Source organism: Zonotrichia leucophrys, chromosome 8 (genome assembly GCF_028769735.1).
Source record: "Zonotrichia leucophrys gambelii isolate GWCS_2022_RI chromosome 8, RI_Zleu_2.0, whole genome shotgun sequence".
In the NCBI taxonomy this organism is placed as follows: Eukaryota; Metazoa; Chordata; class Aves; order Passeriformes; family Passerellidae; genus Zonotrichia; species Zonotrichia leucophrys.
The window spans coordinates 14,665,984-14,810,162 of NC_088178.1; the positions used below are offsets into that span (position 1 = coordinate 14,665,984).

A 144,179-nucleotide genomic window follows, 5' to 3' on the forward strand; every position below is an offset into this window, starting at 1 on the left:
AAACATCATTTTCCTGGGTAAACTTGGAACAACTCTGTTTTCTTGACTCCCAGTTTCAAAACTAATTGCATATTCTGAGATCACTTTGGCTCCAAGTGATGAATGCCATGCCCTGTAATATTTAATAAGCTTTTCACTCTTACATAGAAGAGTGCTCTGTAGAATGATGGATATAGAAAATATCCCAGATTAATAAAGCTGATTTGTAGGTCAATGGAATTAGTCTAATAATGATCATGGATGATTAAAAGATGTTGAAATGCACTGAATCCTGCACTTCAGCTGTGGCTAGTTTAGTTTAAAGTTTCTCATGCTGAAAGGAGGGAAGTTGTGTCACAGCTGGGTGATTCACACCATCCAATGAGACCTTTGGTACAAAGTATTTTCCTCTTTAGAGACCTGGGTGACCTCTGGTGTGGCTGAGACAGAACTGCTCTTCTCAGCTCCCATTCTGAGGCTGACCCCCATGCTGGGAGCTGGGATACCTCAGTGTGATCCTAACCTCAGTCTACTCTGTAATTTGGATATATTATTGAATTTCCTTATTTGTACCACTGTTGTGTTTGCCTGGAAGGAAGTCTGAAGTTTGGCTGCGAAATCTGCCTTTTGTTTAGTGGAGCTCTGCACTGCAGTGCTCTTGTCTTGCTAGGAATGAGGGGTATCCTGACTCTTTGGGATCTGGTGGACTCCTGCCCACCATCTCCTGCTGCTGGACCACCTGAGGCAACTGTGTTGTTCCTGCTCTGGGACATCTTCCTCCACTTCCAGCCAGACATGTCCAACCCACAAGAAAGACTCCTTCTGTAGATTGTCTTCTCCATTTTTAATTCTTCTGACTGTGCACTCCGTTCAGAATGGTATCCAGCACATTCAAATAAACAAAAATAATGGTGAAAAAGCCACGGGCAATAGTTTTGCTGGGGGAGGTGTGTACTTTTTCCATGATGACTGCCCTGAAATTAAGATGAGCAATTGGAAGAAGTGGCAAGGGGAAGTTCAAACTGTTTTGGAGATTTCTTGGAAAAACACATGGGGTTTTGAGACATTTATTTTGTGTGATATGATCGGTGTATGCTGGGTGCACTATGGACGTGACTCACTCGTTGCTTGGGTGCAGGGGGTGGAAGAGAAACAAGAGATGTTGGCTGTAACCTTGGAGAAAACTGAGTTTTCTTTGTTTTAACCATTCTTGTTTTAACTTTTCATAGAAAACCCTCATCCTATTCTCAGTGTAATTATGAAGTTACTGACAGAGGAAGACATTTTCCCATCTGAGCAGCCAGCACAGAATAAGGACTACATGGGACATGAGCAAATAACACAGGAAAGAGAGGTGGAAGGCAAAAGGAACATTAATTAAAATCAGAACTTCTAATACATTGCAATTTATGGTTGTTTGGGGTTGTATAAATACTTTCCTGCAATGCAGTAATTTAGATATCCTTACAGAAATCCATTTAGTCAGATAAATCAACAGGCACAAGACTATGGTTCAGGTTTTTTTATTCCTGTTAACTCTCCCATGTATGCACTAACATTCTTGGTTCTACTTGGGTATTTGTTTACACAGAGTATATTATGTCCATAAATCTTAATTTAATCTTTGACCATGACAGTGATCAACTTCTTGCTCACTAAAATCCACCAGGCACAGCAAATTGTACATGGAGATGGGACTCTCCAGCAGGGAGACCACTTCATTTGAAAAGTGACTTTAGTGGAGTAAGATTACATGAAACCATTCTCCTTTCTCATCAGAGCAGTTCATTGACTTGAAGTTTTGGTGTCAAAAGTAGTGTTTTGTTTTCAAATATTTCAATGGGACTTCTTGTATGTGCCTTCTGTTGTTATTTCCCCAGCCCAGGGGAGGTTCATTAGGTGACCATCACCTAAGTGGGGTCAGCTGTCCCCACTTGCCCCAGGTGTGTGGGGTGTGGCTCCTGGTCCCACCCAGGTGGGGCCATTGCCCGAGGACTCTTTGCTGGTGCAGGATGCAGAGGGAAGGAGTCAACCTCCTTCAGTGCTGGAGCCCACCTTGGCAGGCAAAGGTAAGGCAGCCTAAAAAAATGAATATGCTTGATTTTTTTTTTAATTTTGAAATAAGGCCTTTGAACCTAAAATTTTAGAGTTACTGTGAGTGTGAACCCTATGGTGAATTTGTCTCTGAGAGTAAAGCTGTAGCAAATAGTGGGAGAGTGGGGGGATGGGCGTGTGAAGAGCCCTTGAGCTGTCTTTATTTGACTTTCATCAGAAATAATTTTTTAAGCCTGATTTGAAAGGCTGCAAGGACAGATCTTGCAGATGCTGAAATGGAGGGATTGCTTTAGCCAACATATGGAAAATATTTACAGACCTTACACAATGGTGATATATAAGAGTAAACAGAATGTCAGATAAGCCCTGCATTCCTTTATTTTCACTTAAGACTTAGGAAAAAATGCATGCTTCTTTGCTAGCAGGGAGAGAGGAGGGCATGTTGGAGGGCAAACTGATCTGGAGAAAAATGTGCATGTTAAGCAAAGTGAATTATCAGCTTTAAAATTCCTAAATAATTCACGTGTCACGATGTCTCCTCCAAAGTCTGTGCAAAGGCTGATTTTTGTGGACTGGGAGCTTAGGTTTATGGCTCCATTTTCTGTCCACCTCCATTTAACTTGCAATTAGAAGTTCAAATATCAGAACTGCTCTGACCCTGCTCACGGCGGGAGTCGGGGATGTGTCTGTGCCAGCTGGGGAGGGGACAAGCCGGCCCCTAGCGCAGGTTAAGGCTGTTCTTCCTTTCCTTGGCGCCCAGAGCAGCACCGAGGATTTCTCGTGGCAGCCCAGGCTGGGACACTGAGGGCAGGAAGGCCGAGGGTCTCTGGGCGGCAGCTCCGCTGGGGCAGCAGCGCTGGGCCCGGCCCTGCCCCGGCCTGGGAGCCAAGGCCGGCCTTGGGCACTGGGCCTGAGCTCCCAGGCTGGGCTTTGCTGCTTGCGTTAGCCGTGGCTACATTTTTTGTGGCTTTATCCTCGTTCAGTGTCTCTATTGCATAAATATGTTTGCCTGCCCCCCGAGCTCCCCGGGATTGCCTGGGAGCATGGCACACGAACAGCACTGTGCCCAGCCGAGCAGCCGGGGGCATGGCCCAGGCAGGAAAGGCAGGGCAGGCTGACAGCTCCAAGGGGATGCAGCACAGCTGCCACAAAGGGTTTCTCATCCTCCTCAGTAATGATGCTTTTTATTTCTCTTTTTTGTTCTCTTTCAGAGGCAGTGTTGCTAATATATAGGAAATTCAATACATTGCTGGCTAGGTGAGGGAAAAATGCATCTTTGACCAAGTGTGTTACCAAAGTGGAGATCTTAAGAAATGTTAGCTTGTGCAAAATACTGGTGGTTTGAAACAATGACATTTTAAAATGTTGCTGGCCTAAGAACTTTCTTTGACTTTTGCTGTTGTTTCTTTTGGATATGCTTAGTTGTTTATCTAAGCAACTCTGGTCATTGAATGAGGTTTTAAGAGAAAAGGTAAGCAGAGGAAAGAAAATATTGCAGGCAAATACAAATAACTTCTGCTATAGCAACTACATTTCTTTCATTTTGAAACTCTGAGCCTATTTTAAAATATGTATTGATTCAGTAAAGTTTTTTGTGTTTCTAAAAAGAGCAGGATTGAGAATATTTACCCATACTGAAATGCTTAGGAACTACCTAAGGTTTGTTAGTTTTGGCACAGGCCTGCAAAGGCAGTCTAATGTCATCATGTTTGAAAAAGGAGGACAGTGGCAAAGGGTGATTGAAGTGCAGCATAAACTACACTTAATTACAGCTGTTAATTTACAGCACAATCTTCATTTTAATAAAAACAGGAGAATTGGTACACAGTGCTGGAAGAAAGCCTGAGGCAAAATCAGATTTAGCTGTGGATATCAATTAGGAAGAACAGACAATGTTTGCCATTGCTACGTACATATTTTGTTGCTTAACCTTTTCAAGATTTACCAATCTGTATGTTGGGTTGGGTTTTTTCAATTTTGCTTGTTTTGTTTTTTTTTAAAGGCCCGTCTGTAACTGTGTCTGAGGTACTTTTTATATGACTTTGGTGTCCTGGTCTGCTCTAAGTTCTGCTGACAAACACACACCAGGTCGCTTGCTGCCTGGTGCTCACTCAGTCAGTGCTGGGTCCAATAAGAACCAGCTGTGAATGCATCTGAGCTGTCTCTGATACAGTTCCAAGTCTGGAAAAAGTAATTCCTCCCTTTCTTTGCAGACAGTGTTGTGCAATGGCCTGAGCTCACTAAATTCTTCTGTAACCTAGGTAGTACATCTGCTTTAATGGCAACTGGCTTGTTGAGGCAATAGATGTTTGGGAGTTTTTTGCACCCTGAGCTCTGTTGATACCAACTCACCTTTTTATGCTGATGGAATTACAAGAAATCAGTACAACCATTACATCTTGGCCACTATTTCCATACTATTTTGCCAGCTAAGCAGAACTGAGAGACACTCTTTTCTGGCAGAACTCCAGGAATCAGGTTAATTCTGTTGCTCTGTACACACAAAACCACTGTTAGGGAGTTTCTGTTAGCTGCTTATAAAATGCTTTGAGGAAACATTTTATAGGACAGATTTCCTTAAGATGTGAAATGGTACCATGATCTAAGGTGGCTAATTATGAAACCATATGGAAAATCAAACGATAAAGCAAGAAAAACAACCCAGGCACTTTGGAATGTGGTATTGTAATGTTTCCTGAAAGGGGTGAGCTTGGCTAGCAAGATTTCCATCATTATCCCTTTCCTCTTCTGCCCACTACATGCCCTGGCTCTGTAGTGCTCTTGCAGGTGTTGTTTGTTGCAAAATACATCTAATCCCCAGGGAATCTTGATGCGTACTCAACATACAATAAGCTATTTGGGCCGACTGATCTCTATTTCTACTTTTGGAGTGAGAAGTTTGCTGTGGTTTTTCTTCACGAGGTTTCCATCTGCCTTAATAATTTTAGCGTTTACAGGTCTGCAGTTGTTGACAGCATTAACTGCCTTGTTTGTTCCCTTTCCTTCTGCAAGTAGCCTGATGTTACACAGAAACACCCTCTCAGCCACTTTGCTATTTTAGTATTCCAGTGAGCAGTGTAGTTTTCCTGGGCTGTTTATTCTCTGCAGCTGCACTCCAAAATGAAGGGTCCAAAATGAGGCCTGAAAGGTAGAATCAGTTAAAGCTTTCCAGTAGTACAGCATTAATATTTGTGCTTTATGTTCATAAAATACTAATGCTAAGAAAGTGGCCACAAATGTAGTTTACAACAGCACTTGCAATGTTAGCAGCCTGCAAGCTGGTCTATCTTTGTAACAAATAGTTATTCTAATTTCCCATCTCCTTTCCAGTTAATACAGCCTATATTCAGGGCCAGGATAATCAGCTCTCTGAGCTGGTGGAACTCTCTAAGATTTCCAAGAACTACATGCTCACAGCTCAGGACTAGCTTGGGTTTGGCAAGACAAATTATCAAAGTGCAAAAGCAGTAAGAATCAGCTCTTTAAAGAGCTCCAGTGATTTTAGGGAGGTGGCCCAGCTACAGCTAGGTTAAAAATTAGAAAAAGCCAAGGACTACAACTGGTGTAGAGGCAAAAAGTAGTTACAGAATGGAGGGGTGGCCTGCACAAGGACTTGGCAGTTTAGGAAATGACTGTTGAATGTGGAAAAGGGTTCTGCCCATGCCTGGTGTTATACTTGGGTTTAGGGTTAACAGAGAGACAAAGCCTCAGTAAATGCTGACCCCAGTCAGAACCTGCATTGTTGTTCCTGGCCTGAGCCCATGACCCCCCAGTTATGCCCAGAGGCATGAGCTGCCAGGGATCCAATGTTTGCACAGCCTATTCCTCCCTCTGATCCATATATAATAATGCCCACTTATGGCCCAGACAGATACTTCAGTATTTATTAATTTGTGTGGCTGATCTATTGTTTTGGTTACCCTTTTGCATTCTATCCCTGCTTGGAGCTGTCTCTCTCCTAACCCTGGGAATGGGCTGAACCTCAACTTGTGGCCACCAGGCATGACCCAGAGGCCGTGGGTGAAATCCTTGTGCAGCCAACCTCCTGTTCTGGCAGCCCTTTTCCATCCCACAGCAGTCAGAGCTGTTCTTTCAAGGCAGTGAGCAGGCTGGGTGGTGATCATCCAGGCCTCATTACATCATGGTCCTAAGAACAAGTACATTACAAAGAGAAGAGAAGAAATGCCTTTTCTCCAGGCCTATTCTGCTTGGCAGACAGACAACTTCTACACTGGTCTGTACTGAGGCTTGCTGTAGCTACTGACAGAGCCTTCCCCAAAACCTCCCTGTCATGGTCACAGTTTGTGTTCTTCTTGAAAAATGGCCTCTCTGGTGGGACAGTTGGCATGTCCTTTCTCCAGGCTCACAACTTCAGAAGGTTGAAAAAGTGTGATATTTCAGGACTGTTGTTCTGTGTTCAGAAACTTCATTTTAAATGTAGCCTTGAATAAATGATTACTGACTCCAGCCACTCAGCTGGGGACCAAAGCACTGTCAAGGTCATGGAAACATGCTAACAAATGTGATGCTGACCAAACGTCTAGTACATCGTGTCACATTTTTGAGAAATGTCACAAGGTAAAATATTCATTCTTTGGCAAGGGGACGTCTCAGCTAGGAGGTGCCAAAGGAATTCACAAAGTTTTGGAAATCTCTACACATCCCTTTCTCTAGGGAAAGAGAGAACTCAAACATGAGTTTGAGCATGACTGTTTACATCTCAAAATAAAAGCTGGAAACCCAACAAGGACACACAAATTTCAAGAGAGTTTGTTGCCACAATTAGCACTCTGTGGAATATTGATTCTGAAGCTGTTGAACCTGTTCTCAGGGGTCTGTTTTGTTATTTATATTCTAGGGTTTGCATTGTATAATCTAATTGGAATTTGCAAGATTGTTATGCATGTTTATTTATAAAAATCAAGGCTGTGTACTAAGATTTTTAGTACTCTTCTGTGCTAACATAGATATGATCAGGGTGTGTTTAACAGTCCAGTCACTGTTAACTCAAGGGGAAGCAGGTAACCCTACCTGGCCTTGGATGAAACAGCTAAGATCAATTAAAGTATAGAAGGTCATTAGAGCAACTTCTCCTTGAAGTATTTCTGAGCTAACAACTGATACAAATTCTGATGTGAAAGACTGCACTTTGTTCAGCAATGGTCCCCCACACTGACTCACCGTGCTATCAGAATTATTATTTGGTAGTTTAGCACTCTTCCCCTGGGGCTGGTGGTGTGTTTGGTGTAAGCACAGGTGTGCTGCAGCACAACACTGTCTATAGCAGCAGTACCTGGATCTTCACAGCCTCCCTCTACTCTGCTCTGGAAAATAAAGTGGATCACAGCTCTGAGGATCCTTAAGTATATTGTGCAGTACTCCACCCGTCCCCATTGCTGTGGGCACTTGGGCATCCAAGAGGTTGCCATAGTCTGTACACTTCCCAGCCTCTGGGTCCTCCCCTGCCTCTGTTTGGGTGGAAAACTGAATGAATTTTATTTTAACAACTAAGGAAAGGTGATTTAGGGACATTCAAAATGTACTCTGCTGCAGCTCCTGGGAAGAGTTGGTATTTTCCGTGCTGGTGAATTAGCCAAAACTGGTGGCAAGAACTGGTGGAAATTAATTCCCCCAGGTAACTGGGGAAGGCAGATTCTTTTGTTTGAACTTGTTGTGAGCATTTGTCGTGTTAATAACATGGCATCAATTGCTTCCCTTTTGTTTCTCCCTAACTGCTTTCCTCAGGCATTCCTGCTCTTAATCAGGCTTATTTCCCCATGCATCCATATGCATTTTTCTCCTGACCTTTCTGTTGTCTTTTTTTTTTTTTATAATTTTAGTTTCTTCTCTTTTTTTCTTTAGTTTTATTTTCTTCCCACAACACTCGTTTGCTTTCTATCCCCATGCCCTGTTGGCTGTGGTATTCAGTCAATGCTACAATTCAGGCCTTCTGATCACATCTGTTAAAATCTCATTATTGAGCTGGCTATCTTGTACTCAGGCTTGCTGAAGCTTTGTGGTGCAGGGTTTGCAGCAGAAGCTCAGAGAGAGCAAGCTGCTCCAGGTACTTCCCCTGCTTCTCTAGTGGGTGCTGAAACCCATGTCAAAGTGTATGCAAGAAAAGACAAGTTGTTCATTTTAGCTGTCATAAATTGGGCATGGATTAATGGTCTCTGATCTGAATAGCAGTTACTGTAGGATTAACCAAAGCTTCAAGGACAGCTACAAACAACTTACTCTCCTTAATCAAATCAGAGGGATTTATTGAATGGATTCCCAAGACAAAATTGAAGAGTGCTGATGAAATTACAGTAGTTGCCACCATGGACTTCACACAAACTCTTAATCAGCCTGTCATTTCATACCCCCATTAAAGAACAAAAAGTGAAGCTGGGTGCCATTTCTCCTCTGAGGGTTTTCTGTCCACCAAAAAGCTCCAGGCTAGCACCCAATATGTAAATTCCGTTTATGTCACCCACTATTTTGTGTCTTTGCTGATTTATGTCCTACTTGAGTGAATAATGCCTTGTACTAAAATTGATTGGCAGATTGTTGGTTGTCCTTAACCTCTGGTGTTTCTGAGGGTGTTGAACCATTAGCAGTGCTGGGAAGAAGCAGAAGTTAGCCAGGAACTGGTATTTCATCATGTCACTGTGGTGGTATGAGCTTGCTGATAGCCCGTGATGATGGATCAGGACAGCCGGCCTTGGAGAAAGTCTTGCCTGTTTAAGGACTAACATGAGGAGAGGCAAGATAGCTGTCATGCCTCCAGGCTGTTTCTGTGTAAGAGAAACAGACCACTGGGCTGTTTTGCCAGTTAGGATGGAAAGTGTTTTTGGTTTATGTCTCATATAAATAATAAAAGTAATAAAAAGACACAAATACCTCACCGCAAATGAAGCAGTCAGGAACAAATTTGAGAGAAAAACAAATAGCTGACCAAAGCTCATTAACCACTCGGACTGAAGTCTGGCTTCAGTCTGCAATAAAGGGCTTTATTAGCCTCTACACTTGATGTGCTCCGTTGATTTAAGCACCTAGGGTTTTTTTTCCTGCTTCTGGCAAAAACAAGAATTGATGAGGGTAATGGTGCTCATGAATGCCCCTCACTGGGGAGGAGAAGGGTGCCAGGACTCCTCTTGTTCACTCTTGTCTGTGCCCAGAAGGCCAGTCAGTGCTTGCTCTGTTAGGAGACGCTGGCAGGAGCGTGTGTTTCCTTGGCAGAAGTGCAACCTGTTACACACACACAATAGTACACAATGTCCTGTTTCCTCAAACTGGAAATGAGTGCAATGCTGTTTCCTTGCTCAGACATCCAAGGCTGCCCCCCAGAGAGTGCAGTGCTGAGTGCCAGCCCCCAGCTCCAGGTACCGGTGGCCAGGCTGGGGCTGGGCTCCCCCAGCTGCACCCTGACACTGCTCTGCTCCCCGAGGGAGCTGCTGAAGCCGAGACATGCAAACAGTCTAAATCTTCATCTAGCAGCCTATATCCTGGCCAGTGGCTTCTGGTGTCTGTTTCTTCAAAATGCAGAGCTATTAAATTTATTTAGCTACTTTATTTAGATCAAATATAGTTTTATGGTGTCTTGTAGTATGTGAAGGTTGTTGTCATCTCCTCACAGTCTTTTGTCAAAGCTTTTCTTGCAATGGTTGACTGTGTTAATGAGGACCAATTAATATTTAGGTCCTCTTTTTAAAAAAAGATACTTATCTTTAAATATGTGTTTTTCTGCCTGTGTGTGGTTCACAGAAGTCAGCCTTATTGAATGCTGAAGAAGACATCCTGGGCACTTTCTGGTGATATAAGCTGCCATTAGCAGAAACATATCAAATTCATCAGCAGACAACAGGAGTTCTTAAGTGCTTAGGAAAGATTGTATTAGTTAGTGTACATATTTTAGTTATTACTACACTTCTGACCTTTATTAGATGATTACTTCACACAAGAAAACTCGCAGACCAGCCGTGCTGCACCAGTGTGGAGGGTAAGGACAGCTGTCTCTTTGCTCTAGGAAAAAACTTATTAAAACTATAGCATTTGGTTGCAAAAGAATCTACCTGGGTATTTCCTTGAGAGGAATGAATTTTGGGTCTGCAAAAAGAGGCAAGCAATTTTCAAATGCCTTGGTCTGGTGCGTGGTGCACCAGCTGGGTGACACTGCAGGGTGCACCCCTGGCTGTGGGTGCCAGTGGAGAAAAAGCTGAGACTGAGCAGACTACCAGGGTTTGTCTGAAGACATTTTTTCCAGATACCAGGAACTATAATATTTCCTGACTTCCTTGAAATGCTGAGTGCTAAAATAAGTGTTGTAGATGGAAAAACTTAAGGAGAACACACAAGCAACGATCAAATTGAGCAGAGGCCCAAATTTCACATTTTAGGTTTCCTTCAGAAAGAGGAATTATATAAGAAAGATGAAGATCAATGTGATGACACTTCAGGAAAAACAAGAAAAAACTCTGTGGGATATATATTACCCCAAAGAAAACCTACAGCCTTTATGAGTCTCAAAACTAAAACATTTTTTACTGAATACAATAAATCAGGTTTTCAGGATAGAACAAATAATATTTGAAGTTGAGGGAAGCAACAGTTGTGTGCTTTGGAAGACAGGGCCAGCAGAGGATGGTGCAGCCTGCTTGCCAGGACAGAGCCTCCTGGGACATGTGCCATAAGGCACCGATCAATCGGCTGTTGCAGCCTTCTCAGGAATCTCTCTGTGGAATTTGTGCAACATATACTTGTCACAATTTATACTATGGTTTAAAAGCAATTATAATAACTTGTGATTACAAATTTTTCTGCATAATTAACTTGAGTTTTAAGTTATAAATTTCAAGTGGCTTGGATATTCCTTGTAAAGAAAGCCCTGCCTCTCTAGAGGTCAGCCGAGGTGTTGGGGCTGGAGTTTCCTGGATAAGTGGGAAGCAGTGTCTGATGCTGTCTTCCCATGCTCTCTTTGGGAATGTTCTACTCCAAGACCATGTTAGACATGTTAGCCCTGAGCACCCTGCACAGGCTGTCTTCTCCCCTCTCTGCAAAATCTCTTGGAGGGTGTGTGTCAAGGTGGATATGTCCATTTTGTAGTTCTTTATTCTGTGGGATCTGTGCCGGAATACTGCAGGGATGCCTCCTGTTGTATCGCAGAATTTTGAAAAACTGAAAGAAAAAACCATGCAAAACATAACCCTACAGTTTCTCAGAGGAGCAAAAATGCTCTAACTGAAATGAGGCCTGGAAATGCACAAGTTATTTAGTCACCTTCTATCTGACATTCTTTCTCTCTTACCACAGCACATTTCCCTCATAGGTGAAGGCACTGTCAGCACTTCATTGCAGTTAGCTTGGGTGCACTGGGAAAGGCTTTTAACGAGGCAGCTTAATCCTGCCTGCTCCCAGGAGTGCAGCTGACAGCAAGGAGTTGTGTGCCAGAGAGGCAAAGATGTGGAGTTTGCAGGGAAGTGTGAGCACTGTGTAAATAATCCTGTGGATCTGTTGTGTATGTTCTGGATATTGATTATTATAGAAGTTTACTTTGAAGTGAGCAGGAAAAGAGACTTATCAATGGCTTGAATCTGATGGTTGCTGAATGCTCTCAGTTCTCTAAGGAGCTTGAAAAGTTGGTTCCTGTTGCTTGTTACTGTTCCCTCCTTTAATCAGTATTCTCTTGTGAGGTTTTATTTTATCTTTATTTATGGATGTGTTTTTTGTCTGGGATGTTAATTGAAAGCTTTTTTATAAACATGACAGGCATGCATGCTAAGCATGGAAGCTGTGTACCCACAAAGGCTACAGAGAATTTTAAACAGAGGAGTCAGGAGTGCCATTGGGTAGGGACAGACTGTTGTGCATGCAAGGCATCTGTTTTGGGGAATCTGCTGTGAAATTGATTTTTGGGAAAAAAATTTGTTTCTTCAGAAAGAGAGAGTTTGTCAGCATGAGACTATCAGATCACACTGAGGAAAAACTGAGAAAACAGAAGAATGCTTTTTCCCCTTTGTTTTAAGGGGCAGCAAGTTTCTTTGCAAAAGCAGAATCAAGTTTGGAAAGCAGGGCTATGCTCTGTGGGACTGTGTGTTTTTTGCACCCCTTGGCTGCACCAAGATGTCCAAAATGTTAAAGGGTTCTTAGTCTGACATTGCTAATGCTTGTAAGAACAGACAGAGTGCAACTCTTCTCTCATTGAAAGCTTCTTTTAATAGCCTTGTGCAAAGCTCTCTAAAGGCAGTGGAAATGTTCTAACAGCTAACCTCAGTGGGCACTGAGCCAGGTAATACATCACTTCTGCCCTAGTCACCTGCAGATGTGCAGAAATAACATGCAGTAGAATGTGCTTAAAATGTGCAGCACAGGTTAGGAGTTTTTTATAATCTGTAACATCCTCCTTGTAAGAACTGGAACACAATGCAATCCTTCTAAAAACATTAAAAGACCCCCAAAACCCACCAGCACACACCAACAAAAAAAAACCATATCTACAACCAAACAAAAACTCCTCAGCAAACAAAACAAAAAATAAAACAAAAAAACACCTCCAAACCGCCAAAAATATTGAAGGCAAATCCTGAAGATTCGCTTCTGAAAAACATGTTTATTGTGTGAAAACGGGAGTCCAAAATCAGCCCAGAGAAGTTCCATGACATTAAAAGAAAACAGAATTTCCTGCTGTAATACAGCAGATGGGGAGGCTGTGAGCCACTGTATTTGGAAAGAACAGGTATATGAGCAAATGGATTACAAGTCCTTTATAAACTTGCTCTCTCAAGCTGAAGTTGCCTCTCTGGGAAATAGAGATATATAACTCCTGTGGCCAAGACAGGTAAAAAGCAACTGGCCTGGTGTTTTAATTCTCCTTCAACCTTCAGATAAAAAACTGCCTCTAAAGCAAGGCTTGTTAGGGAATGAAAGATGCATCTAGTGATCAAACAAGAGGTGACCATGCTGTTCTCCGTGTAGGATTTGGTGACAAGTTGCTGAGAGTGATTTCAGCCCTAAGATGTCTGTACAGAAGTTTTTTCAAAGATCCCTGGCCACTTAGCTTGGCAAATCCAGTCTTAATCAAGTTATGAGAAGTATTACTTAACCTAAAGATGTCAAAAAATTATTTGTGTAGTTAAACCAAAATGATGGAAGAATAAGTTATGGCAAATAACCATGTTAAATGAGGGTCAGGTTGCTCTCTTAATCAAATAACTTTGCCAAATATTTACTAAAATAGGACAGACTCTTGTAAAAGTATAAATAGTTTGTTAGTTATTTAAATAAAAGATCCTTACAAGCCTTATTTGGTATGATTCTTTGATAGTGTTTATGAGGGGGGTTTTAATAGCAAGATCTCCATTGTGATTTTTCACTAGTGAAAAGTAGTTAAGTTTTTTTTTTTCCTGACAAAGTAGACTTTTGCTATGAAAATCTGATAGAAAATATACTACTTTGTAAATTATGAGATTGTAAGCACTCCATACATGAACTTTAGCACTAAATAAATATTTAATTAGAAAGGGTGTTGCCATTTTTGGATTTTGTCTAGGTATTTTGTTGCCATTTTGCAATAGGCAGGTTCTGAATCCCTGATAACAAAATACTTAGATATGTGTGGAGAAGGGGGAAGGTTCTGGAACAAAAGCTTACAGTCTTTTACCCAAACATGTTCTTTGTGCATGTTTGTATTTGCAGAACAGGATATATTCGGAACAGATGAGACAGATATTTTAAAAATGTAATATTAGGGAATATACATAAAGTAATGCAACACGAATATTGAGAGTAAATGTGCACATTTTTAGTCTCCCTGGTCTTGTGGAGTGGGGAATGCCTGTATTCATGTCTTGTTCTGTCCTGTTATGTGCAATTTACAATATTCCTTAAAAGAGCCCCGCAGAAAAGAGTTAGAAGATACAAATTACTCTCTAATAGTATGGAAGTCCTGCATAAGAAAATTAGAGAACTTTAAGAAGCTAAAAGTAAAGGATAATTACATTTTGAACACTTCTTAATTAATTCTCTGATTCAGTTTTGGTGCTGTAGGTGTTAATACCACACATCCATTGTAATTACAAATGGGATGAGGATGGGCAAGTGTCAAAAAATCCTGGTGTGAATGGATAAATCAGAAAACATCCCGGATTAGGCAACAATTGCTCATCAGATTAACCTGAATAATCTTCTTGGTTATCCTATGTCTAGTATATATCAAGTTTTTGCAACCACAGTCCAGCTTAGCTGAATGGGGGACTCTTGGGACAGCAAAAGTTACATGAAAAAGGTGGGGTTGTGTTACAGACAGACTAAAACAAAGATTCAACAATACTTTCAGCCAATCTGTGTACAAAAAACAAATTGGCCTGATGTATTGAGGGCTGATCTCTCTGGCTGCTGATTTGAAAGTAGGATTATGTCAGTATCTAAATCTTGCTGCTATTTTTAATATTCTGATTATGTAACCTGTAGTTGTGATGGTGAGAATTTATATGGGTATTTCTATATTTATATTCATATCTTTGGCCTTGGTGGAAGTGGCAATAAGTTTTACCAGCACTATCGACTTCTGCTTTCTAGTTTTCCTCTTTTTGTCCAACCTTGCTGAGGCATCTATCAGAGTTAGGTGCATATTGTACTGAGGCACTGTCACAAGGATAGAAGCATTAATTTCTTTCTGGATGTGAAAATGACCTGCTCTGAAGGGACTTCAACTCCACAGAAATAGCTGGAACTATTGGAAATTACTGATTCCGAGAAGGGATTGAGCCTGGTGCTCTCCAGAGAACCAACCAGAGTCCCAGCAGCCAGCCACCAGAAGCCAGAACCATGAATAAAAATGGGGGCTACTCACTTTATTTTACAGAGGCTCCATCCTGACCTCCTGTCTGTCTGCATATCATAAGGAGTAATAAGATATAAATTTATATTTTCAGTTGAAGATCAATTCCATCCATACAACCAAAAAAATGTGGAGTATACTTCATTCCCTGCAGTCACCCAAGTGGAAAATACAGCTAGTTAAGAGCTAGACTGCCATCTAACTCTGAGCATAATACCCTATAATATTGTTGCAAAAGTCTGGAAGTTTTCCAGTATGTGATCAGATTATTTGAGTCCAAATGATACCTAAGCAAGTGAGTCAATAAAGAGATTAATCATAGATGAAGCAACTAAAAACATGTCAAACAACTGAAAAAGGACCAGTAGAAAATGGAAACAAAACATAAGGAGTGCAAAACCATAGCAACAGTCAGTGTTGCTGGCTACAATAGGCTTGTGTTAACTAGAAATAGAACAAAGTAATGCAAGGGATCGGAAAATAAAAGATAAAGGCAGTTTCAGTATTTTCTGTTATAAACCATACCATTTATGGAGTAATACAGCAGAAAGCAGTACAGTTTAAACAAACAGTGTAAAAATGGGAATAGATAATTCTGTGAATGAAATGCATTCTACATTTTAAACTATTCAGAGAGAGAAAATTCGAAGTGTTAGCAGTTTTTTGCTTAAAAAAGGAAATACTGCTGATGCAAGCAGATTGTGCTGGACTTTTCCTGTGCAAACATCTGCAAAATAATCAGTCATGATTAAATGGCAATTTTTAACTGGTGACACTGTTTATATGAAAAGCAATTTCAGTGCTAAAGCCTTGTGGAATATAATGGTAAAGTGAGATGTCTTTTTCAGCAAAAGTGAGACAAGCATTAGCACCAAACTCTTAATACTCAAAAAATTAGGGAAAAAACCAGAAAACCTGAAAATAGACAACCGAAAAGAAAGTGAACTGCAACATTTTGCAGTTCTGTTAATGTGTTTCAAGTGGCTGGGAGTTTGCCAGTACAATGTACAAGGTGGCTCTGCTTCAGGAGATTTTAAAGCCTGGACATGCCTTATCCCTGTAAGTATTCTCAGAGAGTTGAGGGTGTAGAAATCAATCTGGGTGCTGATGCCATGCCTCAGGCTTTCTGCTCCCAGGTTTCCTAATATGCCTGTGGGTGGATCTCTTGCTATTTAATGTGCTCTTTTATACATATTAGAGGTAGTCCTCTTGTGGGGAAGAAATTTGAGTCTGTCCCATGGGACATCTATTAACAAATCTTAGAGGTTTCTACTCTTTAGCAGTTTTGGTAGAAAAAGTCAGATGTGGGTTAGTGGATAAACAAGAGATGGATGTACAAACAGTACAATCACTAAAACCTCCTTACTGCAGGAGATCAGACCTAAAGCCAAGGCCTGCTAGGTAATGTGCAAGGAGAAATGTATCAGTTGTTTAACTGAAGGGTGTGTTGAGTGAAAGAACATGCTTTGGGATGGGGAAATAAACAGCTGGGACTCATTTGATTGTAACACTCAAAGCACCAGACAGTAGTGTCAGAATTTCTGCAAAGCCAAGGAATCCTCAAGAGACAATGTTCATCTGCTGACTTGAATGGAGTAGTGGGAAGAATAGCATCAGCCAAATTACTTAAACCTAGCTATGCTCCAGTGAATAGTATTTGATGAGGCAAATTCTAGAATTTTCACTATAAACAAATTGTTTGTACAGCATCAATTTCTGTCTTTTCCTAATGTTTTGTACCCAGTGTTCCTCTGGACACAAATGAAAATATTTGGTGGGGACACAATATGTTTTGAGAAAAGATTCCTGAAATGCACAAAAGCAGCTAAAACTAGTGTTATGTCTTTGGAATTGAGACAGATCTCCCTTTTTTTTTTTTTTTTAATAGATAGATAACATTGATACTGGGCAAGTACAGAGATGGGAAAGCCTGAAACAAACAGGAAAATTGAGCAATTCCAGTCATGCTAGTGCCCTACAATGGAGGAGATGCTTCTTGCATGTTTACTTTTATGTGGAATTCCTTTCTTAATAATATAGGCAAAACTGTTTTGCTGTCTTTTCAAAGGTGAGGATGGATGGGAAAGTGAGCTGGTTTTAAAACACCTTATCAGTGTTGTTATTTTATCAAAAAAATCAAACTCTTAATCAGCTATTTCTGATCTGAACTTCAGGCTTTGGCACCCACACAACTGCAGTTGTACAACCACTAAAATAAAAATTTCCAGAAAAATATTTTTTCAAAGGCATTGAGCAGAGCAGAAGAGAATTTTTTTTTTAATTGCAAAGAAGGAAACCATGGAACTGTGGTAGTATATTTTCTCTATACATGCATGGGGGGGATTCTGATGTGTCCTTTTCAATGGCAGTGTGTTATCCATGAATTTGGATTAAATGAGCTTGAAAGTATAGTTTGATGCATTTGCTCTTCTAGCAAGGCCTATCAGAAAGAAAATCATGTCTCTCCCACAGTCTAGCCCCTTCATCCCCCTGTGTTCTCCCTGTAGTTCATTATCCCCCAGGTTGTGCTGGTGCAGTGGTGAGATGCTCTGCCTCTCTAAGGGGACACAGTGGGTGCTCCATTGTTTGTGGTTCACTCTGCAGCAAGGTCAAAAAAAACAGTTGTGCCAGTGTGACAGAGTGGGGGTAGGAGGGCAGATGTTCTTCTGCAGGAGGGATCCTCTTAAAGCAAGAATGTTTGTGGAGGAAAGGTGGTTTTGCTGCATGTTTCAGGCATTGCATCTCAAGATTTTGAAATCTGTAGATTGCTGTCACAGTCTAGAAAGTAAACCTAGTGAAACCGCCATTGATCATACCATGCGCTTCATTTTTTTGAGTGATTTGAGGAAACTCACTAAAAGCTGCGTGCTGTATTCTGGCCATAAGGGTCTATGGCACTTCCCTGTAGGACATAAGGATTACCCTTCAATTCCTACCTTATTTAAGCTTTAACTTGATGCAGAACTGTTGTTGGAGTCTACGGACAGCTCAGTCAAATCTGTTCTGGAGGAGTCTCAGAGCAAAGAAATGGGGATATTAGTCACACCAGCTTGCCAGGAGACTTTGCCTTATATGTCATGCAGGAATTGCAAAGGGGAACTTTGGATTTGTGGTACTGTGCACAGCTACAGAAGTACACGAATAGCAGCAACAGCAGAAGGCACAAGTGAGTCAGTGTTGGAGTTGGTGTTCCCCCACAAAGCCAGGATCTGGTGGCTGACTCTGTTGCTGCTTTGCGCTTTGACAGAAAATGTACTCTCAGGCAATACTGTTCTGTGATGGCTGGGTCCTGTGTGCTCTGACATGTCTCTGCCCTGAATTTCTTGTTCAAAGAAAGGTTTATATTCAAGAACTCTCTTTATGAGTCATCTTTCTCATCTAAGAGGAGGTGGCCTGTGCAGGGAGGCGGTACCCTGGTGCAGTGACCTGAGCTTGGTGATGAGAGATGCAGAGTTTGGACAGGGGCCCTGGCTTTTTGCATCTGTGAAATCTGAGTATGCTCAAGGCTTTTGGAGAGATGAAGGTTCTGGGAGGAATGTGCATGTGTTACCTATGTGCCCCAGGTGGGTTAAAGTAGCTTCGTTACCATGAGAGGAATGGGGAAACAGACTCAGTTCCTCCCATGGCAGCTGCTGACATGTAGAGGTGGGCAAAATGGGATCCCTCATACATGCTGGCATCTCATTTAACATCTTGGTTGTATTATTATTTTGCTTAGATTTATAAACACCAAGTACTGAACAAATACTAGATTTTTGTGGGTTTTCCCCACGCAGAAACACCCACAATTCTCTCTGTAGCATAACATCACTTTCCTTCAGGGCAACTGTTGTCAGGAACAATCAGTATGGCCAAGTATTTCCCACTGCCTCCACCCAGTCAGGAGACTGTTGAACAAATCTGATTTAGCCTGCACTCAGATGGAAGCAGGATACTGAGGGAGTTTAGGGTTTTTTCCTCTTCAAAGAAATAAACAGACTTGTTAAACTTAAAAAATCTAATTGATTCCAGCTTCAGAAGTGCAAAAAAGATCTATAGAACTAAAGTGTCACTCTTTGATTTTTCTCTATGAGACAGTAGTTATAAATATTTTAGAATTTAAGTTTTTTGAATGCTGATGATTATAAAAATCAATTATACTCAGGCAAATTAAACTCTTCCCTATGAGGATCTTTTGATAAGTCAGGATTTTTTTCCCTCTGGAAATGAAAACTTCCTACTGAGACACTGGCCAGCATTTTCACTGCCATGTTTTGGGCTAGGGACTTGAGCTAGCACTAATCTTACCAAATATCTATTCGACAGAATAGAATGCATCCTCAAAGGAAAGTAAGGAAGTTTAACTGAAGTAATCTATTATGAACATAAATTGATTTCAGGATAAATTTTCAATGCTAAAGAATATCATCCCTGAGGTTTTGCAGCTATTCACTGGGAATCTTAGTAAGATACAAACAGATTTGGGTTAAAAGCCAGACATATAACAGCTGTGTTGTTGGAAAATTAGGAATCCTATTCTAAATATTTTAAGCCAAAAGAAATGTTTTTAAAAATCTGCTATGCTTCAAAATTGTCTCATGTGGGCAATTTCATTATCTTTAGGGGAACAAGGACTATTTAACTGTTTCTGGATCTTGTCCTTAACTGGTGACATATTTATATATTCCCAATTCAGGAAGCAAAAAAAGTTGAGAAACCCTTGTGTTCTAGAGATTATAATTGAAGTTACTAGTGTCACTTACAAAAGTTGCTCTTTTTAAAATACAAAACTCCCCTCTATTGTCAAAAAAAAAAAAACACAACAGGATTTAATTTCCAACTTCAACAAAACCAAGAAATCTAGGTAATTCTTAGGGTTTTTAAAATTAGTGAAGCACACGGGCAGCAATGGGTGGAGGAGCTTGTATTTCCCTTTTCTTCAGCACAGGAGGAGCTCCATCAGTCAGAGTCCTGAGCCAGGTCACAGGGAAGCAGCAGAGAAGCAGATGTGAGCTACAGGGCCAGTGTGTTGTGTTTTCTTACAGGAAATGGGCCATTTCTGGGAGAAACAAGGGCATAGAAGAATGTTAGTTGTTCCTCATGGGCTCCATGCTGATGAACTCTGTTCATCACGGTCTCATCAGCACTGAAAAGAGATGTCATTTACCAGTTCCTTGCTGGGTGGCACACACTGCTGAAACCCTCAGACTGGGAAGAAAGGATCATACCTGGATGCTTCTTCAATTATGAAGAGCTGCTCTGTGTTCTAGCATGAAGAAAGTGATCTCTGCTTGGAGAGGCAGAAATGAGGAGGGTTGCTAATGCATGACTGCTGTATAACATTTTGTGACAAGTGACGCTGGTGGTAACTGGAGCACTTGCTTGGGTATGAAATAGGGTGAAATTTAAGGAGAAGCAGGATTTGGAAGGTCTGGTCTTCCAGGAAGAGCAGGTGTGTGGATTCTGCCACCAACACTGTAGGAACCCCCTTTGCAGGGAACTTTGTATAGTTGGAGACTTCTATTCTGCCTTCTGTACTAGCTAAACTTAAAAGAATTCACAATTTTATTTGTACAGTTTATTCAAAATCATCCAACCATCCATCTCCCCCTTACAGAGTTCCCAAGGGTGGAGATAACCCTGCCTTAAACAGGCAGTGTGAAACTTCTTATCACTGCTATACTCAAGCTTTCATGCAAAAAGTAAACCACATGTCTTGGAGGGGAGGAGTGGACATGTGTTTCTGTATTTCCACTGATGAACGTGGCTGTTTATGATTTGGTGCAGCAATTCAGCCCAACTCTTTCAGGGACAGGGGATTTGCAAACATTTTCTGTATTTCACATTTCTGAAATGTGGGGTCCTCTATGGAGTCTCTTGTTGCTTAATGCATTTCCACAGTGCTCTGAGTGTTCAGAGAGGGCAGGTATCTTGCCAGGGTCAGTGGGCCTGTCCTAACCCAGGACTCTAGGGCTGGGCAGCCTGTCCTGATGCAACATCTCCAGATGTTTGGAAACATCTGGGCTCCTTGGTGCCAGAGCTTGAGAACAAGGCAGCCCTTTGTAGATCTCAAAAGTAAACCCAGCTCCCCTTTCATTGCTCGTAGCAGACACCTGATTAGAAATCAAGCAGTTTGGAAATATTTGGAGTGTAGAGAAGCTGGGATAGGAGTTAGAAGAGAAGGACCAGGGCAGGCTGACTTTTTTGAGTCCCATTCAGTTGGAATCCTGCTCTTGTGTGTTCTGCTGCAGCCCTGTAACACACAGGCCATCTGCCAACAGTGACCACTGTTAGGTGCAGTGTGCTGTCCTGACACACTCGATTTCAGCTGAGCCCCACTCTGCTGGCTTGGCAGGAGGCTTGCTTCAACGCCTGCCTTATTTTCCTTTTGCAAACTAACTCTTTAGTGGAATAATTACTGCACAAACTCCAAAGCCCAGCAAGCTGCTCTGCATTCCAGTTCCACAGGAAGTAAATTCTGATCTTGCCAAGTCTGCTCACTCCTCTGCGGCTGCCCGGCATCCCGGATCCCTGAGCCTGTCAGCAGCAGGGGTTACGTAACAGGCACACGCCAGGGCTGTGGCTTTTTATACAGAAAACCAGAAATGAATGAGTGTGATGTGGCAGGAAGCAGCTCGTATGAAAGGCCCAAATGGAGATTGAGAGATGACAGTAATATGTTTTCAATACTAAGTTAAAGCAATGAAACACTCACTTGAGCAGCAACTCTAAAGTCCCTGAAGCTGGTTTAAAAAGGTATAAATGAAGTAAACCTCAAAAATTGCATGGTCAATTTATTTGACAGCATGAGCTTAAATTACCCTAACAGCTGGTTTAAAAACTGCTCTCTTAAGAGAGAGACAGAAGTATTAAGGCAGCTGCCTTGCTTTTTGGAAACACGATGATAAAGGCAATAGGGTTACAATAGTAACAGCCTCCTGCAAGGAGATGAGCAGTTAAGGTTCGAACCACTATCTTGGGACCCTGAGTGCAGCCACCGGCCCTGGGGCTGTGTTTCAGCCCAAGCTTTGTCAGTGTGTTTGTCTCCAGCCTGGCCCTACCTCCTGGATGCACCTTGGATCTGCACTGTGGTCTTGCTTCCAGCTTCACCTCCTTTTGCTACTGCCTGGACCCTCTGCATAGACCCTCGACCTAATTTTATGTCCACTTCAGGGGCTGCTGATGTGCTGGCGCCCAGCTCCACCTGTCCTGGTCCCACATGGCCAGGCTGTGGTTTGTGTGTGAGGGCCCTGTCTGCACTGGGCCGCCTCTGGCCCACAGCCCTTCATGGAGCAGCCCTGCTCGTGCTGCTCTTCACTGGCCTTCAGTGGCGCTCCCTTGCTGCTGGATTGAAGCTGATGCTCGTGCCAGAGGCACTGGACCTGTCCCAGGGTGGGACACACCAGCCTCAGCAGTGTGGTGCTGAAAGGGTGATACACACCAACTCCGCAGCACTGTTGGGCTGAACTGCCCTGCCCATCACCAAACTGCTACAGAAGCTGATGGAAGTCAACTTCACCCTGTGCCATTTATGCTTCTCAAGGGGTAACAAAACTTCTCAAGGTGTCTGCCATGTAGTCAGACTAAGCCAATTGACAGCATGTTTCCTGACCTCTCTTTTCAGATCATATCTTTTTCCTGTGTACTGAGGGCATTGATTGCTTCTTGGGATGAGCTCAGGCTTTTGTTCAACAAATTTCCTGTTGCTGTGGGGGACCAGAGCAGGGGGAACAGTTTCTTTAGTGTTCTTCTTACAGTATTACCAGGCTTTGGGGTTCTTGCTGCAAGTCTGAACCTTGCTGATGTTTGTTGAAAATTATTTTATGTGGTGATATTTGGAGACCTTCAGAGTTGTAACGCAGATATGTTAGACTTGAACAAACAGAACTCTTAAGCAAAATACTCTCTGTATCATCTCTCCTTCTTGGGGGAAACAAGGAGGAAACTTTTGGGTTTTCCTGATCTAAATCAGGACCTGCAGCTCCAACAACACAGCAGTAGCTGAGCTTCACCTGTTTGGAAATGGAAATGCTATGTAAAAGCAAACCTATGTTTTGAGAGGAATATATAGTAAAATTTCGCGAAAATATCAGCAAATATTTTCAGATGATTTTTGGTCCTTTCAAAGTAGTAACTAGCATTTAGAGGGAGGAGTGGAAATATTGTGCCTGTCCTGTAGAATTAGAATCAAAACAGAGAAAAGATGGACGTGGAATTGGTAATAATTAATTTACCAGGATGCTACCACTCTCATTCAGTGTGCTCCAATAAAAAGTAAATGTAAATCCAGATTATGTCTGAGCACATGAAGAAATAAACAGTTCCTCTGTATTTCAGAGAAGAATGAACTTCTCATTGCGGTGGTTCCCAGTGGTTCCTCAGTTTACTCAGAGATGGTCACTGTCAGTACATTCTTTAAACATGAACTAAACTCGTTTTTGTTTTGAAATTATGTACTTCTATCATCATCAACACCCTAAGCGAGACACTTTGTAAACTTTTCTCATATTACAGTTTCATAATGATAAAACCAGACTAAAATACATATATATAAAATTTAGAAGATCATAAGGTACTGCCAGTATCTTTTGGGGGTAAATTCTCTGGATCCTCTGAAAGGATTGCTAACCTGATACTGCAGAATTCTGGTGCCTCAAGAAGTGCCCCATCTGAGCAATTACTTTAAAAGTATAGCTCTCTAGGGATGAGAAGAACTGTCTTACCTCTACCATTGTTTATTATTATGAAAGCTAATGGAAAAATCAGATTTGGAAAAGATATTATGCAGATTCTCTGCTACTAGAAATGCAGTGATTTTAGAAAAAAAATTATTCCCTTCTGCTATGGGTATCCTGTTTCTTTCCTTGTGCTTCACTGTGTCCTCTCTTTGTAAAGAGGCAATGGAATTTGTTTGAAAATCCAAGCAGGGCCTTGGTCATTTTTACCAGCCTGACTGGGCAGGTACAGCCAGCACTTACATAGGCTCTTGATCATTTTTAGACTGGTTTTAAAATCATTGTAGAGTTTAATAGAAGGAATTTCATAAATAGTGTAAAATTTCTTTTATACTTTTATAACTTTTATGTTTATTCTTTTTTTAAATTATAAATGAAAATATTTTCTAGTACACTTGAGTGCTCTGTATTGCATTAGTTCATATACCAATGGTTCAGATTGCTTGCACTTGCATGTGTGCATTCATCCCCATGATGGATGATCTTTTTCTGTGCAGCTGAAGTTTTTGGGGAACTAGTATGCTTCAGCAAACTTAACCGGGTAAAAAATGAAGAATGCGCAGTTTATCACTGTAAATTTCACATGTGAAGGGAGTAAATACATTTAACCTTTAAGAGAAATGCTTAGGCTTTCTCCCATAGATTCCTCTTAAACGAATCATTTAACTTGCTTCTTCATTGTATGCTTCAGAAACTAGAAAGGACTAGAAAATACTTTTTTTTTAAAATTGTGACAAAACTTGAGCATCTTCTGGCCCTCTTATGTCTTCCTCCCAAATGATATGTGCATCTGCAGCAATTTTTTTGAAAAACCAACTCTAAGAAAGATATTTTCAGTTTACCTTGATTAGCAAGTCAGTTGCTGTGTGTCTGGAGCACCAGGGAAGGATCTGTCTGCAGTTTGCCTTTGTAGTCAATAATCTTTTGCAGGAATACACTCATGTATTCACAGACTGCTTCTGTACCTCTGGCATGGACTTTTAACCAGCACATCTTGCAATCTGTTTCACAACCACCCTTGACTCCTGTATGTGTTGCTTGCCAACTGTAAATAGTGGACTGAATTTTACAATAGTGCTTGAGCATGCTCTTTGTATATGTCCTAATTCTGGAAAAAGTTGTGTTACCCAGGCCTCACTGTGGACTGTATTTCTGTACTAAATCTGAGCATGTGCTGGTGCCTTCAGCAGGCTGCTGCAAACCTGTCTTTAAAGCTTTCCTGCAAGTCAGACTATTCTGAAATTTGGCATGCAGCATTTGGAGTGGGTGCAGTTCTTTTTGCTCAATCCAGGTCTGTCTCCTGCTCTCTTTTTATAGCACAGGTTCCCTAGGGCAGAGGGAAGTTCCTAATTGCAAATCTGTCCTGCCAAGTGCTTGGCAGCCGGAGCTTCCCCCACGGTGGAGTCTATCTCTGAACTAGATAATGTCCATTTGGAAGAACCTGACATTTTAGGCTAGAAAAGGGCAAAGAGTTTTGAAGAATAACTTAGAGATTAAACTCAACTAACACACTTATTTATAGATAATGTGGATAAGACAATTTTAAACACACGATTGGTTGAAAAGAATGTCTTGTAATAAAATCTGTATTTTTTTCCTTTCTCTTGCATTTCTTGTCTTTGGCTGCTATTGCTTTATTGTGGCATTTTAGGATATTTGGGTGAATGATAATGTTATGAAATGTTATGATATTATTAATGTTATTATAACATTTTTATGATGTTATGTTATTTTGTTCTTGTGTATCACACAAATATATCTATATTTAATTTTCAAGCAATTTATGAGCTTTATTTGAATCAACTAGATAGCTGGAGTTTGAGAAGTACTTTTATGGCTTTGTGTACATTACAGAAATCTGGCATCTGGGTCTGTGCTTGCAAAGTGTGCATACCAAGGAGCACATATCAGCAGAGCAGAGGTACAGCAGCATGAAGGGTTGGGGTTGCTGAGAGTCAGTTCTGTAAGGCAGCAATCCTGCAGAGTCAGCACAGGCCCCACGAGCAGAAACCTAAACATCTGGTTAACTTTAGGCTTGTGCTTAAGCTTCTTTGACATGAGCTGCTAAGGGTGGGGGGGTGGGTTTGCTTTTAATCTCTGTTCCAAGAGCTTTACTTTGCAAGGTTGTGCTTAGGAAGCACTTTTCCAGCAGGATGGAGTTTGTCCCCTAGCTTCAGCCTGCCTTCACATGGTGGGGCAAAGCAGAGGCATATGACTCCCCAGGTTTTTCCTTCCTTTTCTCTCTCTCCATATGTGAGCTCTGCAGAGGAGGCAGCCAGCCTAGGAGAGAGCTGTGGCTTGTTCATGGAAATGCCCCAGCTGGAGCATCAAGGGATGCAGAGGTGCCGGGTGCACACCTGCCTCAGTGTACAAACAGCCTGCAAAAAGTGTAGTGCTGAGATTTCCCTTTTGGCTGGGTGGTGTGTTCAGTAATACCTCAGTGTGTGGGCTGAGGCACAAACCAGTGTTTGTGCAATTATCTGAGGGACTCTGGCTGTAAACAGTTGCACTGGGCTTATTCCTTTACTCCCCCAAGCTATGAAAACAAATTGCTCTTCCTTTTGGATTGAATTCCGTTCCCATTCCGTTTTATTGCTGCTCTCCTTCTATGTTTCTCTCTCATGTATTTTCCTCTGTTTGCTTCTCAAGATTTTCTGTATTCATATTAATTATTACCTGCAATAGTTTGTATACATATATTCTATATTTGTATACATATTCTGTTCTATTTGCATACATATATTCTATATATTACTTTATAATCAAGTTCTGAATTAATTTCAGTCTAGTTCTAATGATAGCATATTCAAAGAGAACCCTACAAGAACAACCATGGCTGAAAATGCTTGGGGGAAATGACATTCTTGCCATGACACTGATGTTCTATCTGAAAAGCTGCCAGAAAATAGCACTAGTCTGTCAAAGACTTTCAACTGTGCTCTGTTCTCCCAGACAGTGGAAAATACTGCTTTGATCCACCCAAATCAAGGAACTCAGCTTTGGAGGCCTCTTCTGACTCTTTGGTCAGAAGTGGGTTTGGACAAGTGAGTTCAGTAAAGTTCTTGAAGATCCCTCTTGTGCTTAGGTCTGATACCCTTAATTACACATTATAAACGTGACAAACTCATTTTTGGGAAGAAGAATGTAGAAGTCAAAGGAAGAGAGTGGGAGGGGAAGCCCCTTTTACTTCTAGAAATACTTAATTCTGAACTGAGGGAAATAAGGCTTGACAACAAATGCTGTTTCTTTTTACTGACCAACAGGATGATCTCCCTCCATCCAAGTGGGAGGATGTTAATGACTTGTTACAGTTTGTTTGATGGGAATTGGAATTTATTGTGGTATCTGGTCACATCTATCTTTCAGTCCTTCGTCTGTTTTGATAAGGAAAAAATCCTGGGCTGCTGTATCCAGCTTCATTCCTCCTGATAAATAAGCTGCATATCTTTATAAACCATCAATTACCCTCTGTTTGTCAGTTTTATAAACTAGAACAGATTAGTGGGAAGAGAAAGGGAGGGTTGCAGCTCATGTTGTGTGCAGGACTGGATGGTGTCAGGGAGGGAGCTGAGGGCTCCTGCTGAGCAGGGAGCAGGGAAGGTGGATGGGGACACCCCAGCAGGGCCCCTCCCTGCTGCTCCTCCAGGCCTGCAGCTCCTGCCCAAACCCTGTGGGGCCAAGCAAGAAGGAACAGCCGTGCACAGCCCTGCCCTGTTCTCCTGGGCTGCGGAGCTGCCTGCTTGGACCAGGCTGCTGGTGAAGGATCATGTCTTCTGCTGGGCTGAGAGGTGCCCTGGGAGAGCTGCCCTCTCTGTAAGCACCACCTTGAGAGCCTGTGAGGGCAGAGCTCCTCCTGCACCCACAGCTCCCTTGCTCATATGTGATGCTTTTTTAACTGTGCCAGCTGCAGTGCTTTAGGGACCATTGGTTTCCCCTGCCACAAACACTGAAACTAGCAGAGGCAGGTATGTTTCTTGTGCTATCTGAATTTTACTTTTGATCTCTTATTGAATGTAGTCCTAGTTCTTACAGAATCCTGCCTCATAACTTCCAGTAAATTCACAAGGAGCTTTTTGCACTGGAAGATAGAAAATAGACCTGCTGGGATTAATCCAGACTACGTGCACTTGGCTGAATCGCAGCAATGTATTTCTCCCCTGGATATTTTGAGACTTCTTTGAACACTTCAAATTAGCATTTCACTCAGGCTGATGCTAGTGATAGGGGATGAGTGACGTTAATATTTGAAAATTCTGTAGTAAATCTAATTTTCAGGTTTGCATGCCAAATCTTAGCATGTACTGAGGCACTTGAAGCTGACATATAGATCTTGTAGTTACAATTTAATATGGTGGCTTGTCTCAGCATTTCATGCTCTGTTACACAAATGTTACAGGGTTAAAACCTGTGTGTTGTAAGCAGGATGATATGGATCTTTTGAATAATTAGTACCTGGAAGAACTAAACACCATGTCACAAAGTGTGATTATGGTCTGTCACCACATGAAAAACAGCTGGGCTGGTAATTTTAATTTACCTCCCATTTTACTGGGAGGCCATGGGCAGTGATGCATGTCTAGATGATGCTCTGATCTCCAGGGATCAGTATGTATTCCTAGGGCGGCAGTGTGACAGCAGGATCTCAGTAGTTCAGCTGAAGTGGCTCAGTAATGTCCTATCACACTCATTAGGTTCCAAAATGGCTACAAATAGTAGGCCTTGATTAATCAGTTTGATGTGCTCTATGAAAGTCGTAGGTGATGAAACTCCATGGAAATGTTTCAAGGAAAAGCCCAACATTAAGTCTCCATTTTAAGCCCTGAAATAAGGCCAGGGAATGCAGTTCTGGAGCACTGTTGGTCCAGTATATTTGTATCCTTGTCCAAAGTAATTTACCACAGATTTTACAGTCCTCTTTTTGCTGTTGTGATAGAGGACTTACCACGTGTAAGTCACAATGCAGCAAATTAATAAAAGCATTGATTTTTAGTGAACAAAAAGCTGAGCTAACAGGAGGTAATTAACACAGACCTTCCTCCCCTCCCAGCACGGGCTGCCTCTAAGTGAAAATTTCAGAATACTGTCAGTTTTACAAAGACAGCTGGGGTAAATACCTATAAATTCAAACTGCACACTGTTTTTTCATTAAGCAACTGCAATGAATGTGACTCAAGTTACAGAGTTCCAGAACTAGTTGTAAGCAGATCTGCAATGGAAAACATATGCCAAGTTATGAAGGATCCCAGCAGGCAATAACTGCTTGGCTGTAAGCTGTGTGCAGGACAACTCTGTGTCCTGGTCAGTTGTCCATAGTAAATACCACAGTTTAGTATTAAACTAAATTATCCATTAAATGCACTAAAAGAACAAAAGAATCCACGATATGTCTGAGTTCAAGAAGCATTTGGACAACACTCTCGGGCCCATGGTGTGACTCTTGGGAGGGTCAGGAGTTGGAGTTGATGGTCCTGGTAGGTCCTTAGCAGCTCAGGATACTCTATAATGCTGTTTTCCCTGCTGCAGTAAGTGAGCCATTGTAATCCCCTCACTTCTGGGATGTGGAAGGAGCCCCACAAGCAGCTAACACAGCCCATGAAAGTGGGCTGGCCTTCAGAGGGTGGGTAACTTCTCAGAGTTTTGAAAGCAAGTTTGAAAACATTTTATAGATTAATATCAATCTGGTGAAGAAAAAAGATGTTGAGTTGTTTATAGAACAAGAAAAAGGCCTGGCTGTAGCATTGTGTGTCCTCTTGAGATCCACACTACTCAGTCTCCCCTCAGTGCTTTCCTCCTGACAAGTGTATACTCACACAGTGGACATTTCAGCAGTTCTCTTTGAAATTGGCATTCCTTGATCTGATAAGAGAAGACTACAGACAAGAAAACTGAAATGCTACAGAGAAATTTAGAATTTCTTACCTCTACCACCAAGTTCAAGTGGGAGGGGGCTTTGATAAGGAAATTGAGCTCTTTGGAACAAGTAAACAGACAGAAAAACAGGAGCAGGGCTCAAGAGGACTCGCAGGACACTTGGAAATAATTGGTACTTTTCACATAACACACAGTAACACTTAAAGCAGCAAAGAATGATTAAAGCCAAATGCCTTATAGCAACACAGAGTGCATCTGAGCAGAGTTTCTGGGGGGAGATGGTGAGAAAAAACTGGAATGGGAAGTAGAAGAGAGGTTTTATCAATGAGCTGCCTGCTGCTACACATGACCTGTGGCATTCATTATATCAATCATTTAACCTTTCCTCCTAAGATCCTGATTTTTTTAAATGTCAGTTGTTGGGCTACATCCTTATCTCATCACATCAAGAAGCAAAACTAATTATGCATTATTTGTTACAGTTACTTTGTTTATGCCATATAAAAGACATGGAGCAAAATAATACCTCATGCAAAACACTTTTAGCACTAGAATTTTTGAAAGAGAAGTTTAATTAGGTTTTAGATTAAAATATGACTCTTCTGAAAACTATGGAAGAACTTTATGCAAGAAACCAAGTAACATGTAACAAAACCACTCTCTTCCCTGCTGTATCCCCACAGGAAGATGTCAGTCCTTCCATAAATGGAATAAACAATACTCTGGGGATACTCAGGAATGCATAGAGTGGTTAGTTTTTAACATGATACAATAAACCATTGTATAGGGATAATTCTAGCAGTCAGTGGACATGAAAGTAGAAAGGGTTGAGTCATGGAGAGGCAGAATTGAGCATACAACAGGCGTATTTAAAAACCCTTGGTTATCTAGGTTATGCTGATGCAAAATATCCAATTTACTGGACTCTCAGCTCAGCAGTACCAGAATTTTTGTGTTACCAGGGTAACAAAACTCTATATGCTGGCCTTTGTAAGCCTATGATCAAAGGGACTATCCAGTTTCCACCCACTGTGTGCAGGCTGCCAATTTAAATATTTACTACCCCTTGAACTGGCCAGCCAGGAACGCAGCAGCACAGGGGTATGAACCACATATGTACTGCCACTGACCTGGGACATGCTCTGTTTTCTGGAGAAGCTACAAGAGAATTCTGAAGTGAACATGCTGTGGCTACATTAGTAGAATAATTTACTATGTGCTCTAAAAAAAAATAAATATTAGAAACACCCAACCAAAGAAGGTTTACAATTATGCTGCAGGAAGAGCATTGCTTCAGTAATGTCTCAAGAGAACTGTCCTTGCTCTAAGCCTACCACTTGATCTGCATGGTTTCATTATAGATTTGGAATTCATTAAGCCATAAAGTACTAATTTCCTTTAAAATGCTGTTGTTCTATTAAGTGATTTGAAAGGTTAGTAATTTTCTCTACACAGCCAAGCTTTTAAATGTGGTGTGAAATTGAGCAAATGAGGAAACTGGGTTGTTGAGGTTTTTTCTTTTACTTCAGTTGCCTTGTGTGGTCTTGCCTTCATGAGGCACAAAAATTCAGGTGTCCCCTGCTAAATGCAAGCACTATTTGTATCACCTCATTCAGAACATAGCTTTTCATCACCAACAAATATGAGGCAAGCTCTGAAGTTTTTTTTCTTTGTATTTTGCTCACTAGTAGAATGTAATGGCCAGAAAGGTGATAGGAAAATAAATATTAATATGCATTTGTTACCCTTTTCAACTAGGATGAACATAATAAACATGTCAGTTTCCTCACCTAGTCTGGCTTAGTACTGAGAATAACCTAGTCTTCCCTATGCTAAATACACAGATGCATTTAGATTTGCTCCCAACATTCTGTTCTCAGAATTCTAGCTATCAGTTTCTATTCATCTCTCCAAGCCCATGCAGCTTTTTGCTGCCATTTTTGGTTTCTGCCCAATTAGTTACTAACCTTGTCATAGATGGTGTCCAGAACTTAACACTCACCCAGCTGTGACCTCACAACCAGTGAACATTTGTTGAAGCAATGTAATTTCTGTGCAGAATTTTTTCTAATTGCAGCTCTCATGGTACAAGATTCATGTTCAGTTTATAAATATCTCAAATCATGTGTTTAAACTTTAAAGGAATCTTAGGACTTGGCTCTTACCTATGGTTTTTAGAGGTTCTTAGAAACACAGCAGAGAGAAGCAGAAAATCCAGTGGCAACCACTGCTCAGCTGTAGTGTTTTCTTGCTCTTTTCCTTAATTTTTTTGGTTTTTGGGGTTTTTTGCCTGTAAGAGCCCATTGCATTTAACATTTTGCTTCTGGCTTTCTTCTTCTGAGTGTGGCAAAAAGTACTTCCTTAGCATATGCTAGTTCAAGCACACTTTTCTTTTTACTTCATCCTTCCACTTGAAAAAAGAATTCTCCACATTTTAAATAGCTGACTGGAAAAAGGAATACCAATGTGTTTTTCCAGCTTGTTATGGAATACACAGAGCTTAGAACTGTTCCTCACAAGTTTCATTTACCCTTAGTGTTTTGGTAAAAATACCATTAGCAATGATTTTTCCTTTTTGGCTTTGAAACGAATGCAGAGGTTACTTGCTGTGGGTCTGAGGGGAGGAGCTGCTGAAGGCTGTTAGCAGGGAAAGCCTGAAAGCTCACAAGAGATAGCTGACATATTTTTGCTTGTTGTCAGCTGGTGCTCTCATAAGCCCATAGCCAGCACGAGCGAATGTAGGAGGAAACAATACATCTGCAGACACTGGCAGACAGCATTGCTTGCCAAATTTGGCCACAGTTCCTTTAGATAAATAATTTCTCAGTGACATGCTGTGTTGAAATTATATAAACAGCAAAAATTACAAGACCTGGGCCCCAGGGTCTTGAGGGTTTCAAGATTTTCTGCAATCAATATTCTGACATCTGCAAATATTTTTCCCCTTACAGCTGATGCCAGAAACAGAGCAACATTACCATTATTTTCTATGTATTCAAGATTTTGAAAATAATGAAATCTTGTCTCTTCAGCCCCAGTCCTGGTCAGGATCTTTGCACTATCATAACCATCAGCTCATATGAGAAGGCTTTTACAGGAGTTATCAAAAGAACCTCTTATAGCAACTCCATCAGCATCTCAAGAAATGTACATGGAAAAACACTGTATTATGTTTCAGTCTCCAGAATCATCAAGGGGTTTAGAGAAACTTCTGTTGAATGTGATGTACCTGACTTTGTACATTGAAGGTGTGGGATTTTCCTCCTTAGGACCAGAAAATAGCCAGCTAACTCTGTGCTAACATTCCTTGATAATTAGGATAGGTCTGCTATAAGAGCCATACACACTAGAGCTATCCAAAGTGGCTTCTATCACTGAGGAATTTATGCAGGAAACCAATGTGGAAGACTCCCTGAACAGAAACATCCCACAGGAAAACCTTACCTGAGTTTTATAGAAGCATCTCTAGACAAGCTTCTGAAGTTATAAAACCAAATCATTTATTGAACAGGTATTTTTTAAGAAATCAGTTTCTATAACAGAAATAAAACCTATGCCTGGCACTCAACATCCTTGAAGGCAGCAGCTGTGGAATACTGACAGTTACCCATGGCACTAAGGAAACATGCAAAACGAATAACTGCATTTATTTCTATTTCCTAAGTAGCAAAGACCAGACAGGGACAAAAATGTACTTTAAAAGTTATGCTTTTCTTTTGATGATATAATCTCCAGCACCTGGCCTTTCTTCTAGCAACACTCCCAAAGTAAGACTGTTCTCTGAAAATAGTCTGAACAAAATGAATACTCTTTGTTCCATTTTCAGTCCCCCATGTACCAAACAGGAACAAAGCAGAGATATGCGAGTGCAGAAAAAAGTCTCAAACACTTTCTTATTTCAGTCATACCTTAAGGCAAACTTGTAAATTTTAAGGGAATATCTCGAGAATTAAGCACAGAGCTTATGAAACTCTTTTTTTCTTTGTTGTTTTTGATCAAAGTTAACTTTCTTAGAGAACAGGTATGCACAGCAATAACCTCTCAGAAGTGTCCTAGGATAAGAGCATGTTAGTGATGTTTATGTAACTTTTGCATCTGCAAGTATTTCTTAAACTGACATTTGGAGTCTAACTGTACAAGACAAAATTTCAGTAGTTCAGAGCACAGTTTGACGTTATTTCAGTGAGTGTAAATGTTGAGGGCAACAAAGTAAAACTGCCTTAGTATTTCAGTTCTACAAAACATATGAAAGGAATAGCAAAGTAAGTTATCTTCTCAGAGCCTTATGTCTTTAAAAAAAGGATGCAGCAAAGCCTCTTTTGCAGTTATTCTTGTTGCAGGGTTTAAGTCTAGTAGCTTATCAAGTAGGTCATAGGCTTCATCAGGAACCTGATCCCATCCTTTCATGTCAGCTTCCTTGGTTTCCAAAGCACCATCACCTTCCTGAAGACTCTGTAAGTGTTCAATTTGTTTTCCAAGTGTCTCAGGAGCACAGGCTTTGTCTGCTGCAACCGACAGAGCTGTGTTGTTTTCAGACCTGCTGGGCCCTTCCCCCTGAGATCCCTTACAGCTGCTATTTGTTCCTCTCAGCTTTTCACAGAGGGTTCGTAGGTTTTGAGTTGGGACAACTTGGGTACACACAACTGATTTTCCTAGGGAAAAAAGGTTGTACAGGAAGCCACATTTTATTATACGTTCTATGCAACTGTAACTTTTGTTTCTGAGAAACTTCATGTCTCAAATTATAACCAGCATGAAAAAAAACCAAATCTATCAAAGAACCAAATCCAGCCCGCCATGTCTCCATGCCAGCCCTGCTGCTACAGAAGCAGCCCCTAAGAGTCAGAAGGAAGGGGTCACCATCTCAGTTCTGCTCAGAACAAAGAGCTCTGGGTTATGTCAAGTTATGTAGTGACAGGTTGTCAGCCACTCTGTACGCCAACTTTTTGCATTACACTGTCATTTAAACAGAACTGAAGACAATTAAATACCCTGATTTCTACACCTCTATATGGACAATGAAAATTGATGCTGGCAGTTACACATCCAGGTAGCAAGTGCTGCAGCATTTAGCCTGCAAGCAATTAGGGGAATGGTTATTTGGATATTTTGTGTTTTGTGGTAGTTGTGTCTTTTTTAAACAGGCCAGCTGTTGGGTATTGGGTTTTTAGCTTGTTTGTTTGTTTTACTAGGCCTTCTGGGGAAAGAGGTGGGAGAAAAGGAAGGTTTACATCATCTAAATTTTAAGTCACATTGACTTAAGCCTCCAGGCCAAATTTTGTAGAAATAGAAACACTGTCTCAAGAATTCTAACCAAATGCCAGTAGGAAACATTTCGTTGGCATACTTCACCTCAAGTAGCCCTGACTTAGTGAAAGGCAGTAGACAGGCTGGGAAAACTATGACATAAAGTACCCCATACACACATTGTAAAAGACAAAAACACAAAACTGTCTTAAGTCTCTCAATATACACTTCAAAACACATGATTTACTTCCAAAATTATTCTCAAACCTAAAAATATATTTATTTACACAAAAAAATAATTGATTGTAATCACAGTATTAAGTAACATTTCCCCCCTTCCCCCAAAATGAAGGTTTGCATACCAAAAGTTCTAGCAGCCTGAATGGTTTCTCTGGATCCACGAACTGTCATGATTTGTGCCAAAGCAGTTAAATCATCACTTGCTTTGAAAAATGGATACCGTCCACTGAGTAGAGAAAGGAATATGATTCCTGCAGACCACATGTCTATTGCTGCAAAGGAAAGCAAATTTATTAATAACTAACAATTTCATCACAAACAAAATCTCAACTTTAAAAATAAATTATGATCTGAAACGTTTCTATCAGCAAAAGTTATGTTCTGAATTACTTCTTGACTTTGGTCACACAGATAATACTTCAGATAATAGTGGAAACTTCTGTAATTAGGGTGAAGAATAATTTCCTACTTTAATGCAGAGGGAGATTTTTCATATGAGTAATTCCATTAACTTGCTAAACTTAAAATGAACCAAAACAATGTTTGAAATTGTTTTACCTGGGAAGATGAGATGGGGCAAATGAAATGGCAGGTTTGATAAATATTTAGCTTTACTTTCCATGGAGAAAACCTATATAAGGTCACAAATAAATGTTTGTGAAAATTTTTGGGGGATTGAGGCTGGCACAGGTAGGCAGCACTAAGAAATTGATCTTATAATGAAATTTGCTCTTCTCTAATATGAACTCACTTGACAAGATAGGCACTTTAAAAACCATAATAGTTCAAAGTTATTCATCAGTTTCATTGTGCTATGAAGAGTACAGAGAGTACTCTGGGGATAGAGGCCAAAGCCTGATGGAAACTTCATGCTGGAAGTTACAAGAATACCTGTCTGCCATAATTTTTTGGCTCACTAAGGTGCACATTTTAAGAGATGGCAAGGAAAGTGAAGGATAGAGTTTGAAGGATCTCAAACTCCAAAGAGAAAAATTAACAGTTGGGAAATAGAGGCATATTCATCCTAGTCCTATTGAGAAAAGTAAGCAGTGAAATAGGCAGTAATTAATTTGGATGTTCTAATTAGAAACACTCAGCACAGGACTTTGATTTGGAAAAAAGGTATTAGGTTGACTTTAGTTGCAAAACCAGATTTTATGTCTTTTATTAAAAAAAAAATCCAAGTTAATAATTTGGCACAATTTACAGTGGAAAGGTTTTCAGCCTTCTGCACAGTTCCTGTAAAATGTTTTAGTATCATCTTTCCACCAGTGATACAGTAATACTATCTGTTTGAGGGGCCATGCATCCCCCTGAGGATGTGCTTGGGTAAGCTGGAGTAATCACAGTCAAGACCTTTGAGAAGGTTTAATTGTGTAACTCTTGCTGAAATTATAAGGCTTTATCCATTTGAGTGGGCAGTAAATCCTGGCCCCACAATTGTAGTAGTGCTGTGATCATTAGCAGAGTGCAAGATCTTGTGGAATGACATGAAAATCATGATTCCTCCCCATGCTATTGTCTAGTGTTACCCAGCTAGTGAGGAAAGGGGAGCAAGGGACAAACCAAGGGAAAGTGGAACTGGACCTGAGTAGCCTCAGCTTGGGAGTTTGGGTTGTACTCCCCGCACTGTGAACCTGGGTCAGATGTGCTGTAGTAGCTCTGGGTATAGTCAGCTGGATTCAGGCAGTAACTTGGTGTCAGCACAGAGGCCAAACCCAGGAGTGACTGCCAGGAGTACAAGAAGGTGACTCCAGCAGCCCCAAATGAAAAGTGGACAGTAATCCTTGCTAGTACAAATAAAACATGGTATCATAAAAATTAGTATTAGTGTACCCAGTTTGAGTTAAGGGCTTTATTGATGTACTGCAGGAGCTCAGCACCACTGACTCAGTCCAGGGATGTCTGTGCCACACCCAAGGGTGTCTAGATTTGCCCCTCCTTTTTGTAATCTCATTACCCTAGAGAACAGAGATCCATCTGAGAGCGTGCTTAACACCAGCACGAGTCCAAGATTTCCTAGGTACGTCTTCTTTCTGCCTCACTTGTGTCTAGACAGGCTCAGAGATTGTCTAAACTTGTCCTGGATTTCTGGATGACTGCTAGCCCATAAAGCTGGCTGTTACAGCACAGGCACAAGAACTCCAAACAAGCTGCCATACCTTTGAAATCCCAGTCATACTCACAGCACAGATGCTGTTTCAAACAGCAGTAAGCCACCTAGGCATAAGCTGATCAAATATATTGATAATTCTATTTTGAGTGTGCTTACATACTTTACTGAAAACTGACAGCTTTCTCAAAAGTTATTCAGAAAAAAATGGCCAAACCCTTCTATCTTAAATCCAGTTTCTGGAGATATTTGTATTTTTTTGTAAGTTAGAACTCCTGGCCATACAGCAAATATTTAATGGGTAACTTTGCTTCTACTGGTACTCCATTCTGCAGGTAGGCACAACCTCTCCCACCTTGCTTGCACCAGGCAATGCATTAACCATCCCTCTGCCCTGCCCCAATATTTACCCAAACCACTGAATCTTATTCATGAAATTTTAACACAGGGAAATGAAAATTTTAGTTAAAAAAAATTATGACAATTATACACCATCTACTTAAACCACTAGCAAAAAGTAAAAATATGATAAAAAGTCATTAAATAATGCTTTCTAAAACACATTTGCAATTACAACATTATGCCTGCCATGGCAGCATAAGTTACATCTTGCCTAGAAAAGGCTAAACAATGTTCCCTCTCCCCCAGATTAAGTCAAGATTTTTCTTGAACAAATACGCCAAGAAACTTAAAAAAAAATATTTTTCTTTTAAAATATATTGTATTAAACTCCTGTACATGGCACTACCTCTCAAATTAATTAAGATATTCAAGTTTCAAATTCAGGAAAAATATTCCTGAATTGTTCTTCCTCTGAATAATAAACTTTTAATTAAAATCAGGAAAGACTTGAAAAGCATTACAGGGGATGAAAAATGAATTTCACAAGTTAAAAGATCCTCCCATAAAAAAGACAACAAAATATGCATAAATGAGAAGGATGAACAAGTGAAGAAAGCCATTTGTTTGAGTCTGTTGGGCAGTACCTGTGGTCTGAGTGGGGCACTTTGTTAATACTTCTGGTGCTCTGAATCCAGGTGTTCCTGCCCTGGGAGCCACTTGCTGACGCCTTGCAATAAGAGACAAATATATTTAGAATGTAAAAGTTGATAAGTAAGTTCTAAATCTAATAATACTTACTATTATTTTTAGAATATACTTGTGTAAGATGTGCAAACAACCTAAATCTGCTTTATTCAAGTTCTACAGAGGTTTCAAGCATCTTATCTAGCATGAAATCCTAAGATACACACATAATAGCCTATAATAATTATCTATTATATTAGATTTTAATTGTATTATCTAGCATAAGATAATACCAGAGAAATACTTATTGCATATTTAATTCACAATGACCTTTTCTTAAATTCATCTAAGAGAAGTGCCATTTTTGTTAAAGGCTTGTTTTCATGGGAAACTTTGAAGTTGAGGCTAATTAACCCAAGGCAAAAGCTATATGAGATTCTTGAATGTGGATGCTATGACTTTGTGTTAGTACAGAGCAACCTAAGGGTTCTTCTGAGTGTTGCCAGGAATTTACTTTTTGTTAGATTAACTAAAAGGTCCAAGGTTATCATTATTTAAAAGATCCTGTGTGATAAAAGGCAATAGTAGATGATAACCAAAATACCTGCAGAGGGATGGAGTTGAACTCAGCTGCTGAGATTCCCCAACACGAGGCACTGGAGGAGGCTGCCCAGAGCAGGTGCCCATCCCTGGCAGTGCTCAAGGCCAGGTAGGAGCTGCCCCTGCCCATGGCAGAGGGCTTGGAAAAAGATGATCTTTAAGGTTCCTCCTTCCAACCCAAACCATTCTCTGATTCTCTTAGTTTTTTAGATGAACAAATACAAAACAGTCATGCTTCCTTTTTATTCTACATTTCATTATTTTTGACTGTTGCTATAATTTAGGCCTATTAGATAACTACTAAATGACAGAATTTAGAACACTTTTCTAAGTGTTGTAATTAACTCCAGTGATTTTCTACAACACATGTAGGTGAATAAATAAGCACAACAGCAAAAAAAATAATTACCAGGGAATCTTTCTAGCTGCAGATAGCAGTGGACTAATCCACTAATTCCATCAACTATTTTGGTTTAAAAAGAGCATACTCAGTGTTTTAAGGGCTGCAGAGATCAAATACTATATTTCACTTACTAAATCAGCACTAGTAAACCTAAGTTTCTGACTTTGCTTGACAGCAGAGTAGACAATTTTACAACATTATCAAAGCAAATTACCTTGAAAGGCAAACACTGCAGACTCTGTCCGTTGCATAACAGTCACAGGGCAGGTTTAAAGGGCAAGCACTGGCAGCTTTCCTGGCTGCCCCACTGCTCACAGTTCTGGTAGAAATAATCTTCTTCTTTGTTACTAGCTTCCTAGATGAAACATCTATCACCTTTGATTGTTTTACGAGCTGCAATGGAGAAATTTTAGAGAAGGTGACATAGATATTTAAGAAGTTTCCTTTTACATATAGATAGGACAGTTCCTAAAATACTGACTTAACAGGTGCTGATGAACATGAAGAATTTTAGAACAGACAGCAAACCTCTGTAACAGTACCAAAACTGCTATAAAACAGACACTGGAACTTTCTAGATAGCCTGACTTCCTCCCGTGCAGAAGACATTTTCAGTGTTTACAAAAAAAACAATATATATTAGATATTCTGAAGCTACAAGACAAATATTTTTCAAGTTATTATAGTGTTTCAAGATTTTTTTTCTCAATATGAGAATAAGCAAAAAAGAATATGAAATGACACATCAACACACTGACATTAACTCTAGTTCTACAATAAAATACCATAAACCAAACCCTCGAATTAGTCGGGGTTTGCCCCTTGTTGTATTAAATACTAATTACAAAAAAAATAGTTATAAGTTTTATCCTCAGCTTCAACTGCAAAATATTTTTTTTTTAAATTTCCCAAGGTAAGTAGGAAGTAGTTTAGCTCAGGATCAGGCTCCCCAGGGCAGGGGTCACAGCAGCAGCCTGCCAGAGCTCCAGAAGTGTTTGGACAATGCTCTCAGGCACAGGGTGGGACTCTGGGGGTGTCCTGTGCAGGGCCAGGAGCTGGACTCGATGATTCTTATGGGTCCCTTCCAACTCACTTTATTTTGTGATTCTGTGATTAGCTGTAGATGTATAGGAAATATCTATACAGATAGATGTATAGGAAAAAAGATTAACTTAGCATCCAAACAAGATCAGCTAGGGAGACAGCTACAGAACTCCTTGTTTAGGAGCTTCAAAAGGGACTCAAACAGAAATGAAAAGTTCTGAGCTTTTCAGAAAAGACACGTTTAATAGTCTGCTCAAAACCTTTTAGTTCCACAGCATTCTGGAACTTGCTCTGTCTTACAGAACAACCAGTTCTATACTTTTTCAAATATGCAGCAGATTGATCCTACTGATGAGTCAAAGCACTTCTTACTTTTGTGCTTGAGTTCTCCTGGTATGTGGAGCTGTAGACATTGAAATTCCTCTCTCCAAAGACAGAGCGCTGGACAGAATGGTGCACAGAGTCCTCCTAGAGACCAACAAAAAGGACAGTCAGGATCCTGTTTAACAGGCATCTGGGTACTGACAGTTCAAAAAACGTGTGGAGTGTCACAAAACTAAACCAGCTGCGTGTAAGTAATTTTCAGGCATCAGGTTACAGTGGATGAAGAAACATGGTCTAGACAGAACAGCAAACATGTTTACAAAACCAATCACACCTCTGAAGTGCCCCAAGACAATCCAAGTGTAGTCTGTATTGCACTTGTTATGCAACTAGTAACTAAACATAGGTGAATGATTATTGGGGAGGAGTTTTCCCATCCATGTCTCTAAAAAAGGATTTAAGGCTGTCTAAATAGTAACTCATGTTAGGGTTATACAGCCTTCAGCACCGTATTACATCTAACAGATAATGGTGAAGCCAATAGTTATGTACAAGTGGCTCCTTAGATATGAACAATGTGCTGCTGTGCAGGCTCAGCTTCTGTGCAAGTACTGCATCTCCCCCTGTTGGATGAAGTAACACATTAAACATAGACACCAGCATTAAGGAAAGAGATTGAGAACCTTTCCTCCTCTTCCTTGTTTCATCTGTACTTTTGAAAGTGAGCTGGACCTTCTGTCAGCTGCTTTTGAGGCTGACTGTTGAGCTATCTGTTTGGGTGCTGTGACACTGACAGAAACCCCATTTCCCAAGGTTACAATGGGATTCATTTGCAAGCAACTTCCCTGCTGGTCTTCAGAGTGGGCACTTTTAAGAAGCTCAATTTTCGTATCAGGGGTTCCTTGTGCCAAGCCAAAATCTACCAAGGCATACCTGAAAAGACAAATTCAGAATCAGGAGTCACAAAGTTATCTATTAGTCATTCAATTTACTATTCATTATTTTTCTTTCACACTTCATTCAATGTACTGTACTGTATCTGTACTCTTACCAGCATCACAGTCCTATTTTCTTCCTTCTCCTCCTACTGACCCATCTTACACATCTCCTCAATGTTTTCACCCTACACCGTTGTTCATTGTTTCTTGTCCCAAAATCTTATCAAGTGCATCCTTCCTCCAAAGTTGTTAAAAAAATATTTCCAGCAACTCCTTTCTGAAGTTTTTCTAATCCTACAGCCCTGAACCTTCAGCCAGCAGTCAAGTACAAGCGACTCAACTCGTGCAGGATTCCCACAGGCGCAGGACAAAGGCAGCAGTGAACACAAACCAGACCAACAGTGCCTAAAGTTTTGACAGAGTTCTGGCAAATACTACTGGAATTGACTTTAGTCTTCAAACAGGTAAGGCTACATTAGTTTACACTTCAGATCTGTCTCTAAAAAGGATTATTTTTTGCTACAACCAGTACAGAGACAATCCATCTGTCCCCAGGTCTCAAACTCAACTCCACACCTCTATACACAAAGTGGAGATTAAGGCTTAAAAAATGCAGGAAGAGCAAAATGACAGTACATGTTCATTTTGACAGATTAAAACATCCAAAACAGTAGTTCTCAAACTTTTAAGCTTGTGGTTTGGCAAAATGCAATCAAATCTCCCCTACAAACTTCCACTGCATAGAACCACAGAAACATTTAGGCTGGAAAAGACCTTTAAAATCAAGTCCAACTGTTAACCCTGCTCTGCCAAGTCCCACAAAAGCATGTCCCTAAGTGCAGGATCTACAGGTCTTTTAAATTCCTCCAGGGATGGTGACTCAACCACTTCCCTGGACAGCCCATTCCAATGCTTGATAAACTTTTTTCTAGTATTTTATCTAAACCTTCTCTGATGCAACTTGAGGCTGTTTCCTATAATTTCCACATTGGGGATGTGTATCCTGCTACAGTGCTTTGTTTTAGACACACTCCAATACCTCCGTGTCTCAGCTTTGCAAGCACTATGCTAACAAATACAGCTATAGGACTGCTAGCACTGTAGCACTCTGTCTACTTCAGCTCTTCTCAAAGAAGCAGTACTTTGTTTTTTACAATCTTTAAATTTTGTAACTTGCAGGCAAAAGAGCCAACTCTACTAGTTATAAACATTAATTCCTGGTAAGGTGAAACCAGCACAAAGCCAGCTATCTTACCTGTATCAGTTTTACTCTATCCACTATTAAAAATGTACAAGAATCATTCTTTGTACCACAAGTTACAATTGACTTTCTTATTTAGAAAAAACCCCCATATTTTATTCTTCTCATTCTTATTTGAAAATGTAGTACTTTTACTCAGTAGTAAAATCTTCATTTTATCAGGTCTTTGTCACTCTATGAAGCAGATACTACCTTAAGTAAAAAAAATCCTTCCCTTCTCAAGTCCCTTAACAGTGAAAGAAAAATTTTACAAATAAAGCCCCACGGTTTCAGCTTTATTATTTAAGCACATGTTATGGAGCTGGAAGGAAAGAAGCTTAAAAATGTAATTGACTCTCTTCTGCCAAGGCACACATCCCCAGATGAGATCACAGCATGGCCAGACTCACTTTTTCAGCTGCCTGTTGTAGAGGAAGTTGCTGGGCTTGACGTCACGGTGAACAATGCCGAAGTGATGGATACGCCTCAAGGCTTTAAACAGATTAAACATGTATTCCTTCACTTCTTCAAAGGAAAGGGAATTCAAAATGTCCTGAAAGGATATTTGGATACTGTAATTTATAGAATTATAGAATAATTATGCATCTGCTTTTAATTAAATGTTTTACTACATACCACAAGTCTGAGACTCACCAAGAAGGACTCGTGCTCCAGATATGGCATAACAATAACAACGTGATCATTTTTCCTAAAGCAGTATTTAACTCCCATAACATTATCTTGTCCCCTAGAAGAAAAGCAGTATTACTGAACAAAAAACAGAGGATGGATATTTATTTTTCTTTATTTTTTCAAAATAAAAACTTCAGTCAAGCTTTCTTTTAATCCTAATTTATATTTTGACAGCAGTCTTAATCAGCAATCAGCACTTGTGCTCTTGCTGCTCACAGCTATGCTCCATTTTATGCTCTATTCTCCAGTTTGGAATAGAACTCTACAGATTATCTGTGGGGCTATAGTTTGTAGTTACCACTGCAATTAATATAGGCCCTAACTTTCATGATCCTACTACTTTAAGAAAGTGCTATTCAGCACCCTCCACCAACAAATATCCATTCCTAAAACCACATTTCTAATGAAGTGATTCTTTTTTCCAAGCATTTCAGAACTGGGACTTTGTTACCACAAAGATATATAATGGAATTTCTCAGCTGGTAAATAGAGCACCCCTCCAAACTGAGACCAGCAGCAAAGGGCATCCATTACAGGTAAGACACTCCTTTTGTTATTTGCTCTCAAGAAAAAGAATATATTGTGTGTGTTTAAATACAAATCAAGAGAAGTGCCAAAACTTAAATACAGAACAGTGAGACAACATTCAGCTGTTATGAAAATCATAATTTTTTAGTTTTTGTACCCTGCCACTGTGAGGCACTGAAGTTCAGCAGCTATTCGCAGAGGGTGGCTGGTTGGAATCAAGTGTTTCAGAGCCATTTTTTCCTCACATCCTGTTTGTAGCTGTGCTGTGGCCAAGTAAACAGAACTAAAAGTACCTGTAAACAAAGGAGAAAAACACAGTCTTCAACATTTTTAATTAGGTCAATGCAGATTTTTACAGAAATGATCTGACTGTTCACAATCCCGCAGTACACTTGATACTACATCAAAAGCAGATTCTAGAAAAGAAAAACCCAGTTCCTTTTTTCTACTACTGAATATACTGATCTTGTATACAAGTTTTTTATGTCAGTAAAAATGCAAATATAACACTGTCTAACTTGCCTGGGACACAGTGCTCTTTGAATGTAAATTTCCTATCTTTGATTTCCTTTCTTGTTTAGGTAGCTTACTTTCATCTGACATCTACCTCCTCTCCCTACAATGTAAGAGGACTATATAATGCTAATCTGGAAAGCACTGCCAGTGCTATTCAAAGCACTTCTGAAATTGCTACATTTTCCTTAATTCTGTACTTTATCTATAAAGTAAGGCTTCCCACATGATGTCTCACTGGCTGTTTATCTGCCCAGAGCATTTTACCACATCCAGTGTGAGATCCCTTGCTTGAGAAAGGGAGCATTCAGCCTGTATGATAAGCTTAGCCAGCCATTTAATTTTAAGGATATCCTAATAAGCCTCTTAGGAGGTTAATTTATCCTTATGATCTGAGATATCTGAACATACAACTTGAAGTGTTCTTCCATATGAATAAAGAATAGAAATTACTTTTGATTACATTTTAAGTAATGTGTTTGCATCATGCTGGTTCAACAGTCTGAGTGCAAACATACATCAAAATGCCAGCAAAACCTAAATACTTCATGCAAGCATAAAAAAAATCCCAAAACCTGGAGACTCATACTTCCAACAGAATTGATTGCAGCAACAAGGGTTACCAAATTTGACTTAAGACATTATTTTTGGTGGTGAGAACTGCTAAAATGAAAGTGATTCCAGAGTGGAATCCTAAGCTGAAGCTTGTTTTCTCATAATGCTGTTGTACTGCAAATGGTACTTTTACAAAACATTGTTGGGTCCCAAGAGCAATATCAGAGTATTATTCATAACCAGAAATTTTGTTTAATTACACAATCTTTTTTATGATAGGAAAAAGTTGTTGGTTTTTTTTTTAATTTTACATTCCTGTGGGGAATGGAGCTGGGGGTTTTTAAGTAGCTTGGTGGTTTTTGAAATAAAAACTCTCAGGCATCTAAAAAAGTGCTGAAATCCCACAGTCAGAAGAACCTGGATCTATTTATAGTCATGGTTGACACTAATTCAAATTATTTGCAACACTGTCTTGTTAGAGGCAAGGTGAACAAAAGCATCCTGAAATTTGATACCGTCTGTCTTCAAAAATAAAATGTTGGTCATTTTTTAAGTAAAGCAGCTCCAACCTTTCAGTTTCCTCATCCATTTCTGCCCAAGAGATTTTAGTGGAAACAAAGCTAACTTAAGGAACACCAATTAAGTATGTCAAAACACAGCTACACATAAGTAGATTTCTCATGTAAGGGAGAAAAACGAATGGATTTTTAAGACTATTTCTTTGAATCTACCTAAAAATTATTTAATTGCCAAAATTGGAATGATGGTTTTTTTTAAAGGCTTTAATATACCAGATTTTCAAGAAAATAGCTTGAAAGTGTTCCTAATTAATACACCTATGTGCTCAAACATATTACAATTCCTATAGAGACCATGTAGCAAGTCAAAAAAAGGCATTTGGCTTAAACTGTGTATATTGGGATCTTTGATGTACACTTTTTAAGTTAGAAATGCCAAAAGAAATCTTAACTCCAAGCAAGAAGAAACATTTACCTTCCCCGATTTTTTTCTTTATTTTGAACACATTTACAAGCTGTGGCACTGCTTCATAAAGTTTTTCGATATCTTTTTTTACTCCTGCTGTGGGAAGAATGGGGAAAATAAGTTAGGAATTTTATTACTTGATTCAATATCTGATCTATTTTGGAGATCACAAATTACACTTCATAGGACCGTGGATTCACATACACCGAGGAAAGAACAGCACGAAGGTATCCTATCCTCTTGACACTACCATGTGGATACTTGATATTGTTGTTCTTCATTACACTCCTTTCTAAGCTGCAGCATTTAAACCATTTTTTTTACTTATCTGACAGCAGATTCTGAGAGGGCAAAACTGCCTGGTTTGTAGGACACCTACAGCTCATCACTGAATGTTTATGTGGAATTTGCAACAGCAATTTGGCAAAAGGCAAAACTATAACAATTTCTGTAAGCAGAGGTGCAAATCCATCAGATGCAAATCCCAAATGCAGAAAAAGCAGTATTTTTTAGATATTTTTAAGATTGGTAATGCAATCTTTCCCACTGTTACTTAAAATAGCGGGTACCAAAGCCCATGTTTGCTCTGCATTTCAGCTGCTGCACTTCACGCTGCAATCACTAGATGGCACGACAAGGATGCTGTACTGGATTATTTCATAAAAACCATGTCATTTTCCATTCAGTTTACAAATCCTGGTTGTTCAAACCTTTTCTATATCCCACATAAGAATTCACTTCTTTTGAAGCTATCAATTGAGTAGAGGCTGTGACTAATTTCTGTGAAGCAGGGGTAAAGAATATCTCAGTATACAGAACTAAGCACAAACTGGTATTTGAAAAGTCAATCAAATTTGTATACATTTTTCATTCTAAAAATAAATAACAAATTAAATTTAGCATAGACAGATAAATTGTAATGTATTCTATATGTAAAAATGGATCGTGTTTCCCCAGGGCAGTAAATCAGAAGCAATAAGACTTTTTTTTTTTTTTAAATCATAGATATGCTAGAAGCAAAGCATGGATTAGCAGGCATCCCTAGCCTTCTATGTAGCTTACTTTAAACAACAACAAAAACTGCCAAAAGAACAGTTCTTTAGGCAGTCTTTTCTTCCTTCTAAAAGCCCAATAAATCAGCTAGTAATTCAAGTCATAGTTAACTTTCAATTTTTTTTTTAATTTCAAGATTTTATAAAAACTAACATACTAAAAATGCTTCTAAGAAGTGACACTTGCTTCTTCACTTAAGTATCTATTTACATTCTGGGGGTTTTTTTCCCTTTAAGTTGTTCTCTTGTCTTCTTCAAATTGTTTTAAGACATTTTGGAAAATATTTCAGGAATGAAAAAATCCTAAGGTATATACTAACAACCATGGAGAACTAACTCAACAACTGCTGTAGAATCTGCCAGATACTCCATTTTGTCCAACACTGAATTGAGATTGCTCCCTGGAGAAAGTTAAAGCTGTCAGACCATTTCAAGCAGGGTGGCAGAGGCTGCAGTGCCTACCCAAGGCACTGACAGCATTTAGGAGCTCAGCAGAGCTGGTTTGGGTGCAAGAGAGAAGAGCTGGAACAAGTCAGTGAGTGTCCTTGTTGAAGGACAGCAGTGTAACCATCACCTGCTCTGTTCTGGGGGCCTGAATCTTCACCTGGGTACAGAGAGCACACAGTCATTGTGCTGTCAGGGTAATGGTACCGATATCAGCCAGCATTTTCTGTGAGCAGATTTTAAAGTGATTTTTTTCTCATATTTGCAAAGCAATACCAGCAGTATTCAGCATCAATCTGGGCAAAATACTGTGTTTGTGCACTTGTCTGGCCAGTTTTATTCTCAAGAGCTGGCTTTTTTTTATTCTGATATCCTCTTATAATAACATGTTCTGTAATATATTAATAGTAGGTTTAGCAACACAACTGTTGCTGAAGTTTTGTAACACACAAACAGCAGGAAAATTAAAAGCCACCTCAAATGTTTTCATTTCATTAATTCTTTCTATAAAAGGATTATATAGAGACAGGCTTATAATCAATACTGAAATTTCCCTAAATGATGAAGCAGCCTGTCAGCAACAAAATGTAATGTTCACAATCCCTGTTTCAGCACGTACCTGAAGGCTTGCTGCTCTGCTCCAGATTCTCGTGGAAGTCTTCAGCCTGCTGAGGGTGCTGTTCATCGCAGGGAGACTTCAACACCGCCTCCATCACAAAACAACTCTCGAGTCAAAAAACAATGCAGGACTCCGAGGGCACTTCTGGACACCTGGGGGAGCAAGCATATCTGGTAAGACACTTCCTAGCCCTGCACTCAGTTCCTGAGATGAGATTTAGGGAGTCTGGGGAGTTCCTCTGTGCTACCTAAAACAAAGTGCCACCCACCATCCCAGTGAAACAGTAAAGCAACGAGGATAGAAGGGGGAGGGAAACGGAAGGAAGACTTAAAGCAGGATAAGCTTAACTACAACTGATTTTCATCTCTCATGTTTCCTCATTCACATTAAAGCACTGTCTTTTCCCTAAAGTTTGCTTTGAAAGGCAAGGAATGGATGCACACAGAAATAGCTGCACTGCCCACTGGAAAAGCTATAGAAAGCCAGAAAGACTGAAAGAAATTACAAAAGAAAAAAAATACCTTCTCCATATGAGAAATCTCTCCCTCCTAGATAAATTCAGCAAAACATAATTATTCATTGCCCTCCCACCACAAGAAAAACAGAACATGCTTATTTTGAAATGCTTATTCCCAAATCTTGGAAACGCTACATAAAACTGAACTAGTAAAGTCCACTAGTACTGTACAACCAAAAAAACCCTGATAATCCCTTTTCAGGAGCAAAAGAGTGGCAGGGACTCCCAGGGCAGTAATACCAGAGATGAGTAAGCCTGGAAGCAGCAGCTCTGACAGTTACTAAAACTGGCTCCATTGAAAAACTTTCCTTCCTTGTTACTTTGCCAAATCTTTAAAGATCTGGACGAACTTTTCCACACAGGGGAAACAAATTCTGAAAAACTCCTGATGAAAGGATTCATCTGTTTCAGCTTTGGTGCCAGAAATACATTTTTGTCCCCAAAGAATTTGCGCTCCCTTTACTCTGTCATCCTTGGGCAACAACAGGGCCAAGAGGCAGGAGCCGGCTCTTTGGAGCCCCGTTTTTGTGCGGGAGCTTTGCTGCAGAGGGCCTGGGACGCTGCTGGAACGGGATTAGAGTCAGTTCCAGTCTCACAGGTAGGCACTCTCTCTGCTAGGGGTCAGCAGGCAGGCTGGCCCGTTCCTATCGCGCACCACCACGGTCTCGGCAGCAGCGCAAGCACGGCAAGCGAACACACAGAGCTGCCGTCCGCTACCGGCGAGCGAGAGCCGGCACACGTCCGAACCCCGGTGCTGGCACCAGGGCCGCACCGAGCGGGACCAGCCCGAGCTCGGCACTACCCTCACGGGACAGCCCCCGCCAGCCAGGCCCCGGGGCCAGCGCACGCCGCGGCCTTCCCCATCGGCCCCGGGGCTCACGGGACGCATACGGGCCCTTCGGCTCCACTCCGGCCGGCCAGGGGAGCCGTCCCCGCGGGGATGGCGGGCAGCGAGGGGCGGAGGGTGCGCGGAGCGGGGACCCCAGAGGCGCGGCTCGGCCCGGTCCCGGTTCGGTGCCGGGGCGGCACGGGTGAGGCTGAGGGAGGGGGGGAGGGAGCGGGGGGCACTCACGCGGACACCGGCGCGCGCCCGGCTTTCGCTGCCGCCGCCTTTCGCGCCCGCGCGCCGCCGCCAATCCCGGCCCTCGGCGGAAGCCGCGGCCCCGGCCAATGGCGGCGCCGGGCGGGGAAGGACGCGCTGCCATTGGCCGGGACGAGGGGCGGGGCCCGTCCGCAGCGGCGCGCGCGGGGCGGGGCGCGGCCTGGCCTGTGCCACCCCCGCCAGGTCCCGGCCCCGCTTGGGACAGGAGTCGCCCGCTGGGTTCGGCACTGCAACGGTGTTTGTGCCTCAGAGTTCGTTTTCTGCCTGTGGTTATTGCGAAGTAATCCAGCCCCAAGTCCCCAGTAAATTCTTGTTCTTTGTAGCTCCGCTAGAAATTCAACCAAATGACCCAGAGGCCAAGGAAGGCTCCACCCACACCATTGCAACTGCTGATTGCCCTGCGAAAAGGATCGCACAGAGTACAACATTACAGAGCACCTTGGCTCTGCTCTGCGCTGTAACTGCTGACCTGCAATGAGTAGGACAAGGAAACTTAGTGGAAATATTGGAACTATTCTCTGTAAGGTTTCCTGATGTTTGGAGTCGTTGGATTTTACTGCAACTAATGCAGTTGTATGCTTGTAAAGGAAAGAATTTTGCTCTTCTTGTTTATTACCCGGTTTTGGTCAATTTTTCTTTTTTTATAGATAAAAGAATATTACTTTTGTTGAAGAGTTGCTCCACTGCACTTGATAATGCATAAATCTCTTGTTCACTAGAATATGAACTGAAATAATCTTGTTTACTGCACAAGTCAGGCAGAGATCTGTAACTGCAGCCCTCATAACAAGCTGTACTTAGGTTAACAAATCGTTAAATGCAGAAACAGGTTCCACCACTTTTGTTAAGCTGCTCTTCCTATTACACATTTTAGAAGAAGGGTGCTGGAATGAGTTGCTGAGCTGCTTTGTTGGTTTTAGTAGGTTTTGATTTTATGTGTGGGTTTTTCTTTTCCTACAGTTGTTCTCATTTGCACTTTCTGTTTAGGGCTCTAAGAAGTCAGTGCAGCAGTTTGAGATTTAGTTAAGTTAATTTCAGTGAAGTGTGACTGAATTTAAGAGCAGATTATCTCAAACATTAATTGAGGTATAATGACAATATAATGTAGGCCAAATTCTGTTCTTTCTTTTATCCATGTAATCTTAGAGAAGTTCAAAGGGCACCCTAAGCATTCATGAGTGCACGTTTGTCCTAGTGCTAATGACAAGCAACATCATTCTAAATTAACCTCTTGGGACAATCTTACCTACAGCCATTTCTGAGTACTGTTGAACCAGGAATTCTCTCTGCCAGTTAATGCTTGCATAATAGCTGCTGATTATTTACAGGTTGCATACTTAGCTCTGCTGCCTCCTGGCCAGGTCAGAGTTTCATCCCACTTCCTTGGCCTCCCTGCCTTGGAGTTGTCCTCATGTGGAATACCAAATCACCACCATTTCTATTCAGCTCCCATTATTGGCACTTCCCTGTCAGTCATATCCATGCTAGCTTCCTCCTCATCACTTCAGTTCACTTTCACACAGCAAGAAATCTGCCTTCTTTACATCTTCTTATCAAGACCCTGTCTAGCTGTGGTTTCTTTCCTTGCAATGTCTCAATTCATCTTGGTTTCAACACTTAAAATTATTTTCCTTTAGACCCAGGTCATTTATCTAGCTTGATCGTTAGCTTCTCTCCATTTCCTCCTTTCTTACTGATCCCAATATGTTGTGCTCTCTCATGCTATCCTTCCAGTGATGTTTATCTATCATGTCAAATTTATACTTTTTTGTTCCCATGAGCATAACTGGCCTTATAGTATAATTTCATATTGCTTCTTAATTTATTGCCCCACTCTATCTAGCCTGTCAGAAACACCAGCCTTCATGCTTGCTTTCATTTATGTCTTTTTACCTTCTTGTTTCTCCTTTGTTTAAGGAGGAATTTAAGTCAAATTGGATATGACTGTTTTCATATTCTCTCAAAAGTCACCTCTTCATCAATGTTTTTCTGCATGTACATTTTCACAGGAGAGAGACAGATTATATGTTCTGTTTCCTCAGTACTTGCTTAAGCACCTCCAGCTTATTTTTGCTCTAATTTGAATGAATTTAGAAAAAGTAAAGGTATAGCTTCTGCTTTGCATCTGCACAGCTTCTGTGCCTTTGCTGTAGCATGAGACACTCCCTGTTTGCTCTTGGCTGGGATAAGCAGAAACAACTCCTTCACTCGTGGGGCAGAGAAGGCTCCATCTTCTCGTTCAACACTGAGCATCCAGTTCCAGCCGTGCACCGCAGCAGGAACTTCTCTGAAGCAAAGAGAAGAAATGGCATTAACTCTAATTGACAAACAAAGCAGCACATCTAATGCTCTGTGAGCCAAACTGCTGCACTGCCTTCTCTTGTGGCTGTATCTCCAGGTTGGAAGTGAAGGGTGAGAAGGCAGATGACGAGCCAGGCCCGTGCAGAATGTTCCCTACGGCTGACAAGCAATGGCCAAAACCCACATCTGGGAGCTTGCCAAGAAAGGATCCAAACATTGCTGTGTGATTGCATCCACTGCTGCCAGAACCTGCAGCTGAATCAAACTTTTGCTGTCTGCTGACAGGCCTAAAAGGATCTGTGCTGACACTAGAGCACATCTATTAACCACTTCCTAGGTCAATTAAACCAGAAGCCTCCCTGTGTTTGTGCTGTCCTCCAGCCTTAGAAAAACAAGCAAGATCCATAAAGGTAATTGATGAATTGTATCCAGCACAGAGGCAAGAGATCCTTAACATCCCCTTGCTGCCAAGAATATCCATTCATAAATTAGAAACTTAAAATTAGAAGTCAGAAGCTACTTAGAAATGGGCAAATAAGAGCTGGTGTTGCCCTGTCAGTATTAGAAGTATACATATACTCATGTAGACAAAATTCAATTTTAATGACAGTAGAGACGGTTAAATGTACTATTCAGTTTTCATTAACCTAAATGACACATGCTTTCCTACTTCTAATTACTCTTTATGTTAGCAATATGAGTCTATGGCAAAAGTTTGCTCTCTTTGGCACCAGGTTGAGACACATCTCTTCATGCTATTGTGCCCTTTAGGAATACTGTCAAATTCAATTATTCAGGACTCGTGAGTCTTGCACTAACATGAAGAGATTGATTTGAAAACCATGGGACTAAAGTCCTTTTTTCTGTTTTTCAATTTCCATTTCTTAACCAGGAAAACTGAGATTGCCAGCTTTGCTCTCACATGCAGATGAGTGCAGCCCTAGAATAATGAACTCAGATGTGTCAGTGACTGTCTCTGCCAGCATTTTCTGATCAGCTATATCTGAAATATCAAGAATTGTTGTGGTGTCAGAAAACATACTGCAATAACAGTCTCTACAGCTTGTTTAAAGGCAGTTAAAAATAGATATAAAAATTACTTCAGGCAAAGACAGAGGAATTCTCAACCTTTTATAAACTGGGTCTCATTCAAACAAATTATGTTTTAATAAAATCTATTGATATATACCTAATAAGGAATGTAGGAAAGTTGAAAAAGGCCAAGCTGAGTAAGCTGATGAGTTTCCTGTAACAGAAAGGGTTTGTGCAAACCTTGACTTAGAGAACAGCTGGTTAATGGTAAGTTACAATTTTTATCTGTACGTGCAAAGTGCTGAGAGTGGTTGGGCCATGGTGTGCACAGTTCTGATGCTCACATTGCAAGATGGATACTGAAAAAACTAAGAGAAGAGCTACAGAATGATCAAGAGTCAGAGAAAATGCAATGAAGAACTAAAAACCTTAACTTAACTACTGAATCAAAAAGATTGAAAGGTGAGTCAATAACTGTATACATAAATGCACAAAAAGAATGTTGAATATCAGGGACATTTGAACCTGCCAGACTGAAATAAGAAGGAATAATGTCTAGTAGCTGGAATCAAGCAAAATAAAATCGTTTTCAGTACTTAGTTCAGTACTGACAATAAATGTTCCTTGGAATAGTTAAGGGCTGTCATTGATTACTTGGCTTTGGGTGTCTTCAGATTGAGAGCCAGTGCTTCCCTGGAAAACACAGGCTGTGCTGTGTTTGAGTACAGCAGTGTATTCAGGGTTGAATACCCTTGCCTGTAATTTACAGATCACACTGTATACTCCCATAGTCTTCTTTAGACTTTATAAATAAATTTATGTACTTTGTAAACTCTCCAAAACATCTATAAATAATTCTTTTCTTCCTCCCACCCCAAGTTTAGCTTTACTTTCCATGTGTGTCTCATCTGTATATGACTGTTTTGTCCCACTTGCACAGCACTGTGGCTGGATAAATATCACTGACAGGTTAAGGAGGCACCCACTTCTTGTCTCAGCAGCTGAGACTGCTCAACACCTCTCTGAGAAGTTTCTTAAGTAGTGTCATGGCCCTCAGTTTCATTTGACTTGTAGGACAATGTGCTTCATCCAGTTCAGCGCTCTCTGTAGCTGCTCTGGGGTTGTGCTTCAGAGGTTTTTCAGCCCTTCTAAGAAAAGGGATAAAATCGAAGCTTTCCTCAGCAACAACAGTCCATTTGAAGTAATTCAGGTGTTCTTGTAATTGCAGCAGCTTTTGTGATTGCTTACCCCTAACAGAAGTATTTGGCTTGGCCAAACTGGTACCTGTGTAACTAAGAGCAATTCTGGCATCTTATGTGTATGAGCTGTGTGCTTTTCCTTTCCTCATGTTGTATATTGTCTCTTTGAATGTAGAGCTACAGTTTTCTTTGTTCTTTATATTTTATCAACACACAAGAATTTCCTCATGGTTCAATAAGAGATTCTGGTCTCCTAGTAGATATGCAGATAACACTGTGGTTTTGCTCTAGTTGCTGACATAAAGCTGAATGTGGTAACCTCACTTACTGAATGATTGTGTTGTCATTGGGAATACTCACACATGTAAAATGAGTAGGATTTGGCCCTTTGGTCATATTTTTGTAATAAAAGATAAAATGAGATTTTTAGGAAACTGCAACTTATGACCATAATATTTATGAGGCTGTCAAGACTGCACTGTAAAAATTCATATTATTTAATTCTTCACTCTGACACTAAAGCATCATTTCATTTATATGCAAATAGGAATATGCTGTTTCTTCACTGAAGAAGCTGTTTGAATTATTCAGATTTTATTAATAAAGCTTCATAAATAAGTATTTTTTCTACTCAGTTGGTAGTGGCCAGGGGAGAGAATCTATTTATCAGGCTTTGTTATTAGGAGCTTCATAACAAAATATGAAGATTTATGGAGTACATAATTAGACATTATGTGATTCTAATGGAAACACTGGGTTATCCAGATGAAATACTGTTACCTTTATGCATTTCTCCTTGGCAGAGGCACTTTCTGGAAAATGGACAAAACCTGTCCCCATCACTAAGTTCCAAGAAATGCCTATGAAAGGCAGAGAAACTTAATATTTTTTTTTAATCATACACACTGAAACAATTTTGTATAAAAGAAGGTGTCTAAGAAAGACTATAAGAAATGCCAGGGAGGAGCAGGTAGAGAAAATGCCTCCTCTGGGCAGAGGGGCTGGGTTGTGTGCTGCTGTTAGCAGCATGTGCCAGGGAGATAAGTGAGTTTGTGAGTGTGTGTAAATGGGCAGGCAGCTACCTGAAGGATCCTGCTTTGGATTCCCCAACCACAGAGGCAAAGGATGTTCTGCATAGTCATTGTGGACATAACTATGGTCAGAGCAAAACTTAAAAGTGTAAATTAATTCTGGCCCTTTAACACGTGACCAGGTGTTTTGAATGAGAAAATTCCTAAAAAAACCACCCACTTTTTATGCTAGCTTGTATAACCACTTATTTTATTTCTGTAACATTGAATAAGACCTGAAAACACTACACCTAAAGTAGTCATTGCATCAATTTTTGAATAATAACTCTGTAACTTTCATTTCTGGAGTTTAATCAAAAAGAAAAAAGTCAGTACAGTAATGATGAGCCTGATCATCCCCACCTGGGGCATTTCCCCACCCTGCCCACCTCCCTGTTTCAGCCCAGCCTGGGCTTCATTGCCCTGGCTTTTGGTGGTGTTGTAGGAGTGCTGCTCTCTTGCTCCCTCCTGCTTGCTTGTGGGCTGGTGTCCTGGGCTGTCCCTGTGCCCAGGGAGGGGACGCAGGGCTCTGGGGGTGTCTCCTCCCTGCTCTGCCCTGCTCAGGTCCTGCCCACACTGGAGGTCCTTCCCAGCCCTCCAAGATTATATTATGATTATAGTATGAATTTTACTGAGGAAGAAATGCCAGACTGTTCTCCTGTGCTCCTCTCCTCCAGAGCAAAGACATACAGCAGAGACTCTCCATGGAAGCCTTCCAGAGCAGGTAGGTTTTGGCCCAGGTGTTTCCAGCCTGGCAGCTCTCTTTGCACATAACTGTGTGTGCTGCTGGTTCAGACTCCCAGGTTCTTTGGCCAAAGGAAGCAAATATAGAAATTTAAACTGGACACCACATATCCTAGTGTGGGCAACTAGGCAGCCTAATTTTTAGGCTCTCACAGCGCAGGAGTAAATTGAAAGAATTCCTTGCTCTGGACTGTGATATGCTTGTAGCTTTCTCCTGTTGCCACTTCAATTTTTCTTTGGGGCAGAAACAGTAAAATCTGAGAAAAAAGTATTAATTTCTTGCAATCTTTCATACTGAAAGTAGTAGTATTTCCAAGTCAGCTGCCTCCAATACTACTGCAATGCTTGCCAGCCACTGTAGGAATAAGAGTACTGAATTTGAATATAGAGCCTTTTTTTGGTTGTTTTTTGCTTTGGAGTGTTTTCCCTTTCACTGAGAGGATAACATGCCTTGGAAAGGCTTTATTTTAAGTGTGTACTGGTGCACTGCAGAGCTTGTTCTGCATTAAATTCCAAGGATGAATTCTCTTGTGAGTAGTTTGCTGTGACTTGACTGATTGATTTATTTTTAAAGACAATTGTCTGGGGTTTTTTATTTTTCCTTTTTTGTGGTTACTCTCAGCTACAGGTGATGAAATTAAAACCAGCTTCATTGTTATTATATGAAAAACTGCAATGAGGTGACTTTTCTAATGCCAGAATAAGGTGTTAACTTCTGTGGGCTGGCAGAGGAACAAGTTGAAGTTTTCTGTGGCTTCAGCCCCATGTGTGAGGATGCAGCTCTGTGAAAGCTTTTCTCAAGCTCTGGCACAGCGAAGGCAGGGATGTGATCATGTGGAAAGGCAGTTCTGCTTCTCTTCCTCCCTTGTGGAAAAGCATGGCATGTTTCTAGTCTGCTGTGACCTCTGGCACATACGTGGGAGCCGTGTTCTCCTTGTTTTCAAGTTCCATATTCAGGTGTCTCAGACAAGCTCTCTCCAGGCAGGTGAGCCAATGGACCAAACAGCACCTATGGCTACATCTGGAATAGACAGGACACTCACTTAGAAAGGAACCCTTTTCAGCCCTCAACTGCCTCCATCTTCTAATGTTCCTTTAAGCACAGAAACTCACCTAGAATGTTTTGTTTTGTGACACTGCCTTGCCTATAGCTGGTTGCTTGCTTTCTGCTGCAATATGTTTTTTGTGGGGAGGCATACAGGACAATAGTTGTTCCAAAATTCCTCCTACACAACACCATTTCTGGAGTTTGTGGATCCCTTTCACATTCTCAGTGAGGAAATATTTTAGTGCTGTAATTTGGTGTGAACATCCTCCAAGTAGTGGGTTTTGCTGCACATGAGCTTTCCAGGGAGACTTTTGGTGACTACATTCTGACTTTAGTTCTGTTCTTCACTCTGTGGTATGCAAGCCACAGGACCATATGGTATAGCCACAGAAATATGTATGCTCATTACAAAACTGCTTCCTATTACAGCTACAAAATATGGAAACTATGAGCTAAATTGATCAAAAGTTATTTCATTATTCAAGAAAGCAGCAAGCCCAAAACACTTACCTGTGAAAATGGAAATGTTGTTTTCTAATAGACATTTCTAAAATATCTAATGTTAAGAAGGAAACTGGAAATTAATTTAATTCACAAGTACTCCAGATATTTTGCCTAACTGAAAATAGATTTTCTGCTAGCATTCCCTGAAAGGGGCATGAGGGATGCAATGGCTGCTGTTCATATTTTGTCCATAGGGGCTCTCAGCTACCTAGTAACACATACATGCCTTCAACAAACACAGGATGTTGAAGTGTCCCTGGTTTTGGTACAAATGTGGTAGCAAACTCACCTTTATGCAAGTCCATGGCATTCTCAGATGTTGCTCTCTGTCACTGAAATCTCTCATATTGTCTTTTGACCCTCTGTTAACTGAAATTTGTATCCAAGTACAAGGAGTCACTTAGAAACAGGTATTATCATAGGAATTTTGAAAAAAAATGGGAAAGCAATAGGATTGGGTGGAAGGACTGAGAAAAGGATTTTTTACAGACAGCAGAAGTGGTTTTGTAAGCAATGCTGGTAGAACTCTAGCAAAGGACAGAACATACTAGAGCCAGTGCTGCTTAATGAGGGGGTGGCAACTCTCAGGAGCACCACAGTGTTCATTTGGAGTGGCTGGGGAGAGTTGAAGTCTTGGGGTTTGTTCTTCTGGCAAGGACCTAAAGCTGTTGTGGAAACACACAGCTCAGCAGGGTGTCTTCCTTCAGAGGTCTGAGTAAGGGAAAGGAAATAAGGCAACTGTAAGGCCTCCCTCCACTATGAACACTGCCTTTCATGCCAGAAGAAAGGCACAGCCTCTCAGCCTTTCTGATCCCTATTATATTCAATATTCGTATAGCCACAGGCTTTGTGTCCTAACCATTCCCTCTCAACTCTGAAAACTCAATTTCCTCTTGTTTTTTTATCCAAAATACATCCTTTCGGCACAGTTAGGGGTATTGTGTTGTAGATGGTCTGTTTATCCCAGTGCATTCCTGCATAGCACTGACCAATGGGATCTTATTCTCTGCTGGCTTTATCTGCATTTGCATATATACAATGCAAACAAAGCTGTGTGTAACAGTTTTACTTGATGACATTTGGTATCCACGCAGCTCTGATGAAAGTTACTTCCTAAGGAGAGGTGGAATGAAAAGTCCAGCCTTTGATGAAAAGGTAGTCTGGAGAAAATCCGTGGAGGAAAACAAGGAGAGACATTTCTTAACAGAGCCTGCAATCAATGAAGAGCTGGTAGGGATAGCTGAAGATGAAAACTGACATAATTTTACATTAAAATTGGCCTTTAGAGGATTAATTTTAATGTTTCTGCAGGGTGCTTATACTGAGAAACATTGAGGTCAAAATACAAGTATTTCAAATTAGGAAAGCAAACAGCTTCGATGATAGCTTGAAATGATTGGATTTCTTAATGGGAGACTTCAGTGAGGATGAAATGACGGTAAAAAATAGATTGCTAAAGCAATGAGAGCAGTAATGTGCAGCCACAGGAGAATCGGGGTGTGGAAGAAAGCCAGGGTCAAGGATGAAGCCAGCATCCCAGCCAGCAGGGACAGCCAATAGGTCAGGCTGGAGCAAAACAAGAGAGGGAACAGCACATGTATAATAAATGTGATAGGCAGGGCCAAATCCTGCCCGAGCCTGCATCAGTACAACTTCAATGGCTGAAACCTCTTAACACAATGTCACTTCCAATATGATCTAACAACATACATGCAGGCTTTTATTTAAATCAGTACACAAGGCTAGACTTACCACTCTCTTGTGCTGTTTCTAGGCAATTGTAACTTCATTGTTTCACTGCTATTACTTTGGGGTCTTAGCTGAATTTCTTCTCTTGTGTATCTCCTGTGAGTAAAAATTCACCTGTTCGTTACTGGCCTTCTGTTTTAGCAAGACTAAATTTTTCAAGCTAAAAGATCATTTTAGGAAAGCGTGATATTGTTCTCTATTTCTTGAACAGTATACGATTTTATTCAGATTTTAAAACAGAATTCTTTGTGCATTGTACCCGCTGATCCTCATTTTAAAAAATTAGAGGGTTTTTTTGTTTGTTTGTTTTGTTTCTGCTATGCTGCTCCATAAAGCATATTTATGCTCTCCATATTCTGGCATCAGTGGTTTACAAAAAGGCGATAAAGAGGAGAGTCAGCTCCCAGAATGAATAAGCTGGAAAACTGACTTTTTTGAAACACCTTTCTTGTCATATCTTTTATACTTGTAGCATTTATATTATTTTGAAGTCATCACTGATGTGAGAACAGTTATTTTAATCTAACACTTAGCTTCCATACAAGTAAAACTCTGCCCACTTAACTGCAAGTATACATGCACAAGGATTCACTACTCTAAACCCAGAAGTTACAGATATTTATTTTTGAACTATGGCTTTTAAACTCTGGTTCTTGTCTTTTCTTTTCGCTGTTTGACAAAAAAAGAAACAAACCCCTATGGGTGATGTTACAAATAAAAATCAAAAGATTGCAAATCTCTAAAAGCCGCCACGTCCCTGCTCCAAAACTCTAGGCTTTAGTTACTCCTTTTAATGTATACTTTCTCTTAGATTAGCCTTGTAGAGAGGACTGTATTTCCTCCTCGTTTCCATGAGTATAACAGAGGTGGAGATAACCCTTAGCTCATTCAGCGGGACTGCCAGGGTTTCCCTAAGCCTGCTGCTGTTCCTCCCAAGAGCTGCCGGCCCAGGAGCAGAGAGCGGGGTTCCACCCACAGCTGCATGCAGCAGGAGGAAATGCACACGGGAGAGAGAATCTGTGCCTGCCCGGCCGGCAGCGCCCTGCTGGAGCCGTGCCAGCATCCCGGGGGCACGGGGAGCCCCGAGGCTGGGAGCGCCCTCCCGCCAGAGCGCTCTGTCACAGGGAAGTGCCTTACTGAAAGGAGAGTCACGCATGTGTCACTTTAGGCATCTCCTTAAAATATTAAAGAGGGGGACAGAGCTGTGGTAAGCAGAGTTCTTTTAGAAAATTGCCTGTGGACTGTGTTTTAATGTACTGAAGCTGTTCCCTCAAGCTATTTTACACAATACCCAGTTTTCTTGACTTTCAGAAGTACTAATAATTCAGTGGATGCAGAATCACAGCAAGCTCCTGAACTCATCTTATACTCTCCTCCACTGCCTTGAAGTCCTATTTTCAGCTAGTGGTTCAGAACTATAGAGCATTGCAAAGGGGCACAAAACTCTCTGTGGTGTTAACTGATACCTTCTTCGAAAGAAATTAATTTTAAAGCAGAGAAACTGGATGTATGTGAATGAAATTTTGTTTCTTTTTCCTGAGAGCTGGTAGATTACTAACCTAGATGCTTGGTTTAACACAACGATTACAGTAATGAAATTCAGCATTGTCTTTTGTGTTTGGTATCAGGGGGGTTTTTTCCTCTCTTTTCTAATATTTCTGTAGATATTTCTTGAGGGTTGTTATGCTTAAAATAGAATAAAATTACTTGAAACACTGTAACATAAATAGAAATAATGTAAGTAGCAAGCCCCTGTCCCCAGTTTAATATGAGGATAGTGCTTTTTTAATCCTCTCCAAAAATTTGGCACACAATTCCTTGTATAACATCAAAATATATCTTAGAAGTACCATTTTGTGAAAATTTCAGTTGTATAGGACTTGAGATAGATGCTGCATACTGTCTAGCTATATAAATCATCAGGAGAAAATTGGCTTGTTTTTATGACAATAGCAAATAACATTGCTGAGATTTTTCACTATTAATGTAAAACTAGGAAAAATTTGGATCATGTAAAAATGTAATTGAAATGTTTGAAAATCCTGCACCTAAAAATCTCATTTTAATGCCTTTTCCTACAAGATTGTAGAAAATGTTCTGAATTAATTAGAAATTTCTGAAGTACTGTTGAAGCAAAGCCACAATCTGCTGAATTTTTACCATAATAAGAATATTCTACTTGAAGATAGCAACTTGGCCCAAGGTTTTTATGGAAGTTTAGTTCTGTTTAGTGCTAGAGGCATGTTTCATACCCTCAGTGTCAGATAAAAAGGACCAGGTGACACCCAAACTGTGTTTTCAAACCTTGAAATAGATACAATCCACACCTATGAGCTAATGACAAAGCAGAAAGACTGTGAAAGACAAATTCCTTTTAATCTTTGGGAAACAGATGACAAGAAGCAGTAGTAACAACCTTGATTAAAAGCTTGGAACACATTTGGAGAAACAGGAATTTACTTTTGAAACATGAAATACCTGTAAGTAAATGTAACTTTCTTTTGGTGCTGACCTAGGCAGGTGCTACAGAAGCCGGGGCTTCAGAGTCCAGATGCCCCTCTCAGGAGCCCCAGCCCCTCTTGGAACCCTTTCCTATGTTTTTTAGGGATTTTGGTTTTTGGGGTTTTCTTTTGAGTAAACTTCCTCTGCTTTTCTGCTGTCTCCTGTTTTGTTGCAGAGTTGTTATTGTGGTGATACATCTCCGCTCCATCAGGATAACTGCCTTGTGCCTCTGCTCTCCTCTGCCATCTGGAAAGCAGTGGTTGGAGCTGACTGGCAACATGATAAATATGTACGCTAAAATACATAATTGCTGGGCTTTGTCTTAATATTTTAGTGCATTTCTCTTGCTCACACTCCAATTTTTAACTACTATTATTTTAAAAATATACTGTGAGTTTTAGTTAATTCTGTAGATCTGTATTCTGTATCTTGTGCACAGGTGATAAAGATTCTTCCCCATACCTATAGAGTAGCTATGAGGAACACCTTTTTTGTGATTTTTTTTTTCCTTTTTTTTCTGTTAAGAAGAGATTTATCCTAACACTTTGTTTTCCTTGGTACTCCTGCTGTTACCACTTCTATTGCCCAAGGAAATGTTTCTACCTCAAATCCCTCTGCTTCCACAGTCTATGCACAGACTGTGAATATAGGCCATAGGTCATACTTTGGAGAAAACAGAAGGGTGGAGGGAAAAGGAAAAGTTACAGGTCTCAAAAAGGGGGTGACTTAGTGAACTTTAATGGCTTTTTACATGAAACAGCTCTCATTGGGCATTCTTACAGCCTCCTTGGTCATACCATTCTGGCTCTGTAGAGGTTAAGTCAGAACAAAAAGCTAAAACAAGGAGACAGGAGATGGATTTCTTTTTGTATATGTATAAATAAAAATACTGTCTGAATATAATGAGAATTTTGTCTGTCAGCAACTTCTCAACAAAGAAAATAAGACTTCTTATGAAATAATTTATTTTCACATTGGGTACTTTGTAGTCAGCTTATGAAGACCAAATGTTAAAGTAATTTGCCTAGATGTTGCAAATCTGCCTTGTTTAACAGGAAAGCATGACACTTATGTACAAAGAAGTAATGAATGGCTACTAAACACTTGAAATTCACACTTTATAGCATACTAACTTACTTTTTGTAAGTTAGTATGACTTGCAGAAACATTCTGTTAAGGCATGGGGTTTTAATCTTTAGTTTCTTTCAAACGAAATTAAACAGTTTAAAGACCTATATTAAGTCCGCTCCTGCAATTCAATGTTATTAGCATGAGAACAATTTTTCACTTTTAAATAGTGATTTGACTTTTTGGCTTTTCTTACAAATGTGATCCAAACATCACTGATGTCACTAGAAATACTTTGCTTACTTACAGTGGGTATTTGGTTCCCAAATATAGTGGGTTTAATTCCTTTGCATGAAATAAACATTTGGACAAGAGCACAAATGACTGTGTTCTCTGTAACTAGGGGAATGCAGTGATTTGGTTTGGGGGGTCTCACAAGTCTAAGGTGATTTTCCTGAGACAAACAGTGGTTATTGGCACGTATGTGCTCTTTCTACATAAGGTTTAATTGTTCCAAAGAACTTTAAATGGTTTTACCCTCAAAGAGCTGGTACAGGCTTGGATCACAAAACCCAATAACGGAGTAGCTGGAGCTTTCACTCATGAGATGGGAGATGTGGACTGAAATCACTTCACAGAAAGGGAAGGGATCTCAAGTGAATACTGTAATGCTGTTTGGTAAAATGAGAAGGGAGAACCCTACCATATTTCATAGCACTGGGATAGACTTAATAAATTCCCAAGTTCTCTTTAGAAATACATAGGAAGCCAGGGCTTCCAATTTTCTACAGAATGTTTCAGCAGAAAACACACATACCACCTTCCAGAAGAAGACTCACAAAACTGTCAGACCATTATGACACCCTGAATTCTTCTGTAGACAAAGTCCAGTGATCATTCTGTCTTTTCATTGTGTGTTTAAATGTATATGTCCTCTTCTGAACATCTTAACCCAAAATTTACCAATAGGTCTGTATGGTCTGAATTAATACATGAAAGGCTTGATTAGTGAATAGCTGGACTAAATATGCAAATTACAAAGTTTTCTTTGAGGTTTTGTATGAGAAGATGTTTTAAAAACTTTATCAATGTCAACATGTCAGACTGCATTTCTCTGTGAAATCTTGAAACTGCTCTTTCATCTATGTTGTAAACACATCAACAAGTATGTAGAATGTCTTGACTTTGAAATGCTGTCACCTACTTTCTGTATCGTTGTCAGTAGTCAGCTTGTTATAAAAGTGTTTCATATCTAACTCTGTTTCTTTTGGTAGTGTGTCAACATACTGCATTTTTCAGCTGTGCTCCTTGCTGCCTCTTCCATTTTTATGAAAAATTCTGTGTGACAGAAGTTTTTCTTTGCAACATGTTGATATCTCAGGTTCTCCACTGTCACCAAAGCAGCTGTGCTACTTTGAGGATAAGCTGAGTCTGTGTAAACCATCTTCACTGTTTTGTGCCAAAGTTCAGTGGGATTTTGTACTCAAATGTTTTTGTGATGATGAGAAGTCCCCAGGCTTCAGTCATTGTCTTTACTTCTTAGTTTGGAAGTTTCCCAGAATGTGTTCTGTTTAGTACTGTGCCTACTCCTGAGATGCTCAGCTGTTTGGAGTCCACCGTTTGCTTGGAACAAACCCATCTGGTGATGGACAAGTTCTTAAATGTGAGTGTACTCAGACATTCTATTCTACTGTTTCTCATATAAATTTTTGTTTTGTTTTGGGGTTTGTTTTCAGAATATATCAGGAACAATTGCCTCAAGTGCCCCAGCTGGAATCTGAACATCTGTATTGAGTTACTGCATTCCAAAATGTAAGACACTTGCTACTTTAAAATTTTGAATTATACTGTTTCACAAGGATTTTCAGTTCCAAAATACAATACTGCTGGAGTTTACAGTGGTACAAATTTGGTTGAGTTGGAAAAAATAGTCTGTTCAAATGCCTTGGAGACTTGTGCAATGGAATTGTATAGATTTGTAATGAAGGGCAGTGAACCCAGGGACTGTGATGAAGTACTGAACAACCATAGAATCCTTTAGGTTGGAAAAGGCTTTTGATATCATCAAGTCCAACTGTTAAGTCAGCACTGCCAAGTCCACCACTAAAACATATCCCTAAGAACCATTTTCTGCAAACAATGTTTGCAGACATTTTAAATCCCCGCACAGATGGTCACTCCACCACCTCCCTGGGCAGCCTGTTCCAAAGCCTGCTAACCCTTCCCATGAAGAATATCCAATCTACATCCTGTGTGGTGCAGCTTGAGGCCATTTCTTCTTCTCCTGATATCAGATACTTCTGTCATTCTTGTGTGTTGTTGGATCTTGCTGCATCTACAAGAGTACAGTTTCAAAGGTCGAGTTCCTATATCGATTTGGTTCCAGTGCTGTAAAATACAATTTCCTAGTATCTGATATGAGTCAGGAGGGTTGACTTGTCTTCAGTCCATCATCTGCAAAGATGCACAATACTTCTGCACTTGTATTTTCTGTTGGGCATTGCTTGCACTGCAATAAGATCCCAATCATCTCCTTAGGACTAGACCACCTTGTCTCGTACCTGTATACAAGACACACAGTTTTGCACTTAACCCTTCTTATGATGTATCAGTAAATATATTATCCAGCAGTGAATTAGTAAATGTAAAATCATAAGGTTTAAGAAAATGATCATAAAAGTTGAAACAGGGAGAAAATATAAACTTTGAAGAATGTATGCTTTCTCCCTTAATGCAAGGAGAATAAACTTCATTTTTGAAGAAAGATCAGTGCATGAACTTGTTTCCTCCACTATCAGTATAGATCACATTCCTGATAACTAACATATCATAAAGAAACATTTTCTAGTTATGGTATGTTTCAAAACCAGGTTGACATGAACCAGAGATCAAACAAAATCTGTATACACGGACCTACTTTGAAAGAGTGAAGGATCTGTAGGGTGTTCAGATCATATAGTCTGCAGAAATTTAATTGGCATATTGTTGCTGTTTAACTTAAAATGCACAGCATAGCTACAGTATGGAGGATTATTAGAAATAACTGAGTAAGTAGGCTGTCATTCTAGGAAAGACAGTTTCAAATTAATGGAATTATCTTTGGAATACATATGTGTCTTAGCCCTGACTACATCAAGCTGTTAATCATACTGGCTGGACCCCCCACACTTTGCATATGGATCACACTGCTGCTTTAAACACTGTTTGTGGTTGAGTTGTTTTATTCCACCTTAATCAGTATAAATTTAATAGTTAGGATGTGACCAGGGAAGGCAGAAAGTGAAGATTAGGTTTTCTAGAAATACTTGGATGAACGTTTCAAAGAGAACAGTACCTAAAATATTTGTTTCGGTTTTTTCTTCCAAACAAAATGAAGCGGACACAAAGCTGAGAAAATAAGTTCCCTTGAGGAGGAATCAGACACATAGTTGGTAAGTGACCATAGCATCATGGTTTCCTCAAATCATTGCTTGCCAGAGTAATAAACCACATTTGAAAAAGTATAAACTTTCTTGGTGAATAAAAAAGCTATGTGTAAAACAAAATGTACTCTAAAAATTCATAATATATCAGACCCATATTTTCAAAATTCACAAATTTTCATCTGTTCCTTGACTACAGACAAATATTCATTTTTTACAAATGAAAAAATTACTCTGAGAAAATATTTAGCAAACTTATTTCTTTAAAGGAAGAACTCTAAAAAAGTGTTGCTTTTCAGGAGTTCTGAATATTTTTAAATTATAGACTTATAATTTCCAATCCAAAGCAAGGAATCTTGCTGACAGGAAACATTTTCAAAGGGCATGAACCATTAGATGATCTGGAATCCAGATGTTAGCTGTATAGCTGCAAGCAGAATTGATTCATAATAATTTAAAACAAAAAGCTTTAAAAATAAGAGCATTTGTTGTATTTCTGTTGAGAACTGGCTTCAACAAAATAGTTCTAGCTTAAAAAAATCCATTCCATCCCTACCTTTAAAAAAATATATTGTTGGAATTGATAAGATGAAAATAGGCAGATATTTTCCAAACCAGGGGTTGCAGATATAACTTTCAGGTTTGTCATCTGTGCAAAAGCAGACTCCACTGACGCTTTTCGGTGAGATTTTTGTTTCATTTTTAAGGGAAGCAGCAATGACTTGGCTTCTAGGAGGTGCATTGCAAAAGAGCAAATATCACTACAGCATTAATCTCATTTTCTTTCCTTCTGTATATGTCTTATTTTATCAGCTGAGCATTTGATTTGGATGTGCAGGAATTGTCAAGTATCAGCTATGTGAACTATTAAGTCTATGCTCACTATTATATCCCCTTTGTCTATGTGCAAAATTGCTATTGTCTCTAATCAGTATAGGACATAAAGTAAGTGTGTGTATGTGACAAGATTTGTTCAGGGTGGGGTTGTAAATGTGGAATGTGCTTGTTTGGTTAATTTGAAGCACGAGCTTAATACTATACATAATGAAAATAGTTCTTGGCTAGCCTGTACTGGAAGGTTCATCTCTTAAAGGTGTTAAAAAGAACCCCAAAACGTGTATGGGTAAGAAATTGAAAAAGGAAACAAAGGTAAAAAAAATACAGGAAAACAAACAGTGCTAAAAATATTGTAGTTTAGGCACACAAAAAGCAGAGCTAGCAGGGAGCAGCATGTGGCGGGCACGGCCAGGGGCCGGCGGCAGCGCCCTGGGAGCCGCGCTCGCCGCAGCGCCGGGCCAGCCCCGGGGCGGACACGCGCGGCGGGACTGCGGGGCCCCGCGGGAGCGCGCTCAGCTCGGGCACGGCAGCCACAAACCTACCGTTCACCTGTTCCAGCGTCTGTAGGGGCGGTGCAACATCCGGCCCGCATCTGCAAATCCCGCGTTTAAAAATGTTGGCGTAAATCCATCAAAGCCAACATGATAAAATGGAAGGATTTTCCTTCATTTTTGCCGTATTTCCATTTGTATTTTACTGGAAAAGGTTACCGGTGAAAATATTTTTTTTAATTATTGAGTCTTACAATTTCTTTAATAAATGAATGATTGCAACCACCTCAAGCACTGATAAAAGTCATGCAGTTCAGGGATTGCCTGTGATTTCGTGCCTTCTAACATTTCCCAGTGATTTCTACCGTGAGGAAGGCAGAGACTTCCTCACGGCTTTTTAGAGACCTCAGGCTTTTTAGGGACCAGTGGTGTTGTCATGTCTCTGAAAATGTGGATAAAGCTCAGCAAAGGAAACTGAGAGAAGTCACCACCGATTGTGAGCTCGCTTACATCTTCCTACTTTTCTGAACTTAATTTATCGTTGATTTGTTCAGTTTGTAAGTTCTGGAGAAAACTGAATGTTCTAACAGCCCTGTATTTAGCAAGTATGAGAATTATTCTGTTCTCATATGGATCACTGACCAATGTCTGGTGTTCATGATTTTCTAGTTGTGTTGTTCCAGAACATGCAAGTTTATGACTTAGTATGTGATCTCCATGAGCTGGAAAGACTCAAAACATATGGCAGATCAGATGTTAGGCTTGGGGAAAATCAAAAATTAAACTGTCTCAGAGCAGTTGAGAGACTGCTTTGCTATATATTTTATGTGATTTGTGTGTGTGTTGAGGGAGATGTCACCTAGGGAAAGGAATCGAAGAAAAAAATAGCTTTAAAAAATGAACTGTTTGTATTATGGCTTTAAACATTAAAGTCTGGTCAGCTAAAAGCAGATGTTGTGAACTAAGATGGAAACTTGCCTGAGGCCAGAATCAAAGAAGGCATTCACTAATAGTAAGAAGGAAAAATGCTTTCTGGTTTCAGAGTTTATTGTAAGCAAAAAAATGAATGCTTTACTGCATGCTTATGCACAAACATTTTCCCACTTTTATTCAGAATACTGAATAAAATTGATGGTTTCAGAATCTAATTTCACACAATGGGTTCATTATCAATCCTGATTGTATTCTAAGCTCCTTATAAAATCCTTTGTTATTCCGTGCTGGCCAAGATCCTGTCATGTTGGAAGTAGGAATGAAGTGCTTCTCACCTTTGGCTGTCTGCCTAGTAATTAGATGGGGAGGTGGGTTAAAGCATCTAAATGTGTGGTATAAAAATTGGAATATTGTAATATGACACAATTCGGATGCAAGTCTTTTAAAAGGAAGAATAAATTAAAAGAAAGACATGAATATATACTAGATAGTAAAAAATAAACCTAATATTTCTTGCATTGACCTGGGTCTTTATTGACCTGGGCTTGGACAACCTGAGTGAATAGACGTTAAGTAAATATACACAATGTCTAAGAATTTGAAATGGAAAGTTAAAAATTAATATTTTCAAGAAAGAAAAACAAAAAAGTTGATTAAATAAAAATTATTTATGTTAAAATCAATCAATATTTGAGAAAATACTCTCCTTTTCATCTATTTATGTATGAGGAAATACATATTTACAGTAGCTGCCTCTATAGTATTTCTTGAATGTCATGAAGCTTTGAACCAGCTTAAAATTTAGACTTTCTTAGACAGTTGTGCCATTTATTTAAAATTTGCTAGTTCAAAAGCTGTGTTCTAATGGCAAGTCCAGAATTTTATGTTGCAGTATTTCAGGGAGGAGCGAGGTAAGTGACCTAATTCTGCATTTTGCAAATACTCTGTCATATTGTTTCACTTCATATAACTTGAAGAATTTTGTTGTACCATTTGAACAGCAAGGAAAAAACCTCTGTATTTTCAAAAATCCACTAAAAGGATCAATATTTTTGCTACCTTTATTTCTTTCTCCAGGAATAATTTTCCTAACTGAGTTGTATGGCTCAGGAATCAGCTGCCTTTTCTAATTTCCATCCGGGTTGAAGTGAGTAAGGACTTCTCAGGAGAGTAATTCACAATAAATCCATGCTTGGACAAGCTCTAAATCCAGCACCAGTGGAGTGTCTGCACATTCCTCTCTGGCAGATTTTATGGGGAATTCAGGCCAATTCTTTCCCATTAGAGGATCTCCGAGTAGGAGGTTTGTCAGGTGCTGCTCCCATGCCGCCCCTCTGAGGGCAAGCAGCGGCCGTGAGGCGGCCCCGCGCCCTCCATTTCGCTTCGGCGGGAGCGCCGAGCCCCGGAGCGGCGCTGGGGCCCCTGAGGGAGGGCCGGGCCCCTGAGGGGAGCGTGGGAGCCCCTGAGGGAGCGCCGGGCGCGCACAGTGCGGGGGAGGCGCGGCCGCCATCGCCGCTTCCCGCCGGCCCCGCTGAGGCGGCTGCAGCGCGCGGCGCCCCCCGGCCGCCATTTTGCGCGGTGGAAGCGGCGGGAGGCGCTGCGCTCTCGTTCCTCGGTGGAGGGAGCGGAGGCCTGGCCGTGAGGGGCCTCAGGGCCTCGCAGGCCCGGAGAGCAGCGCAGTGAGGCGGGGGATGCGCTCTGCGCCGCCGGGGCACCGGGCACTTGCGGTTTGTTTGGGTCAGCACCCTTAGAGGTTGTGACCTTGACTTTGGTCCCCCTGGAGAGTGCACTGTGATTAAATAACTGTACTGAGGAAAGGATTTGTTTTAGGGGGAAGGCGAAAAGTAAAGTGGCTTCAAAACTGAGCAAACTCCCTCGTGGCCTGAAGTGTTTGTAGTAAGGTGTTTGTTAAAGCAGATACATGAGGGAGTTCTTTGCTCCCAGGACTTGGCAAACACCTCTCAGTAAATGTGATTCAGTGGTCTGTGCTGCTCCTGCGAACACCTACTCCCTCATTCTGCCATCTGGAATATGCATTTTCCCTGTGGAATCCAACAGCACTGAGTGTGTGGAAAAGACGCTTTGTTTCGTGGCTATCTTGGAAGCGTTTTGCGCTCCTCCCCACCACTCCCACACCCGCCTTTTTTTCTTTCAATTGTCAATTAAAATAATTTTTGGGGTAGCAGTATAACTTTATTTTTTTAAATAACAGTATAATTTTGTTTTGCAAAAGCTTGACAGACTGTGATCATAATAAAACAATTGGAGAAAATATTGGCTGCAATTGTATAAAATAATCAGAGAATACGCTGGGCTGGAGGGGACTCAAAGATCATCAAGTCCAACTCTTGGCCCTGCACAGGACACCCAAGAGTCACACCCTGTCTCTGAGAGCATTGTCCAAACACTTCTTGAACTCTGTCGGGCTGCTGCTGTGACCCCTGCCCTGGGGAGCCTGTCCCAGCGCCCAAACACCCTCTGGGGAAAGAACCCTTCTCTAAGGTCCATCCTAAACAGCCCCTGACACAATTTCAGGCTGCTCTCTTGGGACCTGTCACTGCAGAGAAGAGATCAGTGCCTGCCAATCTCTTCCCCTCATGAGGAAGTTGAAGAATGTGATGTGTCCCCTCAGTCTCCTCTTCTCTAGCCTTCTCTAAGCTGAATTTAGCATTGTTACTAGAATTTAAATACTTTAACATAAACTTTATCTGAATCTTCGTTCCTACCCACTTTTTCTTCCCAGATATGTCATGATAGTAAAACGCTTCAAGTGCTGCCCTATAGGGCTTTTTTAGCATAAGCAATAGGAACCACATTTTATCAGGAGAGAGATTCTCTGTTTGAAGAAGGATTAAGAATGCAGTCGAGAGCTCTAAAAGAAAACAATATGGAAATTAAATATTGCTACTTACAACTAATAAACTTTGTATTGCTTTAGACAGGTTCAAGTCTAGTAATTTCAGTTTTACATTTTCTTGTGCTGCCCTTTCAGACAAAGAGACTTCACATTTGATCTAAAAATGTTCAACTCTGCAGACATGGTCTTTTCACTGGATAATTTATTTTATGAAAAACCAGATATGAGACAAAGGTAAATCTTTATTATTATATATATATTGGTTTTCAGATGGAATAATTTTGCAACAGTGGCTTTTGTTATGACTGACTTTTTTGTCCACTGACAGAAATGTGGGGCTAGACATCTCTGGTTCCATAACCCATACTTTGAAATGTTTCTCCAAGCACATTCAATGATGCAGGTGTATCTTAGGGCTATGAGAAATAAGGGTTAGCAGAAGTTAGGTTATTTATGACTAGTGATTTTGAGCTAATTGTTATGAAGGGTGCTTAAAAAATGCTTTTACCTCACATTTCTGTGTTAAAAATAGGTGTCTGGAAAATGGAGATCGTAATACTTGGTTTATTGCACCTGCTCCAGCTATTGCTGAAATTCCAGCTGCAGAGGAGTTACAGAAGGAACTGGAAAAAAGCTCAGCTCCCACTCATATGGGTAAAGTATCAGAGAATAGAGTCACAGAATCATTGCAACCGTTGGAAAAGATGTTTGGGATGATCGAGTGCACCCGTAAACCCAGCACTGCAAGGTCCAACTAGTGTCAGACAATGTCAAGTGTTACTTGACTTTGATATTAAATTACTCAACAAGTAATTAGTGTGACAGATCATTCCTCTGTTGCTGTGAAATATGAAATATTCTAGGTATGCAAGTAGAGAAAAGAATGTATTTGAGTTGAGAATGGTGGTGTTAGATGTGCCAGGAGCATAGCAGTCCTCTTTAGGCGTAAACATGCCACAAGTTTGCTGTGCAGAACTGTGCAAGGTAAGAACTATAATCAAAATTTCAGTTCCTGCACATTGTTTCACAAAGCATTGTAACACAGTGGGAAGTGGCTGTAAGAGCATAATGTTGTCACATGGATCTGATGGCCTGTCTGCCACCCAAGGAACAGAGAGTTTATATGAAACTCACTTTTTTCTTCCCTTTCTTGGGGCTTTAATCAAATTGATCAGGAGGCCAAATTTGAATCTGGTCATTATGCCACGCTAGTAAGTGGTATATTCCTAGACATTCAGGATTATCTTAAGGAAATTTATTTTAAAGAGTGCCATTTCTTTATCTATGTCAGCTAGATCTGTGCATTTATTAGCTGCTGTGCTGATTTATAATATTCTCTATTTAGGAATTTTAGTAAAACAGAAGGAGAGGTTTTTTCTGCTTTATGCAAAAATAATTCCATTAAGAGCTACTTATTCAAACAAGCTTTTTGATTTTTGTAGAATTAGAACTGCTGGGGTTATGCTACAAACAGGCATTGTAATTTTGAGTTTCTAGATGGGTAACATTGAAATTAAGACAGCAAAATAGAGCAGTTGTTATCTTGTTGCATTTCGTTGCTTGTTTCTGTTTGTCCCTTTCCCTTCCTGTTGCCAGCAGCAAGGCTTGTTGATCTGGTCAGCCAGATCAGGACACTGATTCTGCTGAGAATTAACCCTACAAAGTGTGATAATTAACCAAGAAGGTTATGAAACCAGCCTGTCACCAACATCTGCACCAGCTCTGACTGTTGAGATTGCAGTGGTTATCTCAGCTGTTTGTAGCAGGAACTTCAAGCTTGGTCATTGTGTCATTTTTTAAAGGACCATCTTTATTCTGGGACTGGGTGGAGAGTTCTGTCATAGAAACTATTTTGTAGTTCTGAAGAGTAGTTTTTATCCTTTATTTTGCATAGGAAGAAAAGAAAGGGACCTTATTTTTATAACTTTTTATTTACAATGCGTGCATTGCATTCATTAACATAAGTCATAAAATGCACACTAAAATTCTTGCAATAAGATAGAAACATCAGTTTGTATAATAGATGTGAATTTGGCTGATTCTGTGGGAAAATTTGGCTGATTCTGTGGGAAAGGTACTTGATTAAATAACTGTGAATAAGAATATGAATATTAATGAAATAATAATTTATCATTTTTGTAGGGGGGAGCAAGCATGAGAAGTTTATACAGCAATGTAAGAGTAACACAGAGAAAGTGGAAGATAAATCATCAGCACCTATTCATTTTGGCATAGCCCCTGAAAAGGAAGTCCTACAATTAAGTCTAGGAGAAAGAGATAAAATTAGTTTTCAGCATGAAAATCTGAAAGTGGTTTCATCTTTTCTTTCCTTTGATGAAAATAAATCTAAAAGAATAATAGATTTTTCTCAGCAACCACAAAATAAAGCATTAAGTGAAAACAGTGATGATGAGAGTGTCCATTCAACATTAAGAAAAAGGTATGTGTCTAGTCAACTCAGACAATTTATCACTGCCAGAATCATATTATTGTTTTAGATAAATCTCTTGAACACAAGTTTGGGATCCATCAATTGAAACTACTTTAGCAGGCTCCAGATGCTAATTCTTCAGTGTAAGAGGAAAAAAAAGTTTCTTTTTGGCAATATTTTAGTAATTTAATTAAATGTGTCCTGAGCTCAGCCTCGTTCATGAGAAAAGTAAGCATTGGTTTGTTGCCTACATTTTAAATAAGTCTTTAGATAACAAAGCTTTTGGAAAATACTGCTCTGAGTTCTTTATCTGCCTGGTGATGAGGAAGGCTGAGATTATTTGCTTTGCTGAGCAGAGGTCAGCTAGTCAGGAATACCTTGGGCAGTTCTCAGTGTGATTTCAGTGTTCCCTGGGAGGAGAGATTTTGTCAATAAACTGCTCTTCTGTGTCCAGCTCCTCCCATTCCTCAGAACCTGGATGTCTCTGTTGGTTTTAATGATGCAGAAACTGAGAATTAATCTGCTATTAGGAGTCAGAGCCCATCTGCACAAGCAATTTATTCTTTCATGTTCTTTCTGCAATGAAAGTGAAGTTAAAATGTATCTTGGAAGGAGTGTTTAGGTCAGATTACATAAAGTTAGATAAAATTTTACTATTTATCCTACTAGTTCTGCTGCTAATACAATTGTATATCTAGTATTTTTCAAATATTAGATAAATTGTAACATTACAACGAGCTAATGAAAATTTTGGGTCTTTTGCAGCTTATTTAAAAAGTCTGGCAATGTGCATAAAAATACAGAATTTAAAGCTGGTTCTGTTGATGTGAAAGAAATTGGTACTTACCTAAATACAAGTGAAAACATGAAAGAAGTGACACAAGAAGGTTTTTTGAGGAATAATCATCATACTCCAATAACTAAAGACTCAGATTTTACTTTGCATAGGGTAAATAATGAGGAGATTGTGTCTGAAAATGGAATTAAAATTCAATCATTTTCTAATGCTTCAGAGATTCTGGATGTGACAGGTAATTATTTTTACTCTATTTCAAGAAAAATAGTCCATTGTCTGTCTTTGGTATATAATAAAGGGTATCCAAGATCTGAGGAAGAGTTTTCCCACCAGCTCAAAGTGAGATAATTGAGTAAAATTGATAGAATGTATTGCAGTCCTGTGGAACTTGATTGCATTGTTGTTTAATATGAAGTGGCTATATGAAGAAGATTCACATTTTCAGAAGTGCTAAGTCATGTAAACCTGTTTGAAAATGTGATTTCACATCCCCTCAACAATTTGAAAAAAGCCAGCCTTTTCACTTTGTGTGGTAAAGAGTTTCAAATAATTTCAAAATAGAAATTGAAAATTAAATGTTTATTTGTGGTGTGGCTCATATTTGTATCTTTGTACAAATATATTTTAAGTAGGAGATATCTAGAAAATGGAGGGAAGTGGTGAGATTTTGATGAAATTATAAAATACATGGTTTAGAAATTATTTTTGGCTTTTAATAGTTTTTAAGTAAGTGCCGTTTATTTCTAGATGTTAAACTTTTTAGGACATGAGACGCCTGTGGAATGTACCTTATATGCCTGACTACTACAGAAATATGGATAGAAAATGAGTTCTAGCAGAAAAATGTAGGGCAGAGCAGTGGCTTAGGATGGGATTTGGAAGCAGGTCAGGAATGGGAAGCAAGGTTATTCCTCTGATTGCTGTACGAGCAGTGGTGATTGGATTTGTGGGTGAGAGGACAGCAGTGGGCACCGCTCACTTTGCCTTCAGCGAGGGTGTTCAGCCCACAGAGAGGCTGGAAAGCGCTCCCACAGCGTTCTGGTACCCACAGGGGCACCGGGAGTGCATCAGCCGCTGCCTGGTGCCAGAGTGGCTGGCCAGGCTCAGGGTGCTGAATGGCTCACACTGCCCCAGTGCCAGAGCCTAGGGGAGTGCTGCAGGGTGTGCTCTGCAGCAGGGGCTGACAGCAACCTCATCAGATTCAGCAGGAACAAATCCACAGTCCTGCCCCAGGGAAAGAGAAGAACCCCTGCGTTCCTCTGGGAGGGTGTGACTGAGGGCAGCTCGTGGAACAGTGCCCGGCGCCTGGCGAGCAGCTTGCTGAGCTTGAGTGAGCAGTGTGTCCCTGCAGTAACAAAGGCACCAGCATCCTGGGCCGTGTGAACAAAGCTAGGAGGTTTAGAGAAGTGATTATCCCTTTCTTGGCACTTCTGAGGCCACAACTGGATACTGCATCAAGGTTTGAGTCTCTGGTACATGCAAGATACCCTGAAACTGGAGTGAGTTCATGAAAGGGCCACCACTATGGCCTTTCTAAATGATGAGCTAGTGACCTCACTGTCTATCCCATCTTCTCCTTTCTATCACCTGGACCTTCTTGCAGCCTTGAAACTCCTTACAGAACACAACTTGGGGTCAGGAAAATACTTTTCATGGTTATTGGCTGAAAATGAGTCTTATTTTATAAATGCACTGTTTTTTACTTCTTTAGGAACTACACGAAGAAAACTGGAAATTTTGAGGGCTGTTACGGAAATACGTATCCTTGTATTTGCTGGGTCTGGTTTTCCTGATTTTATTACAGTGCTTTTACATTTGCAAAATTATTTTGTTTGATTTGTAGGCATAGAAATTAATGCATTACATTGTAATAGTTTTCACTTTACTTTCCCAGCATAATGCTGGGAATCAAATGTTTAATACGTGTTTCTTTTGACTTCCAAAACAAGACTGAAATAAGACAACTTGTAGATCATTCATTCCTAAGAAAGCTTGTTCTTATTTCAAATGTTCAAATTTTATCCTCAAAACATTCTTTATAAAATATAAAATGTAAAATTTTAATTTGCATAATATATATATCAGACATTTTCTATGCAAACACACATGTACACCTATATCTCCATACAATTTAAATAAAGGAAAAATTAATTCTTATTTAGGCTTATAAGAAAACTGTATCATACTTTCTGTCCCATTTTCTTAGAAGAAAATTAATTTAACATATTCCTTGTTAGTCTTGTACCTATGTTGTAGTGTGCCTATACTGTATTTCCATTCTTTAAGCAGACTTTACCATAATTTTCTTTCTTCTTGGCCCTACCTTGAACATGAAATATAATTAAGTATTCATCTATATCTATCAAACTTCTGGGTTTTTAACACACTCTTTTCAATATTTTGTTTCTAGGAACCTGTCAAATGGTAGGTTAAATATCAGGAAGAGGAAATGTCTAAATTTAGACACCTTAAATTCATGTAAATAGTTTAAAAAGTCACAGTTTTCAGAATTAGTAAGAATTCCATTGTTTTGAATTTACCAGTGAAGGATCATTAATGCTTTGTAGTTTGAAAATAAATCACTTATTTAGAGCGGGGATTTTAAATAAGTATTTTTTTTAAATCCTTATTTTCTTTATTCTAATGTTACTTGCTTTTCTTTACCCATTTTTAACTGCTTTGGTTCAAATAAGTTGAGGTTTTTTCAGTGATATGGAAAACTGTTTCTTTCTTTGTATATGGCACACCAAGAATCTAAAACTACTGAATCATTTAATAGGTTACTTTTGGATAACATTTTACAAGCCTGTGTAATATTGTGGTATGTTTTAAGTTTGCATTTAGATTGCAAGGACAAGATGCATTTACATTCCTACAATTTTATAATTTATGCTCTAGTGTTTTAAATTCCTTAATGCTCTCAAGCAACCCAATTTAGAAGTATTTTTAAGGAGTTCCCATATTTTAACTATGCACAGTCAAAAGCTTTGGATGATGTAAGTATGGAACATAAACTGCAGCTGCAAGTAGTGCTTTGTAGATAAATTTAAGTGGGACTTTGATATTCAGAACATAAAAGAGATTAGAAAACTATAATATATCTAGAACCTCTTCCTGGCATAGTTTACCAGGGTTGTGCTTAGCTGAGAGAAGAGACCAGAAGAACTTTAAAAAGTGTTTTTCTCAATTTAAAATACTTTTATGTTAGGATGAGAATTATATTTATGCATACAGATTGGTAATATATTTGCAGGGAGGAGGAAGGATTGGGTGAATGAGTGACATGGGTGAGTGACAGTGCAGAGGAGGAAAGAGGGAAGATCAATCTTGTCAGAGGAAAATGAGGGAGCTTGACATGGACACACTTGGCTTCTAAGGTGATGAAGGATAAAATATGTGAAAAGGAAGCACAGTCATGCAAATCTTGCATTTTTCATTATTGAAAACTTAACAGGACAATTCTTTGCTAGCTTTTATATACAGATAGGAACTTTGTGATTTGTGCTCCAACTGGCTCTGGAAAGACTGTAATGTTCGAACTAGCTATTACCAGATTACTCATGGAAGCCCCACTGCCTTGGTTAAACATTAAAGTTGTTTACAGTAAGTATTATGCAGCTTTAAATATTTTGGTGACAGAACAGAAAATGCCATTCTGGGAATTCAGAGATCTGGAGTGAGTCCAGGAATAATATTGAGATTAAGTACATTAAGGTATTGCAACCTGCTTCATTCTTTAAAAAGTTGATTTAGTGTTTATTTGTGGTACCATTGTAATTATTATCAGTATTTAACAGCACTGTGTAATTGTAGTGTTCAGCATTGCTTATGCAAATAAAAATTAGGAAGTCCTGTATAAGTTTGTCCTCCAAGAAGGTGAGATGTACACAAAAAGGTAAGGAGGAGGCAAAGGAAATTAAAAAACATTCTTAATGCATGGTTTCTGGCTGACACTATCTTTTGTATGGCTGGCTGTTGCTCTGAGATGAGGATCAAATTTTTCAGTATTCACTTACCTGGCAAAGTTTCCTGCTATTTTCTGGATACTACCTCAGAGGCACCAGAACTGTGATCTTTGTGAATTTAACTGATCTGTGAGGAAATATGAAAATACTTGGGGATACTCACACCAGTTACATGTATTGTTAATATCCATCCTTATTGAGAATGATAGCTGATTTCTGGGAAAAAAGAGTCTGCGAAAGTACAGTGTGTATTCTCAGAAAAAAAAAAATATAAGTAGATTGTTTTAGGACTCTGTTCATGAGAACTGCTACCTGCTGTGTTAGCTGCTTCATATGACCCTACAGCTAACTGTCCATTTGATTTTGATAGAAAACCAGAAGAAATAAAGGTCTGTCTCTTGCTCTTGGATGGTTTCTCACTTATACTTTGTTCTCTGAATACAGAGTATTCAAATCATTCCTAACTGGGAAAAGGTTGTATTTGTATGATGTTCCATTAGAAAATATGTATTTCCTGTGGTTTCTTCCATCTGTGAGAAAACCTTTGATAGCTGAATGATTGTTTCCATGTGGTACTGCAAAAAAAAAAAAAAAATCAAACCCAACAGGATAAAGGATTAAGAGAGAGCATAAATAATTTTAATTAAAGGGTTCTGTTTCTGCTTGCTGATGGGAAGAACTGGGGCCCAAAGCTCAACATTGATTGTGCACATGGCGCAAGATAATAAGAACAGGAACACCAGTTACAGATTTTATGGTTCTGGAAGCAAAGCAGAAAATTAGGGAAATTAAATTCAAGAAGGAATCTTACTAAAGAAACTTAATGCATACATTTCTAATACAGTTGAAGATTTAGTTTTCCTGATTTAATTCTCATTATTTGGTGTTGTTTTTAGTGGCTCCAATAAAAGCTCTATGCAGTCAGCGTTTTGATGACTGGAAAGAAAAATTTGGACCTATAGGACTCACCTGCAAGGAGTTGACAGGAGATACACTGATGGATGATTTATTTGAAATACATCATGCTGACATTATCATCACTACTCCTGTAGGTTTCATTCCCAGTTCTTACAAGAACTTAGAATAAACAGAAATTAGTGGTCTTCCAATTGTATGCTGCAAGGACTGCTGGTTTTTTTTTTTTTGGTAATATACAGTAATTTTATGATCCTTTTGTTTGTCTGCACACTGGTGTACACGCTCTCAGTTCATATAAACAAAAGCTAGTAATATAATAATGTGCCAGATGAAACATAGATGGCATTAGCTTGAATTAATCTGTTTCTGTTTAAAGATTTATTTAGGCATGTCTCCATGTACTGTAGTTGTGGCTTGTGTTGGCATTTAAAACATCTTTCAGCTTCTGTTGTTGTTTTGATGTGTTGTTTTTTTCCTCCAAGGAAAAGTGGGATAGCATGACTAGAAGGTGGAGAGACAACTCTATAGTCCAGCTTGTGCGACTGTTTCTCATCGATGAGGTAAGAAAATTAATGAGGATTTATGCACTGCTTTTTATCTTTTGTGAAGATAAAAAGGAACCTTAGAAAGTATTAAATGTATTTAGCACATGTCTAGATTGTAACTGGAAAATATTTAGCACATCTTTTGAAATTCCTGATAGGTACACGTTATAAAGGATGAAAGCCGCGGCGCAACTTTGGAAGTTGTAGTCAGTCGGATGAAAACTGTTCAGTCTTCTCTTTGGCGTCACTTAGAGAAACATGACACTGTTCCTCCCTTGAGATTTGTAGCTGTTTCTGCAACAATCCCAAATACTCAAGATGTAAGAGTTACATTTTAATGCATTTTGATCAATGGAGTTGTGTTTTATAAAATTTGTCGGGAATTACAATTTTAGATTGATAGCAAAATAGTAATTTCTAAGCTGTCATCTGAAGACAGCTATGAGGCTGCTGCTAATGTAATATTGCCTTCAACCATATGGAAATGTCAGCCATGTATGGACATGCTTTAGTTTTAGATTTCTACTTGTGATTTTTGCCTCTTACGTGCAAATCACAACAGACTAGAGATTTCAGTTTAAATTATATTGGTCCTGCAAAAAGCAGACCCTCACCTGTTATTTTAAAATATAAAAAAATATGTTAGTAGTTTACATGTGAAAAAGCTAAGTTAATTTTTCTGTGATGCTATTAGAGCTGGAACACAATTAAAAGAAGAAATTTATGTTTTCTGTTCTACTTTTTTTAAAGATTGCAGAATGGCTTTCAGATAGTAAGATGCCTGCTGTGTGCCTGAAAATAGATGAGGATCAACGACCAGTGAAGCTACGCAAAATTGTGCTTGGTTTTCCTTGCAGTGACAATCAGACAGAATTCAAATTTGACTTAACTCTTAACTACAAGGTCGCTAGCATTATACAAACATACGCGGAGCAAAAACCAGCACTTGTGGTACAGCAGCTTTTTTTTATCATGTTTGAAATTATTTCTTTCTTGAAAGTTTTGATTCAAAAAAATATCTTTTATTTATAGTTTTGTGCCACAAGAAAAGGAGTACAGCAGGCTGCTTCTGTTCTTGCAAAAGATGCTAAATTTCTACTGAGTATAGAACAGAAACAAAGGTATTTTTCTATTTAAATTGGAAATAAGTGTTTGTACATTTTAGTAAACCTGTGATATCTGTGAAGAAAGCTGTTGAGCTAATACAGTTTCTAGCAGAGGACTGTGCAACAAAATCATCACAATTGACATTCTTTTTCGTAAATTGGTGCTCTTTTTGGGAAGTTTTATTTGCTTCTCAGAATTTTAGGATTCCTTTCACAAACCTTGTTTCTCAAAGCTGCTTTCTGAATATAAAAATGCTAATTCTTATGGCCCTCAAGACCTTGTAATGCAAATATTAAGCATATGAATAGTTGAATTGGGTGTGACTTTAGTAATTTTTTAAGTTGTCTTTATTTTTTCAGATACTGTTAATAAATACAGCCATATTAATTATTATTTACTTCAGGGTTGCCTAGTCATGGCAGCTGCAGAAGCTACTCCTGGCTTTGGGACTAAAATATGATCTAATTTGCTTTATGTGAACAACACATAAAGATTGTTGATTGTCACTTGGAAAGATGACCAGGCTCAAAAAGCTGCAACAGCTGCCCCAGAGAGTCAATCTGTTCTCTCTGAGGATGGGAAGGGTGGTTGAAAATAACCAAAGAAGGTATATTTTTTAATTTGTTTTTTTGTTGTTTGTATGTGTTGGATAGATTACAGGGGTTTGCAAATTCATTGAAGGACTCCAAACTGAGAGGTAAATATAACCTACAACTTCTCTGTTTTGTGATTGAATATTTGCTTGAGAAAACCTAGTCAAATGATGTATATATAATTTCATTATCAGAGCTTTTGACCTACGGCGTGGCTTATCATCATGCGGGTATGGAGATCTCAGACAGAAAAATAATTGAAGGAGCTTTTACTGTAGGAGACTTGCCAGTACTTTGTAAGTAAAATTAACTTAGCCAAAATTTCATTTTTGTATCCTGAGAAGATTGCAGTTTGGAAGTAATATTTTATGGTTCTGTAGTTTGCTTAACCTTTGGAAGTTGTGAAATCCAGGTGAAGGTGTTTTTGTGTTTCCCATGTACTTTTACCTTGTGAGCCTACATATGCACTGTTACTAAAGACCATAGAACTTCTTTTCAGCACACATGGAGGTCATCCCCATCCCATGTCCATGTAGGTCTGGCCATGTCTGTTTCCTTTTCCTACCACTGAGCCCTCCCATTGAGGTGGAGAGTTCTGTGCTAGTGAATCTTTCCTCTGAGTTTCCAAGAGGTTTTTTTTGCACCTGTGGCTTCCCTGGAGGTAATAATCTACGTTTATGCATCTTAGGTGGGCAGGATGCTATTTTCAAACTCCCATGCAAGGTGTTGTGACTGATGGGGAGGTCCCTAAGAAGTATTCCATCTGTTGTTATGTGAAATGAGAAGAGATCTTAGGTGTGATTGTCTCATCTCATCTGGGCTTTCTTTTCCTGTAAAAAAAACATCCAGACCCTATGGGGAATTGTCTGTGTGGCTCATATACAACACTAAATGATTTGTGGATTTTTTTCTTTCCTGATACAATGATCATAAGAAAAAATAATTTAATTACTAATTTTAATTTTCATTTCGTTTCCAAAAGAATTGGAAATTTCAATAATCCTTTGTTTTCCTAGCAGAATAGTAATATCAGCTGACCCATTTGACTGGCTTTCTGTGTTGAATTCTTGCCACTCCATATATTCTCTGGAGAAAGTGAATTAGGAAACATGAGTGTAAGATCACTTGCCACATACTTGACTGATGTTTTCTGTGTGAGAGTGTGTATTGGTAAAGTGCTGTGGTAGTATTGGTGGTGGTTCTGGTTTGGTGCCATGGGTATAAACAATGCTAATGACTGATGATTTCAAAAAATGTATCTTAATATTGACCACTACTAGGCAAGATGAAGCCATGGTTCTATTCAAATACATATCTTTGAAGAAATAAGAGTAAAGTTTCTCCATTGTGTGTCTGTTATATTGAACATGGATCATATTCTGGATTATCTCCAAGTATAAAGCAATGTTTAAGTGAAAGTATCTGGGATGTAATTTGTTAAAGAATATGAGAACAAATGAATGCTGATGATCAGATACACAGAAACTGTTATGTAAGTACTTGTCTGTAATTTACATCATTGCTTTGTGGTGCCCACTGATTCCACTAGAAACTAAGAACTCTTAGGCATCAAGAGTTAAGTTGCCTACTTGCTGCTTGATTAGAGTCTGCCAGACATTTTGATGGTGTTCATATACTTTGATCTGATGTAGTTACTACTAGCACCTTAGCTATGGGAGTCAATCTGCCTGCACACCTGGTGGTTATAAAATCCACAATGCATTATGTTGGAGGAGTGTTTCAAGAGTACAGTGAAACTGATATTCTGCAAATGATTGGGAGAGCTGGAAGGCCTCAGGTAAGTGAATGTTTTATTTTATTGATGCTGTCTATAGACATATTAATAGAAGCTATTCTTGCAGAAGAAAGTACAATGCCAGGAATTTTACTGCAGCATTTGGTTTTTAAAGGGTTATTAATATTTAAATTACTCCTAGGTAACTTTTCTGTTGAGAAAGAAATCCGTTTACTTTTGTATTGTCCATCAAAAATCACTGCTTCACCTTGCAGTAGAAAAAGATCTGAAGATTACATTTGGGTTACATAGTGAATGAGGATTAGAGAAAAAGTAGAAAACTGGCATACAGTAACATTTCAGACAGGATTTTGAGAAAAGAGTTTTAGTGGATTCAGCAGGTATGTGATGCATATTCAACTGTGTTTTTTAATAAGAACTGAAGAGCAGCTTTTATGTGGGGTTTTATTTTCCAGTTTGACACTACCGCCACAGCAGTTATCATGACTCGTTGCAGCACCAGGGAGAGATATGTCCAGATGTTAAATGGTGCTGATATAATAGAGAGCAGGTAACTAAGTATGTTTTTATCAAACTCTGTAGATAGTAGCTAAACTTCAGAGTTTCTACAGAATGTGTTTTTCTTCACATGGGTTTTGCGCTCTGCTTTTGTCCATTTAGAAGAAGTTAAGAAAGAATTAAGGAAAATAAAGCCAAGCTATTCAGTAGTTAGTGGTCTCTTTTTTTATCAGCCAAAAGAATCTTTAGGACATCTTAAGATCAAAAGAAAAATTAGATTCCTGCTGGAAAACTGAGGAAGCTGAAAGAGTATTTATTACAAAGACAGAGAGCAGGAATTTAATGCAGCCCAATCTGAATTTCCAGATTATAGAGTCTGGGAAGTACTAGACCTATATTTACTGTTAACAGATTATCATGAGAAATATGTGGGAAAGTTAGGATGGTAAAAGGTAAAATAAGAAATTTTACTCATTTGCTTTTGTTAACATTTAATTTTTCAAATATATTTAGAATATCAACAGCACAGAATGTCTATGCTGTAATTTTTAAATGTATGTAACTTTATTTTCTAGTAAATGTCGGACTTCACAGTTGACAGTTTATTTTTGCTTGCTTGGCATTAGGCCATAATAAACAAATTATATGTTGATTACTTACATAATCTTTACTGTGTTCCATCAATTTCACTGATTACAGTGAACAGTTGTGGTTTGGGAGGAGGGGTTTGTTTGATTTTGTTTATTCCCAAAAATTAGTTTTAGCAATTTGTGTATTGCTCGTTGGAAAATGTCCTTAAGTGTTGTTTTTTGCACTAGCTTGCACAGGCACCTTGTTGAACACTTAAATGCAGAAATAGTGCTACATACTGTCACGGATGTCAGCGTAGCTTTGGAATGGATACGATCAACATTCTTGTACATTAGAGCCTTAAAAAATCCAACTCACTATGGTTTGTTTGGTTTTATTTCTTTAATTCCTCTAACTATGGCATTAGGATGTGTTCTGTCCATATTACTTGTTTCTATAATTTTCTTAGGGACTGTTATTTCATAATGTGATGAAAACAAGATGTGCAATGTGGCCTGTAACATTTTGTTCTTTAACATAAGCAGTGGGAGTTTCAGCATGGTATAACATTTTAAAACTGTGAAGAAGCCATTTACAACTTCATAATCCGTTTCTTTTTATCTTAATATGCTGGACCATGTATTAATACAATATCAAGCCATAATGTATTTTGCACTGCTGAATATGTAATCTGCTAAGAAAAAGACTAGTCTAGTATTTGATCATTTTTTCTAGAATAAAATTCTAGTTATCTTAATTCCAACGTCTTCAGTTTGTCTTGTCCAGAACATTATCCCAGTCCCCAGCCCTGACCATACCTTTGTTCTTGCCCACTTGCTCTACCCCTGATTTTGAAGTCATTGGGTAATTGCTGTAGACAATTTTTATAAGGATTTATAGCTGGAACATAGCACATCTAGTACTTGAATGGGTATTACAATTTAGGTGGCTTCCTATATCCCAAAATAAGAAAACTGTACCTGGAAGTTTCTACTGACATTCCTGAAACTTTTAGGACTCTTGATATTTTACATGTGGGAATGTTTGCAGCTTTTACCTTTGCACATCTGTTCTACAAGTCTCTTACTGATACTTAGAGAGTTACACCTTGTAAGACTTCTGACTTGTCTGCAGTATAATAAATATTCCCACATATTACACTTTGGGGTATTTGTCTGCTTCCTAAAATTCAGCAAATCAGTTTTAATGGGTGATGACATTGAGGAGGAAGTGTATGATAGTACTAGGTTATGATATGTTAGGTTAAAACTTTTGTCTTTGCCATTAAGGTTTTTCATCTGGATTAGATAAAGTTGGAATTGAAGCAAAATTACAAGGTAAGTGGCTTCTTAGCTTTTTTCAGTAAAATGTTACAATTTAGGGCAGGTTCACCCGTGTTTATTATCTATGTCCATTAATTTCAATGGAGCTATTTGCAGGACAAATGTAGTTAACTGTATGTTATTAATTCTATTTTGTTATTAATGTTTTTGAAATACTATCAGTACCTTTTAACTGGTAGAAGAAATTTTCTTGGGGAGAGGAAAATCATTAAATGCCTTTACCTACCTCATCTCCATATACATATTCAGAAATATGAAGCAGAACACTTTAATTTTGATTATCATTCTTCCTAATTTTCCTTTCAATGATCTCAATTGCTTTCATTAATTTCTGTTACTATACTTTCAAAAAAGTTATTTTCAGAAAATGTCATCTTCCATTCATAAATTTAGCCTTGAAAACAAAGGATATAAAATGTAAACATCTTTGCCCGGTCTAGAAACAATTTAAAATTGCATGAATTTAAGAGGCTTTTTTTGCTAACACTTGAATAAAACCCAGTTATTAACCTTTTTTTAAAAATACTGCATTTTAGCTATTTGCAATTCCATTAGAAAATATACAGTGGACAAAATCATCTGGGAATTGGTGCCTATTAACTTTAAATACAGAAATAGCATACAACTCTTCAGGTGGTTTTGTTTTGTTAATTTGTTTTAATGTAAGTTTTCTGGTACTTTAAATGTTAGTATATTTATAAAAGAGTACTTGCTATCAAGTTCTGCAAATCTACAAATACAATTTTCTTTCTTCAGTGAAACTCCTCATGTCCATCCAGACCATTTGGAGCTAAAATATCTGGAGGAGAGTCTGGTCCATGAAAACATGGACAGATAAAATGCCCAGAACCATTTCAGTGTTAGCTGGGTAGCAAAAGTCTTTTGTATAAGTGCTTGTGGGTTCTCTGATCTGTCATTCAGAATTGAATATGGCAGCCTATATTCCAGCATCTAGTTTCTTTTCCTTTACAACTTTTGCCTTACTGAAAAAGAGTTGGCTTGTCCTTATCAATTATCTTCCAGTGAGTTTCCCCAGAGAAAAGTTAACCACCAACTTTAATAGGAGGATTCCAAAACCTTTACTTGTGTTCAGTGGAATTACTTGGGTATACATTCATACCATTTGATGATGATGTTTGTGGTTTGTACATGGATAAGGTATTTTTAGTACATGCAGAAAACATTTTTCAAATTTTTGACAGAACTGTGTCTGAAGAACTTAAATGATTTATCAGCTTTTGATTTGATCAGGATGGATGAAGCAAATAATTTCAAACCCACAGGTAATACTTATTTCAAATAAATTAATTTTCAGAAGTGATGTAGAGATAGTAGTGAACTGTGAAGGATCTCAGCTACCCTTGTGACTCATTAATAAGAGTACATAAATGTAGTAGAGAGTAAAATCTGAGGGACTTTTTGAGTAGAATATTTGGACAAGTTTCTTGACCAAGTTGTGGATGTTCACTCTCTTAATCTTGTTTCATGAATAGATCTCTTGTTGCTGAAAATTTGTTGCAGATTAGAAGATTGCAGAACACTGTGTCAGGATAATTGCTTGTGGCACAGTGCAAGGAAGGAGAGGTTTTATCAATACCTGCTGTTCTCTGGACTCCCCTGCTAGAGGTGTTTGGCTTCTTGGCAACCACAGTTCCCTGCCTGGTGTGTTAGTGGGACTCCATGTCCATTGGAGAGAATTGCCACTGGCACATGGCTCTGTCTGCCACTCTGTCATTGGATCAGTCATGTCCATCTCACAGCTGGGGACAATGACATACTGAGTAGTGGGGGTAAATCTCACAGAGGCCTGCAATAAGAAAATTAATTTAATTTTGTGGCTTTAAAAACTCTAAGCCACTAAAATATACTTGACATACTTATTGTTTATGGTATATTCTTCTTTTACAGACACTGGAAGATTAATGGCGTGGTATTACATTGCATTTGATACAGTGAAGCAGTTTTTCACAATGAAGGGGACTGAGACACTAAATGAATTGGTAATTTGAGGTTTTTTTAATTACATATGTTCAATTATTTTTAAACAGTCTAAGAAAAGAAGTGTAAGGTGTTATTTATTTTAAAGAGTCAGGCTTTGTTTGTATAAAGTTTTAGAGAATACATCTAATTAAATTCTATATGGAGTATTTTTGAGACTTTGTACTTTGAGATCTTTTGATTTCCAACTCTTTCTTCACTCACTAACCTTGCTTATGAAGATGCAAAGCTGCTGAAGCTGTTCTGTTTATGTACTAAAAGCCTTAATATTTTCTGCTTTAGTAGGTTTTATTTGTTGAAAAAACAGCTGCATCAAGAGCAGGTTTTACTTTTAAGGGAATTGTCTTTCTGTTTTAAGTAACTTTCCTCTTTCAGCTAATGAGTTGTTATCTGAAGCACAAGACATTTTGTTTTCAAGCAAATATTATGGTAAAACAGTGAAAAAAACAGAACACTTGTTCTCCTGTGACTGTCTTTGTTGTTAAAGTGTGAAGAAAGCAAGGTGAAATACATAACAGAAAAAGTTGTTTGTATTTACCTTGTATAAAGTGTTAGTAAGATGTGGGGTTAATTTTAGATAACCTCAACTGAAATAGTAATCAAAAAGCTGAAAGAAAAATTTTCCCCTTTCCTTAATAGCCTTTATAGGAAGAGGAAAGAAAGTTGGTCAGTATCAAAAAGAACTGATGGACTGTGTCTTCATGGTCATACTGCTGAGGCAATAAATTTTTTTAAATGTTCTTCTAAAAAAATTAGAAGAAGTAATAGAAAAAATGGCAAATTAGAACAATTACTAAAAACATTTAATTATTACAGATTACAATGATCTCCAACTGCACAGAATTTGTGGATGTGAAGTTAAGAACAAATGAAAAGAAAATATTGAACACTTTGAATAAAGACAAAGACAAAATAACAATCAGGTATTTAAAAAATACATTGAAAATTGAAAGTACCTTTTTAACAATAAATAAAATGAATTTAGAAAATATTTGTTTTCATGCATAGGTTTCCAATGGAGGGGAAGATAAAAACAAGAGAAATGAAAGTAAACTGGTAAATATTATATTGCCTTTTTATTTTTTATTGAAAACCTGCCATTTTATGGCTGTTAAAGTCCCTGCTAAATTTTTTGTCATTTTGTAGAGGGCCAGATCTTGTATTTTGTTGTTTCTATTCTGAATTTCCTTTTTTTTCCCATGAAAAACTTTGATGTTGTTCTTTGTTTACAAACCCATTGTTTTTCCAGTCTCATTCAGGCTCAGCTGGGATGTATTCCTATTCAAGACTTTACTTTGACACAAGATACTGGCAGAATATTTAGAAATGGCTTGAGAGTTACTAGATGTATGGTAAAATTTAATTTTATTTTCCTGGTACATCTCCTAATAAGCTACATTAAGTTTGTTAACATAAGTCAATCTTATTTTTACAGGGCTATCTGACTTTCTGGCATCATCTAAGAACAACTTCTCTGCTTTATTAAACTCTTTGATTTTAGCAAAGTGTTTCAGGTGCAGACTTTGGGAAAATTCACTTTATGTGTCTAAACAATTGGAAAAAATTGGTAGGTACTAGTTAAAAATGGTAAAAGTGTAATCTTGACAAAGAATCACAACTCATAAGTAGCCTGCTGATTTCTGTGGTATCTATGTACATAATTGAATTAGTCTGCTAATTACTTTTTTGCCACAATTGAGTACCAGTTGCCAGAAGAATCTGCCATTGCAAAATCAAGCTCTTTAGTAGCTTTCTTATGGCTTTCAAAGTATTTCAGAATTGTTCTTATTCCTCTCTATTCCTCTCAGTATCCCAGGCATATTCCACATTGATGTGATTGCATGTCCCTGACTAGGCTATGTCTTCCTTTCCAGGCAGCAGTTGCTGTAGGTCCTGTTACTTGTATGCATTAAAACCTTTTAATTCACATTGAAAAGGATAGGAATCATGAAATATAAATCAATTTATTATGCATGAGGTTCTTATACACATGATGATCAAAAGTTTCTAATGATCTTCCTTTCACTGTATCCTGTTATTGAATGAACTTCTGGCTGGAAGTACAGGCTTGTCATAATTATTTGAAAAGGAGTTCAGAAATTTTTGAGTCTTCTGTTTTATAAAAATGTAGTCATACTTGTTTGAGGTAGTAGTGTATCTTCCTGCTTTGATGTCTGGTCTTATCATACCTTCATGCTTTCAAAATTCACTGCAGCATTCTCTGTATTTCTTCTTCAGAGATACATCAGCTCTGCACTGAAGAGTGTAGTACAGAGATCTGCAAATTAGAGAATGGCTAAACCCAGAGGTCCATCGAGTCCAGCACCTTACAGGCTTTCCTCTCAAGGGCAGAGGCTGTAATGCTTCATTCATGTGGATTCAAAGCAAGGGCAGGGCTGGTTAGCCTGTGCACAGCACAGGGAACACATTGCCACTACCCCACACCTGTGGCAATGTTGACACAATCATCTGAGGAATCTGCCTCATGTTCAGCATTTCTGTGGAGTTAGGATGAGTGGGAGAAATATGGCACTTGCAGTGTAGACAAATCCTTCCCTGTACACTATATTCACTAGAATAAAGTCACGTTTAGTTTTTTAATAAGAGGTGTATATACAGACATCTCTGTCCAATTTTCCTTTTTCTGGGTACTTTTTTCTTATGCTGTCATAGCTCTTGCAGCATATGTTACAAAGAGCTGCTAACTTCCAAAGTGCCATTTGTTCCCCTCACAAGCTTCTTTTGAACATTCTTCTGACATTCACTCTTTTCCTGAATCAAACACTGAATTGATGCCTGTAGTATGATACGATTTTTAAACCTCTGCCTATGGCTGCTCATCTTCTGTTTCTTTCTGGAGTTAAATGAATTAAGTTCCCAGAAGCTTGCTGATACCATGTAGCATATTCAGAAATCCTTAATTTTTAAACTCTTACCTCAGTGTGCTGTTTTTGAACCTTAAAAATGCCTTTTTAGTCAGTACTTCCATTATAAGAGTGACAGTTCTTTGACTGACACTTGGCCTTACTGAGACTGATATTTCAGTTGAATTCTTGCTGCATTTCTACAGATCCTGTCCAATAATGATACTCCCCCTTGTTACTGAATAGTAGGTTTGATTTCTGTTTGCTTGTTCTGACAGACAGGATAATGATCAGTTGTCACACAGGATTTATGACGTTTACTACTTGTTCAATTTTATTTCCACCCCCATTTATTCGTTTTGCTCAGAAGTGTAGATAAAAATAAAGAGGAAAAAGTCTTATTTATATCTGGTATTCTCTTCACTGGCAGAAATCCTTCTACCATTTTAGGAATTAGGATAAGAGTGAATCTTCAGCTTCAGTTATAAAGAAACAGAGCGGCAGCTCTAGCAGAAGAAGTAATATCTGAGAATTCTCAGTATTCAGACTGCAGAGCTTCTGCAAAGGAGCAGGAAGATGGTAAAAGATGTTTTCCCCAAGTCAGACCCATGTGTATTATGTTCAAATTTCACATGAAAAGAAAAACGGTGTTCTGTTTCTCTAAAGTATTAAATTCTTGAGTTAAGTATTTTCTTATAAGATTACAGTAATGTCTTCCAAGAAGCAATCTAAAAGTATATTAAGAGTTTTCCCACTTAATTTTCAGATTTCTTACACTCGTTCTTTAGCAGAACTCATACAAGTTCTTTAGCAGAACTGTGTGAGAAGGATCCAAATACTCATTCTAAGTATTTGGTAGTATTTTTTACATACAGTCATTGCAGTTATTATAATAGGCTCTAATGCCAGGTCAGTTAAATGCCTTTTCATATGCTGTGATAAGTCTAAATCTCACTGGAAGTACTGTGAATCACAAAGAGAAATAAAAGTGTATGTAGAATTCTCTGCTTTTGTGGCTTACATGCCATTAGAAAGTTTTTTGCTAAAGCTGGAATGAATCGTAGAAGATTATAATAAATACTTCTTTTTCAGTGAATTTCATTATTAACTTGTTCAAAAACATTGAGGTCTTTATGATTTTAACATAATTAAATAATTTCTTGAATAGGGAAAACATTCTGAGACAAAGAACACTGCATGGCATGCTTTTTTATCAAATATATACAGAACACATTTCTTGACTCCTGCAGAAAGGGATTTAAAATCTGTTTTATTGTAGAAAATGCAAAAGTTTTCATCATTGAAATATTGTATATTTTCATGTTTGGTTTGTATTGCATTTCTTTTTCTCTTTACTAATGGAGAAATTAATTACTACCGAAATACTTGAGTGAAAATAAGTTTAGTGATTTGCTGGGCAGAAAGCTGCATCAAATGTAACAGAGTTATTTATGCTTTGGGTTTACCTGCTGTAATGCAGTTGTTAGAATAATTTGAGGTTATTCATTGTCCTTTAACAGCATAAAACTTGTATACATGTTTTCCACAGGTGTATCATTGTCAAATGCTATGGTAAATGCTGGGCTGACATCATTTAAAAAAATTGAAGACATAAATGCAAGAGAGCTTGAATTGGTAACTTATTATTTTGTACATAGATAAATATGATAGGGAAAATACTGAGGATTAATACTGTTAGCAGTAAAAGCAGTATAGTTAAATATATTTGCTATATGGTCATAGCAAAATGTAGATGTTTAGGTGATTCATTAATTATAAGTAGTAGAATTTAAAAAACTGTGTAGCTACTGCTGGTTTTCCTTGAAAATGTGTATGCTGGTTTTTTGTAGCAAATTTCATGTGAATGATGATTTCACTGATTTGGTTGGCTGTGGAAAGTAGATAATTAATTATGTAGAATTTCATCATTAACATGGTTTGTAACAAAGGACAATATCCATTTCTCTATTAGGAGTGTTGGAAAAATATAAAAGGGAATATGTATTTACAGTTTCTCTTAGTGTATCTTAATTATGAAAATCCCAAATTTCCGTTATTGCAAGTTTGAGATAGGAGTAGAATAAAAATCTTCTTAATCATCTACAAAGCACTTCTTATTTTAGGAAAGGTAAATGTTGCCCTAGGACTGGTTCTTTGGCTTTTGGCTTCTTTTCTGTGGAAGCTGTTTTTCCAGTGTTCTGGAAGATATGACAGACTTCTAAATCTTACTTGGGTTTTTCTGTTTTGACTTTGGAAATTTGATTTTTCATTTCTGGCTCCTTTTGTGTTTTTTCTTGTAGTTTGTTCTATTTTAGTTAAAGCTTGTGCAGCGTAGAAGAGTCATCTCATATAAAACCTGAGTAGTCATTGGTAGGTGATTGAATTATCTGAACTGAAGCAGTAGCAACTTTTACAAGTGTTGGAATTTCCTTTTGGTAATGTTGCTATTCTGGGCATCACTGACAGTAGAGAACCAACAGTGAAAGGGGCTTTTGTTGCTAACATAATTACTCAGGTGACTTTGATTCCTTGGATTTACATCTTTGCAGATTTTAAACAGACATCCTCCTTTTGGAAACCAGATAAAAGAGTCTGTTTTGCACCTTCCAAAATATGAACTTGAAATTGAACAGGTACATTCTTCCATATTTATTTTATGTTTTTATGCTGGTTTTATTAAATGAAAAAGCAAGTACTGACTTAAAGTGGTTCTGAGTCTTCCCAGATGGAAGATCACACAATATTGTGACCTCCTTCCAGCTCAGCAGGTAGAATGAAACTCCTAAATCTCAAAGGAGTGCCTTGGAACAGACATTCCCCATAATATATTGGCCTCTCTTGTTGATAGCATTTTATTTTACAGATGTATACCAGTACATTCACATTCTAGCATTATATGTGAGTCTGAGAGGTCTCTTGTATCTTGAATTTAAACAAACCCTAGAGACAGTAAAACATCCAAATACAGCTTACTGAAATAGTATTAATGCATGTTTATTTTCTACAGCACACTTAGGAATATAAAGAAACAGTAAGTTATTACATTAACCTAGCTGGTGACCTTTCAAAGGAAGGGTACAGTTCTATGTGTAATCAAGAGCTTTGAGGTTCTGATATGCATTTTGTCTTTATATGGATCACAAAGACACTCTAGCTTTCTGAAATGCAAAATTTGAAAAGTGACCTTAAAGTTGATAGAAATGAAGACACTTTTGAAGTTAAAAGCTCAATAGATGTGTGAAATTCTCTTGGTATAACAATCAGTTCTAGTTTACTTTTCCCTTGATATAATACCAGATGAGTAGCTCAATTCTCAGAATGAAGATTTAACAATTATAAAAATCTTCTAGAGGAATGTTGGGATGCCAAAATATAACTTCTATATAACAAGTCTTATTCTTGCGTATTTCTCTTTGCATTTGTCCTTGATTCTCATTATTGAATCAAACTTAGGGTATTCAGCTTATGACCAAGTTAGTACTGAAAATCAGTGTCTCAGAGGAACAAATAAAATTGTACCACAAATTCAAATTGCTTAAGTTGAGTTTTTGTGCTTGTATCAACAGATAGAAATTTATGGGGGGCATATATTTTCCTCTGCATGTTTTATCAGTTCTGTCTTCTGTATCATTTTCCCTAGCTTCCCAAATACAGTGACACGTTGGCAGAAATCTTAGTAACCATCAAATTAACCAACTATGAGCAGCTCCAGACAAAGAGAACAGCGCCAGACTTTCACTATGTTACACTGGTCATTGGAGATGCTGACAACCAAGTCATTATTAATCACAAAATTATGTATGTATGATCAGGTTTTTTTGCCTCGCATAGTTTTATGGTTTTTCATTCTGTTCTGTGACTTGCAGATTTTCAATACTTCCTACTGATGTCTAATAGTACAAAATTATTCTTTATCCTACAGCATTTTCTAGTCACTGTTGTCATTTAAAATGCTACATAAGATTCAGAAACCCCCAAAACATGCCAGTGTGCTTGTCAGTGAAGAGAGCACGTGTAAATATCTGTTAAACATCAATGTCATATTATGGAAAAGCCATAATAATTTTCCCATAAATATAAACCAAGTAAAATACCTTTTAAAAATATGGATAAATCAGTTGTTACTTACTCCTGTTAGCTATATTCCTTTAATTCTATTTTAGAAATATTTTTTCCCCCTCAGAGAAGGATTTAAATTCTCCAGTTGGCTAAGAGATGCTTGGAGCAAATGGGAAAAGAGAAACAGAATCTTTTCCAACTGCTTGACCTTCATGAGAATTCTGGCCAAAATCTGGCACTTTGGGCAAAATTGAAACTGATCTGCAGGATCCTGGCCCTCTTATGGCCATAAATCATACATGATTGAAAAGTTATTCTTAGGCCAATTATCAAGCAAAACAAAAGAACTAGAACCAAATTCAGGCTCTTTCACTTGGCTACAGATACCAGTATACACACCATAGTTTGTTGTCCTTGTCTAACAATTCGCTGATGCATTACAGGGATTCTGTGCTCCTGAAAACTGGAAATTGGATGAAGAAAATTGAAGTTAAAAGAGCTGTTAAATCAGAAGACATTAGTATAAATTTAATTAGTTCTGATTATGGTAGGTTAAGGTATTCTTTGAATTAAAAACCAATATGCATAAGATTTTGGAACAAATTACTAAAACACTTTCTGTTAAGCCAAAGTATAATAAAGTGAGCTGGTCTGGAAACAAACCTCTATAACATGTATTTTACTGGGTTGCATACTACCTCTCACAATTACTTATCTGTTTATTTCATTTACTACCACATAAAGAACTGTGAAGCATCAAAACTGTTACTAGGAGACAATATTTAGCTCTGTTGATACAGATTGGGATTCTCTTTTGTCCTTCTCCTTCAAGTGGGTTAACTTTCAGCAGAGATAACCTATCAGCCTGACAGTTTATTTATGCTGAGCAGAGCTGCCTTTGGGAATGGTTAGGTTTTGCAGTGTAGTAAAGAGGTGTTGGATGTGGTCATCTCCACTTCGGTAACAAGAAATTCCTACAGCTGGAAATGTTGTGCCTTACTGTGTGCAGATTTAAACATGAGTCCCCTCAGTGACAACTTCCATACAATTGGAACTATAGCAGTAAAGGAGCACCTTATGACCTTGAAACACAAAACTTCAAAAAAACAATTTAAAGATGAACTGGCTCCATTCAGTTCTGTCATCATGCCCCACCAGTAAAAAAGAGTGCTGTGTGTTAGGTTAACTGAAGTGTAGTTGATGCTTCCATGGTAAATATTGACATTGAGATTATTACAATAACCAAGCCTGGAATAATCTATATTTATATAGCTAGACCTGTGGCTCTGGAAAAAAGGGTTTTCTAACCACACAGAAATGAAAATTATCCTTTTATCTAGAGATACAATAGATAAAGTACTCAGTACTGAGTTCAGTAAAGCTCAGCACAACAGTTAATTTTTCTGAAACTGGTAACAGTGAAATTAGACTAAAACCAGGTCTTCCTAGTCTCTACTTATTTTTAAGTCTGTTCCTATTTCAGACTTCAAGGAAATCTCACATTTTTTAAAAACCTGTCTGGTTTTCCAGCAAATTTTATTTCCCTGATAAAAGACAAAATTGCTCTCTTTACAAAGGGTGTCTCTCAGTCTGTCATGAATATTGGCCTTCAACTTGAGAAGCATTATCAACATATTCATTACTGCCTTTGCCAGTACAGAGCTGCTGATACTCCTGAACACAGACTGGAGTAGAGTTTAAAAGTTAAAATTTTATCAGCTGTGCAAAGTCATAGATAAATGTAGATTTAACACAATACAAGAACATTTGGTTAAAGGAACTAATTTTGATTTTCTTCTAGTAACTATGTCTTTAATTCTAAAAAATGTTTGGGATTTTTAATCTCAGTCCAAAGAATCTGGTCATACAAGAGTGTGCTCTAAGGGCAAATTACTTTTTTAAATTTCCATGATCTTTGAGTAACTGAAGATAATTGTAGGATAGAAACAGTTTAAAGCAGTTTTAATATTTTTGTCTTTTTATTTTCCAAGTTGGCCTTGATATACAGCGAGAATATACAGCCTTCTACTTAACACCAAAACCAGAGGGACATAAGGTGGTTACAAATCAAAAATTGAAAGCTGAATCTACACGTGATAAATGTTATAGCTCACCTCAAAGCTTGCCAGCAGCAAAAGCAGATACAGGTAAATGGTCAGATCACAGTATCTGGCTGATACTGAAGTCAACAGAAAATTGAATTTTGCTTTCACTAGGGAACTAAATCTTTATTCATCCCTGCTGTTTCTTTCTCAAAGGTAATAAAAATACAACTCTGCTGCTTCCACTTGTAAAGTACTACACTGCAATTCTTTGATGATTTTGAAAGTAAGAAAAATCATGGGTGTTTGGTATCCAATATTACTGTTCGAATTTCTGCATTATATTTATCTAGGAGGCAGATCTAAACAGGAGATTGCTTACAAGAAATATGGCAACAGAGAATGCAACCACCGCTGTAAAAATAAAGATGTGTGTGGGCATGACTGCTGTGAGTTCCATTAAATCTACTCCTTCTGATACTTCTAGAGAAATGCAATTTAGAACAGCTCCCATCATGCCAATGGCTATGTTAGCAGAAACAAAACCAGCAAGAGAATGGGTTGTTATGCTGCAGTCATAAAAGCAATTATAAGTAGCTTTGGCAATAGCACTTTTATAGGTACTACAATGATTAATAATACTTTTTGTACTTAGCATATGATCTTAAAAAATGTCAAACTTGTTATGCTTTTATATAAATACTGGGTTAGATCTTGTAGTTAGCATGTGAAATCTTTTAACAGAAGATATTAAGCTTAGTGGCAAAGTTTTTCAAAGTGATTTGAAAACAATAAGGATTTATCCCTTACAACTAATCTAAAGATTATTTTACTTCATTTTCTCAGGTAAAACTGGAGTACCTCCAAAGTCACAGATGAATGGAGACACAAACTTTTCTTTGTACCTAGCTGATTTAAGGAGCAGGAACTCAGTTTCCTCTGTACCCCCAGTAAAACGTCTGAAGGTTTGCTTGAATGCAGTCAGCCATTTCATGGGTTTATTTTAATCTGTTACATATTTGTAGGCATTGTTTGCAGAGAGAATTTTATCACTAACTATGAACATCCAAGTTTGACTTTTCTGTGTGGAGTGCAAAAAGTAAGGAAGTACAAAGGTCCAGGAATCTTTGAGAGGTTCTGCTGTTCCTTGGGACATTTCCATTGGTCCACTTTTGTGCACATCCTCTATATTTTTTCTTTTATGGCATTTGATAGGTTGTGGTTGGTGAGGTTCAGAGGCATTGTTGGAAGGTACTGCACTGTGACTTGGTTTGGCAAAATATGACCCTGAATGAAATTGTGGTATTTATTAGTCATACTACTAGGAGTCCTTTTTTCACTGGCAAGTAGATCCACTTGTTTATAAGAAAACTATCCCTATTGGTTTTAAACTTCTGAAACATTTCATGGCTTGCACTTTATTCCTCTGAATGTAGTGGTAAACTAGGTCTTTCTTGCAGCAAGAATGACATTTGAGGTATTGGAGGGTTTTATTTCTACCTCACAGTTTTGTTTGCTTGTTTGTTTGCAGTAGAGGACTATTTAGCCTACAGCTAACACAGATGAGAGGCAAGCAGTCTGGCTTTGCCGGGGTGCTTGCATACCTCCACCAGAAGCACATAACTCAAACCTTTTTAACTGAATGCATTAGATAGACAGACATCAGAAAGGTTTTATGACATTTAAATATTGTGCTAACTTAGAATATTAATGATGCCATTTACCCTGTTAAAAAATAATAGCTCTTAGTATGTTTATATCTTATAAGTTAAAATATTTTGCTTTCTTTAGATGCAGATGTTAAACCAAGCTGAAAATGTGGATCTCAAACAATTTGTTTTTACACCTAAGTCTTTATTGCCAGCCTTGCCAAGGTATTACTAAGAAATGCTTTCTGAATAAATTTATTTTGCAACTTTCTGTAATTGTTTTACAGACATGTCATGGATTTATTGTTTTTAAATAGGTCTAGCAATAAACTGTCATCTTTGTCACCTTCAGTGGACCAGGAGGATAATATTAATACCTTAGAAGTATCTCAGAAACAACTGCAATCCTGGAATTGTGGAAAGAGTAAGTTATTGCTAATGTTTAAAATTACAGTGTTCACTGTTTTGATATTTAAATTAATGCTTCATATTTTTCTGCCACAGATAAAAGCAGATGCTGTTTTTCAGATGCTTTCAATGTGGACTTTGAACTGAGAGATGATATTTGGGACGATATTGATGATGAGAAATTGGTATTTGCCAGTAATTTTGCCAGTAGAGAATTAGGTAAGGTAATTTCAACAAACTTTTTCCTTTCCTAAGATTATTCTACAGGCTATTATTTGAGAATAAATTATAATAATATACAATGAATAGAACCACCTGAAATTTTTGGTTAATTGACTAGACTGACAGATTTATTATTCTGCCTTGAATGTCACGTATATTGTGACAAATCCAATACAGAAGGGACAGTTGAAAAACTCACAATTAAAGTTTTTTGATGGCCTGCAACTGCATAATTGTTGTTTCACAATGTATATTGACTGTATATCTCTGCTTATTTTATATTAGCCCAAAACCCAAAGAAATATTTCAAGTGTTTAGACACTTTCATAATTTTCAAAGTACTATTTATCATAACATGGTAAATATTTAGAAGCGGTTGTGGCTTCTTCTCAACCCTCTTTTTAAAGCTTTCATTCTTTTTGCAGAACATGGAAATATCTGCCTTCAAAGTCCAGATGAATGTCAACCCCTCTGCCAGTATACATCAAGCAAAGCCACAAATAACATTTCAAAAGAGTGAGCCTTACATAATTTACTACTCAGTTTAAAATATTGTCTGTATTTCACTTGTATCTGTGTAATTCAATGTATAAAATGTTGTTAACTCATAAAAGTGAGTGAAATTTCAGTGTTTAAAAGGCATGACTTGTTGCATTATTTTAATTTGGTTTTTATTTAAGTGTGCAGAGAAATAAGTAGAAAAATCTGAATTGAACAGAAAATAATTTTTCCCTTCTGTAAAAATACTGAAATTATTCAACTTGGTATTTTCAGTTCATGCACGGTACAAGATGAGTCCAGGATTCACAACTCAGATGTTTCTGTGGTCAATAGCACATCAAAAGTGAATTTATCTGCACAGATTAGAAATACAACCTTGGTGAGTAAAAATATATTGACAGCTGAATTTTCTATCATTTGAGTACTTATTGTGTAAATATATCTGCCATATCTGACTGATGAATCAGTTAGGATATCATGGATTTCAAATTGTCCAAATCATTCTCTGTTCATTGGGATATTCCTGATACAAAGAAATAGGATATGAATTTACTTTATATAGCATGATCTCAAAACTATTTACTCAATTTGATCATTTCTCTGTCCAGTATATATTTGGCTTCATCACATGCTTGGTCCTTGTCAAATATCATAATATCAATTAAATACCAGTACTATATTGTACAACAATCTGGAAGTTTCAGTTGGTTTAACCATGTATACTTTTAAACTTTTGTGTTGCAGTTCAGTTTTCAAGAAAAAACACATTCAAGTCCTTCTCAAGAGCAAAAAAGTTTACAGTGTTCTTCCATCCCAGAAATAATCTCAGACTCTTCTAAATTCACTAGGAAAGAAGATTTTTTTATTTTCACAAAAGAGCAGGAAAAAGAAGTAGATCCAAGGTAAGAAAAACTTACATATGTTTTTGTGTTTCTTCAGTGTTTCAGTGCTTAGTTCTTCATGGAACAGAGACTTTTGCTGAATGTGTTAGTTTCTGATATTCATTGCTAAAAAGTTTCGTTTTCTCAATAATAGTAACAAATAATTTTTCTTAAGACACATTACTTAAAATTGCTTGTCTTGGTTTCTCTTGACTCTGTAGTGCTCCTGATTGCATAGGTTTTGATGTGCTATACCTTATTTGTTTGTTTGCTTAATCTTTAGATTTCTTCTTGATGATGAACCCAATGATGTCAAGCCCTTTCTTGGAATATTTGATGGTATTTTGTAAAACATGTAAACAAAATACATTGTAAGTGCTGGGGAAAGAACTTACAGTCAATTTTACAGTGAAGGCTCCAGTCAAGAGAGTTTGATTCCTGTTGTATACCTATTTATTAATAGCTGGATTGCTGCATAGAATATACAATAAATTAGGCACCAGTTTTGTTGTAGAATTTATGGAATGTAAAAAATAATATCTTGTTTTACAAGTATTAAAGTATTTTTTGTTGACCTTGCTGTTTTCAGGTTAAAATATTGAAATGTGTCAAAGGAGAATAGTTCATAATTTGAGGGTACTTTAATAGATAACAGAAAATCCCATTAGAGAAAGTAAAGGTTTAAGTGTTTATAATAACATGTCCTGCTTCTCAAATAACCTTTAAGTGAATGAAAGACTCTTTCCTTGGAAATTTTGTAATATTTTTCAGGTTTTTCTTTCAGTTTCTCTAAAGTTGAATTTTTCATAGTGCTGTAAAATAATTAGATTTATAAACAGAAGTAATAGGATGATAGATTATCCTAGATTCTAGATATTCCTTTTGACAGTGCTATGAATGTGTTAATAAAAAAATGCAACTTAAGCAGATATGTTTCCAGATTCTCAGCAAACCAGTTGATAAATGTCTGTAAAAATACTCTAAAACTCTCTTCCCTGTTCAGTTTCCTACCCAAGGTGATAAAATGGACATTCATGTGTCCTAATACAGGTTTAGGCACCAGGTATTGCATTTGGATATTTTCTTGTAGCTTTAGTGCTTGAATAGTAGACTTTGCAAGTTCAACAGTTAGTAGAATTTATGATATTGCCTAAAATCCAAGAGAATGTTAAATTTTACTGTGATTATTTAAAATGTGAGGAATTAAAATATTATAATCACATGTGAAACATTAGCTGTCTGTTCTTTCAACATTTTGGTGCAACTAAATGCAGCCATGTTTTTCTCCACTACCACGTTGTAATTTTCTCAACTATGAACATTTTGCTTGACTCCAGTGTTTCCTACACTTTTGACTTAATATAGCTTTCTCTGCATGAAAGAATGGCCTCAATACTCACCCCTCAACATGTTTTTGACTATGCAAATGCCAGCAGGCCCCAGTTTAATTGACTTTTCTACACCTCAAGTATTTTATTACATCTCAAAGTTATTAGTATGTCAGATCTCTTTTTGTCAGATTTTTTAAAATTAAGCTTCCAAGCTGATGTAAGTCAGAATTACTGTACTACTGCTACATTCACTAGCAATCACTAGCAATCCTAGTCATGTACACATTCCAGTTCTGTGTCAGGGTAAGATTTAAGAATGCAGATTTTATCTCCTGCACTTCATCATCTTCTGATTTCCATGGGAAACAGGTGGCTCCTAGGCGGACACAGTGGTGTTTCTCAAAAAATGCCTCATATAAATGATCAGGAAACCAAAACCCCAGGTCACACCCCAGAAGGTAAGTGTTGACATAGCTACAGAGGGCTGTAATTGCCACTGTTTAATTGAATCCCATTAAGAGATAATTCACTTGGACTCCCTGTCTAGTCACTAGAAAGAGGCAGACACTGTCAGAAGATGTTTTAGATTCTAAGTGGGCTGAATTGCTCTTGGTGCAAGTGTCCAGTTACCTGTGCTGAGAGTGACACAGAGAAGCTGGTGTGCTGTATTTTCACAGAAAGGCTCACTGAATATTGCTTTGCTTGTGCTTGTGCATGAATTCCTTTATCCATCTAAGGATCTAACTTCTCTAAGGTGAATAAAAGGGCAAGAGATGGCTGTGCTTTGTTTCAGGTGCTGACCAAATGCTAAAAAAAGACAAATTCAACAGGATGTTATCAGACATTTTCATTAAGCTACTGACAATGAGTAAAATACAGACTAAAGTACATAAAAAATTTGTTAGAGTCTAAACTGATCCTTATTTTAATTCTACATAGACTTGAAATATTAAATGAGTGGCTCGAGTTTCAATCACTGGGATTGTGTAAGTAATTCTTTGGGGATACAGCAGGATGCCACAGATTTCAGTCTGGGGGTGATTCTACAAAATTTACATTATAAAAAATACTGTTTTCTATAATGGAGAAGTGAAAGAAAATTCAATGTGATGAGAAGTCAGATTTTACTATCTTACTTGTGTGATTCCCCATAATAAAATACATGCTTATACCTGCTTTTAATTTAACTTCAACTTCCTTATATGCTTCCTTGTCCTATCACACATACTGATTTCAAAATATAAACTGAGGTCAACCATATCTGTGCCTGAGGAAAATGCAATATGCACTCAAAACCTATAATCTTCAAAAGCAGTGGGAAAATAAGTATAGTGTTTAAACATGTTGCGAGACATCTTTGTGTATAAGGTAAGTTACAGCATACAGAATACTACAAATGTATTGTAACTATTTTCATTGTGTGGTGCCTGTCTTGAGCACATTTTAATTATATAGCTTTTATTCCTGTATTTGAAGGTTTTAATGAGTTAAACATCACAGTAATTGTCAAAATAAGAGCAGTTGCAACAAGCTATTGTTATTTGGGTGTATTTTTACTTAGATATACCTTCACAGAATAGTTATGTGATGTATAAAAGTTGGTGCTCTTAAAGGCAGTCAGAATAATGATAAAGAATGAACAGAAGTTGCTGTATGAAACCAACACACACAAAATACTTGAAATTAGTCATTTTGCAGAGCACAAATGATACCATTCTAATGCATCATTATGACAGTATTGATGGTACCTCTTCTGAAAAAAAGGGTGTCTTGCATTAGCTCTTTATGTCACTTTGTCTGCATGTTATGTAGATGAGCAAAAGAGTCATATCATGTCAATTGTTTTACTGCCAGAATCCTTAATTATATCTCTAAAATGAGATCTGTGAATGCCTGGGTTTTTTCCAAGCTCCTGTGCTTAACAAGGAAATAGAAAAGAAGGTACTAATCAGGGTAAAATTCTCTTCCTGCAGAGGGCTAATAACACACTGAATTTTTGGAAGACTTCCATGAGAATTAACTGAGGCACATGCAGTGCTTTCAGTGATTAATTCAGCTTGACTGAAAACAATCAGATAGAAAAAGGACAGGTGTTTATTGGCTGCCACTGTTCAGTTGAGATAAACCTGGCTTAGCCATGCTTCTGTATTTGTTCTTGAAGCCTGTGTGACATTAAATGGTATCAGTTTTCTTCACTTTCTCCCAGTGTTGTAATTCCTGGTCTCCATGTGCCCCGATGGGCGTTTCAGATGGGATGGGCTGGGGTGAGGAGTGCACCCCTGTAAGCACTAGGTCTGTCTGTCTCTAGGCAATGCTATCACTGTTGCTCTTCCCTCTGGCTGTGAAGAGACTGGAAAGGATGTGCTGCTGTTGACTTGCAGTCCTGCCTTTAACAGGAGCCCCAGTCCAGACTGTTTATACCAGTCAGGGAGAGTTGGTTCCCAGTTTGCTTTGTGCGCTACCTAGCACACTGAAACACTACACTGGGGGGAATATGTAGTGCTTTGAGTGTGCTGAGTCTGTGCTCTTGTGCTTTTTAAATGGATTATTTCCATGTGCCAGGACTTAAGGGACACATGTAATTGGTGATGTGTGAAAATGTTAACATGTTTTGCAGAAATACAGTAGATGGTACTGGGTGGACCAACCACATAAAGAAGGTATATGTCCTTTCAAATATAATAAAATTGCCTAGATATAATAACAAGTAATTTCTTCCTGTATTTAACATATACTGCATGGAACCAGCATGTCTTTTTGACTGGGGCTACATGGAAATTTCTATATTTTAGATAGCTGAGCATAGGGAATAAGGCAAATTATTTTGTTTTGAAAACTAAAAGGATATTTTGTTTATATAAAGGAAACAATGTTTCTTTTGTAACTGTGAAACTTCCTATTAAAGGATGCATATAGCTTTCAAAATAAAAAGACGTTTGTAACTGTAAATGGCTATGATATATTTGCTGTTCCCCCACCCACTTAGAGACAAAACCTATTTATGAGGCTTTATTAAGTGCAAATAATTCCCATGGCTTCTGCAGAATATAGTCTGATTTGCATATAAATGACATCTCATGATTTCTGCTCAGAAAACTATATTGAAAAATACATATTTCTGCATTGGAAACCTGATATTCACACATCTTAAGGTCAGCTTGCATAACTTGTTTTAAGCTGCTGCATGTTGATACCTGATCATACTTCCAGCTAGATTCAGGCTTTATCCTTTGAAATTATAAATTTCTTATTTTGATCTAATTCCAAAACATTTATCTCATCAGTTTAAGCATTTAAAAGTACTCAGAATATTCATCAGTGCAAGTGGAAAACTCCTAACTTGGCACTTTTCCTTATCTCCAGTACTGCAAATTTGTGATGTGAGAGAATTCCTGCTGTTTGAGTGAGACCGAAAAAGACTGCTAACTTGCTCGAGTCACTTTAATAAATGGTAGGATGTAATGAAAGTAGACACAGAAATATTACTCTTTTTTAATGCTTTAATCTGTATAATACAATAAGTAATACAGCAAACCTTGCCATTGAACTCTGTGTATTTTCACAGATTCTTATTTCCTGCTTTGCCAATACCTTTGATGGTGTTTCTTTAAACAGCCAAGCCACTCATTCGGGACAAGTGTCCACTTACTGACAGGCTCCTACTGCTTCTTAGATCCATCCTAAAATAAAAGAAAGATGTTGGACAGACAGGCATTAAAAGGTTTGGAAGAGAACTGCCATGCCTTGGTTTTCAAATTCCTGCCTGACAAAGGTCTTAGTGAGCTGAATGCCATTGCTGGAAGCAATAGGTTCTCTGCTTAGAGAGATTGATTTGCCACAGTAAATAGTCATTAGTTTTGAATGCCTCATGGAGAGCTTCACACTGTCTAGTAAAGAAAAAGTGAAAGTGGTGCTGTCTAGAAACTTGGACGTTTCTAGAATCAGAACCTCCTTTTCAGCAATTTCTTTCAGTTTATAAAGGCTATTAAATTATCTGAATGAAAATGAGGCAGTACAATTTATTACTATTTTTCCTGATGTGGAGTAATATTTTAGCTGTTTTATTCCAGACTTGTTAGATTCCTGTGTGTAGGAAATACACTTCTTTTATCCCAGAACTCTATCCTTGTGTCTTATGTGTTATGCCTGGAGAAGGTTTTTCTGTCTAGTTGGGAATTTCCCCTCAAAGAATAGTCACTCTGCAGCTGTATCATTTATCATTTTCAGTATCTTCTCAATTATAAAGATTTCAGGCTCTGAGGTCAATTTGGTTTCTAAAAATTGTACTAACAGATGTAAAAGGTGTATTAACCAGAGCATCAGCACATTATCAAATAATGTTAGTTCTTAAGTATGGCAGCAGAAGCGATAAAGAAATTGTCAGCCATGAAATAGATATGCTTATCTTGTGATACATCCCAGAGATGCATTTCAGACACTGGAGGCTTGCTTAGTGAAGAAAATAACCTGTGTTAGGAAGACAAGAGGTACAAGTGGATGCATCTCCCTCCCTGTCTCCTGGGTGTGATTGTCTCAGACAACCGTATTAGCAGAAGCTTAGATACATTCTTAGCTCCTGGAATGGATTTGCTGAAGTGACAGTGCATACTGAGGATGATGGCAAAAAGATGGGCAGTGTATTCTGGAAGAAAATAAAGTTGGCAGCTTGCAATGGTGGAACACAGCTTCAGATAAGCATGTGGTTCAATAGAAATTAGTCTCTGTTCATAGACTTTATAGCAGCCGATCAGACCTGCTCTTTCAGTTCAAGCAGTTAATAATATCTCAGCACTGTAGCTTAAGGGATACAATTTTCAAAATTATTGTAGTGTGGGACCGATAAATTTCAGCACAAAGAAGGCACTACTCCATATAATTTATTTTAGATTTCCATCTAGGGTATGTTCTGACACTCCACATGAAAGTCAAATTGTCCATGTAAAATGGTTTTCGGGTGATAAGTTGACCCCTGGGGTTTTAGTAAAATAATAGGTTCAGAATTCCATCTGACTCTCCAATCTATAAAAGCTAGTTATCAGCTGTTTGAAGGATTTGATAAGAAAGGGAAAAAAAGAGAGAGCTTTTGTATAGTGACATTTTTCTCATTAATGGGGACAATGTAAGAATCACAAACTCCTTCTGGATTTGGCAGTAAATACTCTGCTGACGTGTTCCAGGAGGTAGTTGTTCTGAGTGAGGAGTGTATGTGTCTGATCCTTCACATGCATATGGAACAAGGAATATTTCTAATAGACATGTATGGCCTGTCAAAAGAAGGACGTTTACCGTGCCATCATCTGGCCATCATTTCTAAATGCATTCCACCACTAGAGCCTACTTTGGCAGAAGTTTTGTTGCAGAATGACTGTCTCACACTGCCTAGAGACACAGTAGGATATTTAAATGTAGTGCAAAACAAATAGTAACCTGAAAAGAAATAAAGTGTTATTTTAAGTTCTCGTCTGAACACTTGTATAGGACCTGCTGTGATTTTTTTTCTAGTTCTGTTATTTAATTGTATTTTCTTGAGAATACTTAAAAATAGTTCCTGCTGTAACTTGTGACTTTACTGTCAGTTTAAGCAGATCCAAAGTTGGGTAGAGGCTTCGTTGCATTTTGTTCTAGTAGATGGGTGTATCTGCATGTTCATGCAGCATTAGTGACTGGGAAAAGCTGCCAGTAAGATAGGACCAGTCATTGTGACAGTTAGAAGCAGCTTGCTTAATAAAATGCTTAAAGCATGTTTATGCTTAGTGCATTTGAGTGCCTCTTTGAATTTTGAGGAAAAAAAATCCTCCTGCTTTTAAAAAGCAACTGTGCTCAAGAAAATATGACTTTCTACAGTCTTTGTATATAAAAAGGATTGTCTCAAAGCAAAACCCAAGTCCCTCCTCAGTTGGTTGTGATGTTCCTGTACTTCCCCTTCCTGTGTGGGTGGTGAACATTGAACTCATTGCAGAAGTACTGTTATACTCTCTTGCTGCAACTGTTGCAGGTGTGAGGAAAGTTATACAGAGGGCACCCATTTGCCTCCTGTGTTCTGGAAGGGGCAGACATCTCCTCCTCTAAGAGGAACTGAGCAGTGCTCAGGGGTGAAGATACCTGATGCTCCCAAGTTGGGTAGAGAAGGGAAATCTGAGATCTTGCTGGCAGTGTTACAGAGGATCTGGGATTTTGGTTGTGGGACAGAGCAAGCTTTAGAAGTGACAGGAGAAAGGTGAGTTTCTTAGAGCAGGTGTCTGTGGCACCTCTGTGAACCATTTCAGATTGGAGGGACTGGAGAGAAAGATTTGCCCTGCAGTGACACAATGGAAACATTAATTTTCAAGCTTTTTTATTAATTCTAGGTCTCCAACAGTTCAGACTTGTCATGATTTAAAGAACAATTCCATCCTGTCATTCCAGTAACATTTGCATTTATAAATCAGGAGTTTGTGTGTGCTTATCAAACAGGAAAATATCTACCTAAACACAATTGCTGGTTGGGGTCCTTGTGGACAGGATGAAAAAGAACTAACTGCTCTAACACCTTTACCTCTTCCTGGTTTTGTTTGGTTGAGCTTTATAGAGATAACTGGGTGTTAGTCCTGCAAGTGGGTAAGTTATAACAGATGTGGGACAGGCTGGCTCCCTCCCTTGAATGAACTCGTGCTTGTTCAGGTGTGCATGAGCAGTACTGAGATCTACTGAAGTGTGTTCAAAAGCAAAGCATCTGTTGCATTCATAAAGTGCTTTTCTTCTGGAAGAGCAGATCTGAGAAACCAGAATTTATGAATAACTCTGACTTCTGCTATTGACTGGATTTAATCTGCATTAACACTTTCCAGAGTAGCTATATCTATTCCTCTGGGTTGTTTGGCACTCTGAGGCTGGTTTGAAAATATGTCACCAAATTTCAAGCTTTCAGATGTTAGCGCTGAAACATTTATCTCTCTACTGAGGTAATTATAATTTGTATTTGTGGCCCTAGTTAATTGTAGTCATCAACTTTTGCTTACTTAAGCCCTGTGAGAAATTGCTTCCTTTCCTGGAGTGGGATGATGCACAGAAGGAAGTAAAGTACTTTATCTGCATTCTCCCATACCCCTAATATTTGGGAAATGCTGGACTGATATAGTGGCAGGTGCTGTAGCTGTGTGTTTACTGAAAAATCTGTGAGTGCAGCCATAGATAGAGTTGGTGTCAGACATGTAAAAATCATGATCCAGCCCTGGAAGGAGAGTCCCAGAGCTCTGCATCAGGGAGGACACACAGAACAGCCACATGCCCAGCATCAGCTCCCTCCAGGACAGGGACAACAATCTGTTACCCCAACAGAATAAGTTTACTAAAGAAAAATTGGATAGATGTGGTCTTATAAAAAGACCACATCTTAAAAAAGTCTCCCCCATAGCTTTTAATGCAGGAGTGGGGCATCTGTTCTAAGACTGAATTTAGGACATAGCATGACTAAAAAGCAAAACAGGAGAAAAAATAGTGGATAAAGTATTGCTTCCTTCAGAGGCACAGCTTTAGGAACCACCTGTTTCTTACATGAAGCACTGAGGCTTTGTGTGTAATGCTGAGTTTGGAACAAACCTCACCTTCATGCCTGATTTTTGCCTTTTCTCCCGTAGGCAAACTTTATGCAGATGCCATTTTGTCTACTGCTATACAAGGTTGTGCTAACTGGCCAGATACTTTTGGAAGTATGACTGGAATGTGCTTGTGAAGATGTGGAAACCTAATCAGTAATGAAAATAGTTACTGAGTGTAAATCTGTGTTCTGTCAGAAAAACTTGTTGATGCTGTGGAGCTCCACTCTTGCCCCGTGCCATTCAGCTGTTGTACCAGGCCATTGTTCTGTAAGGTTGTTTTGTGAATTATCTTTTGAGAAGCCTGTCTCTTATCCCTTGGCAGTGCTGTTATTGCCAGAAGAAAGTGCATGTGTACAAAGAGCAAAGGAGACTCAAATGTTACCTTCCACGGTTTTATTTCACTCATCCTTGAATTGGAAAGTAGCCTTTGTTTCATGTATGTGGCAAGTGAACTACATAACATTAATGAAACAAAGATCCTAAATCCTGCTTAGAATTGTCATTGGCAGCTATTAGTTTATTTTCAAGAGTATTTTTTATTTGGAGCTTAGTCGTAATTTACCAAGATGTAGTTCTGCTTGTTAGCTATAGAGGTGGTTGGAAGGGCTTGGGATGCTCCAAGATTTCATCCAGCTTCATAGCATTCCTCATTGTCTTGAAACTGTGCTAGGCTTTGTATCTGTAGTGAAAGAACTAAAAATAGAGCAGCACTAAATTGACATTTCCACTCCTTGTGTGGATGGAATGGGAAATGAGGAGCTCTTTGTCACCAAGTGCAATGGGTAATTCCAAGTACTAGTTACCATTTGTAAATAGCTGTGTCTTTCCTGCAGACCCTGACAAGAGATTTCAGACCATATTTCTTTAAAAAGGTCATTGAGGAATACAACCCCCAGGACGCACCGCACACTTCAGTGTTTTAATGTCTTTCACACAGGGCTGACATCGGACATTTCCCCTCTGTTACTGCGCTCACAATCGCCGGCCTGAGGCGCATTGAGGAATCGCCTGTCCGCCGTGCAGGAACCGTGCGTGGACGAGCCCTCGTTCACTGCGCCCCCGGCGCAGCGCGGGGGGACAGCGCGGGGGCGTTGGCTCCGCGCCCGCTGCCTGCAGCCCGCGGGCCGTGCGGGACGGAGGCCACCGCCTCGCTGGCCGTGCGTTGCCGCCGGGATTGCCGCCCTCGGGGCGCCGCCCTCCGGGTGCTTTAGCCGGTGGCACTCGAGTGTCACCGTGCGCTACCCCTCGGTGCTGGCACCAGGCTCAGGGTGAGACCGTGGTATGGCGCAGCTTGTGCTGCAGGCACCCCATGGTGTGTTCCACCGTGCTTGTCCTGAGAGCTCTCGCGTCTCGGCACTGCCGGGTAGGTGACACACAGAGCCGCGGGCAGGAACGGCGGGAGGGACCCGGCCGCCACCGCCGCCCACCCGCGCCCCGCAGGGACTTGGTGGCAGGGCTCGCAGCTGGCCTTGCTCGGGCAGGTGTTTCCGGACTTAAAGCGAGCCCTAAATACTGAACACCCATGCAAAATGCAAGCTAAAAGAAAGGGCGCCGACTGTACCGCAGAGTAAGAGTTGTAATTTTAAACAGGGAGAGGCCTACGTAAGATGGCCAGTTCTGTGGACTTGCAGTGTATTGTAACCAGGCTGGTTAAATGGTTAACAAGGGACTGATGTGCTGCAGAGGGAAGGTGATGTATCATCCTTTCGGGATATTTCCAAACGAGGGAGTCGTGTGACCCACTTCAGCACCGCAGTTCCCTCCTGACTCTTTGTCACTCTCGGGTGACAGCTGGGCCAGCCAGAGCGGACGGCCGAGCCGGGGCACCGTTTCCAGGCACTGCTGCGTGGAGCGCCTCGATGCGCAGTTCGTCTGCACCGAGCCCATCCGCGTCTGCCCGCCCCAGCCAGCCCGCCACCCTTCCTGTGGGAAGGAATAGAAAGAAAAGAGCCTTTTCCTTAATGTAGAAATAGGTTATGTGATCGTTTTTGTCTCAGAATTTATTTTCTCCTGAAAAGGAAAGTGCGTGCCCAAAGCAGCTGTAGTGCTGACCTGCCTTCCCTGTGTGCGAGGTCCCTATTGCATGTCGGTAGGGGAAGGGAGAGGTGGCAAGACCTGGCTTGGCTCTGCAGCCGTGCAGGCTGTGGCTCTGCAGACGGGACCCAGGAGGCCGGCGGTGGCTCTGGGGCTGGGGAAGGCCTGAGTGTGCCTGCGGTCAGAGTGGGGCTGCACGCAGATCCTTCCCTTCAGAAAAGTTTTGTCAGCACATGGACTGGTATCTGGCTTCACATTCCTTCCCAGAGTTCTCGAGACGTTAACTTTCAAATGGGAGGCCTCCCTAGTGGATTCATGTCAGTGATTTTGGGTTTTAAACTATTCATGCATGAAAAATGACTTAGGAGCTGTATACTCCCATGTATGAATAATGACTACATGGGAACACAGATTACAGCAGTTTTGCACTGAGACTGCTGCAGTTTACATGCTCTCTTTGGGAACATTATGAAACGTTTTTAAATGCTGGTTCATGTTAATGCATTGATTTCAATCAGTCTCTTTTTGTCCCTTTTGGATTTGTTCAACTTAACAGCTAGCTTGTTTCATGTTTGCTCTAAAATATGCTTAGCAAATTAGGCAAATAAAAAAATGCATGCAAAAATATGGTGCTATGCACATGTATCAGGTTTCTTATTTATTAATAGACTTCAATTTCCATACGATAGTCTGGCTTTTCTTTTTAACTTTGGCTCAATGGATAGTTTATGCCAATTACACGTAGTTTAACAGCTTTGAAATCTGTTTTTGCTTTTCTAATGCATGAAGACATTGTTTCAGGTTTTAATTAAACTCTACACTGACTTTAAATTCTATTGTCCTTTTCATTTAAATAGGATTTTTGTTAGATCTTTAACAAGACCTCAGTGGGGTAATAAATCTAAGCAATTGTCCTTATTAGGAGTAGATTATCCTCAAGAGATGGAAAGTCACAGAAGTAACTAAAACCATTTGCAGAGACTGAACTAAGGCTTTTTGTTCCTAAACATTAAACAGACTTGAAAATTACTTGCTTGGGCACTCAAATTAAATTAAATGATATTTTGTTTATTTTTCACATTTTCAGTGCAGGCTATTTGCATTTACTTAAAATTCGTGTTTCATTGAGTAGGATTCACTCCTGAATAAGGATCCTTACTTTCAGTATACAAGCTGTAATTGAAACTCAGTATATCCCGCCATTTCTTTTGTTATTAACCCTTGCAGTGCTTCTAATGTATAGGACCTGCTGACACAGTGAGTGTATTCTTAGTTCATTGTTTTTGCCATAGAGATGAGTCTTGGCTGAAGAATTGGTCTTGTGTTTGTCCCACACCCCAGCCAAGGAGAACTGTGGAGTATGCAGGAGTGTGGAGCTTGTGCAGAGATCTCACATGCTGGATTAAAAACACAGCTTCTTGGTGAAAACTTGTCACACACTCAACAGTTCTGTCTAGGTTTGACCTTATTGTGTTTACATACTGCTAGGAGGTGAAAGGGGATGTAACTCTAATGGTTCTCTTTTTTTTCAGCTGTTTGCTTCATTCGATGATATTCTCTGTTCTGAGGTGCTCCAGGTTTGCTTTGTTCCTGGCTTTAGTCATCGGTTGACTTCTGATGGGACAAGGCCTCTATTTGACACAGTCAAATCCTGTGTTTAATTCCCAACTTCATTATGCACATTGTGGTGAAGTTTCTTTAAGCATTCCGTTGTGTGGAAGCCCCGTTTTGGGGGACACTCATTTCTAGGACTTAAGTTTTACAGACCAGCGGGCAAAGGCAGGGATGTTGTTCCGGGACATTCTCCCAGAGAGCCCTGCCGAGACAGTGGCGTTTCCCCGCTGGCCGCAGTCGCTGCGCTGGCCAAGCCACTGCCGTCCGCGGGGCCACGGCTGCAGGAAGTGGGGCTGAGGGGACGGGGCTGAGGGGCCACGGCCGCAGGAAGCGGGGCTGAGGGGACGGGGCTGCGGGGACACGGCTGAGGGGCCACGGCCGCAGGAAGCGGGGCTGAGGGGCCCGGCCTCAGGGACGCGGCCGCAGGAAGCGGGGCTGCGGGGACACGGCCGCACGTGACGCGCCCACGTCCGCCTCCGCCGGGAAGGAGCCCGCAGCTCTGCACGGCTGATGAGGACCAGCCCCTCTTGGTTGTTGCAGCTCTACCGGCTCTCAGCCAGCAGGTATTTAATTTCTGGAGCCCGTGGGCTCCTCTGCCCCTGTCCTGCAGGCCGGCGTCTCTGCAGAGCCAGGTCCTGTCAGCCTCCAGGCTGCTGCTCCCCACATGGCATCTGCTGTGTTTCTCTAACTAAGAAACTTCACCTCAAACCTTCTCGTCTTCTAAGTGATACTCTAGTGATACTTTGGGGCAGAACGAATTATGTTAGAGGAACACAGCTCATAAATATTAATTTCTAATTAGACTCTATTTGCTGCATATTCTAGGCAGCATTACAGGTTTTGAGCCTTCATCTGCCGCTTTCCATATCACTCAAATAGCAGAGATTTTGGCATGGTAAATCACAGAGGAAGGTGGAAAATCTGATGCAAGTGAGATAATGTAGTTCTTCATTATTATGGCTCTTGCGTGCCCTGATAGAAAACTTTAAAACATGAAAGGTGCTGACAGCAGGTAAGTCACCTAATTCCTGCTCTGCTTTAGGTATAAAGCCTGGGGAAAGTGGAGAAAAGGAATGCACACTCTGTTTTTTAGGCTCAGATTGCAACTCACCCTTCCCTCTAAAGCAGTGCACTGGAGGAAGTGTGGCAAATCTAGGCTGAGTTCTGCAACTTATTTAATATGACTCAGTGCACAAGATTATGAGCTCTAAGAGTGCTCAGCCTTTGGGACAGAGTCTGGAGAATTAAGATGTTCTTCATTCTATCTTGCAAGGCAATTAGACCTGATTCAGGCAATGCTATACCTCGGACAAATTCCACAGGGCATAGTTTTGCTCTTATCAGGATGTGGGATTTTCCCTCTGTTTTCCCCAGCAGCAGGGCCAGGAGTTTGTGACTCTGCAGGGTAAGATTGAGAGGGCCCAGCTCTGTCCCTTACTATGAGATTTGTCTTGTCTCCCCTCCACCCCTGCTTCCAGGGATGTGTGCTGCAGTCAGAGACAAGTGCTGTGACTCTGCCTGCAGTAGGAAAGTGATGTGACTATAAGAAATGCAAGGCTAGCTAAATGGACTCCACTGCTCGCTGATGTGCAGTGAAAAGAATCCCGTCTTGCCTTGCACTCTGCAGCAATGTGTGTTGCTTTCCAGTGCCAAGCACATACCACAGCATCAGATGTGGGGAGCTGCTGTTTGCACGTGTGCTGTGCGGTGAGCTAGCAGCATTCCCCTGTCCCGGCAGCCTCCCTGGGGTGCAGCAGGCTGCTTAAAAGGTCAGCGGGGTACCTGTGCATCACAGGCGTGAAAAGCTGCCCTCTTTAGGCCCTGAGGCAACAACCTGCTTTCGCTTTGTGAAGGGACCAGAAAAGCTGGGGTCCAACAGTGGCAGGGATCCCTGAGCACAAGACAAGGCAGCATGAGCATATAAGAAATCCAGTTTGCTTCTCAACGTGAGTAGATGAGGTTTGGGTGGGAAAGTAATGGGAATGCTAAATGTTTGCTGCTAACATTTACAAAAATGACGGCAAATCCCGTCTGTATTAATGTTTAGCTTTTGAGACGCAGCAGAATTTTACTTTGTTAAAGAAGGTTAAGGAAACCTAGAAGTAGCTCTTTAATCTTCAACTGGAAAATACAATTTTGAAATCCATTCTCTTAGGAGTGAAATAATCAGAGTGATAATGGATGTTAAACCTACTCTGAATGTTATTTAAAGGATTTCTCAGATGGAAACAAAAGTTGATAGGATGGTGTCAGGCTCAAATGAACATCATCTTTACTTACACAGTTGTCCACATAAAGAAGAGAGGTTGATCAGCATGTATTTTCTGGTTAAGTGATTGTTTAGAAATTATCAAAAGTCATTATGTGATTCTTAAATACTTCCATTTGCTCTTTGTTCCAACAAAAGGCTGTTGGAACCATATCCACGTGTTTTTACAAGCACGGCTCTATGCATGAGGACTTCACCACAAAGAGTTTCCAGTGAAAGGAAAGTCTGCAGGAGTCTTCAGCATTGAGGAGAAAAAAATTGTTAGTCTTTCCCCTCCTACTGCTGACCTGTTCCTCTTGGCACATTTTTGATCTCCCTTGGTCAGTCTGTGCCTGATACCGTGTATACGTGTCCTGTTCCCCACACTGTAATGCTCTCCTGTTTTTCCCAAATGTTGTTACATTTCCTTTCTCCTCCTCTATTTTTCAGTTCTCTTTCCCATTTGTAATGCATCAGCTGTCTTTGTTGTTTTTCACTTCTAATTTAATACCACCAGTGAATTTGTGTCTCTCTGCAGATCATTAAAAAGGGGCTACGTGGGACTACTTGTAAAAGAAAACACTGCATTCCCAAGACAGGTTACAAAGCGGTGTGTGTCAATACTCTCTTTTGGAACTTTTAGCTTTGTTTAGTTCTTTAGTAGATGCAAAGAGATCTCTGGATCTCTTGTTTGCCACTCTAGCATGAGAATACAAGGAACCAATTCAAGATCTGCAGGACTTGAAAGGACCTGTGCTGCCCTAGGAAAAGGGCAGTTTCCTGTGTTAAGCAGAGCAAAAAATCAAATTAACAAAATCCCAGTCCAGCCACAAAACTAATCTGTCCTCAGCCCATGGGCACATTACAGGAGTCCTTTCTTCCTTCCTTCCTGCCCTCTGTACAGGCTGTTTCAGCCCACCGTTGTGGTCAGTGGCTGGTGAGCTGGCAGGAATGGATGTGTGCCTGCAATACCAAGTACTGAAGGGCCACACCTGTGCTGAGAGAGGAGTTCTGCTCCCCTGGGAAGCCAGGAGTCGTGTGATTGCTTTAATGCAGCACAGATCTCTGTGGCTGATGCAGCCCAAAGGAGCATTTGTTTGCTGTGGTGGGTGGCAGCATTGGATGAGGGAACAAATCCAGCTGTGGGCTACGTTGCCTCATGGGGCCAACCTGAATGCTGGTTTTGACTCAAAGGAGGGAGTTTTGGGGGCAGGAAGCGAAGATGAGCAATGTCACCACATGTCAGTGGAGAGAGAGGCTCTGGGAGCCTGAGTCTCTCCCGGTGCCTGGTTTTAGGATGTGGAAGGCACTGCTGTGCCTGTGGGGTCTGTACGTGTCAGCTGATGCCCAGGGTCAATCCCTGCCCAGGTGTTACAGCAGCATTGGACTGACCTATCCCTTCATTTTGCTTGTGCTCCCTGCTGGAGTGTTTCGCTAGGAAAACTCACATTCTCAGCCCTGTGAGGGAGGACAAGATGGGCTCATAGCTGAGCTCTGACTGGGTTAAAGGATGGCCTCGGGCAGCAGCAGGATTTCTGAAAGCCCCTGTAGGCTGCATCTCCTGGCACAGACTCCCTGCTGCCCTTGGACCTCCTGCAGTGCAAGAGTTTTAACTCTTTGTTACCTAAAATTCAGGCAGTTTCAAAGTAAATAAACCAGTGGCCCCTTTGTACAGTCTCATCTCTCACGTTGCTCCTGCCACCCGTGTTAATAATGTGCATAATTTCCCGAGCACAGACTGGGAGTTGGGGAGTGTGAGGTGTGCCTTAAGGGGCTGGTGGCAGCAGTGAGTGCTTGAAGCTGGATAATACCCACTGGTTTGCATGAACTTGCTGTCAGGGAACTGTTGCGATAGTGATTAGCATTGCTCAGTGGCAGGACTGTAAACTGAAGTAAATAGCTTGGTCCTGATTACATTTTCTAGAGGGGATGATGCAGAAGAAAATTGAGTTAAAAATTAGCTGTGAAATGAGCTGAAAGTTTTTTTACTAACCACGCAGGACTTTGGAACATCTGACATCAACAAAATAACCTATTTGAAGCAATAGTAAACTGCCATCTGCTGGTAGAAAAGTAATGCACGTAATGAACATGCAGACTTAGGAAGTGATAATTCTTTTGTGTTTGACATGCTGCAGTCAAATATGTACATGTCATGGAAGCTGCATATATTTATTTAACGTGTGGTTTTCATCTCTATTTGCATTTTCATATAGAATATGCTAAACAGATGCCTGTAATATAACTAACTTTAACGACAAGCACAGAAAACAAGACAATAAGAATAAAGAATGAGGACTAATAAAAGCAGATGAGCGATCAGGATGATGACAGGCTCCAAATGTGTCCTATTTACATTGCTAATAATGAATCACAAGCACTTCCTTTTATTGTTTCCCCCTGTCTTAGACCCTCCTGTATGACCAGAATTGTAGCACTGAGAAACATTTCCTGGCATCTTCATTGTGATTTGTGTGTGTGTATGTGGTTCCTTACACAAGCATGTAAATAGGAGCTGGGTCTTTAATTGTTCCTGATTTAAGTAGGTCATCTTCTCCAATACACAAACCTCTTGTCTTCTGGTAAGCCAGGTCAGCTGTTGAAAAGGATATGGAAAATACTTACTACACAAATACGACCAGAGAAGATGATTTCACAAAGGACCACTCCCAAATGGTATGGCATTACAGAGCCAGTTTCCATAAATCAGCAGCACGAGGAGTGCACTGCAGGGGAGAGACGATCAGATTTCATGCTTGTATAGTGTGTACCGAGTGGGTGTGCTGAGCATGACTGTGTCCCTAAGGTGCTGCTGCACTATAAATAGCAGTGTTAGCGTGAATTACCTCCAGTGCAAACATCAGGCCACTTGCCCTTTTCATATGCATGCAGTTTTGTTTTATGATTGGGATTATTCCAAACACAGCCTATTGTTTTAGCAAACTGATCTTCTCATAGGAAATATTTTAAATGGGCAAAGAAAAAATAGGTCAGTTCTTCCTTTGAAATCAGAGAGAAGTGTGTATTTGTAATATTTCCTAGGCTTGTTTCCTTGGAACAGGTTTGGCAGGTATGAGAGGAAGTTAAAGATTTATTTTTGGTGCTATGTACCAGATGTCATACCTGCTCTTCTGAGACAGTTGCTTTTATCTCCAGCAGTACCTGCTCTAGTAGCAATGAAAAAGTGACTTGAATCCCATTTAAAGCATGTAGTGTGCACTGTTCTTGTGCCACTAAAGGAAGGGGAAGGCTTGTTTGGGAGACTCCAGGCAGAGTCCTTATGCGTCATTATAAAACAAACATGTTTGCATCCCTCTCAGCAGTGTTTTTGCCTCCTTGAAGATGTGGTGAATTAATATTCCCAACTCCAGGATTTGTGACCCCAACAGACACTGAAGGGCTACAAAGATGTCCAGTTTGAAGTGCTGTTATATTTATGAGTTCTCCACATTTATGGCTCATTTTGTAGCATCCAGGTGGTTCTTTCTAAAGGACTATTTCTGGGGAATTTCTGCATGCTGTGCACACTCTACTCACATTGGCCTTAATCAAATGCTGCTCAGTGTCTCGCCTGGAAAGAGCCCTGCTTGGTGGCTCTTATTTACATTAATAGTGTAGGGCCAAATCCTCAGCTCAGGTAAACACCACAGCTTTTTCTGACTTGTAATCTGTGGAGGATTTAGCCTTGGTGCGTGGTCACAGAGGCAGATACCCTGCTCTGAGTCCTGTTTACTGGAATGCTCCAATAGGAGCACAGCATGATCAAATGGGAACAGCCAGGGGAGGAGTGGTGCCCATGGATACCTGTTCACAGGTGGGAGCTCAAGTACACAGTTACCATCAAAGACACCACTGTCCTCTGCTTTGCTCTGGAGTCTCCCTGCCAACAGGACTGCCTTCCAGCTGAGGAGTGACTGATGGTTGAAACAGCAGGCCCAGTTTATTTCAGGTATGCCAGTGACCCACATGAGCCATAGGAAGGATAAGGTAAAGGCAATCAAAGCATCATGTTCCTGTAGCCTCTAAGGGCTGTAAAAATGGAAACATGGGAAACAGGCTCATAGATACATGAAATAGGATGAGGGTTCACTGTTACCTGCTATAGGCTAAATCAGGAGTTGAGTGAGACTGACACTTCAGCCAGCAAGAGAAAGGAGGAATGATGAAAATTATGAAAAGTTAAAGCTGGTGTTTCCTTCATGTTATGCTAGAATCACACTGTTCAAAAAAGCTCCTGAACCATGGAGAGCTGGGGCAGGCAAGGGTGGAGAGGTGGGTTATGGTGATGGAAGGGTATTGTCATTACATAAATTGGAGCATTTCATGTCTGTTTAACTGTTTGGTTATCCTGTTAGTCTTTTCTGAGCTTACCTTGCAGTGGAATGGGGGAAGCTGTGCTGATTGCACAACTGGTTGTTTGTTTCTTTTCTCTGTGTTTCCAGTGAATTAAGCACTGTGTCCTGCCTGTGCTATGTTCAAGGTTTGGCAAAGGGCTTTTGATGGGTTTGCCCAGCACCTAATCCTGCTTCCTTTTACTATGGCTTCTGCACCAAAATGCAGTGATCAGACTGAGTAACAATAAAGCTACTGGTGATTTACCATGGAGCAGGAAAACCCTTAGTTAGGGGGCAGTTTCTGGCAAAGTGTAGTTCTCAAGATGAATTGAGGTCCTTGTCTTTGCAAGGATTACTGCATGGTGGATGCAGAAATGATAACCTAGCAGTTAGTGCTGTTCAGAAAGCAATAAAACACTCACTTCAAAAATCAAGAAGCATGAAATAGATACTCTTTTACTGGGGCAGGAAGGGGGGAACACTAGGAGAATCATGAAATGGCTGCATATTGTTAATTTCTGTGGCTATAGTGACATTAGGAGACCTCTGGTATATATTTGAAACAAGCAGTGAAATAAGGCTCATGTGCTATATGTGTGTCAAAGGCAGGCATGGGGATCAGCTAATATGCTTATCTGTCAGGCAGTGTACGTGAAGATGCTCTGCTTTCACAGTGTCTGCTCATTGCAATTGGGCCCATGAAGAAGCCAGGTGATTAATCTGCAGGGGTTTATTTTTTCTGAACTGGTAATGTCCTCTCTTTCAGAGCAACAGCCCATGGCTCATTAGGCAGGGAAGATTTGATTGCAAGTGTGAAGGGCAGCACACAAAGATTCTCCACACATCTCTTGTTTGAGCCTTAGAGGGTAGGAAAATGAAATGTTGGAGAAGTTTGTCCTGGGCTGGGGCAGAACCAGTGCTTCATGAGGAGCAGTGGTACTGTTAGAAAATATGTATGTATTTGAGACAACCAGGATAAAATTTAAAGCCACAATGCTGCTCTAAGGTGCTAGCAGACACTTGCTGCTACCCCAGAAACACACAGCTGCCACTTCGATTGACCTGCTGTGGGAATCATTCCCTTCTTAAATCTGTTGCTCCATTTCTTTGGTGATGCCACCTTGCTCTTGCTGTGTTCTTTCCACCCATACTGTTGTGTACTCTGGCATCTAATGCTGAGAAAGCAAATGGGGCTGCTGAGTCCAACTGCCTCCACAGAAATGCAACAGGGGAATTGAATACTCCGTCTGAAAGATTTTGCAATATTAGAAGAATCTTAAGGGGATTATTTTGAGATTATTAGCCACCATTTATAGTCTGTGTTGTAGCTGTTTGTAAAATTAATTTCATCAGTTGAAATATTTGAAAACATGTTGATGCAGGAAAAGTATTTTTCTGACAGTACAGTGTTATGTAAGCATTCATTTATTAACCCTAGTAACTTCCTTGAGAAATAGGGAAGTATTTCAACATTGTTTTTACAGACTGGGATACGTACGGCTCAGATGTATAGATTTAGATCTATATGTTCTAGTGTCTGCTGACTAGCATTTGGCCCTGCTTACTTCCACTCAAGTCTTTCCTCCCCTGAACGCCTGGTCATGGAGCAGCTGTGTCCTGTGTCCTGCAACCAGAGCGTCCTGGCACCTCTCTGGTTGCAGCCTGTGAGCAAGTCTGTGCTGGAGGGAGGTTAGCAGTGAGGATGAGTTATTGTGGGAAAGGGGAAAGGAAGAAAAGTGCATTATTGTCTTGCCCTAAGAATGATGTACCAAGCACCCATTTTGAGCATGGGAACCAGGGAAGGAGAGTGGCTGCACAGGAGGGAGCAGACTGAGGCTCTGCGCTTCCATTCCCAGACATCCAGGTCAGACAAGAGAAGACAATGAAACAACATTGGGAATACAGACAAAATCGTGGACCCTCTAATAATTTACTGGCTCCAGGAACAGGAGCATGTTGTAAACTGTAATTATGACAGACAACAAGGTCATTGGATACAGAAGTATCCAGGATAACAAAACAAGTCTCCCAAAAAGATTTCTCAGTCCTATGGTGCAATATTTCCATGTTCAATGGGCTGCTCTAAATTTAACTGTTATTAGATATTTACCAATGATCTGGACTTAAACTGCGCTGTGGAATGCAGTGACAATGGGGAAGGATTGAGAATACTTGTTAGAAGGGGCAACAAGAAAGTTTCAAGGGTTTCTGGCTTTGCTTTCTTCTGAACCTCTTTTGGTTTTGGTTTGGGTTTTTTTTTTTTTTCCTTTATTTTTCTCATCTTTTTTGCTATAAAGTTCCACTATAAACAATTAGAGGAAATGTTGCAATAATATTGTCTGTGGAGGCTAGGAAGGTAAGAATACATTCTACATCGTTGTTTTCCTTTGTTTGTCTTTTTTATCTTGTTTATCTTTGATCAGCTGCAGATGAAATAACCAGCTCACTGATTTCCCATACAGGGCTGCCACTCTTGCTGATGAAACTGTGCTGACACGGGAGTATGCTCTGTAGCAGTCTAGCAGTATCCATTTCTTATTCCAATACACTGACAGGTCATTCAGGGAGACAAAAAACGCTATTCTAAAGTGGAAAAGAAACTGCATTTTCAATTTTGTTTTGATTTGAAATTTTCCAGCTACCTATCAAGACCAAATCCTTGAACTATTTACTTAGAGTAACTGAAATACCCCTATTTGAAATAGTGGATATGCAAGATTTAGCCATTAAAGAGTTGGGGTAAAATTAAAATCCCCTTCAGTAATAACTAAAGTCGGAGAAAATCTTTCAAGAAAATTAAACACTTGATCAAAAAGAGAGAAGGGTTATTGTCGAGAGCATAAAGATTAAACAGGAGAGTTGTCTCAGAGAATAACCATCAATGATAAGTAGCAGGCAGTTAATAATATCCCCTCAGGGATCTTCTTTTACTCATGTAGGTTTTTGGACAAATACAATATAACATTTTTTATAGTTAAAGTGTGAGGGAGCTTCATGTCATTCTAGAGCAGCAATAAAGCTTCAGTGGAATAAGGACAGCTGGAATGGTAGGGAAGGGGTGACCCAGAAGTTGAAACAGCAGGAAATCAGTGACAGTTTTTCCACATAACTCTCCTTTTTAACCCACAAATTCTGAGATCTCTTCTCAGTCTCCCTGACATGCCTTTTTTTTCATATCCACAGCATTGTATCAGTGCTGAGATTTCATATGCTACTGGCCCTCTATATGGAAAAGAAGGAGAGACCAAGTAAATGAAGGGTGTGATTCCATAAGAGCTGTTTTAAAGCTTGATTGTGCAGATGGTGGAATTGGCAGAACTGAAGGCATGGTGATCTCTGGACAGGGAAGGCACACAGGGTGGAGAGGGTGGGGGCAGAAGGGTCTGGAGAACCTCTGAAGGCAGCTCTGCAGCTGGAGAAACTGTAACATGAAACAACTCCCTTGATCTCTCATCTTTCTTCCCTTATTCTCTCCGCCTATGTAATTGCAATAATAAATCTTTGCTGTTCCTTAACCATCTTGTGGCCATTGCAAACATTTAAGAATTAATGCAGTTCTCACACATGATGCACATGTTCTTCATGTCCCCTTGTGTCCCTCCATTTATTCATTTATCATGTACACACAAAACTCCCATAAAATATTAATCTGAAATACAAATCTCTCTTTGCATCCTGGGAGCATTTGCATATAGTAATGTTAACGAGAGTATTAATTCTGCATGCACAGTCTGTGGACTGCACACAGGGCCAAATCTCTCTCGGCAACTGTGCTGAAATCAGTGACAAATTAAGAAACATTATTTTCATATTAAAAATGCTGAGTGGAAGGTGACAGTTTCCTAGAACTGAAATGTTGTCCTTAAAAGTCAAACAAGAATATTTGAAGCCTTATTTTCAATTTTTCTTTTTGAGAATACTTTTGTAAAAGGAATTTTATACTGCTCCATGTTTCTACCCAATGGTTCCTAATAAATTGGTACAGTCTAGAAACAAAAGGATTTAATTTTTTTAACAGTGCTGTAATTCATGGGGTATCTAAACATTTATTTTGCTTTTCTTCCCTGTTCGGAACATCAGGAGTAGCAACACCTCTTCCAGTTTGGGAAGGACATACAGTTGCAGATGGACCAAAAATAATTCAGTTAGGCTGGAGAGAGGATCATTTGCTCTGGGGTAACAAAGAGTGAAAACTGTCTGAGCAGGCATTTGATGAAATGGAAATAGCAGGAGGATCTCCTGTGGTGGAATAAATCTTTGCACCTCACTGCTGGCTGTGAGCACAGGTGGGGTTGTCCTGCCTTTGACAGTGGTGAGAGCCCTGGGGCACCTTGGAGGCCCCTGGGAGCCATGGCAGTGCCTCTGGGACAAGGACACATTTCTAGGCCTGGGTTTGACTCTGGAAAGAGGGAGAGAACAAACTTGTCTGATCCTTCACTGTCCAAGGCAGGCTTAAGACAAAATAGTAGCAACAATGAAAGATGGGTTCTTTGTGTGCACCCAAATCCCAGCAGACTCCCAAATAGAGGAGCACTGTTTCATACACCCCTTGCCCAGGTTCATTGCATCCCTGCAAGTAATGTTTTTCTCAGGGGCAGATTGTTAAAGGGTTGCATTTCCCTCAGTTAAACTCACGTCACTGAAGGTGTACAAAAGATTTTTTAAGGGAAAGTCCCTGCAGCTGAGATTGGACCAGGGACAGTCTCTGGTGAGAGGCAGTTGCCAAAGCAGATCAGATGCCTGCTGCCAGGAGCTGCACCCCCTGGGGGAAGGCTGGAGCTCTCAGCAGATCCCTGGCTGCTGTTTATGGATCTTGCAATTCTCTGTCGGTGCTGCAGAAAATCAAAGCACTCTTGTTTCAGCAACAATGTATTTTGAGTTTGACTTTATTTCTATTCTGATGTCTGCAGTTTGTGAAAACACTAAGTGCCTTTCTGTCTTCAGGAAAAATGCCATTGATCCCTCAACTCCTTACTGTAAAGCATTCATTTGACTGTACAGCTTTTAAAAGTATTATAAATGAATCATGTGAGACAACCTCCACAGCTGGAGTTAAGCACTTCCATGTGCTTGCTGAATCAGGGACCAAGTTGTTAGGAAGATCTTTCTGGACTTACTGGAGATCCATAAGAAATTGTCTTGACTTTACCAAGCCATGGTATTTCTCTTAATCTTTCACTTCCTTCTTATTCATGCTTAAATGAGACACATCTGTTTCCATTTTTCACGTTGTTCTGTTATGTGAGTAACGATATCAGGCTTTCCCCCCCACACACACACTGTGAAAGAATAAATTAGTGTTAAGTTTTGTGAAGTTCTTTAAAACACTAAAGCAAAACATCTGTTTCAGCTGCAGGTCATTAAGATAAAAAACCCTAGTCTGTGTGCAGTGCAAAACTGCCAAAATTTTATCAGCTCAAACACATTTCTTTACCTGTCTTTTACTATAACAAGTGAAGATGGTGAAAGGACAGTAAATCTTTGTCAGGGATGGAGCAGTTAAAAGTGTTCAGTGTAGTAATCCACAGCAGTACCTTGCAGTAATCTAGTGAATTTGATCTGGAGATGCCTGGAGATTGCAGCAGTGTTGCAGACTTCAAGCTGAGTCTCCTTGACCTCCACATCCTCCAGCCAGGCACAACACTGTGTAGGGTTGCCTTATCTCCTGTAGGTGTTTGTGTCACTGAAGTTCAGCTATGAATCCTTCCACCCGCCCCCAATAATTTAATTGTTTCCAGGGCAGGTGGCCAGAGTGAAGCTGAGCTGGCAAATCTGCTTTACAGGTGAACTGTGACACTCTTTCCATGCCAAAGCCCAAATGTAGATGTCTGTGTTCTTTTGTTGGTAATGATCTCCTTTATAAAGCATTTTGAGGTATGGAGATGAAAAGCCAGCAACTACCTGAGAGTTTGACTATTAATAAATAATCAGTATTAAACCCGAGTGCATTTCCTGCATTCTATAGGAAATGCCAAACCTTGCAGACAGGTCCTGGCAGGCAGGTAATAACTTACTCCTACAAGAGGCAGTGTCCACCTGTGATTCCCTGTCTTTAATTAAAAGATCTAGCACCTTCCTTAGTGTAAAGGAGGTATTGTGTATCATGAATGTGCTCCAAAACTAGATGTGGCTTTTTTGGCGTCTTAAGAGAAAGTACTTATTTGTTCTTCCAATCTGCCTAAGCAACAGCCAATGAAGTCCTGAGCAATTCTGCTCCACTATGCTCACACCCTCCCTGGAGCAAATGAATGGGATATTTGGGGTCTTTAGCAGCCCTATGCACTTTTTTAAAGCAGCACTGTGGGTCCCCTTTCATTTAAACCCTCAGTTTCTGAGACAGGAGAGTGTATATATATTGCTGCGCTGAATCTGTTCACCTGCAGCTCTCCCCACCCCCAGCTTATGAGCATGATTTCCTTTTATGCACTGCTCTGTCACAGCTTGGCAAGTTTCCCAAGACAATCCATACCAGAAAGGAGAATATGGCTGCTGAGCAGCTTAGACAGGAGAAATGCCTTATGTAACAGATTCATTTAAATACTATGAAATGTTGGGACAGGCGAGACAACTGAAAGCAAAATGCAGCCCTTAATCTCTAGCATCACTTCTGCTTGCCCTCACCATCATCAGCATCTGATAGTCACTGCCTGTCTCCATTCACATCTCCATCTTTTTCAAGAAACTGCCTGCGGCAGAATGTTCAAACAGCTTGGCAAGCAGTTTTAGGAGAAGGGGTTTTATTTATTTTTTTTTTCTCCTAATTCTTCATGAGCCTCATGAGCATTTCCCCACTAATATGCCTGTGGCATCATTAGGTGTTTAATGAGAGTGATGTTGCTTGAATATTATTGTTTTTATAGCTCATTTTGTTTTGACAAGTCTTCAGTTCTGTGGCACTTTATAGTGTGCAGACTTCCCCTTCCTATATATTACAGATTTTGCAGAAATATTACCACAGAGGTGTTGTCATGAAAACTGAAATAATAAATTGTCAACATTCAGTATGTTTGAGTGCAATACGTGTTCAACACCACAGCAGTTTAATGACATCAGTTAATTATTTTAGTGTATTTCTTTTATAATACTGAAGCACCAGGAATGCTGCAATTAATGGCCATGTCTCAGACAGCAGTTCAGTCCAATTCTGCACAAACAGTTCTGTTTGGAATCTTCTAGCAGTTCCCCAAAAGACCAGCTTGTACTCCAGTGGATAGTGGATCAGTCTTGTTCCTCACATCCAGAATCTGGATCATTATAGGTTGTGCTCAGATGAAAAATCCCAGCACTGTACTTGCAGAAAACAAGGTTGCTGAAATTGTAAGTATTGAATAGACCCATACAATGTCATTTTACCCCCTGCATTTTGTCTACATGTTGATGGTGCTGCATCCATTTCTTTACTGATTAAATGGATACAGGTTTTGTGTCAATGCAAGAAAAATGGCTGTATTTTTAACATACTAATTAATACCCATTAAGTTCTCACTGTTATGTTATCTTCCAAGTAATTTTACCTGGTTTAGGCTGCCAGCACATACTTTCTTACTACCACAGTGGCAGAGCCTTTAAAACAAGTAGCTGCTGTCAGGAATTTGGCTTGCTGATGAAGGGAGTTACTGGGGAGAAGGACAGTGAAGGTACTCTTGCTGCTGCCTTGTGCAGTGTGTCCTGCCTGACAGGAAAGGGGGAGAAGCTGCAGATCTCTGCAGTGCCTGTTCTCCTCCCAGCACTCCACAGTGTGGCTGCACAAATGTTCTGCTCTCGGGATTGCTGCTGCAGGCCCCAGAGCTCTGTGCCTGTGTTCCCAGCACAGGCAGTGGAGCTGCACAGCTCCAGGAGTACGTAATGTTAACAAAGCACTAATTGTATACATAGCCACTGTTTCAAACATTCATATACTGGCTTCCAAGGACCCTACTTTTATGTCTTTGTTTACATTTAATAGCAGTTACAGTGGTTAACTGGCTTTATTTTGGAAACTTTGATGTTTCTCTTGCCAGTACTGGCGCTGTGAGGATCAGAAACAAAGATGTACCTTTTTACTCTGTCTTCTGATAGGTTTTGTCATTTGGCAACTGTTGTTCTGTTAGACTTTGCAGAATGTGGACAGGATTCTGATCTCCTACAAAGTGACACACACACTTATTAGAATGCAGAAACAGGTTTGGGGCCTTTTTTCTGATTACACCATGCTGAGTGCCATGCATGAGGAATTAGAGGCTGTCTGTTATCATGTGGCCAAACAGCTGCAGGAACTTCTAGTGAGTGCTTTTAAATACTAGTAAAATAAAAATCAAAATAACATTCCCATGAAGCAGAATGTAAAGCACAGGCACTCCTGCAAGTCTCCCAGGCTCCGGCAAAGAATGATCAAATCTGGACCAGGCCAGTCTTCTTATACTTAAAGTTCCACTGAAGTAAAATATAAAATAAGGAGAAATTTTTGTGTTTTCTACAAGTTCTTTTGTGGTAGGTGTTTTTTCTAGTCTCTTTTCAAACCCAGTCTAGTGTAAGAAAAAAAAATCAAAATTTTAATTTCTAAATTAAATGAAACTCAAGGCTTGAATTTGTGGGGGTTTTTTGAGATCCCATATCTAGGAGGCATTTTAAGTTGAGGTTGATACATACTACATTTTATACTAGGCTGTTTTTCCTTTTAGGTGCACAGGTAATCACTCACATGACATTTCCAGTGGAGTATTCCCCAAGCCATTTAATTTTCCTGCTCCTGCTGGAAAATTGTTCAGTCAGCCTCCCCTCCCTGCAAGTAAAATATCCTCATCCTTCTCAGAACAAAAGAACTGCCAGGTGTAGGCAGGCCAAATAGTTTTGTCCTTCTGTCCAGTAAAAGTGCTCCTGAGTTACCAGTAAGGCTGTGCTGCCTGAGCATGATGTGCCCTCTGAGACTCCCTGGGAGTGCTCCAGCTGGGATGCTACAGGAAAATTGCTCAGAAACCTTCTCAGTTTGCCCCCCACATGCATAGAATGTGGATCATCTCCACTAAGTGACTTTCCCTGAAGCACCTCCATACCTGTCCAACAGAGCCATGTGGCTTAGTCTTTACACTGAGCTCTGCACCTGTGTGTGCCACGCCTGCCCACACCTGTGCAGCACCAGCTGGCCACGTGGCCCTCTGCTTAACAGTGATGTGTTCTTCATTACCCCTCCAGCTGGCCCTGCCTGCCATCTGCAAACACTCTGGGCTTCTCACAGTCTTCTTCCACATTTGGGAGGCCACAGCTACAAGCCAAGCCTTTGCTGCATCTCTTAACCCAGAGGAGGATCAGCTATCGTCCTTCCCAGAAGGAAGAGTGACCTCCCCCCCACCTCTTTCTCTAAATTGTTTGCAAAGCAAAAGGAGGGAGCACTACAGATTTTGTTTGTGAAGTGAAGGCCTGAGTGGTTGTCTCAGAATGGACTGAAGGACCAGAGCGGTGCTCACCATCCCAGGGAGGACACCAAGTGGCTGCTGCAGCAGGATCAGAAGGCTGGTCATGGATGAGGTTTTGAACACCAAGGTAGGGCTGTGTAGGTTGTGGGTTGTATGTGGTACATGTGTTCTGGTGTCACATGAGTACTGAAAAGGCTTCACGTGGTGTGCTGCTGCTGTGGGATAGGGGTACCTATAGCCAGCCCCTGTGCACGTGTCGTGGTTGCCCTGCCTTGATTCCCAACACCTCTGCATTCAGGAGCTCCCCAGGCTGTGCTTCACAGTGAGCCTTTCTGGCACAAGAGGTACAAGGGGCAGAGTTCACATATGCCTGGAATTAGAAATGGTGGCTCTGTGTCCTGAATGCTCACCCTTGTTTGCAGCCTGGGCCTCTTGTTAACAGCAGGTATCAGCTCCCTGAACTGTTCTGAAGCACCTTTATCTCCTATTTCTGGGTCCTGTGCAGCAAAAGCAGGATGTGTTCTCACAGGGCGTTTTCAGCCTCTGCTCTCAGCAGGCTGCAGAGCTATTTGATCAACACAGGCTTTGACAGTCAGGCGTCATTAATTTTCCACAACCTACTACTTGAAACTCCTGAAAGGATGGGCTGTCACTGTTCCTTGCAGCCCTTGCTGGCCTGAACTGCCCTCTGCACTGTCCTGCTGCAGCACAGGAGGGCTGCATGCCTCGAGCCACTGCTCTCCTCCTTTGGGCCTGAGATTTAAATCCTGTCAGCTCTGGCAGGGAAAAAAAGGAATTCTCAATATAGAATTGCTTCTTTTTAAAGGACGAGATAAACTGTAATGCATTAATGGTGGAAGTGATCATATACATTTCAGGCTTAGTGAGTACCCATTGTCTTAAATTAATCCTAATAAGCACTGTTTCCCCCAGCATGTGCCATTTTAACAGTCACTGTGGAGAGCTCTGCTTCCTAAAACTATCAAAAATGAGATGACACCCTCCTCTTTTGGAAAGCATAATTGATAAAATGTGACAAAACATGGTTATTGCTTATTTGTAAGTGGGATCCTTTAAAAAGTACTCTCTTACATGGCTTGGGTTAAATGACTTGCCGATTAAGACATCTACATGAAATATGAGACTGCCATTATCTGGCTCCTGTTAAAATTGAAAACCAGGATTCTCTTTTGTGCAGATTAAGTAAAAACTTCTATGCTGTTTTAGAGTACAATATAAATGTAGTAAGTAAAAGCTAGAGGTATATTTGAATGACAATTCACACATAATGTCTTAAGAAGAGATTCCAATGTGCTTGGGATGAAATTAGAAGGACATGTTTGACACACTAATAGACAGATTTGAGTGCTTCCTGAGTGTTCAGATATAGCTTCTTCTGCTGAAATTCCCAAAATTACACTGCTGGCTATTTCTGCTTTTACAGATACCCCATTTTTACTCTATGAATTATCTGCACAATCTAACTAAAAATACACTTCCAAAGCTTTATCTGAGTCCCTTTCCACACACTTTGTTGGAACCCAGAGCCAAGGCCTGTGAAACTGGGACAAATTTTAAAATTGAACATGACTGTTCTTCTAAGTTTCCTCACTCATTCTTTTGTCTGAGAAACCTCTACTCAGCATGCATTCCAGGATACTGAAGTAACTATTTTGCAGTTATTTTAAATACATAGATTTTTGTTAATAGGAAAATTAGTGCTAGAATTTTCAACCAGAGCCTGGTTGAAAGCTCATTAAAGTCTTTCACTGAGCAGTTATTTCAATGAGCTTATAATGAGACACTTTATGTTCATATGAGCTTCACACTAAAACCAGTAGTGAGTGGTATAATACAAGATCTGCCTGCAAATCCCAAACCTGACAGTATTTCCTGAATGAGATAATGGCAAATGAACTGCTGTTCAAAATAATTCACCTGAGAGTTTAAGTGGGATGTGATATGGAAATACTGGCTGGACAAGAGAGAAGCAAAAGTTTTACTATAGCTTTTGATCATTGCACTGAAGATACGTTTTAGCAGATGAGTGGTAATGGATGTGGGTCAAAGTGAGGAACTAAGAGATGCTCCTCTTCCTTTCGCATAAAAAGGGGTTTGCAGGGAAGTTGGAAAGGAAAAAGTTACTGGGTAACAATGCTGTCATTATAATAACCCTAGGTTGTACCTTGGTCTTTTTTGTTAACAAACCATGCCATATACTGATTCTGTGCAACCACGAAATTTAATAAATCATTTTTCACAATTGCATATTAACTCTAGGACTATGTGGAGAACTATCACAATTTTATGTAGTTTTCCCCCGTCCCTTCTTTTCAGGATTCAATTACAAAGATGTCTGGTTTTATGCCCTGAAGATATATACTTATCTATACACTACAATATAGTCTAAAAAAGCTTTTGTAGTTTTTTTTTTTAAGCTTTATTCCTGATGTTAGAAAACTCAGGTATATTCATAATTAATTGTCTTGATCAAAACCAAACTCCTTACAATTAAGAAACAAACAGAAGGTATGGCATATCAAACAGACTTTCTGCTGCTGTGATCTTACCTAAACACAAAATAAGATCTGCAGTACTTCCACATTAATAATAGTAAAATGGATTTTTTTTGCTTTCTTCTTTAAAAGCAATTGCTATGTCTTCCCATACACAAACCTTTAGCACTTTACAAACAAACAGTAATAAAGCTTTTTGCAATTGTGTCAGGCATAAGGAGAGGAAGGTGTGTATGTCCATGGAATGGTGAGAGGAATCAGAATTGCTGATGTAGCAATTGCCTACCAGGCAGAGGAGTAGGAAATTGCAGGGAAAAGAAGGCAGTTTGAAATCCTGCCTGGCAATGATTTTGACGACTGAGAGACACTGTTCATTTTTCAAGTGCTGCTAAAACATATGGAACTTGCTTCTTAAGGCAAAGGGTTTTGGTGAAGATGTCTTCACTTGGATCTTTGTCCTGGCTTCCATCTGGCCAGATGACTTTGAAGTACGGAAGTGGTGGGGGTTGGCTGGCAATGCCTTTTCCTTCTGGGGAGAGTGTGGAAATGATCTTTGTCTGAGGGAGGTGACTTCCCCATGTTGTGCCACCTGTGTCCCTCACCTGACATAGCAAAGTCACAGCTTTGGATATGGAGTGTGCCTGAAAGGATTCTTGTCACAATTCTCCACGCTGACATTGCTCTGGTCTCTGACACGTGCTGCGGCCCCGGGTGTGACCCTGACGCTGTCACAGGTGGGTGTGGGAGGTGGGGGGACACACCCTGCAGGAGACAGAACGTGACACTCTCAGGCCTAGTGCAGTTTCTCTCTGGTCACTAGCACTCTGCCAGCGTAGCACAGTCGTGACAAAGGTCTGGCCCAAAGTGGTAGGGGCTGGATTCATTCATGCTGTGACCTCTGCAGGGGGATGTTGAGGCCACCAGTGTGACGCTTGAAACAAGGATCTTGAAATTACTATGTCTGTCTTCTCCCTGAGTATCATTTTGGCACTATAATGTGAACTGAATCATCAGGTAAGCAGAGCTATGATAATTTATACCTATTAGATGTAGGTCCTTTTCCATCATCTGTTGAAGGCCAGTTTATTGCCACTGCTTTCTTCCACTCACAGTAAATTATAATTAATCAACAGATTCAGGAAGCAACCTGTTATGGTTTTGTTGCTTAGAGCATATTTTCATATATTAATGCTTCCTGTGTGTGATGCAAATGGCAACTCTCCAAGGCAATGCATTGTTTTTAAGAAGGTCAGTGTTATAATGTATGGTGGTATTTTCCTACAGTAATCTGCTTTCTTGTGATCTTTGAATTCTGTGAGACTTGAGCTCAGTTACTCAAATGTGAGAAGAGAGATGGCAGATCCTCCTGAAAGGAACACAGGTGTAGGCTTTGCTATTGTCTTTTTAATGGAAGATCAATTAGAATAACACATGATGAAATAAAATGAGCATAAGGGCTAAGGTTAGAGAATGACTATTGATAATTAATCCAGGATTTGTAATGTTTGCAGTGGTGGTACCTGTAGAACAGCTAAGAATGGAGCCTGGTGTGCCAGGCAGGCAGTGCTGCCCCAGCAGCTGCTCCCCTCTGATGGGTGGCAGATGACAGGAACACTCCATAGTGGTGAGCCTGAGAACAGGAGACAACTGTGGCAAGCTGGGCACGAGCTGCTGTCCTGACAAAAGCTGGTTTGTAATTGCAAGCACAGGCCTAGCCAAGGGGAGCAGGTCTGAGCAACAGCCACGGAAATTTTCATACCATTGCCTATGGACAGAGGCTGAGAATTGAGAAAATAGTGGCAGTTGTCTTTATTATGTAATCTGAGCAATCTTCTCTGAGATTTCAAACACACACAACAGTAGGACAGTTCTAAAGGCAATCCACTGTGCACAGCAGTAATGTTTCCCCAGGCACGCTGTCTAAACGCCCTTCTGTTGCAAAATATTTCAGGACTAACCTTATCTTGGGATCACTGTTGAGAGAGACACAGGTTTAATGCTTAATGGTTTTAATTTTATCTATATGTTCTTACTGCTCTCTTATTATTTTACTGGTAATTTTAAAAGTTTAATTCATATTGACAAAGATGACAAGAATATCTTGATTTATGGCAGAGACTAAATTTATAAATAAAATACTTTTTTTGTTCTGTCTGAAAAATAGACGAGACAGTCCTCTTTAATTAACATGACAACTGCATCTCAAAAGGGCCTGTGAAAGAAGCAAGCCAGCAAAACATGAATCAACAGCTCAAGCAGAAAAAAAAAATTAGGAAAAGTCACCTTCTGCTTTTTGTTTTTACAATGTTGAAATAAATTAAACTGCTCCATATAATTCTTTTATTAGTTCTTCTAATATTCCAGTTGAAATAATGTTGATTACTCTTTGTTGAAACAACTAGTACATTGAGTTTCTAATTCATGGATATTAGTGAAATCTGCATTATGTCATTGTAAGAAAGGCCAAGAAACCAGAAACATCTCAGTAGAGTGTAAAGAAAAACTCAATGGCAAGTTGAACAATGAAACACAGATATCTTTCATATCATGTTTCTGTGTGCTTCTTTTGGTAGCTACAAAAGTCTAAAGGCAAAGACAAGACAAACTTTATACATAAAGATAAGGGATTTTATTAGTACAACCATCTCACCTTAAAAAAATCCCATCACTGTATCTCAGGTACTCAAAAACTCTGTTTTTTCAGACTGTAGTAGTGTATTTCATAAAAGATGCTACTTTTTCCTAAAGAGACCTTTTTTGTCTGAAAATCAGACATCAAGAATCATTTCAATTTTGAAAATGTTATGGAAGACAAAATTTTCTACCAAGGGCTATGGTATAAAGATGAGATTGAAATAGTAAATGGAAAAGGAAAATTAACGAGCTAAATGTAATGTATCCATTACATGACAGCATTTTGTAAACCATACAGCCTTAAATTGTTCTATAACTCAAAATTACATAGCTTAATATTTTATCTGTTGTTATTTTGTTTGCTGTACACAGGATAACCAGAATATATGTCAACTGAATATGAAACGTTCAAGGAATGATGCATATAGTGGCTGTATTTCCATGGTGAAGCTTTTTGCATAGAGTTAATGAAGTGCTTGGGGTCCTAGGGAATTAAAGGTGCTATATAAATGTAAGAAATTATCATTAAAAAGTTTTTCCCTCCAGGCATTTGGGATTTTGCTATGTGTTACAAGGAGGCATTTGCAGTCTTCTTTCATTCAAAATGCTTCAGCTTAAACATTTTCCAACTCTCCCTCTGCAGCTTCAGCTACAAAAACGTTTATATGAAGAAACAGTTACTAAATTGGTTCCAGTTAATCATACTTTGCTGCTAACTTGAAAGAACCTGCCTTGGTTTAAGCTTTTTATAGCCATGTTGAAGATCAGGAGGAACTAGGAGCATCATTCTCTCAAGAGGTTTTCAAATGCTGTTTTAACCATTATTAGGCTTTGTCTGCATTGGTGGAGAAATAATCCAGGCCACAGCCAGAATTCCTGCAAACAGCAAGCCAGCTGTGCAGGATCTGGCTTGATTTTCAAGGATCCTATTGTGTTGTTCTCTACTGGCCATTACATGTTCCTTTACTGACATTAGAATGCTTCACTGGTCCTAAAGTTTCTACTTTGTGCAGACATGCAATCCCAATTTTGTGTCATTTGGTGTCTGTTTCTCAAGTCTTCTTAATCCATCAGGCAACCTTTAAGATCATCTACTACTTTTAGCATACTAAAAATGGCAACAGAAGTGGAATTAGAAATCAAAAAAGACTTCTGACACCACTGGACATAACCTTTTACCACACTGCCATTTTAATGAAATACTGAATTTATGTTCTTTATTCATTCACACCAAATGTGGATTTTTTGATCCACAGATTATGTGAATCATAAGCATTTTTAAGAATCCATTAGTGCTAATGGAATTGGGCCTCTTAGTTCAAGTGTTGAGAGATTAAAAAATTGCTAGATATCTTTAAACTATTAATAAGTTGTGGGATTTGGCAGCATTAGAACTGAAGTTCAGGTTTTGTTATGCTAAGCATTTTACTTGTTCACAAATAGATGTGAAATCTAATAAAACATTGCATCATCTATAAGTTAATACTTTTATGGAATTTGGGGATTTCCTTCAGTTATTAATTGCAGAATTGAAGCAAGAATTGCTGTTTCTTAAATCTTACCTTCTATTGGGCAACATATATTTAAATGAAAAAAGTGTGATGACCTTAAAATGATTGTGTGCAATAAAATATATGATTTTCAGCAAGAAGCATAGGGGTAGTATTAATATTTGCTTTTCACATTTTTATTGTTTGTATTTTGGTTAATGTGGAGCACATATCATGTAAGAATCTTAGAAGGAATCTGTGGATTGCACAAGATGATGATGTTTCTTTTGTTTAAGAGCAATGAAAAAACTGTCCTTACAAGCTCCAAAAAAATTAGAACTCGATTTTATAAATGTATATTTTCAGAAAACAAGCTTAATTCTCAGAAGAATAATATTAGCACTCATTAGGGGACTGAATGCTTTGGGGTACTGTTAATGAAATTCATAGCCTTTTGCCTGTGGGCTATCAGTTTGAATTCAGTCTAACTCAGTGGAGATTGAAAATTGGCCTATTTAATGGCCTTTTAGTCATCTCTAATGAGTTGAGTTTGGTGGGTCTCAGTCCTGCAACATAAACCACTCACACTGCCTTCTCCTAACTGGCAAGCTCCAGAGAAACCCCTGAATTTAATGGATTTTGGGGAAAATTAGCCTCTGGTACCATGGAGAAAAAGCAAAGAAAAGCAAAAACTGTGATAGACAATGGTTACATGAGCACTAACACACATGTTGTTTTTAAATGTGGAATTTATAATGATACATAAAATTTATAAATTAGCAAATTAGCTGAGCATGTGACATATGTTGCCACACAACTATACTGATTGTAACATGACAAAGACTCCCAAAGGGGATATCTACACCTGTGCATAAGATCATGACAACACATTAAATGTTTAAATGCCTCTGGGATTCACTTTTGTCAGGGAAAAACAGGATCAGAACAGATATCTGGATAGTAACTGCAGCTACAGAAAATTGTGCTGAAAGCAATTATAACCTAGTGTGCCTCCATTACTTCACAGCAGTCAAATTCTTCTATATTTTCCTTATAGATAATTAACTTAATATTAAAAAAATACTAATACCATTTCCAGGATCCTGTAGATATGCCAGTTTTACTTATCCATATTGCAATAGAACTCTTCCTAATGTCTAACTGAAATTTCTCAGTACAGTTTAAAGCTGTTACGTTTAGCCTTGTGCAACAATGGATTTTTCTCCCCATGGTCTTTTATTCTCTAGACTAAAAAATCCCACACATTCCTAGTTTCAATTAGGGTCACATCTTTTAAAATAGTGACTTTTTTCACCCTTCCTTCCTTGTAATGTCTTCTACTAATAGTTTTTGAAAGAAATTTTTCTTGAAATGCAGAGGCCAAATCTGAACACACAGATGAGGCTTCACCAGTACTAAAGATGAGGAATTCTTCCTATGTCCTAGATATGACAGTTCTGTTTACGCATCTCTCTGTTCTGCAGCTTTTTTCACAACGGTGTGACATTGTTGATGCATGTTCAGTTTGTGATTTACTCTGATCCCCAGCCCCTTTTCTGTAAACCTGGTGTTTATTCATCTGTTCCCAGTCTTGCAATTGTGCAATTGTTATTTTGCTGCTTAAATGTTGAAGTTGGCACTTGTATTTATTCAATTGCGTCATATTTCTGCAACTCTTTTTTCAGGAAAGTTTTGAATTCTTTTCTTGTGCTGTAACATGCTTCCAGCTCTGCCAGTTTGGCATTGTTGGCAAATCCAATCCATGTAAACTGTATTCTGTCACATGCATAATTAGACTTGGGACCACAGGCACGACATACCCACCTCCAGGGAACCACATTTGCTGTCCTGCTATTTGTCACAGTGAAACGTCGCTGATGTAATTTTGCACCACTGCAGTCAGTTCATTATGTTATGTCTTTTGCTTGCTCAATGAAGACTTCTCTGAGATGGTGTCAAAAACCTGACTTAAGCCATAACCGATCGGGCACTACTCACATCCAAAGCCTGTTATTCTGTCACAGCTTGGGACGAGTTTGGCTCGATGTGATTTTTTTGACGAATCTATGTTGGCTGTAGCTTACCACTTCATTAGGTATCATGTACCTAAAGATGTGTGATTATTTGCTTCAGTACTTTTCTGGGAATAGAGGCGGGAATGATTGACAGTGCTTGGCTCTACCTATTCCCCCCTTTTGAATTATACGCGCCGTGTTTTTCCTCTTCCTCTCTCTCGACATCTGTCGTGTCCCTGAGCACGCTGACCACCGCTCACACCTCTAACGTTGCCTTTATCAGCTTCTCACTCGAGTGTGAAATCCGCCGGGCCCGGCAAGTCTGAAGGGAAAAAATTAACTCATCTAAGCAGTCTCTATGCAGTTAACATTCTCCCTGGCTCCGGGCGAATTCCCTCTGTGAGCCGGGGCTAGCTTCAGCAGCCTTAGTCTGAGGAGAGAATGGCACCGAGCGAGTCTTTTTGTCACCTCATGGCCTCTCGCTCCCCGGGCAGTGCCCGCTGCGCTCAGGTTCCCCGCGCCCCTGGCACCGGCCGCAGCAGCCCGAGCCCGAGCCGGGCTCTGCCTCCCCGCTGCCTCGGGAGCGCCCCGCGCACATCCTGCCGCACCTGACCCGCTTTCCCAGGCCTGTGCGAAGGGTAGCCCGCAGGGCGGATGTGCGCCCGTCCCGTTTGGGGAGCGGGGAGCAGCCCTGCGGGCCCGAGGGGAGGGGGGACATTCCCTCCGAGCCTTAGGGGGGACGGGCATTCTCTCCGAGCGGGCGGGGCCGCTCCCAGCACCGGGCACGGCGGGGGCGCGCTCCCGGCGGGGGCAGGCGGGGGATGTCGTGCGCGTGCGCCCTTCGCCCACGGCGGGGCGCGTGCGCGCGTGTGTGCGTGTGCGTGCAGCCGCCCGCGGAGCGGCGGGGCGTCGGGAGGCTTGCGCGATGACGTCACGACGGCGCGCGCAGGACGTAACCCCGGCGTGACGCACAGCCCGGCGAGCCCGTGAGTTTCCCGTTACGATTTAGTTTTTTGTATCGCGCCCCCGCCGCCCCCGCCCGGCCGCGGAGTGAAGGGGGAGAGCGGGAGGCGCAGGGCCCTGCGGGCCGGGGGACGCGGGCCGGGGCCGAGCGGAGCCCACCCGATCCGGGCCGGGCCGGGCCGGCCGCCCGCCCTAGCGGCGGGTGGCGGAGCGGGCGGCTCTGCCCCATCCTGCCGCATCGGGAACATGGCGGCCGCCTCCGACCTGGTGCGGCACCGCGGCTCGGCCGCAGCCGCCCGCGCCGCGGTAAGTGGCCGGGCCGGGGCGGCGGTGGCGTGGCGGAGGCCGAGCGGCCGCGGCAGGCGCTGCCCTCCCCGGCCCTTCCTTCTCCGGCCCGCCTTGTGGCCTCTCTCCGTCCCGACAAGCGCCCCTCGCCACCTCCCCGAGCCGACGAGCGGCGTTCCCGGTGCCCCGGCCGGGCGGGACACAAAGGGCTGTGTCGAGGAGGGTTTTGTTCGGTCACATGAAGCGGCGCAGCCAGTGAGCGCGGAGCGGGGAGGGGGAGCGGGGCCGCCGCCATTGCCAGGCGCGGAGGAGCTGGGCAGCCCGGGGCCGCCGCTCGGGGCCTGGGGCCGGGCCGGCGGCAGCGGGAGCCAGGTAATGCCCCGCGGGCGGGGGCGGCCGGCCGGGTCAGCGCCGTCGCTCGAGGGTGGCCGGGGTCACTCTGGGGGCCCGCAGGCGTCCGTGCCCTGCCGCCGCCCGCCCCGGCGGGTCCCGCAGGGCCGCTTGTGCTCCGCCGCGCGTCTCCCGGTGCGGGTCCCGCCCGCGCTGCCCCCCTCTGCTGGCGGCCCGCCCGGGAAAGGTTGCTCTGCCGTCCTGGGACGGGGGGAGCGTGGGCTCCTCACCCTCCCCTTCGCTCCCTTCCCTTCTTGGCGTGGAGCGGGCAGGCTCTAAAACGCCCGGTGTCGGTACAGAGGGCTGGCGAGTCCCCGGCCCGCCGCCGTGTGCCCTCCGGGAGCGGGCATAGAGCTCCCGGCGCTGAGATGCTTTACAACAGCGAGGGAAAAGTTACCAGTGCAGGTACCAAAGCCGTGTGTTCGGGCTCCCAACAGCTTCAGGAGTTGGTGGTTTCTCTGACAAAGTTTGTGTTACCAGTTTGTAGTGATGAGCATCATCGTGACAAATGGAACGGGTGTGAAATGTAGAAAGTTTTATTTCTTCTTATGGCTTATGTGTAACCTTCAGCCTGTTGGCAGTACCTCTGCCGTGGTAGTGTGATCTGTAAACTGACAAGTCAAGTGGTCATGGAAAACAGGTATGATACATCAAAATAGGCTCCCATCAGTGCTGTACAGCTCTAGCCCTTTTAGCAAAACCTCATTTGCAGTGGTATTCTGATTCCTGCCTCCCTTTCCAGCGCATAATTTAATTATGAAGATTGTGTCATGGAACTTTACTTTCAAACGCATATGAAGAATGAATGTGCACCAGATTTTAGAGTGAGAAGTCATTTCATCTTGTATAGAGTAATGAATTAACATATTAATTACTTGACAGGGTTTTTAATACAAGTTGCAACGTAATTTTTGATTCAAAACATCAAACAAATTTTAAAGAGAAGATTCTTCATAGTGGACAGCGAAGTGCTTCAGAGTTTTGGTAACTTCATGTGATTCTTCTGTGTAGAATTCTTTACTACCTGACTTGTGCAAGGTTGGTGATTTGAGGACAGAATAAATTGACTGATTAGACAATGCAGGATAAATCTGGGGAAGCTTTTAGTGGGTCACTTAGGTGCAGAGAAAATGCAGCAGTTTTCTTATTGGAGAGGAGTTTAAGCAGGGTGCATCAAAGAGCAGTGCAGTGTGACAATCCTGTTACACTGACTTGGAGTCAGAGCTGATGTTGCAAACCTGCTTAATGTAACTGCAGAGGAATATGGTGCAGAGTTATACAAGAAATACAGTGAGAATTGAAATTAATAATCTTCATAATATCTTCTTGGAATAGTTTCTTCTGATGTCTAATATTCATTCCTACAGATTTAATTATTAATAAAAAGACCTATCCAAGGAAGAGAAATTTTGTAGAGGAAAACACCCATAATGTCACTGAAGAGACTTGACTTGTCTTTTTATACATTTTTTTTCTTTTGTTCAGTCTGCATGATTTTTTTTTAATTTAAAAAAAGGCTCTGGGCAAATATCACTGTAAAAAGAAAACCCCAAAACTTACCAAACAACTGAGGTATACTACTATGACTTTTTTGGTTTTGAGTCCAGTGTCTCATTTATGCTAGGAGGAGTATGCCTAGGAAAGTGTGAAAGTTCTTAATGCAAAAAGGTAGTTGAACTCTCAACAAGTGACCTGGCTAGTAGGAGAAAAAGGCACTGACCACTTGGGGCATCTTTGTGAGGTTATTTAATGCAGAAAAGGAGCATCAGCAGTTGAATAAACATTATATTAAACAAGAATGGCATTGCCTTTGACTTTAACTGAGTTTCATATGGACACTGAAGTCAAGGGTTATTAGTGGAGTTTTTTGAGCAGTAGTTTGTGCTTAAGCTTGCAAGTATTAGCACAGCCTACCTGTGTGGATACTTTTTAAATTCATGCCTTTTCAAGTCATTTATGGAGTAAATGGAACTAAAAAATGAATAAAATTCTCAATAGTAATAAAGCACACACAAGTTCATACACAGTTATTACTTTCAAACCCCTTCAGGTTTTTAAAAGCTCTGAGAACTTAAACTGGAGAAAGTACAGAATGGTAATGTCACTTGCTCAGCAGCTTGACCTGAAGTTGGTTTGAATTAAAGGTTTTTGAACAGCTGCTGATTCACTGTCCTCATATTTTTTACATTTTCAAGCAACTTTTTATCTTTAGCAAAGTCCAAGTGATGTGGCTGTCAGGGGGCTGCCTTAAGATACTTGCTTTATACCCTTATTCTTTTCGTACCAAATGCATTGCTCCAGTGTTAGTTACTACAAGACACATTCAATTAGTTTCCTTTGTGCTCTGGATTGCAGAGCATTTTGTATTATGTATTCAGAGATTGGGAAAATGTGAATAAAATTAAATAATGTTGCACTCATTTAAATTGATTTTGAGACTGAGTAAACTTGGCATAACCTCCAAAACCAGATTTGTTCAGATAAAAATAATGTCCACCCTGCTTCAGAGTGTAAAGGAATTCCTGGTGAAATGAATCAAAACCAGTTTGTCTTCTCTGAAAATGTATTTGTTTGTCTTCTTGAGCACTCTGCCTATAAGCCAAATCTATAATCTGATTTTTGTTAATTAACGTTTTTCCTTGCTGCAGTTTTACCAATGTAGGTGTAAATTTCATATTGGTACTGCATAAAGAGCTTAAGTTACCTGTGGAAATTGTGGTTGTTGGTCACTCTGGCTGATAAACATAAAGATACTGTCAGAATGAGTTAAAGGATTTCCTAAGTTTATAGTATCATGAAAAAGTATTCTTTTTATGCCTAATAAAAAAAAAAATCCCAAAAAACCCACACAGCTTACATAAGCATTAAAGCCTGTATACATTGTGTCCCTTAGGTCAATTAATAAGAACCTTTTGTGCAAGCAGTGATAGTAGCCCACATTGTTCACAGAATTGTAGAAAAGCTCTTGGATAGCAAGGATGTGAAATGGCCATGTGAGACCAGATGCAAATATTGTGCACCTCTGTTGTGCAGTGATCCTGTGGCATGTAATTTGATGCCCAAATCACAGTTTACCATCAAGAAAGAGCATGTAATGAGTTTGCATAAACTTCTGATATGCATTGTTTTCAAGATTTGAAAAAGCACAATAGGCTCTGTTACTTACCTAGTCTGCAGTTCAGTGTCATGTAGTGAATATTTCATCTTGGTACAAAGTCTACCCAGAATCTGTAGGATTTAGTGGTAGAGGAAGAGGAGAGCAAGCTTTTTAAAATCAAATATATTGTATAATAATTTCATATAAAATCATTTATTTTAAATCCAGTTGTGCTGCCTTCCTGTCACTGTTCAGCTGTACTCAGCAGCTGTTAGGTTCACAAAAGCCAGGCCCTTCCATTGCCAGTGAGGTTAAATGGGGGAAGACAGTGGCTAAACAGTGTGTGTCTGTGTGTTCTGGTTGCACTGAATGTTAACTGACATAACAGTTCTGAGCAAACCTGGATTGCAGAGGACTCTCATTCCAGAAGTAATTGTAATGCTCTTGGAATGGGAACTGATGGTTTATACTAAATCCAGATACTGGAAATGGAATTCTCTAGTTGATCTTTATTGATTGATATTGAGTGCTTTGTCTTACAAATAATTAACTAGTTTAAGGATGATGGGCTGTTTAGTAATTCAGTGTTTCTTGAAACTTAATCCAGTTTATGTGAAGTTCATGCTTAAATCAGAATAAAGGTCAGATGGCTGGGTTTAGGAATATTTCAGGCCCCTTGTTAGTATGTTGTAACTTTTCATACTTAATTGGATTGTTTTTTCTTCATAAAGGGACACTATTTTGGAACTATTTGAATGCTTGTAATTTTTGCTTGCCTTAAATGGCTGCTTTTGGGAAACAGGATGGGAGGAATTACAGGTGCCTTATTGATTGGTCCAATTGTAGCTGAAGTCATGAATCGAGATCATTGTACCTTCCCTGTTCTCTGGACCAACTGTTAGCACCCATTTGTAAAAATACTTTTCACAGCAAAGTATCTCTTGTGTAATTTACCTTTATTTACAGGCTTTCACCTGATGCTTCCATTTTTAGTTTGAGTGAACGACAAGGAATTCCTTAGCAAATGTAATCATTGACATGTGGTAATGAGTCCCTTCTGCCTGCTTTTTCACAGAATAATATTTTGGTACATTGATGGCATTGGATTGTGCTTTATCCCATCTACTTTCCCAGTGTGGCTCTTTGGTAGGGACAGGGCTGAGTTTTCCAGAAAAGGCATACAGCAGGAGGTCAGGTGACTGCTTTTGGAAAACTGATCCTTTTCTGTGAGCTGGTGAAGTGTGGCAGCTCTGAAGCTGCTCCTGTCTGCTGCTGGTAGGAAATGGCTGTGGCTGCTGCTGGCCTGGCTGCAGTCAGTGGGTGATGGGTGCTGGTTTTGGTTTAGGGTTTTCATTGGTTTGGTTGGGCTGTTCAGGCTGATGGTTTGGGGTTTTTTTCTATTTTAGCTTCAGTTTTTATTTTCTGGAGTGGTTGTCCTCTGTATATTTCTGCTGTTTGCTTCTACTCATCTCTCCTAGGAGGACTATGTGATGTAATTTTTGATGCTTACTTTTGGAAGGCCCTCAATGTTTGTTGTATAATGTTTGTTGCTGATACCCTTCTTCATCTTCAAACGTGCACATATACAACAGTTTTGTGACTGCTGAGTTTCAGGAACTGTCTCTGATACTAACTTAGTTTTCTGAAATTATCCTTTTCAGTCAGAAGAGTTTGGAAATTAACTTAGTTTTCTGTATTTATCCTTTTCAGTCAGAAGAGAGTGGAAATCTACAGA

General features: G+C 39.8%; 3 protein-coding genes across 14 annotated transcripts in view; 2 read left to right on the top strand and 1 right to left on the bottom strand.

Moving 5' to 3' along the window:
• Positions 1-1,917: 1,917 nt before the first annotated feature.
• Positions 1,918-100,903, top strand: HFM1 (helicase for meiosis 1). 7 transcript variants are annotated; one of them, XM_064719951.1, is made up of 42 exons: positions 48,038-48,175; positions 48,931-49,117; positions 64,575-64,650; positions 66,215-66,269; positions 71,514-71,612; positions 71,911-72,032; positions 73,521-73,818; positions 74,575-74,840; positions 76,317-76,364; positions 77,531-77,601; positions 78,076-78,208; positions 79,467-79,618; positions 79,971-80,048; positions 80,192-80,353; positions 80,784-80,984; positions 81,066-81,154; positions 81,794-81,837; positions 81,928-82,029; positions 83,386-83,531; positions 83,945-84,039; positions 84,806-84,939; positions 85,847-85,894; positions 87,103-87,183; positions 87,809-87,900; positions 88,715-88,821; positions 88,907-88,954; positions 89,148-89,245; positions 89,334-89,465; positions 92,312-92,397; positions 93,312-93,395; positions 94,403-94,560; positions 95,265-95,368; positions 96,813-96,968; positions 97,217-97,312; positions 97,710-97,828; positions 98,655-98,737; positions 98,830-98,936; positions 99,041-99,139; positions 99,598-99,658; positions 99,917-100,022; positions 100,388-100,545; positions 100,808-100,903. In XM_064719951.1, the coding sequence occupies exons 5-42, from the start codon at positions 71,542-71,544 to the stop codon at positions 100,872-100,874; spliced, it is 4,302 nt and encodes a 1,433-aa protein (XP_064576021.1). In that variant the 5' UTR covers positions 48,038-48,175; positions 48,931-49,117; positions 64,575-64,650; positions 66,215-66,269; positions 71,514-71,541; the 3' UTR covers positions 100,875-100,903. The 7 variants fall into 7 exon arrangements, 1 of the variants encoding a protein (XP_064576021.1); XR_010441215.1 differs by lacking the exons at positions 71,514-71,612; positions 71,911-72,032; positions 73,521-73,818; ... (33 more) ...; positions 100,388-100,545; positions 100,808-100,903 and adding exons at positions 1,918-2,048; positions 41,675-41,838; positions 43,734-43,843; positions 69,599-70,009 and having other exon boundaries at positions 47,996-48,175; XR_010441216.1 differs by lacking the exons at positions 48,931-49,117; positions 71,514-71,612; positions 71,911-72,032; ... (34 more) ...; positions 100,388-100,545; positions 100,808-100,903 and adding exons at positions 1,918-2,048; positions 41,675-41,838; positions 43,734-43,843; positions 69,599-70,006 and having other exon boundaries at positions 47,996-48,175.
• Positions 32,975-48,140, bottom strand: CDC7 (cell division cycle 7). 2 transcript variants are annotated; one of them, XM_064719954.1, is made up of 11 exons: positions 48,003-48,140; positions 45,897-45,980; positions 43,993-44,128; positions 43,269-43,362; positions 43,025-43,167; positions 41,120-41,369; positions 40,485-40,580; positions 39,283-39,461; positions 38,026-38,108; positions 35,049-35,198; positions 32,975-34,091 (listed from the first exon to the last, which is right to left on the bottom strand). In XM_064719954.1, exons 1-11 carry the CDS (start codon positions 48,094-48,096, stop codon positions 33,715-33,717), a joined length of 1,686 nt encoding a protein of 561 aa, XP_064576024.1. In that variant the 5' UTR covers positions 48,097-48,140; the 3' UTR covers positions 32,975-33,714. The 2 variants fall into 2 exon arrangements, with proteins under 2 accessions (XP_064576024.1, XP_064576023.1); XM_064719953.1 differs by having other exon boundaries at positions 32,976-34,091; positions 45,897-45,983; positions 48,003-48,138.
• A 37,743-nt stretch (positions 100,904-138,646) lies between the features above and the next one.
• Positions 138,647-144,179, top strand: part of ZNF644 (zinc finger protein 644) — a 48,789-nt gene continuing 43,256 nt past the window's right edge. For 3 of the 5 annotated variants that reach the window (XM_064719332.1, XM_064719331.1, XM_064719335.1), the window contains exon 1: positions 138,647-138,695. The gene's annotated coding sequence lies outside the window, so the exon portion shown is untranslated. Of the gene's footprint in view, positions 138,696-138,898; positions 138,979-139,259; positions 139,330-144,179 lie in introns of those variants that run through there. The other 2 variants (XM_064719333.1, XM_064719334.1) reach the window with 2 other exon arrangements.

What these genes read in the sequence shown, in the direction of transcription:
- CDC7 (XM_064719953.1), bottom strand. Translation starts at nt 48,096, where the DNA reads ATGGAGGCGGTGTTGAAGTCTCCCTGCGATGAACAGCACCCTCAGCAG. An exon ending in CAGTGCCTCACAGTGGCAGG is followed by an intron (nt 43,363 to 43,992) that starts GTACAAAAACTA and finishes CTTTTCTTCTAG; the next exon opens with GGGACAAGATAATGTTATGG. An exon ending in TGCAGTGTTTGCCTTTCAAG is followed by an intron (nt 38,109 to 39,282) that starts GTAATTTGCTTT and finishes TCTTATTGCAAG; the next exon opens with GCGTCAGCAAGTGGCTCCCA.
- HFM1 (XM_064719951.1), top strand. Translation starts at nt 71,542, where the DNA reads ATGTTCAACTCTGCAGACATGGTCTTTTCACTGGATAATTTATTTTAT. An exon ending in GACTGTTTCTCATCGATGAG is followed by an intron (nt 80,049 to 80,191) that starts GTAAGAAAATTA and finishes AATTCCTGATAG; the next exon opens with GTACACGTTATAAAGGATGA. An exon ending in CCCCAGTAAAACGTCTGAAG is followed by an intron (nt 97,829 to 98,654) that starts GTTTGCTTGAAT and finishes TGCTTTCTTTAG; the next exon opens with ATGCAGATGTTAAACCAAGC.